Source organism: Mytilus californianus, unplaced genomic scaffold (assembly GCF_021869535.1).
Source record: "Mytilus californianus isolate M0D057914Y unplaced genomic scaffold, xbMytCali1.0.p SCAF_3, whole genome shotgun sequence".
NCBI lineage: Eukaryota > Metazoa > Mollusca > Bivalvia > Mytilida > Mytilidae > Mytilus > Mytilus californianus.
The window spans coordinates 41,859,617-42,003,795 of NW_026262679.1; the positions used below are offsets into that span (position 1 = coordinate 41,859,617).

Here is a 144,179-nt window from a genome sequence, read left to right on the forward strand (position 1 = left end):
GTACACTGCTTACTGTTTTATTTATTTTTTATTATTTTGGGGATAACGGAAGTGCATGCTATTTATGGATAATGTTCTATATTTAATTGTTTGTTACGCCCCTTATAAATATCTGACCAGTCCGGTTAATAAACCCAGACGCTATATTTATATATGCGTCTGGGTAATCGAGACTAGCTGAATGACCGAAACCCCCGTTTCGGCAGGAAACTGACCGTACGATAGGTACGACACCTATACATCATGAAATAGACAAGATAAAATAATTTCACTCTAATTCACTACGTTCAACCGTATGAAATTATATTTCTCTTGTAACAACCTTCATTCTGTATTAAAAGAACTTCACTTCATAATACTAGTCTCATGTACATCACCCCATGATAATGTATGCCTTTAAAAAACCATGTAAAGGAAATAACATAAGGCCACACCAATTTGATTGATAGTTCTTTGGATTTTCCCGCTCCTGTTTTGGAGAAATTGACTTTTCAATAAAATTAAAAATAAATTACCGCTTCCGCAAATTTTTGGGCCGCATGCCGCTCTTAAATTAGTTTCTACTTGAAATTTTTTTTTCACATTGTTTTTCTTGTGCATAATTGCTCCAATCGATTCAAACACACGTGTGATAACTTGATTTGTAAATAAAAGGTCAAAAATCGGGATGCCAACATGTAGTTGTGTCAGCTCATTGCCGTGGACAAGTAGTTATGGAATACACAGTTATCCATAATGCATCTCATTTTACCTTTGAAGACCTGTTCTAGGAGGCAAAAATCAAAAATCATTCGTTAGATGACCAAAATCACATCAATATTTGTTAGAACCATCGCCATCCTCGGTCATTTCAACAGGCATATCCCCATCTATCTTGCACAGGCACTTGTTTCTATCAATGTGAAGGTTCATAAATAATGGAAACAAGACTTAGTGCCTGTGCTATCTTGGATAAATTTAATATTAAATTCCCATGAACTTGTTTAAAAATCGCAGAATTATCTTATTTTAATGAAAACCTCATATCCCTTGTTCATCTTTTGGTATACAAGCAGAACTATTTTGTAAGGGGAAATTTAAGAGTTCCAACGTGGTGGTATTATGATTGACATGCTCATAATAATTAGGGATGTGTTATTGGTCTTCTAGTCAAGCTAAAGAGTTGTAAATGCATTGCAGCTTTTAGGAGCAAAAGGAAAGAGTATTTTGCTCAGTCAAAGTAATGCATGTGAATGTGGTGACAGGTATTTTAAGGGGATATTTTGATACATTGAGATCTACATGCATAGCAATATAACTATCTTACTCGTGATGTTTTATTATTAAATATTCACCTCACTCATTATTTTGATCCTTAATATGGAAAAAGACAAGAAGTCGGGTATGGTACAGGCACCAACACATTAAATTATATGCATTAAAGCATGTTTCTTCTCCTTTTTCTATGAAGTAACCCAGTTCTAACATGTACATAAATTCTAAATCGCTCAATTTGAAAATAAAAATTTACCGCTTGCTCCACTTGTAGAGCACTCGCCTCAAAAAACTCATTTTCAAGAAAAAAATACAATCAAAAAAATTTCGCTCGCTCGCCCCATATTTTTTAGAGCTTTTGTTCGAAGAACTACAAATCAAATTGATGTGGCCTAATGTTAAAGTATGAAGAATACAAAAACTCATAATAAAGTGCAAAGCTACACGACAACGCCGCTGCTGTGCCAAAGAACCGGAAAATCGTATGAAAAAATAGAAATTTATTCAAAAATATATTAAGAGACCCAAATTTAGTGAAACCAACATTCTGTCGGAAAAAGCGTCCTTTACATGACCATCTTTCGCAGTCTCCGATTTCCATTGTCCATGCCTTTTAAACAGTCTATCCGAAATTCCAAAATTACAAGCTGCAGATGCTCCTCCGGCTCTCAGACTATGGAGACCAAATGATTTGATGTTCGGAACAAACGGAGTAAAAACTTCTATAAAAAACTCCCTCATTCTTGTATATGAAAGAGGTTTGTTGTCTTTACGGAATGTAAAACTATGCTTGGATTTCGTCAAATTCCGAAATAAATATAAATCACAATCTGTTTGATTATAACTCCATTCCAAATACTTCTCAAAATTCTGTACGGGGCACAATTTATTCCCGGTTCTAGCGATAATTATTCTATCACCATCTCTGTAAATATCGATTTTACTTTTCTGTATAAATACGGACATATGACTTTGAAAAAGTAAAACATCACAGATTTTAAGATTCAACAATTCCGACACACGCAAAAAACCAGAATACGATAACAAGCAAGCACAAATAGTACGCTGGTTATATAGATTATCTTCACAATAAAATTTATCAACATCTGCGAAAGCATGTCTGGAGTTATAGGCTCCTTCTTTTTAATCGGAACTGATAGACGTCTCTTAGCTCCTTCCAGAATATTTTTCACCAAAGCAGAATCAGTAGGAGAAATTAACTAGTAATTTTATGTGCCCATCTAATACTATAAAAAGCTTGATTGATAGGACTAGGAGTATGATTTTGTTGCACTAAACATGCTAGATATAAAGCCACATGAATTGGTTTGGCCGGTAAAATAAATTCGCTAGATATTCCATTCGATAAAGCCCATAATTTTTTCCATCTTAATAAAAAATCATAATAATAATTTCAGAGGCGGATTAAAGGGGGAAAAGGGGGGGTGCAGGGGGCCCGCCCCCCCCTTTTGTGGGAAAAATTTGGTTGATTATATAGGGAATCACTGAAGCATGACTGGAGCGGGGCCCCCTCTTATGAAAATTTCTGGATCCTCCACTGAATTTTGAACTGTGTTGCTAGATTTACTCTCCGTTAAAAAATCAGGAAGTAAGGAAACTTTTTCAATCAATGAAGCAGGTAATTCCAACAGGTCGTTTTCGAAAGCCTGCAAAAACATACGTAAAAAAAATGCATTAATACATTAAACATACTAAACATACAAACAGTTTATGTAACAGTACTTAGCAGGGCCGTAACTAGCCTCTTTGTAGGATAAAGCAAAATTCGTAATTCACATAGTCAAGTGTGTGGCTGCTGTTTTTTGTTTTTTTTTATTGAGTTTTGGCTTGCAGAAAAACCGGCGTTTTACGTTTCCGCAAATTGGCATTACTTTTCCGGGAAAAAAAGATGACGTTTCCGCAAAAAAAGTCTACGTTTCCGGAAATAAATACCTTACTTTTCCGAGAAAATAGTAACGATTCCGGAAAAAAAAATTATTACTTTTTCGAGAAAATAATTAAGGAGTACCTTATCTGGACCCCTGCTGTTGTTTCAATCTTATCTACACAAACTTCGTTTGTGTCGAAGTATCAATCAGCGGGTGGCCAGTTAAAGGAGTACCTGTTGAACTTTGTCCTAAATGAAACCTCCAACAACTGATTGTAGCAGCATGAACTTTTTGTAACAGCAGTATGCATTGCACATTCAAAGTCAATATGATCTACCTCGGGCTGGAGAGTTAGTCTTCGGGAAGTGCACACATCAATAAGCAGATCCCACATTTTGATAAAAGTGGAAGTAACGCAAACACAAGAGGAATGTAGTTACCATTTTACACCCATGTATTGAATAATTAACTGTGCCATCTATGAAAATATTTGTTATTTCATTGCATAGACGATCATAGACATTTCAAGTTGGCGAAACATAAAAATATAACAATTCCAACATCATCGTCTTTCACTAAGGTGAAACTTTCATTTTTTTTATATCTAGTATATTGTAGATATAAGATCAGAACCTTTTTTGTATAAAAATATGAAATAAATAATTTATCTAACATATATTCAAATATTAATAATTTACTACCTGGTAAATTTCCGGAAAAGTAATAAATACAATTTCTGGAAACGTATACTTTAAGTTTCCGGAAACGTAGTATTGGAACTTTGAAAAATTAGCGGAAATGCAATACGCCCAGAAAAACGTATTATACCTGTCAATTACGTTCTTTTCAAATTAAGTTCAGAGGGGCTGATTATCATTGATATAACTATGTGAATTCAGTTTTTATAACATATTTCAATTACAAGTAGTTTCTAACTGGGATAAAAAGGTACACTCAGGGTAGACTCAGTTCTTAGACCTCATTGCTACATTTTTGTGCAGTTTTGATATGTTAACCGGATGATTAATGTAGGATCTGTCTGTTCTGGTTCTATTGTGTTTAGACTTTGGTGTAATATTTTTGTGAACTTTAAAATTTATTCACAGTACAATACTTTAAGTACCGCTTATGTCGACGCTAGGGGCCGTCTTGACCTTGTTGTATAGAGTATGAATGATTCGTTCATTGTTGAAGACCCTCCAGCGACTCTCAAGATGAAGAACGGGAATAAAAACCCTGTTCATTGATAATTTGTATTTTTTCTATGTATTGTGTGCGATTTTGTCCTATGCACATTTACACCATATCCCTTTATTTTCTATTTTAGGGCCTGAACACGGCTCAATGCAAGTTTAGTCCTCCAATGTAATAGGTCATATGGCAATACATTATTTTCTTTTTAAAAGATTTGATTCCGGGAGATTAGGTTGTCTCACTTTAATTTAACCCATGTCAGCTTTTTAATTTTATTTACAGAAAAGAGAGCCAGTTTTGTATTCTTTAATATAAAGTTTAATTTTCCATGAAAAAACGACAATTTTTTCTATGTCCGGTAGCATCGTATCTTCTCAAAACATTTTCTCGAACAATATCTGGACACCGGTGGGCATGAAACATTGCCAAACCACACATGACCGTTCACTTGTCATCGTAGATCTTTCCCAAGTCTTTAGTCTACGCAAAGCAGAGAAATAACGTTCACAACAAGGAATATTAGACAACTGAAGCCATAGTCATAAAGATCGATTGATTGATTGGTGTTTGTGTAACGCCGCCTCAGAACAAAAAGGCGAGAGCTAATTTCAAATATTTTTTTACAATTTATAGTTTTTAAAATTAGACAAAAGGTCATTAAATATAATAAAACTCAAGTTTAAAACAAAATTACTAATTTACAAATGAAATGAACAAAAGACAACCCTGGGAACAGATATAAGACACACAACGACAAACAATAGACAATCAACAATGAAAACTAAAAATAAATGAGAAACATATGGATCCCGAAAAAACAGGGGTGACGTCAGAGGGTGAACAGAACTTGCTTCTTGAAAGACAATCCCCGTGAAAACAATTTGATATAATTATATTACATGTATGTTTCAGAAGAATCCGTTATTTTGATTGGATAACAACGCTTGCGCGTCATACTGAAATTAACCTTCATATTCCAATGAAGTGTAACATTCATGATGACACGTGCCATCACAATAAAGTGCACAGGTTAATTAAAAAAATAAATGATAGAAATTGATTTTTCATGACCCTAGCATAAAAATGTAATTATAAGAATTGAATGCTTCTTTTAGTAATTTTATAGGGTTGTAAAAGTGTTCATCGTGCGCACATACAAAATGTGCTTCGCTCAACACTTTTACACCCCAATAAAATTACAAAAAGAAGTATTCAATTCTTAAATGAAGACAAGCTTTTGTTTCAACTTATTATTTTTCTTTTTGGGAATTTCCAACATGAGGCATTTGCCTCATTTGCCTCAATGTAGTTACGGCCCTGCTTAGTACTTATTTATTAATGTTTTAAACATTTCATCGTTCACTGAAATAAAACCTTCACCACTGTCATTCAGAACTGCCTAGAAAATATGAATTTAACACATACACCGATATATAGCTGAAATAAACCACCACAAAATGAAAGCTTTAAAATATTAGTAGTTAATAAATTCAAAAACCATTTTCAAAGCCAACACCCTAAAAGGTAAATCAATATTTCCAAATACTGATTTATTTCCTTTACCGGGAGTATAGTATTCCTTGTTAGTGGGTAAGTAAATACAGCCCTTCACCTCTTTAATAAACCCTTCACCAGTGAGAGATAATATCGGCCAATAGCTTGCCGATTTCCATAAAGGCAAAACAATTGTTGCATGAGCCATACATAGCTTCATGTAACGAATTACTTTCGATACTAAACAGACGGGAGGTACAAACCAACCGTTCACACCATTCCAGTTAATAGTGAATGAATCAATACAATCGAGTTCACCGTCCAGTAATGGGAATAAAATACCAGTAACTTATGATTGTAATCATTAGCAAACCAGTATATCTACCTCAAGGGGTCCCCACAGGGAATCTAAATACGTAAACAATTGTTCACCAACACCCCAATCGTTGTAATCAATAATACGACTAATGTAATCCGCTTTGTCATTAAAAGTTCTAGGAACCCATTCTGCATCGATGGATATATGCATGATGTGTCAAACAATTTTCAAAAATGCACAAAGCAATATCCTGTAATTCAGGTCTCATACTACCTTTGGCAAAAATACTGACTACGTTCTGGTTGTCACTAAACCATTTGATTCGTTTATCCTTCAAAATATCTACCATAGATAAAAGAATATTTTTGACGGCATTGAGCTCTTTCCACGTAGAATACTTAGTAGACTCACATTCGGACCACATACCATGAGCTATATTAAAAGGCGTTTCTACAATGTAACCACCATATCCTGTATTACTAGCATCGCTGTAAACTACAGACTGACATGATAAATCGGAAGTAAATGTTTTAACATTTACTCTCCCTTAATGTTCTTTCCAGAAATTAATTTGTAACAAACTTGCTTTTGATAACACGATACAACTATTCCATGAAGTTTTTTCTAAAATATCAATACTTAAATGTTTAGACATAATATAGGCAACATTGCCAATCACATATGACACTGACACTATTTGTCCCACTAAAGAGGCAACCAATCTAGCGTGAACTTTCCTGTATTTTAATGTGTAATATTCAATGTCATCAATAGTTTTTAAAACCTTTTGAACTCTGTCATCCGGTATTTTTACAATACCCTGGTAGGTGTCAACTGAATAACCTAAGAATACCAAATATTTTATAGGTGACCACTTAAATGTTTCATTTTTGGGAACAAAACCACTCATAATTAAATCTTGTCTAACTTCTTCAGACACAGTTTTACAAATATCTTCGTTTATGTGAGTACCTAAACCATCATCTAAGTACATTAAAACTTGTTTACCTTCACCCCTCCATTTCTTTATAAGTGTTCTGGTGATCTTGGTAAATATGTAACAAGCTGAAGGACTAAAAATTTATACCATTTTACAGTGTTTTCATACTTCCAAGAAAACCCCAAAATTTCTGTATGGGGGATAAAAATATTTGTATGGTGATATGCTGACACAACATCAAACTGGAATCAGAAAGAATTGTTTGTAATGAATTGCATGGCTATGTGAATATCTTAAAATTTTACACTAGTTTTCCACAGATGTTTATTAACATGTCTGAGATATAAAATGAGACGTTTCTTTTTACTGTTAGACGCAGAAACTGTAAGTGGATTTACAATACGTGATTGAATGTCACATTCTTCAACCAATCCCCTAATCAAAAGATCGTGAATAGCTTCTGTGACAAACTCGTTATGCATTAGATACAATACAAAGGTAACAAAGAAACAGGCCGGTAACAAGCGTTGCCGGATAGTTTTTCTGCACGAGTAGTCAGGTGAAGGTCCGAGGCGATAGCCGAGAACCTGGACCTGACTACGAGTGCAGAAAAACTATTCGGCAGTTTGTTTCCGACCTGTTTTTTGTTACCTTTGTTTTGTATCTGACTTGTACGACGTTTCAAGAAAGAAGTAGTACATTTTGCATGTAGAAGAGGTAGCAAAATTTAACAGATTCGAAACTTACCAGTTAATGTAAGTTACAGTAAGACAGTATAAACAAACTTTTTTTTCACTTCCCTTCATCCTATAGTTTTTTCTAAAGAAATTCAAGAATCTTATAATTTCATAAAAAAAGAACAATGTGAAGTAAAAGATGAATGTCGTTCACATTTGAGACTTTTAAAAATGCATCTTCGCAAGTAAGTAATGTATGAAAAAAATTTCAGAGGTAAGCAAGCTAACATTTGATTTTTATTTGGGGGAAAACGGAAAGGGGGGCTGGGGGTTAAAATAAATTTAAAATAAACAGGCTTGATTCTTTTTTGTTGAAAACATGCAGGATGTGTCATTCCATTCCCCCATTCCGCCTTAAAAAATAATAAAAATCGTAAGTTTGCTCCCAAATATATAAATTCAATAACAATATAAAAAGAATGAATTTCCTATTTCATTAGTGAATGAAATGGTACGAAAAAATCGATTTTGTCTTGTTAAAATCACCAATATAGGCATATATTTTGGATTTTAAAAAAAAACATTATGCTTATAGGTTTTTATATATGTCTCTAATAGTTTTGGTCAGGATCAAACACGTGTCACAATATGATCCAATCGCAGCTTACCGTCCAAAATTGGTGACATAAGTTGAATGATTTTCTTCAAGATTTGCTGCCTATTTGAACATGTATTACACGGACACTTTTTATTTATAGGATCAATCGTGCATTGGTGAGTTGAAAGGGATTTTATCTTTTGATTAGATTTGATTTTTTTATATATATTTCCTGTCTTTTTTATTGAAATATAAACGTCGGTACCAGCATTTCTTTACTTTCAGCATTGTCCAGAATACTATTCATGTCCATATATTGAAAAAATAAATACATTTACGGACCGACCTTTAGCTACAAAAGGGGGGAATGTTTTTTTTTCTGAGAAATAAAATGATTTAGTTTATCAACGCTATCACCCAAATATTTTTTTTCGAAATTAGCACTTTTATATACGGTATTCGGAAAATCAGGAATCAGAACATTATTTTGTCATCTGATTGACCACAATATATTTTTTTCTCATAAAATTGGGGATCAGAATATTTTTTTAGGAAAAAACATAACTCCCCTTTTGAAGTTTAATGGTCAATCCCTTAGTGTACTTATATGAATAGTAATATACTGGAATTGTTTGAAAAAAATATAGTTATTGAAGCCAACGTAAATATTTTAATGAAAAAGACAAGAAATATGTCGGTGAAACAAAAAGTTCAAATCTAATTGAAATTTAAAGTGCCCATGAACTCACTGATCATGCACGAGTGATTCTATTCATAAAAAGTGTCCGTGTAACAACTAAAAAGTGTCCGTGTATCATCTAAAAAGTGTCCGTGTAACACCCGTTAATGTACTGTTTTTCTATAGCTCTGCTGGGGGCAAAGTCGTACAAGGATGATTGCCGATCGATTGTTTTGTAAACATATAGATGGTGGAGTACTTTAAAAAGGAATTTTGTAACCGTACAAAATGGTATCCAAAATAAAATCATAACATCCTATACTTTTCCAAAATAGATAGGGGTTAGTTTCATATTGTCGAACAGTCTCCCAACCCCCTTCGCTGCTATCGGCGATTTTGATTAGTTTGTTTCGCCTTTTTATCTTGTCAATAACTTCCTTGATAGTATCTCGTGCGTAATCAACTTTTGAGTTATCAATTGCCCAAATGGATTGTGTGAGGTCTTCTAAAAATTCAATGTTTAGAAGAAATTGAACCTTATTCCACTCATATTTCCAATTATACTGGGATTCAGTTTTTAGCTTTTTCACTTGGGAAGCAACAGAAACAGTAGCCCCGTGAACTTCTTGTCTTAAATCGGAAATGTCTTTCTTTAAACTAGCGTTAAATTCACCTTGCGTTTTTACAGCTTGCATAACATCTCTAAGCTAACTAAACCTCATGGTCATGAATATCTAACTCCTCATTTTCAGCCGTTACCAACAGTTAATTGTGGCAAACACGATTCTGTTATAATACAAGTGTAATGTATTTTTGTGTGTAATAAAATGTTAGAAAATATGAATTAATATCAGAAAATTAAGTTTAGATTTAATAAATAAATTAAAGTTTCTGAACGTGACAAAACAACAGAACAACAAAACAACAAAACAAAGTGAAGCAGGTAAAATGTAAATTTTATCAAAATTCAAACAAATTTTGATATTATCCTGCTGATGGCATAAATATAGAATTGATTTTTTCGTGCAAATGATTGTCTTGAATTTGAAATATTACAACATTGACCTTGTTAACATCTTTCACTTCTTAATGAAATGTTGCACTTTTCAAGTTTGCTCATTTGGTAACTCATTCTCTATTTGAGACAGAGGAATAGTGTTTAAAGTGTCGAATTTGACGAAGATTCATACAAAATAAATTCCCAGAAAACGACTGGAAATGAGATAATTTTCACTAACTTTTCAAACGATTTAAATAAGTACCAATTTGCCATGCCAGCGTGACAGGTCGTATTATAGTCTTATGCATCTTTACACATTTAACTAGCAATGGATATATATAATAGACATTCTGATGCAAATGCAATTTTCCTTCGCACAGAATTCTTATTAAGGACCTCTTTTTGATGCAAGTTCCATTGAAATAAAAATCATCTCACACGTAACATTAAAAAAAAACCAAAAAACAACAACGCATTAGATTCATACAAATAATAATAGTAAATAAATACAAATTCTTAGTACCAAAGTGTATTCCAGTAAGGGGAGGGCAAAATGTATAAAAATGCAATGGCAAAGAGACGGAAAGACAAATAAGGTCCATAGAACATCATTAGAATAAAAGATTAAGCATCCCTAAACCCACACAATTTGGTGTCGTTGAAAATGTCATTTGCACGAGGAAGGTGCAACCTTAGTGTAAGCACAATTAAATTTATTAACTAAAACTTTTTAGACAAATATATGCAAATACCGGAGAAATGACTACGAGGTGGATATTAATATTATACAAATACTATTCCAACGAAAATTTCTAACCTTTCGCCTGAAGTAAGATGCATACCATTTTCGAAAATGAACGAATCAGTATAAACATGTTTCGACTAATATTGATCCAAGAATTTCAGAAAACAGACTAGTTAGCCATGAGCAATTTATTTTCAAATTCCCTCAGATAATTTCAATTCTTATTTTTGTGAAAAGAACTTTTCCTAGTCACGGAATTTGAATCTGACACTCCGGTTGTGCTGCGTTGTCTGCATTTTAATAAACTTGTAAACAGTTTATTTTATAAATCAATCACTTGAGAATTTAATTAAGTACATGTATTTTTTCTGTTACTACCAAATCCCTATTTTTAATTTGCTGTAGATGAAAATAACATTTTATATTATGAAGGGTGTCCAAAGCAAGCGCTGTTCTGGATTTACCTTCATCAAGAAAGCTCACATCAAAACATTTAAAAGCCAGGGCTGATATGCATTATACTACTTAAGTTAAGATTTGTTCCGAACGGACGGATTTTTCTACATGTCCTACGATAAATTATTACTACGATTGGATATCTTAACTTAAGTGTTTTTATGCATATCAGCCCAGGGCTATAAATAAATAGTAACGTTAGGAGCTATGACCAAAAGCGACATCAAATGTATCGTAAAATTACCTGAGTTTCTTTGAATATTTCTTAATTTGTCAACAGAGAATTTACAATAATTACTATAGTTAAGAAATTACCGTTTATCCTACCAACCTGTCCGTATTTCAGCGCGTGTTAATTGCTGAAATGAGATATAGGAAGATGTGGTATAAGTGCCAATGAGACAACTCTCCATCCAAGTTACAATTTACAAAAGTAAACAATTATAGGTCAAGGTACGGCATTCACCACGGAGCATTGGCTCACACCGAACAGCAAGCTATAAAGGGCCCCAAAAAATTACTTGTGTAAAACCATTCAAACTGAAAAACCAACAGTCTAATCTATTTAAAAACGAGAAACGAGAAACACGTATGAACTACATAAACAGACGACAACTACTGTATTCAGATTCCTGACTTAGGACAGGTGCAAACATTTGCAGCGGGATTAAACGTTTTAATGGTACCAAACCTCCTTCCTTTTCTGAAACAATAGTATAACATCACAACATAGAAAAACACACTATAAAATATCAATTGGAAGGCTTAACTCAATCAAAAAACGTAAATTAACACACAATGAACGAATAAATTTGACCTGTGACACCTGAATGCAAATACACAGTTAATAAAAAATTACAAGGGATAAATAATTAAAGTCAAAAGTAAATAAACAGGTTTAAACAAAGTTAAAGTATGATATCACTGTGAAATTTCAAACAATTTTTAGAAAATCATCACTTTTGAAGAAACCTGCGTCATATTATACACAGGTAAATGAAAATAATTTTGTTGTTAAGTATACTTCTTTAAGTTAATTGCTGTAAAGGCCTATTTGATGTGTTCAAAACACGGCTCTTATCTAATCTGTTTGAAACAAACACAACAAACAATGAAGAAATCATAAAATCATTATTTTATAAAAGTGATCCTTTCGATGTTATAGAGACACTCACGCTAGTAAATTTCTGGTGTATATATGCAAGACCTCAAGGCATGTTCGGTCATTCAAATTAACGTCCTATTTTCAAACCCAAGGCAAATTTAACGTTATGGTGTAAATGTCAGTCCTTTGCATTATGTTATTCTAATCGGAAGCCAATTAGGTCTAAAACTTCCAGATGTTATACCTTATACAATTTTTTAGTTCAGTTTATTTTCTAGTAGACAACAAATCTTTCATAATCACATGGAAAGAACTTACAGCACTCAAAATAAAGTTATATCAATTTTGATGAAATATATGTCATGTTCTTGTTTATCAAAGCTTTAGTTTTAAGTGTTTGTAATTCGTTTATTTCTTTTTATAATGCAATCAGTAAAAAATGTTCAAATAACAGGCAACAAATACATGCTTGTTTTATTTGTATACATAAAGTGTACTAATAAAGCCTTCAGTTATCCTTCATATATGTTGAGCGATTGGTCATGTTAAAATAGTTGTTTACTTCACCGTTCATTCTGATGTCTACTTCGCGGTCCGAGTTTAAGCCACATTGAATTTTTTTTATATAAAACATCAACGGCAACGGTTGAGAATTAAAAACTGAATGTTTAAGCGGCATAGTTAAATTGCAGGAAAAAACAACATATGTACATTGTCAGAAAATATGAATTTTTATCCGGTACCAAACAGCAGGAGAATAGCTAGGCAAGCGTGGCTTTGTGTTCTGTTCTAATGTTCGTACACATACATTTTTATATTTTCCAACAGTATACCTTTAATGTATTTTTGCTGTTTGTACTACATGTTTTGTTTATTTCTATTTTCCTAATTTCGTTTTGAAAATTGTTGATTTAGTATCATTTTCTCTTGATATTCAATTAACATACAATATATAACCTCAGTAACTCTTTTTATTGTATTAAAATTGTTCTTCTTTATACATCTGAAACTATCAAGCAATACAAACGAAAATTTGTTCGAAAAAAGGATATTTTCTAAAATCAATTGAAAAATTATATGAAAATGTTTTACTGTACAAGTAGAGAAAATCAAAATAATTATTTTCTTCAGGTAATCAAACTTAATTCCTACAGATAAACTTAATAGAATTGAGAATGGTAACTGGGAATGTGTCAAAGAGACAACAACCCGATGAACGAGCATAAAAAAACTTTCTTCGAAATTGACACAGATGGATAACTTCAAACTAGAGTATATGATAGACGTGATGTTTTCAACTTTCCAATTATCAACTCCCCATTTCTCAGCAGTAACAAACCCTCTGACCATCGAATTTCGTTTACATATCTCAATAAAATACCTTACGCTCGTGCATGTTCACTATACGGAATTCATTAACAGAAGCATGTTCCTTATGCAAAATCTGCTCCAAACATGGTTATTAAGAAGATAGACTGAAAACGACATTACATAAGTTTAACGGTCACCATCGCGACTTAGTTGGCGTATACGACGTGTTTGTGTTTCAACTCACTAGCGGTATATTTTCGCAATCTAATTACACCTTATATATAATACAATTGTAGTTGACTGATCAGTAATTTACCTTATGTGATATTTTGATTGAGTATGGATTTTTATAGAGGGTGATACATCTGATCTTGCTTCTTTTGGGGTTCTTGCAATTCTCTCATTTTGTGTTTGTTGCATTGATTTGTATTTTCTTAACCGATTTATTAGATTTAAACATCGGTACATTACTATTGTCTTAGTTTCAGATTTATGAACAATTATTGCGCACTAAATCACATAAATCAAAACAGTGATCATATTCACATTACAGCGGTTATTTTTTCAATTTTGAAATAAAAATAGAACTATCAAATCAATCGTGAATTTTTAGAAATTTTTTGTTTGTTTTTACAAAATACTTCAACATCTATATATCCTTGATTTTAAAAAAAGAACATAGATTTTAGAATAATATATTTTGACATATATATGACTGTTAAATCAGACATATTTAAAAACGTTGATTAGAGACGACGATTGAAGTCTTCACTATATATAACGTGAGGGTACCCAAATTGCACCTATTTAGACATTGTTTTCATTTACGTTTTTTAAGAAACGGACAAAAGTTTCAATTCTATGCTAATTCTGTAAATGTATCCTTATTAACTCTATAGTTCCACACATTTAATTTTGAATCCATACAGAATCACTAGATAAATGGGTTTGAACCGAGCTTCAAAGATCTTGTAATGAAGAGTTCCTAAATTGCATCCATGATTAACAACACATCTGTAAAAATCTAATAACTGATGTTTTGTTTTACTTCTTCACATGTTTTGAACAATTTGATAATAGTCTATGCTTGTTATGCATTTTTTATGAAATGGATGTCTGTGACACATTTTAATTTCTCATTTTGTCATTTTAAAAGTAGATTTTTTGTTTCCGTAAATTTGTCTTTTTCACTGGAGACTTTATCTGTTGAAATATAATGTGACAGTTTTGTGTATATTTGTGTATGTTTAGTTGTGTTGGAAGACGTGCCTAATGCAAATTAAAAAAAATACAAGTTGTTTAGTCTGTAAGAAAAACTAATACGACAGCGACATTTGCGATCTAATAGAAATAACAACATTAAATTATACAAATAATAAAAAAATTTGAATCCATGCACTTTGAAGACAATACACTGGTGTTGTATACCATCATTGTTTCTCATTTTCTAATAAATGAGATTTAATTCCTGTTTCAAGCTTCCTTACTTTTTCCAGAGGACTTTACACTTAACTTAAAAATGAAAGGTAACAGTACCGTTGCTATAAGGCACTTGTAAATGTGTTTTGTTCAGTACAGTCCTAAAACAATTGACACCCATAGGCTTATTACTATTAATAGTTCCTGATTGAAGGATTTTAAAAACCAACAAATAAATCATTTTACAGTTTTTACTGCAACAAAAACTAGCTTTTAAATCAAACGTAAGTAAATATGTCATTAAAATATTTTAGACAAAAGATAAAGTTTGAATACTAGTACATTGTACTTGATTTTCATATGATGAAGACATAATCTTTCAATCAGCTTAATTGAGGTTTGGAGCTGGCATGTCAGTAACTGCTAGTAGTCCTTTGTTCATTTATGTATCATTGTCATTTTACTTAGTTTTTTTTGTTACCTATTCTGACATCGGACTCTGACTTCTTTTAAACTGAGTTTTACTGTGAGTATTGCTATGTGTTTCTTTTTTCTACATTGACTAGAGGTATAGGGGGAGGGTTGAGATCTCACAAAACATGTTTAACCCCGCCGCATTTTTGCGCCTGTCCCAAGTCAGGAGCCTCTGGCTTTTGTTAGTCTTGTATGTTTTTTTAATTTTAGTTCATTTGTATGTTTTGGAGTTTAGTGTGACTTCCAATTTCACTGAACTAGTACACAATTTTATTTAGGGGCCAGTTGAGGACCACCTCCGGGTGCGGGATTTTCTCGCTGCATTAAAGACCCATTGGTGGCCTTCGGCTGTTGTCTGCACTTTGGTCGGGTTGTTGTCTCTTTGACATATTCCCCATTTCCATCCTCAATTTTATTGACTTGAAAAGTGGTTAAATATGATCAAAAAGTGTTGAACTATATTTCCATAAACTATATTACGACAAATGTTACTGTAATGCTTATAATGTCAAATCAAGGAATTATTTCAACACAAATTGACATTCATCGTCAATCAAATTAATAAAACTGTAAGAAAATATATTAAGTTATACAAAAATTATTGCTTAAATAAAATTAATGAAGTCATCTTGTGAAATAGCAGTAAATGTCGTCTCAGTGTTAATCATTTAAACATTTGATCTAATACTTTGTGACACACAGTTATTTTCAAACAAGACATCCCACTCGCACAAAGTTTATTCTGAGAATAAGAAGACATTTTGTTATATTATTTCATAATCTGGAACGATTGAAAAAAACAATCTATTTTTTTAACTACTTTATTGTTATTTTTTAATTATCAACGCAAGCATACATAATTTACTTTTTGTTTTTCAGTTTATGCGTGCGATATGTTCCAATTGTCGTAACTACAATCCCGTACTCTATTCCCCAAACGTGACCTACCGAATTTGGCTTGTCACCAGGTTTGAACTAACATGAGCAACCCGACGGATGTCACATGTGGAGCAGGAACTGCTTACCCTTCCGGAGCACCTAAGACCACCCCCAGTTTTTTTTGGAGTTCGTGTTGCTCAGTCTTTGGTTTTCTATGTTGTGTTTTGTGTACTGTTGTTTGTTTGTCTGTCTTTTTTTTAGCCATGGCGTTGTCAGTTTATTGTCGACTTATGAGTTTGAATATCCCTTTGGTATCCTTCGTCTCTCTATCAAACTTTGTGACAAGTGTGTCAATATCCGTAATGTGCCTAAATTGAGAAAACATCACTATAATATCAAACCAAAAAATCAATGGGCAATTATACTGGACAAGGTGCATTTCAATAATTGACTGAACCTTTTTAAAGAGCATCACATCATAGATTAAAGATGTTAAAACTATTAAGTTATTAAATGTTTGTGCCAGCTTCACAGCGATCAAACAAACACCGTTGGTTTTCCTGTTTGAATTGTTTTACACTAGTCATTTTTGGGGAATGTAATAGCTTGCTGTTCGGTGTGAGCCACGGCTCCGTGTTGAAGGCCGTATTTTGACCTATACTGGTTTACTTTTATAAATTGTGACTTGGATGGAGAGTTGTCTCATTGGCACTCATACCACATCTTCTTATATCTATATATCCAGGTTTACGATACTGACAGAAGAATTGAAGAAAATACTACTATTGCCACCTACCTTAGATGAATTGCGCATATTGACCAAAATACTATAAATTCACCTTTCTAATCTTCCACCTCCCATTCCTGAGTGCTCTTATTGAACGTATGGCAATTGCATATCTCAGCTGACACAATAATGTATAGATGATACATGAATGAAAATAGATGAATTCTTCCATTTAATTGTTCCAATAAAGTTATGCAATAAGCATTGATGTTAAGAAAAGAACATCAAAGTGGTTAAAATGGTCATCGCTATTTGGCCAGTATGATCATTCCAAAGTTTACCATGCAGTTTTACCTGACTTGAGCTCTTGTTACTGAATAAGACTTTCAAATGGCGCTCAAAAAGACGATTGGCCCTCTGAAGATCGTGGGTAATACTAGTACTCCTTTCAATTTAAATTCCGATTAATTAATTTTTGCATACCACCTTTCTATCTTACAACGTCATTACATACGTTTGTGATTTTAAATACCTGACAATGTATTTTATACTATTATTAACAAGTGATCAGTATGCTGGAGTTTCTTATTGACAACATATTTGTTGAATTTGGAGGTAGACTTTTTCAACAAATTGTCAGCATTCCTATTGGAACGAACTGTATGCCTCTCCTCGCCGACCTCTTCTTATTTTCATATGAGTCGGAGTTCCTTCGGACACTATCAAAAACAAGGACATCAAAGAAACCAGATCATTTAATTTTACATTCAGATATATTTATGATGTTCTTTTCATTAACAATCCAAACTTTTCTGATTGGGTTCCATTAATATATCCTCCAGAACTAGAAATTAAAGAAACAACAGACAAGGCTTCCTCCGCCTCATTTTTAGACCTATACCTCGAATTTGACATGAGTGGTTATCTCAGTACTAGAATCTATTACAAACTAAACGATTTGAATTTTGAAATTATAAATTTCCCCAACCTTAGCAGCAATATACCAACTTCACCTGCACATGGGATATACATTTCCCAACTCATTCTGTATTCCAAGAGCTTGCAGCTCTACTCAGACTTGATAAAACGTTACCAGTGTCTGAGCAGAAATTTGATGAACCAGGGTAATGTCAAAGAACGTCTCGTCCTTTTTCTAAAAAAGTTCATCGGAAGATACCAAGACCTTGTTGATAAATATTCCGTATCAACTTCACAAATAATGCACGATGTTCTTGAAATATAGAATCTAGGTACTGACGTTAATTATTATCTTAACTACGTGTTATAGTGTTCTTTTCATTTGTATTTGTATATTTTTAACCTTTACTGTTTAGTCGATTTTCGGTATATACTTTTGACGAGGCCAGGTATTTATACATCCGGCCATTATGTTATTGTGCTATGGTCATTTTTGTATTCTTGTCTTTTATTTTTGCGTATGTACTTTGTCTATAGATTTTCTATATGACATTCTGTTTTTCTTTGTTGAAATCGTTATTTGTTTTTATAGTGATTAAGATTATGACGCAATGTTGACTGCTCTTCCCCATTTTTTGACTTTTGTACCTATTATGTCTGTTTGTTTTGTTCACACATTGTTGTCAACATAATTGAATTCTATATGACTGTCATACAAGTGAGAGGTGTAGCTAGCTACAAAACCAGGTTTAATCCACCATTTTCTACATAAGGAAATGCCTGTACCAAGTCAGGAATATGACAGTTGTTTTCCATTTGTTTGATGTGTTTGAGCTTTCCATTTTGCCATTTGATAAGGGACTATCCGTTTTTAATTTTCCTTGGAGTTCGGTATATTTGTTTTTTTTACTGTTTGGTAGTTTTATGTATTTTGTATAATTTGCTGTAAAATGCTAACAGTATATCAATCGAGAATACAATTTTACATATAAAATGAAATATGAGATTGCCGTTAAATATCATTGATCTGTTCCATGGTTCACTCAATCTGTAATAAGTTGCAAATATCACCATTGAGCCCTAATCTACAAAAAAATCCCCAAGTTCTTAACAGCATCCAGATAAACAGTTCACATTTAGAAAACTTTTAAACATATAGTACTTTTTGTAATTAAAAGTCAAATTCAAAAATATTCTACAGTAAATTATCCCATGCCCATCAATACTGGATTTGTCTTTTCATTTTAAGACATATTCATGCTTCCGCAGGATTGACACATCAGGAATTATTCATTCTAATAGTACCTCCTTTAAAATATCTGGCTTCGTTTAGTAAGATCTAGTTTCATCCAAAAATCTGCTTTTTGAAAAATACTTTTAAATGAATAATTTCCTTTTTGATGGTGTAGCTTTATTACAAATTTTTAATAATGTGTCAGGCTTTCTTCATGTTTTTTTTTTATAGACATTTATACCACAAAACCACAATAACTAAATTGTGTACTTTTCACGTCGCAATATAAAAATAAGGAGATATGGTGTAATTTTCAAAGAGACCTACAACAAAAACTAATAATGTTTATTCAGCTATAAAAGACCCAGACATGACAAAAAGTGAACCAATTCAATCGAGAATACCAACGGCCCGAGTTTTGAAGAAGCAATACACGAAAACATTGACAGACAGCAACGAACGACATCCACTGAATCACTTCTGACCTTGAACAGTGTTTATTTATGCCTATTTTTCTTGTAGTATAATATTATACGACTGTTAAATGTACATGGTGTAGTATAATTACAATGTTTTCACTGTAGTCTTAGCAGATTGTTTTTAATATTCTAGACTAGAGAGAGCCTTTCATTTCATATAAGAGAAAAGTCAAACATTTGGCTTATCGCAGGACATCTTTTTTAATAAAGCAAACTGTCATTATACAAAAACACAATTTTTGATAGATTGCGCAAATCATAATGTATGTTCGCATTTTGCAAAAGAAGAAAGCAAATCGAAAACCTATACCTGTTCATTAACAGTGTTAAAAGACTACTAAAGTAAGTAAAGTAGTGGTTTAACAGTGTAAATTGAATAGATCTTAGCGATTTAATTTCAATTTTTCAATATTTTATTCAAGTATTGTAATAAAACTATTTTTACAGTATGTGAGAATGATTCTTTATGGCGTGATCTTCTTCTTCTGATTTGTAAAATTAAGAACATCAATTAGATACTGTCACTTTTAATTTTTCTTTTTCTCACACATAATATAGTTAGCAAGTTTTTGGAGTGTTAGTCTATCCTTATTGGATATTTCGCTATGAGAAACGTTTCGACTAGCTACAGCCTCGTACAATAATATCATTATGCCTGTGAAAACATGAAAGCATTCGATGCATCTGATGACATTTAAATGAAATGAAATGAAGGGACAAAACAAGAAAGAAAACAACCGAGCTAGGGAAAGAGATGAGATCGAATAAACATTTAATTTTTGTAAATTGATTTTAAATGTGTAATAAAAACTCTTTTTCTTACTCCATAATAAATCTTGACTTCCATTCGAAAAAATATTAACTAATAATAGTTCTGTCCTGTCTTCAACTGTAGAATTTATTCTACGTTGGCTACCTAAGAGCTTATCTTTACCCGTTTTTCTTATCTCTTCTGTAAAATTCATTTCAATTTTGAAAGAAGAAGGTGTAAGGCTACTTTTTTGGCACCATGAATTTAAAAGATAAAAAAACAATAAATCTACGAAACAACATACTTCAGATGTTTATAAGACATAAGTCTATCAGACAGCGGTATTTATATTCCAAATTTTGTCTTGCATGATTTCATCTTCAAACTTTTAAATTGAGTGTAAAACTGCAAAAGCTGTCCAAATAGATTTATATTTAGGTCTGGTAATTAATATTTAGATATTAGCAAAGGACTAAGTACACATTATGTGTGTGCTTATCACAAGTCAGGAGCCTGTGAAGTCATTGCCACATGTGTTTTTCGTTTATTTTTTTTGTATATACATCAGGCCTTTAGTTTTCTTGTTTGAATTTGGTCTCTGCTTGAGAGTTGTCTGATTGGCAATCATACCTCATCTTATTATAATTACGCGAACAAAGTTTAAAAGGTGTCATATTCATTTTTTTTACTCTGCCATATCTGGTAATACCATCTACTTTGCAATTCAAAAAATGTTAGCCTAGCACGAGATCAATGCAAAAAGATAGTGGGTAAACATTTGCAGTTACCGTTTCATTAAATCTATGTAATTTTACATACATGTATACATGAATTTCCGTTTTTCTTTTTCTTTATTAAATTGGAATATATTTATTATTATTGTTAAAATTGCTGTGCTTAATAAAGATGACTATCAGCAGACTACGTGTGGACTTGTTAAAGATACATTTGCAGCATATTCGACTAAAAAATTCGATATATTGATTTGAAAAAAAAAAAATAGTTTGATTATTTTTTGATGGTCAGTTGTGATTGATGTCTAAACTCTGCTTGTACTGTGAAACTATCATTTAAAATTAAAATACGAGATATTTTATACTATTTGTTTCAGCGCGTTATTCGTCTACTTTTCATTGAAGACTGTTTAATTTATGCTTAATTCATTGCATATGTCATTATTATTTCAAGATAAATTTTGAAGATAGCTTGATTTAGATTATTATGCACCTACAATTATTTCAAATATTTACAAATAACTTGTAAAATGCTATATATTAGTGATCATATGATTTACTGGATTGTATTTTGCAAGAAGAAGGATGGTTTCGCTTTAGAAATCAAAACATTTCAATGTTTACATGAATGTAACATGACTGTAGGAAGATAACATTTCATATTGATGAATAGAAATCGGAAATTGAAATAGAATTATCTTGCCTACAAATATGACGTAATCCTCTGCCGTTGTTATATATTCTCTTATGAAAGGAATTTCTTGGGGAACTGATATATTCCTCTGTATTTTACAATATTGTTAACTGTGCAGATGAATGTTTTCTTTGCAATTTCAACAGTAGTAAAATATCAAAGGAAAAGGTAAAAATCTTGAAGGTAAATAACCAATGCTAATTCAATATGACATTTTGTTCCTTTAGTTTTTATAGACTCCCCCCATTTTTTAGTTTCGTATTTTTTAATAACATTTGTTTTCTCCATTAAATGAAAATAACATCTTATCAAGTTTCAATTTATTAAACTTTTATAAGGAAAGCCTTCCCTATATAAAGAAGTAATTTCTAGTTTAGACTAAATTCCTGTGTGATTACTGATTTTTAATACATTAATTATGTCCTCTCTCCTCAATAGATGTATGAAAGGTAATTTATTTAATATAATTGAAAAATATCCCCAGCTGATGAGAATAAAAGGAGAAAAAAAAATCAGGAAAAGAGTGCTTTCTTAACAAATTCTGATTGTTTTTAAGAAAGGCACGTTTTAATCTGCTAGATATGGTGACGTACATGTGGTGGTACGTTGAAAACTTTTTACAGGTGTTTTCTTTTGAGGGGAGGGGGTCCCTTACGTTTATCCGGCACATGGTAATATTACAAATTCGTACCCCGCCCCCAAAGGATGACTGGAGTGTAGAAATATGGTCATTCTTGGTTTTCTTTTGATCGGCAGCAAAACCCTTGCCAAAGTGGGGCGTCCGTTTGGCTGTGCGGGATGTACAAGTACGCAGTCACGTCTAGTCAGAATGGGGACATTAAATCAGATGCCTTGTATAAAGAGAGTGCCACGCTATCTGCACGTTAGGAATCATTGCAACAACTCTTTGAGGGGACTGTAGGTGGTATGTTGCAAGGAAAATTTGTGTCCCTTTCCTATATACCCTCATTTTTCCGTGGTTGCCAAAATTTCCTCAACCTTCACCCCGGACGGCCTCTATTACAGGACCTACCTATTATATTTATTGTTATTTTTTTCACTTTATGAACATGCATTCAATAAAAATCGGAAAAAGCATATTGGCAAATTATTTCTTATTTTTTATTTCATTTTTCAAAAACAAAATCACCTTTATTGCACTTCTGCTGTTTAACAATTTACTCGGATTACAGCGTTAGTCCGAGTATCCCTGTATTTAGTTACTGAATTTCCAGGGGTAAAAACTCAGTGAAAAGTAATCAAATATTATAAGTAATAACATTTGCATTCTTTTAAAGTACAGTGTATATATGGCATGGATGGATACCCCATCTCATTTTTTTTTCTATTATAAAATTCCATGGTTTATATCAGTCACACGTGTTTACGGAAAACAGTTTGCTTTCCGAAATTTTGCTCATTTTTCCTTATTTATTTCGACCATTGACACAGTTACATTTTGTACTTGAACTTATGTGTCGAATTGATTAACCTGTTTACTAATTCATTGTACCAAATTATTTTGTATCAACAGAAATACAAGTACATTATACAAATTTTCTCAACCAATTTACTAAAAACCACACAAAGGAGAAAAACTTACACCTTGTATGTATACCGTATATCGGAAAAAATTTCGCATGTATATATTTTCTCTATTTTGCGGCATAAACTTTATCGCGAAATGTCACATACTCGAACATGTCACTGTTCATATCAATGCAAGGCCATTTAACGCGAAAAATGAACGAAGTGAAGCGCATGTTCACTGTCCCAACTATGGCATAAACTACAAATAAAACCTGACGACAAAATAATCTGATATACGGTATAAAAAGCAATTTTATTATGCTCAGATTCTATAACATAGTTGTAAATAAACGAATAAAGAGACAAAAGTTATTGACATATCTAGAAAACCAAACCGTTTGCTGCATTAGACACAAAAGTGGTTGATTCTTTAAAATTGTAACATGTCCTTGAATTTATAAAAAAAAAAATAGTTTTAAAAATATCGATAGGTTAACCATGTCTTTTACAATGTTATTTGTTAAAAAGATGTGTTTAATTAACCTGTCAATAAGACATGGTCCCTAGCCTAAGATATAAAACAATATATCACAACAAATGAATAGTCATAGCAGGTGATCGCACCCAGCTAATCAATCATTGGTAAATGACATCTCTCACGTGTGTAGACGAGACTGAAATGGGATTTCCTGTTGAGCCACAATTAATTGAGATTAAATTGTTTTAAAAGCCATAGCAGGAAAATATAATGGTCTTATTATATTGGTTTCAAAAGAAGATTGATGAAAATGAGAACTTAAGTCGTAGAAAAAAAATATAAAAGAAAAGCCCTTTTTCCTCTCCTACCTTACTAGTCTTTTTTTGTTTACATTGAGTTTACTTTTTTTGGCATAAAGACAGTGAAATAGGGTATTGTACTTAAGTGTCGTGATGGTAGATTTCTTTCAATTATGCACGGCTGTAATGATAACAAAGTTCCTTATCTTACAACTGTGACTTTTGCCTTTATTCATATGATTCCATCTTCTTGAAATGTTGTTTTATCTGTTGTCGGAATAATAATGTAACAGATATATGCTATTAAATCAGATAAATGTTTTGTATTTGTTTCTGTAAGTTTTAGTACAGTGTAATTGAATACTAAAGTACAAAATGCGTCGTGTGTTTTTATATTAAATTGTTTCTACTATTTGAAACACAACTGAAATGTTCCTTTCTTCGTTTTTTTCGGAATTTATTCTATCCGGTTAATTTTGCGCAAGACTTTTTTCAAAAGTGCTTACTACATTGCATCCGTGCTACTATGGTCAACATATTAAGAATGTCCGGAAGATTTTAACTGTTTAAGCAGATGAAGCACTTTATGGCAACTTTCGTTGCCACTAATGACACACAATATGTAAACAAGGTTATTTATTATTCGCCAAGTAAGCGTTGGTTTTATAATGACATAATTAAAATGATTAATTCTTATTGTAAACCTTTATAAATTTCAAGCGTTCATAGCTTTTTTTTTATCAACCTTCATCACAACGATCGAATCCAAATATTTGAAAGCAAACAAGTATAACAAAATTACCGAACTACAAGGTAAAATAAAGAAAGGGGAAGTTTATAAAAACTGACAAAATCAAACGTAATCAATCTATGGAACGAGAGAAAAACAACTGTCATATTCTTGACTTACAGACATTTCCCGAAGAAAATGGTGGCTAAACCTGGTTTATAGCTACATTGTAGCTAAACCTCCCACTTGTATAACAGTTGCTTATAGGATGTATGAGACATAAACACATGCAGAGCTCTATGACCAAATGAGACCTAAAAAAATAGACAAAATCATATGTCTCAGGGAGTTGGAACCTTAGTTTTTTTGTTTAATAATTTCTTATTTCTAAGTTTATTAGCAGAAAATTTAAGAAAAGTTCGTTAAAAATCATATTAATAGCGAAGCATTGACTGCTAAGTGCATGATACCCTTAGGGACTAACAGTCCACCAGCAGTAGTACATGTATCGACCCAGTGATAGTAAATGAAAATAACACTTTATTCATTTCATGCGTTCTATGTTCGATATTCAACATTGATTTAAACGATTTTTATAGTCCCGTTGAGACTCTTTGTAGTTTAGATGTTGTATGACTTGTTGTGTACGTGTCCAATTTTTTAAACGTAAGCTTTTTCTTATATAAGTAATTGTGCGATATTTTGGATTTTGATGAAATTTGTATGCATTTAGAACTCTTTGAGCTGCATCGGAATATCGGAAAATAATATAAGCTTCTATACTTTAAGAGATAAAGTTAATTCGTAAATTGTGTCTACAAATGTTGAGAATGTATCGTAAAAAGCAGCAAAAATATGCATTGTTTCTTTCCTTTTGTCTTTACCTCGCTTTTTGTGTCAAGGCGTTGTCATTTTCTGTTCACTTATGTTTTGAATGTCCCCTTGGGATCTTCTGCCTCATATTGTTTTGTTTTTTTGTTTTTGTTTGTTTTTGTTTGTTTTTGTATTAGTACAATGGTAACAGAAGACATGGACTTTTGGATATTTTCAATTTTTTTTTTAAAGTTTACAGTCGGTATTAGCACCTTATCTGCTAATAGAAATTTCTCATTATAATAAGGCGATATTTCTCGTCTTACCTTTTGTTGTAATTTCGATAATAACTAACAATCAAAATGATATATATAAACTGGGTAGATTTCGCTAATCTTTCAACATCAAGGGCTACAGGCGTGATAGAAATTGTTCTACATGTACTGGCCTTTCAAAAATCCACCGATTTTAATTGGATTTTATGACGAGACGTCATGAGAACTTTTTGGAGTGTTGTTTCTGACTTTTTGATTGCTGTCGTTGGTTTCAAATCTTACTGTATGTTTTTGTGTAGTAATTCTTCCATTTTAATACATTGTTTATGATAGGAATATGGCGTGTCAGCTCAAATAATCTTGATTGCATACAACGAGTTGAAATTCTTATTTTGTCTTTCTTAGTTTTATGCCTTTTCTTATCATCGACCTAATCTCAAAACAAAACATAATAATTTACTTCAGGGTATATGTCACGACTTTTATACACACAGAATAATTTATCTATGAGCGAACATATTGAAAAGAATTAGAGTAACGTTTCAGACTCAATATGGATGACATTTCTTGAGTTAAATATTCAATATCATAAAGTAGAAAAAGTTATTTCATTACATTGACATTCAATTGATTTGTCATATAAGCTTCGGTAAGACGCTTCCTCTATGAATTTCATATGATTCCTTTTTGTACAATTAAAATAAAGGTATGTTCATATCAAATTTCCGACTCACTCTTTCTTCGGTTATTTATCTTGATTTGAGAAATTGAATGCGAATAATTCCAATGCTATCGCTTTACGGAAATACAAGCGACATATACGATTTTACTGCAAGGCTACTCATGAAAGGAAAGTTAAATACAACATAAGCGTACTAGTTCAGGGCAAAACTTTTGTTAATCAATAGGATGTATATAAATTGCTAAAGGAAGTCAACATTTTACAAAGTTCAATGAATCATTGGTGTCAATTGATGTACAATACATTTACAGGCAATCAAAGTTACATTCATCAAGAAAAGAAACAGAAAATGGTCTTTAGCATGATTTAAATTAATTTCTCTATAAACATTTTAAACAGCCTGACCATTCTATTGTTTCAATGAAAGTCTGGATTATAGAGAAAATTTATCATTGAACAAATGACTCCATATTGAGCACACCATATCGGTTACAAACAGAAGACTTTTAGATTAGAGAGTTGGGAACAGCCATTCCCTATGGATGGAATGACAAAATTGATGGTGTAGGTTTTTTGTCTAGTCCCAGGTGTAGTACTGTCAATGCATTACAATTATTTAACACTTCTGCTCGACGAAATAGAAGTCATGGTCAAAGAAATTATACACCACCTGCTGTTTACACCGTGACAATTAATAGTCTGTTATCATCTGTTAAAAAACCTTCAGGAATTCACCATATCAGAACTAAATTATACTCCATTCCATTATCTCAACTTTATTTACTATTTCAAGAGGCTCAACATACTTCCGTTATTGATTCTAATTCTGTTTTGTATAGATTAGTTACAATAATCATGGACTTTTCAAACCCGTTTCCATTACTTCTAAAGATGAGGAAAAACGTAAATGTTTTAAAGTAGAATTCGCCCATAAAGGTTTAGATGCTATCAATATGAGCAATATTTTCTACCAGAAATCTGTAAAAAAAACTATACCTGATTACCTCAACAAAAAAAGCTACACCTGTAATTTCATATACTTACACCAAGCCTATTGCATCAAAGATTTTCAACCACAAGAGAGTTTAATAGGCCTTTAACGTCAAAGATGTGAAATCCAAACCTCCGGATTGCTCATGTGCATTGTCAAAATACAATTATATTACAACTGGTCATGTTATTACTGGCGACCTTGGCATCGTAACCAATGAACAACTAAAAGAGTTGTTAGCCAAGGGACCAAAATATATAATTCCCCAGCCCATCAACTGGAAAAAGAACTTCAGGTTACTGATGGATGCAGTTGAAGACTATGCCAGAAAATGGGTAAAGCGCGAGCCAGATGTACCAGAACTAGACACTTAGTCTTAGTCTGAATTGATCAAAGCTATTCGATCATGCATTCAGAAATTACGATGTACTATGAGCACAAGGATTTTTAACCCATTCAAGAACCCGGAGGTTTGTGGATGCTTTATCCTCTTTGCATAACAAATATGTTGTTGTTCCAGCAGATAAAACCTCCAATAAAATATGTAAAAACCATTACTTGGAATGTCTCACAAAAGAGCTTGGAATAAACAGCAAAACTGTTAATCCTACATATTCTTTAACATCATTTACAAAGTTGAAATTTTACAAAATCACAAATCTGTCCTTCTTTCTTTTGGTATTAACATCAAAGAAAACGAAAAAAAATCTACCGTCATTATACTGAATACCAAAACTTCACAAAAATTCTTATAAAGACCGATACATAGCTAGTTCATCAAGATGTTCAACTAAACATCTATCTAAAGTGCCAACTACAATTTTTTTTACAGTAAAAGATGGCCTTCAAAAATATTGTGATGAAATATATTCAACCAGTGGTTTCAATCAGATGTGGATTCTTAAAAATTCTAAAGATCTACTGCTAAATCTTAGATCACAATCTCTGCAATTTTGCAGCAACATTAAAACTTTTGATTTTTCACTACTACTTTTTTACACTACTATTCCCCATGCTCAATTGAAAAATCGACTTCACCATCTCATCAAACAGAGCTTTTTCTAGAAAAATGGGAATCATAGATATAAATTTCTTGTTTTGGGTTATAATAATTCTTATTTTGTGAAGAACCACACAGATTCTATCAGAAAATATACTGAAGATGATATATCAAATGGCTGGAATTTTTGATCGACAAATATTTGTTGAGTTTGGAGGATTGATATTTAAACAGACAGTCGGTATTGCAATGGGTACTAATTGTGCACCCCTACTGGCCGATTTGTTTTTTATACTCGTATGAAGCAGAATTCATTCAAAACCTTCTAAAAGACAAAAAGAAAAAGCACCTTGCGAAATTCTTTAATTTTACTTTCAGATATATTGCTGATGTCCTATCACTGAATAACCCATATTTCAGTCAGTAATTATGATATATCCCAGTTAACTTGAAATTAAGGATACTACTGATACTAGAAGGACTGCTTCATACCTTGATCTTTTCCTCAATATTGACACAGATGGACGACTTCACACTAAAATCTATGACAAACGGGACGATTTCAACTTCCCAATTATCAATTTTCCATTTCTCAGCAGTAACATACCTTCTGCCCCATCGTATGGTGTTTATATATCTCAGTTGATACGTTATGCTCGTGCTTGTTCACACTATAATGACTTCATATACAGGAGTGTGCTACTTACGCAGAAACTGCTCAAACAGATTAATGAGGAGGAAAGATTAAAATGACACTCCGTAAATTTTACGGACACCATCACGAATTGATTAATCTATACGATGTGCCTGTGTCTATACTAACTAACGACATTTTTACCACGTCTTTGATTGTGGTTTACCATCTACGTCGTCTGGTCTGCTAAGTACCGAACGTGACTTATTCCCGAATATGACTGTTTTCCCGAGTGTGAATTCGCATTGCTATTGGACGTGTCTCGGTATTTATACATCCAACATTCATATATTTAGTTATGATGTTTCGTTTGTAATTCTGGTTAGATATTGTGTTATGTCTTGTCGTTTGAATTCTATTTCTATTTTTTTCTACATGTATGTAAAAGTTAAGATAATTTATCAGCTAGTTCATTTATATAATTTTTAGTTTAAAGCTTCTATATGCACAGGATTAATATATTTTTACAGTTTTGATTAAGAAAAAACCGACATGGTTTGAAAATACAAATAATTACACCATTACTAACACAATTCTATATTAATATTCTTGTAATGGTTAGAAAATAACACCATTACAAACTTAATCCCAATTTTATATTCTATTTTTAGAAATTTACCTGTGACGTCACTTTTTGTGGCGTTGATACATTCGTGTGACGTACAGTTCATAATTCTATGGTGGTGTGAATGAGAGATGTCCGTTGTTATTCTGTGATTTACATGTTGTAAGGTACTATTATATTATTTATAAAACCAGGTTCAACCCACCATTTATTTCTTAAAATGTCCTGTACCAAGTCAGGAATATGGCAGTTGTTATCAGATAGTCCGTTTCTATGTATGTTGGCGTTTGTTTTTGTAGCACACTGAAAACATAAATTAGTCAATTTGACCAATTTAATTGGTCATTTTGACTGTCCTCTAGATGACAATGCACTTTAATCATTTTGACTATGCTGTTTGTCGTTTGACTAGATGGGTAGTCACATTTGACTGAGTAGGGTGGTAATTATGACTATGTTTGGAAGTCAAAATGACCATATGTTATACTCGTTATGACGAATTGGATTGTTCAATTGACTATGCACATTTGTCAGTTTGACAATTGATTGCAGTCCATATATATGACTTATTGAAATAGTCGAAAGTGACCATGTTGTTTAGTCAACATGATTACTGTGAATAGTCACGACTGTTAGACTGTTATTTTAATTTGTGTTGTGTTTTTTGTTCCACCAATTTACTTTGTGTGTGTTTCTATCCGTTTTGTACTTTTATGTTTCATTCTTCTGTTATTCTAGTTTTTGTTGTTTCTTTTCCATAGGATTGACAAATACATCTGGAATATAATATCATTAAAAATACCACAACAGCAAAACTATATATATATAAACATCGAAACCGTATAGGACCACAAAGTGCTCAATGTTCAAAACCTTCCTATATCTTCATGATTTTCATGTGTTACCATTACTCAGTGACATATATTAAAGTCTAAAAATCAAATAAAGAAAATATATTTATTATAAACTCATTGTTAATTTGAAGTGTTTATTTCAGATATTTTTTCGGTATCAACTGTGTCAGTGTAATAATCTCTCTGGTCAAAAATCTCTCAGCTGTGTTCATACAAATAGCAATGTCTTCATTTGCTGAAAAATATAATTATATCATTTTAGAAGCTAAAATATAACAATAAACAAGTATATCAGTCATGTTAAAAGTTAAAAAAAAACCAAATTTTAAAATCTTTGATCTAGTGATTTTGTCACTCATTTTATACCATTATTTTGTAATGTAAGTTCCGGGATCTTGACAGCCACCCATCTTAAACCGTAACATTGTAATGTAAGCACCAGGATCTTGACAGCCACCCATCTTATACCACAACATTGTAATGTAAGCACCGGGATCTTGACAGCCACCCATCTTATACCACAACATTGTGATATAAGCACCAGGATCTTGACAGCCACCCATCTTATAACACAACATTGTAATGTAAGCACCAGGATCTTGACAGCCACCCATCTTATAACACAACATTGTAATGTAAGCACCAGGATCTTGACAGCCACCCATCTTATACCACACCATTGCAATGTAAGCACGAGGATCTTGACAGCCACCCATGTTATATCACAGCATTTAATGTAAGCACCAGGATCTTGACAGCTACCCTGAGGTTTTTTTTTTTAATTCATTGTTGTGAATATCGATTGCAGTGTTTATTTTTAACAGTTTTTGATCAGGTGAAAAATAAATATCGCTAAATACTCTTTTCAATCGAAAATACGTTGTATGTGTATCAAAATTGATATCCCGTATACATATCTTCCTCTGTTTTGTATTGTCATTAATTTACGTCAACATGTGCCGATATATTACATTCATTACACTTTTTCTAAAATTTAATTTTGGTAAGTTAGAATTAAAACAAATGTACATGATACTTACTTTAAACAATTGGTTTAATTGACAAAATAGCAGTTTCGTGCCTCCTGGTTTGTTTACATCTACACGATCTAGGGAACAAAGGGAACGCGAAAGAGTGCGCGTGAAAACCGATACTCTACACCACGTGGAGCTGTGACCATCTTACATAGTCAATTGACTATGCAGGTAGTCATAATGACTTGATGGGTAGTCATATATGCTGTTGACTACCTTTCAGCTAATATTTGACTAACTGAATAGTCATAGTGACTAATTTAAATTTTCAGTACAGTTCAGTGTTTATGTTGTTCCGTTGTTTTCCTTTATTACTATTGAACAGCTGTATACTACTGTTGCCTTTATTTCAACCATTTTATGGTTTGTTAATCTACTTAAATGTATTTATACATCTTTTAATTGGCATATTCTTTTCACTCGGTGATGCAAATGAATATAAAACCATTAATAAGAGTTGTATGTACACTCATCGGACAAAAGTGAGTTCCCAAAATGGCCGATGTATAGTTGGGAAATTTTCCACTTCCATTTTAACCGATGCTTTTCTTAGACTGATCTCTCTTTATAAACTAAATGTCGTTACTGACAGTGCCCCCTAGTGCCAAATATTTGGTTGATTACGTCATTCATGTTGCACTGACGTAAATAACCAAATAATTCGTCTGCTGTAAACATTGCGCCACACGGGAAAGAGGTGACACCAGAGGAGAAAAAATGATTATAGGGTTGTCAAAACAAGGCTATTCTGAGGATAAGTAAGGGACATTGCTGGGAAGGAATGGGAGAACCACCAAAAATTTTTAAAGAGGTTTCGCGACCGTGGATCAGAGGGAAACATTGGGAGAAGTGGTCGGAAGAAAAGGATTGATCCCAGGAATGATTGGAAGCTTCAAAGACTGTTGCGTACGGACCGGCGACAAACTCAAGGTGAAATCACTGATGCATTTTTAAAGGTCAAACACTGAACCCTGTTACATATAGTTCTAGGACAGTCAGGCGGCAGCTAAAGTTTAATGGTTACAAGAAGCATCCAGTTTCGAAGAAAAACAACGATATCCCCAGTAAATTGCGAGAAAAGGAAACGATTTTGTCATTGGACAGTGCGGGAAAACTGAAAAAAGTAATTTTTAGTGATGAGACAAAAATAAACATTGGAAATAGTGAGGGATATATAAATATTTTAGATGAGAACTTGTGGCCTTTGATTGTTAGACATTTCTCTGTCGACCCCTTTATTTTCCAGGAAGACAATGCTTCATGCCATGTGCCCTGACAGTCAAAACAGTGGAAGGCAGAAAATGATATGCTATAAATATTATCGTGGCCAGACATTCACTAGCGAACTAAACTTTTCGACTTATGAGTTTGAATGTCCCTTTGGTATCCTTTGCCTCTCTTTTAACATATTTGAAAACATGTGGAAAGTGATAAAAATTCGTGTTCAACAGAGAATAAATGATATTTTCAATGCCGGGGACGTGAAAACTGTATAATACCCTACCAAAACGAATTAGAACTGTTTTAAGATCTAAGAGATTTATAACAAAGTATTAGTCAATAAAGGTAAGTTTTCTTTATTTTCAATATTTTATAAAAGTTTCATTCTGTCCCTCCATATTAGTCCGTAATGACGCATCCGCCATCTTGGGAACTCACTTTTGTCAAATGACTGTTGCAAGAGTAAACTCGTTGTGTTTTCCGATGCAGTTTTTATGCGTCTGGCGTACTAAATGATAATCCTGGTACCTTTGATAACTATTTTAGAAAGATCTGGTATTTTTTCAAAATAATAGTTTTTAAATAATTGATAAACTTTAACAGGTTATTAAATATATTATATTAAATAAGACAGGCGAAAGATACCAAAAGGACATTCAAACTCAGAAGTCGAAAATAAACTGACAACGCCATGGCTAAAAAATAAGACCAACAGACAAACAACAGTACACAAAACACAACATAGAAAAACAAAAGACTATCAAAGTTTAAAGACGTAAAGACTATGAGCAAATCAGTGGACAGTCTAAAGTCTAGCAATTGGCAAATGTCTACTTTCGCGAATTTTGAATTTATGATTTGAGGTATGGAATCTCGATTTTTTTATTTCGAATCTGAAGTGATTTGTGAAATCAGTAAGTTTCTTTTCCATATTCAGTTATTGTTTTACAACATTGGATTGGTGTTACATCATCTGAAAAAAACGGAAATACAATGATACAATAATATAATTCTTAATTATTATAACATTAAAAATTTGGTCTTACTTTGTTTTATAAAATAAAAGAATAGTGAAGTTTGGCACAAATACGGATGTTTTACGGGCGTTTTGATGATTTGGTTGACCGCAACGGAATGTATGCGTCAAGGACCCCCGGGATATGTTCAACTTGTCTTTTTTTAACCTACTTGTTTGCATTAGCCTAAGAATTATTAAATATCTGAATACGTAAAGTATCTTGAAAAAATATTTAATGACAGATCAATAACAAAAGCTGAAATTCAGTCCAGAGAGGAAGAGAACGAAATTTAAAATAAAAAAGACTGAGGTTTGTTTGGCGAAGAAATGAACAGATATACTTGCAAAATCCAAATTCCTAGATTTTCCATAGTCATTTTAACAAGCACATATGTTTGAAATGATAACACTCCCAACTAACGGCTGACAATACAACTACATTAAATTAAGTAAAATGTGTCACCTCACTAGACACAAAACGTCACAATCAGCTACTAGTTAATGCATTCACATGGCATGATCTCCCTACAGTGCATTCTTTGAGTACATATATTTTTTAATCATCTCCTCTGATAAAACTAAAAAATATGGTATTGAAGGTTTTGTATTAAAGGATCTCATTTTATTTTACTATCGTTAAAATATAATTTGTTTAATGTAGTGGAAACAGTCACAGAATGACAACACATAGACAGGAACCTTCTACACGGCAAGTTCGGTAAAGAGAACACATCTAAATTTGTGCATGTATGATTCCTTACTACAATCACTTTCCGTTTTAGCAATGTTGGACAATACGACAGATCAATAACGGGAAAGTGAAAGGAAAAAAGTAATCTTAAAATATAAATAACGTTTAAATACAACGCAGTCATTATATGTAATTCAGAAAACGCACTGACCAAAAGAGACTGTTGACATATCCCTTGTTGCTAAGAAGTAACCTTTGAAAATGTATGCCTTTAAACTATAAAACCATTAATATCTCGGAAAAGCTAGAACCGGTTGGAATGACACGAAAAATTTACCGATTGACGTCGTGTTTCAACACACTCTCAGTTAATTTGCGTCTTATTTCTTTCTTTTAAATAAAATTGAGAATGGAAATGGGGAATGTGTCAAAGAGACAACAACCCGACCAAAGAGCAGAAAACAGCCCAAGGCCACAATGGGTCTTCAACACAGCGAGAAAATAAAGCACCCGGAGGCGGGCTTCAGCTGGCCCCTAAACAAAAATATGTACTAGTTCAGTGAAATGGACGTCACACTAAACTCCGAAAAATATATATGAACTAAATTTAAAAACATACAAGACTAACAAAGACCAGAGCCTCTGACTTGGGACTAAAAATGCGGAAGGGTTAAACATGTTTTGTGAGATCCCAACCCTCCCCATATACCTCTAGCCAATGTAGAATAAACAAACACACATCAATACGCTAATAATAATAATAATTGTGTGGTATAACTATTACTTTTCTAATAGTACATATACATGTAGTTGGTTGTAAACATTTATCCACATACGTTGGAAAGACCCTAATATTCGGAATTTTGAGTCCGAAATGCTCTTCAACTTCATAATTAAATTGGCCCGTTTAACTTTTTTGATTTGAGCGTCACTGATGATTCTTTTGTAGACAAAACGCGCGTCTTGTGTACAATATTAAAAGCTTGGTATGTATGATGACTTTATATCACTACTATTTAATTCTTGGGATATATCACATAGCCTGAAATTAGTAGTACTTTTGCTAATTAATATTCATAATATGTAAATGAGAATTGTACCACGTGATAATAGTTTGAACTGGACTGGCTTGCTATCATTAAAATCTTTAAAACACGGATATTATAAGTTGCCCGTCACAGAGTCCTTGTTTATAATCACTCTGATATTTCCGTAAAGTTGTCAGGCGGTCAAAATCAAAACAATGAACGCGAACTTAGTGAATTTTTCGTGTTTTCGTGAGTTTATTCTTCTTGAAATAGGGGCATTTTAACTTTACGTGGGAACCTAGAGTTCAACAACTACACATACAAGGTTTAGACTTGCTTATTCTTTGGACATTCAAGTTTTAAGTTTCATCCCCTCAACCTGTTTTTGTAATGACCTTGTTAGCCAATTTTCAACACGAAGTTTGCAAATTTGACGTTTCAGCCATTTTAGCCTGTATTTTATACTGCAATGTTAAAAGCCTCTAACTTCGATTTTAAAAATAGCTCAGGAACCTTGATTTTTGCAACGACAGTCATTATGTTTCGTTTAAATGGTGTATATTGTTGTGTATATTTATTTTCTGTCCCTGCAACCTGTCTATCACAAAATTCCCTATCATTTCAATATAATTTCCGTGACCCGTATCCGATTTCTTTAGTATAATATTCAAATAAGCAAAGTGGCGTTGATTTCTGGATATGATATAAACATGAAGGAAGCATCTCAAAAGATGGGTCAATAGCCTTAACGTAAAGTGATCTGCATGAGGAACGCTATGATTTCGACTAGTAAACTTTTGTCTTCTGTGATAATGGACATGTTGCTGTTTTAAGGATTTAACTAAGCTAAGCAACCTATGTTGCTTGAAAGCGGACTGTACAATGAAGATGAAAAACTATGGAGTTTTCTATGCAATGAATTTGAAGAAAAAAAATGGACATCATTCCAAGAAACATTCTGTTTTTCCTGATTTTTCTAAAATGCGGAAATTTCATTTTACATATTGACCATTAGAGAGCTTCTTCCTCTTTAGTTATCCAGATGTGATGTTAAAATGTCTGTTTTCAATTTTCCAAACGGAATTTTGTATCCAAAAATCAGTTTAAAACATTTTATTTTGAAAAAAAACCCCACTGTATTCACTAATTTTGTTTTTAAACACAGCTTTCTGACATACTACCATACAAGCCAAAAAAAATGTATTATGGCATGTTTGTTTCGTCACACAATAGTAGCGAGAAAAACAGAAATATTATACATAGCCTTGACCTTTCTGCTTTGTTATACAGTCAGTGCTGTCCCAAACAGAGATCAAGGATAGGGAAAACAGACTAGAATAATTGGATTATGAAAAGGTGAATAAAACTAAGTTCATTTGTGTAGGCAATTACATTGTGCGTCAATTTACGACAAACTTTACTTTCCGTTCAGGAATCAATATCTTCCTGTAATACTTAATTTACACTGCATATTCTATTAATTCCAAGAACAAATAAGATTACCAATTACTCCTATCATGACCAGAGCACTATTAACCTGCACGTGGACCTTTTCTCGGTATAAAAAGTATAAACATCATTTCCCAATACTTAATGACTATATATGTAAGTTTGACTTTTTTGTCTGTTTTTATACAAATGAACATGAGAAAAGATTTCATGTTTGCGTTTTAATATTTTCAAAAACAGTCACTAAAATTTTGCACCAGTATCATCTTGACAATTGCTTTTCTAATACGACATTGTAATTTGAATGCTAGTCTACATCTTATTAATAAAGGTTGATTCATCTAAAAGAATAATTCTAATTCGGTGATGTCATATACGAGAAAAACAGGACGGGATGAAAGTTATGACAATTGGAACATATCCTTCGCCATTAGTGAAACATATATTCAATAACGATCAACCACCTCGTGATGGCGTCCATAAAATTTTCGAAGGAATGACTTCAACTTCACCATTTGGAACGCTTAGTTTGATAGCTTGAAATTGACACCAGAGCTTATTCTTATAATTGCTTTTTGACAAAGTGAGATATACCCGTTTGAGAATTGTTAACATTCTAGCAGAGAAGGACTGAACCTGTGATTTTAATTTTACGATCGCCGTCATACATCGATTGTTTGTAAGAGTGTTTTATAATGTAAATCACTAGGGTCCTAAATGCTCTTCAACTCCTTTTTTTTCTCTCGCCTTTTTAACGTTGTGAATTCACTGATGATCTTTAGAAGACGAAACGCGCGTTTGGCGTACACAACTTTAATCCTGGTATCTATGATGAATTTATTAAAATAATAAGAGAGGTCAATATGATATGCACTATCAAAATATGAAAGACAAATATATCTTCCTAACTTTCTTTTCGAGATATTTCTATTTGATTTTCGCATGTTTGAGGTTTAAACCAAATTTCATACTAACAGATCAATATTTTACCGAAAAATTAATACTACTTTTAAACAGAAAGAGATATTTCATCCTTTTATTTTGCTGAGTTGTCTTTACTTCTTAGGTCGTTTCGTTAGTTACCAAAATGATGGTAAAATGTGAAATTATTTCTCGTGAAATCATATAACTAAAACCTTGGACTATTTTTTTAAATAACTTGTTGCTTACATGTACAAGACAGCTATTGAAACAAGAGTTCCTAAAGGTAGAGTTCAATATTGTTTGTTTTTCGTCGTTGTTTTGTTTTTTGCCTGACTTTGTCAGTTTTTCTTCGACATCAGTGTATATAAGTGCGAATCCAGATAGTTCATTTTTACTGTCATATGCGAGTATTACTATTGTAGAATAAAAGATGATGGAAAAAAACTGTGTTTGTTTACGTTTTGAAAATACAAAATAATTGATTTGAATGTATTCTTTAACACAATTTCATTAGAATATGACTTTACAATGTACAATAATATTATTAAAGTCCAAAAATATATTATTAAATCAATACAATCTAGAATAAAGTTATTGAAAGCGATTCATTTTGACATTTGGTGCAATGCATTATTACTGTAAGTGCGTACATTTCTGATGTGGCATTTTTTTTTTAGGTGCGATGCATTTTCATTGTGGTTTTAAATGATAATTGGACATGCAAAAACTGACAATATTCATTTGATGAATTAAATATTGATGATATATACAATTTGAAGATACAAACTTATCGTACATGCTTACACCGTACAGTTAATTGTGGACATTTTGCGTTTTTATGCGATAAAGAACAATCTGAGAGAAGCCGATATATGATATCAAAAATATTATGAGTTGTGTACGCAATTTGTATACAAAAATATATTATACACGTTGTATGCATGTTAAGTCATCAATGTTAATTAAAGAATTCGAATTTTAACTCGAACTGTACTTACTGATTGATAAACGCACGTAAGTTTACACCTTGGTCACAAAAACTCGCTTAAAAATGCTTCAAAAATGCAAACATTAAATAACTTTAAATAACAACTGATATTTGTGCAGGTTAGTGAGCATATCTTCCTCCAGAATATACCCCGCATACCTAGTTCATTGTATTTATAATGATTTTCTAAAATCAGTTTATACTGTACCGTTCCTTGCGCGTTTTCGTAACAGTACTGTACCCTTCGTTGTAAAAAATATCAAGAAGAAAATATGTTGTCTCCTTTGAAATACCCATCTTATATTTTTTGTAACGACTTAATTATTTGACATTTCTAACATATCATATTAAAAATTTAGTATTTTGATCATGAGGTAAAGGTCACACAAAGAGCATGATAATATGCGACACGTCGTCCTGAGTTTGTTATTAGTGTGTCAGGGATTCGAAAAATATTTGGGAGTAGAACATCCATGAGTGCAACGTATTTTTACGGCAAATTATCCTTAAAAAGTTGTAGTACTTGATTTAACAAACTTTGAAAAGTTGTCAAGCAGTATTATTATAAATGTATGTAATATACATATTTTTACCATATTGATCGGCTTTGAGTTGTCAAAATGCACAACAAATAGTACAAGGATTTGCAATGAACAGTACTAAACAAAAACACTATAAAGACAACGAATCTTGACGTAATCCGGAGTTTGGTCTTTAAACATGCATAAATGAATATATAACAAAGGGTTTCTCATTTGTTGTGACTATTTTAAATAGACGTGTGTATAAATTACATCGCGAAACAAAGATTCTGTGTAACACAAACTTAAATTAACTATAAATAAAAGAATGGTATGTTGACTCGACAACTAAATGTGACCGTGTGTTTAATGATATTTGTTTTTGTTTAAGTTAATAATGGATGTTCATGTTTTATGAATAAACAATGCTGTTAGGAAGCAGTAAACTTTGTGTTCCTAAACATGTTATACCTACTGTTACGGCCATAAGTCTTTGAAGAATAATATTTGAATACATTATCTACCAACTTCACTTCGCGGCACAGCAACGTCCGAAATCAACTGTACGGTGGAGATATTAGTGATATAGAACCATTAAAACTTGTAACAATAAACTGTTCTTAATATGTCTTTGGAATTTCAAAATTGCGTATTCTTTATTTGTCTTATACACACTGATGAAGTTGCATCGATACGTGATGTAAAGCTCTTTAGATTTAAACATAAACTGAAGTGAGAACGTAACCAGTCATTCAAGCTTAAGATGTAGGTCGTTTTTTGAACTCTCTTCATTATTCAAGTACATTCATTAATGACGTTTCATTAGTATGTGATGTATAGAACACTAGATATAGACCAAAACCCAAAACTTAAGAAGAGTTTTAGGTGGCCATTAATGTGCTTAACCTTGCAAAGTATATGTATTCAATGATGAAATGTCAATGGAATGGATAAATCTAATCTTTCATGTATATCCTGACGAATTAATAAAAAAAAAAAAAAAATAGAATTGAATACTTTTAGCAATAAATGCTCTTATTTTTATGGAATTCATTTTTGTAAATCGTTAGACTTTCACTCACAAAGTAAGCATCAATTCCTTCCGACTTCGTTTTGTTTGTCAGTGAGTCGGCTGAACTAACACTCTAGTTGATGAAAATAATAAAGATTCCTACTGTGAAAATGCACCGCTTATACAATAGAAATTAAACGCCCCTACAGTGAAAATGAAAGTATTGTATCAATATTCGACAGTAAACATAAATCGCATAACGAATGCAGCATAGTGGAATTTAACTCAATATCAGCAAATTGAATAAAAAAAAACTGTTTAAAGTTATACAACATTAATGATTATGTTAAAAGGTATATTTTTCTGAAAATAAAACTTCACTGCTGCTTTTAAATCTCATGCACGCTCTGTTCGTGAAATATTCCTAATATTTACATACTTGTGTTTCAATTTAACACCTTGATCGCTGAATGTTCGATATAAACCCGTCTGCACCTTTTATCTATATCACATGTGTATTAAAACAATTCATTTGATATATAATTCATTACTTTATTCCAAAATTATAAATTTTTCGTCTGTTTATTTACCATTCTTCATTAGAAATGTATGGCATATACAGTGAAAATGGTATTTCGGGATCCGCACTTTATATACATTGGACATGTGAGTTTTAAATGTCACCTTTGTATCTTACGCCTCTGTTTTGCTTAATACAACGTAAAGCTATTGCTGTTCTAAATCGAAGCGGTATAACATCTAATGTAATAAATTTGAACTTTTTTTTGATAATTTTGAAAATAAATATTTTTCATTTGCCTCGAAATTTATGACCCCACATTCGATTGTCCGTTCTAAGACACACAGCAAGTTCGTTTTCCTTTGAATTACTTTCAAGTTAACGTTACCTATGTTGATCTTTTAATTTGTTTATGTCTAACATAAGCAGAAATTGCGAAAAACAATGCGATGTCGACGAAAATTAATGCTCGTTTTGGGTATCAAATTATAAGTCTTGTATCTTTGATGGGTTTTTACGATATTTGAAAATCGGTAAACTACCGTTGCCTCATATTTGTTTTTGCTTTGATCAATACTATTGGATGTGACTTTTGAATGGTGCTGCTGTCAGATGCGAATTCAAAAAAGTTCAAAGTTAACCCTGAATGTCTTAAATTACAAGAACTGAAATTTTGCAATGTTGAAACATTGGAACCACTATACACTTATGTCCTTGTCCTAAATTGAAGGTGCCTACACATTTCTTTTTCCCTGTTTAGATTTTTTTTTTAAATGAACCGGAGTTTGCATTGCGGGTGATGAATGCATAGCAGGAGACTCTTTAAACTACCCGATAGTCTCTGTCTACCTTATGTAATTTTGTATTTATAAATTCCAAATGCATAAATATTTTTTGAACATCGTTAAAGTACTCTTTATACAAATATTAAATGTAAATACCATGTCTTCGTTTCTGGAAAAACATTTTTATACCCCCGCTTCAAAGGAGGCTGTATATTGCTTAGCCTCAGCCTATCCGTCATTTCATTTTCATGAACTACAAATCAGAGCCTCTAAAAATTGGTAGCAATCTTTATGTGAGAATACTATCCCTGTTATCTCGTTTAACATTTAGTGACTTCCTGTTTACGTCTGGTGTATCAAATCGTAAGCCTTGCACTTTTTATGAGATATTTACCGAATTTTTATGTATCCTTACACATAATGTTAAAGTACGAATTTTCGTCGCATTGTTCTAATGTATTGCGATTCAAAGCCACCCAAATAAGAATAGAGACGAAAAGTCAAGCATCAGTTCCAAAAATACTACTACAGAGAAACCGACTCTAACAATATCAAAACGTGGGTTAACTCATAGACGCTGAGAAGACGAACAGTTCCTATTCCACAAGTACAAAGCCTTCGTTATATTTATAACAAATAAACAAATTGATGGGAATTCGCCTTCAGTGATAGTCATAAACAAAGAAAAGAAGACGGGATCAAGGTGATGACAAATGGAATATATCCGTTGCCATCTGTGAAACTTATCTTCGCAACTTTCTGCAAATGAGTGATTGCGTCCGTAAATCTTTCTAAAAGACATCAATGTCATCACATACAACTCTTGCCTCAACAGATTCCTTTAAGCCAGCATTTCACTATCAATGTATTTCTGAAACATGTCAGAACGCAAGTTTTGGTAATCGTATAAACTTGATGATTTATCTGTTTTGTATTGTTCATTGACGAGAAGACAAGAAACTTTCCCATTAATATCATTTGGAATGCCATGTTAGATAGATATCGCATAAAAGGAGATAAGTACCCTATCGTTAGCCCTTGTCTTACTTCGTTTCGAGCTCGTCCAATCCGATCGTTTTCCCGCAAATGTTTGCCTGTTGGTACACACACGAACTTCGGTATACTGTCTTGAAATATGACAAGCCATATGTTTGGAGACTCAACAAGGTGGATGAATACTTGTGTTCATGCTTATGAGGTGTCAAAAACATCCCATTAGAAGGTGAAAGAAAGCAACATTGCTCTAAAAGTAAAATAACAAAAATACCGAACTCCAAGGAAAATTCGAAATGAAAAGTCCCTTATCAAATGGCAAAATCGAAAGCTCAAACACTTCAAACGAATGGGAAAGAATTGTCATATTCGTGACTTGATACAGGCATTTCCTTAAGTAGAAAATGGTGGTAACCGGGAAAGTCATAAGCTGTTTATAAATAAAAAGCATAAATGAAACCAGAAATGCTTGCTTCCTAGTCAGTATTTTAGTAGATAAAACCATTTGATAAATATATTATAAATAAATTACAAATCATTTTTCACATGAAATTAACTTTTTAATGAACGCAGAACAAATACATTTGTTTACATTTTATGTTGAATTATTATTAATAACACAAAACGAAAAACATAAAGACCCGTAGAAAAGGTCGATGAATATTCATAAATTGAATACATTTATATACAAAGAAATACATTAACAAATATTAAGTATTATGTACATGATTTGATTTTGTGATACTTACATTTATTTGAAATAAAAAAAATTAAAAAAAACTGTGACATGATGGAAATGATTTTCGAGCAACCATCAAATATCTTTTGTAGATCTTAAAATATTAGTGCGTATATCTTTTCACATTTTGATATTTTCTTCTTACTTTCTTTTAAGCATTTGTATAAAAATATCCTATTTTATACACATTTCTTGAATTTAACATATTTCATGTATTGCTTTAATCTAATAAATTGAAAACATTTGAAGTTTAAAATCGTAGATGCCGTATAATTTCATGAATTTGATTTGCGCTTTTCGGGCTCAACCGTCACCAGGAACGCCAATTGCAAATAATATGGAAAGCTGTGGAAAAATACGAAAATCAATATATTGTATGGCACATCATTTTAAAAAGGAAAAATTTCAAGTCAGTTTATGTCAAGATTAGAACCATTGGAACATGGAACCTTCATTTTCTTGAAAAATTGTAAATGTGTTTTTAAATGCTCTAAGTAGTATTATACGATATAGCTACGGGGTGGAAAAACAGTAAAACAGACGCTCAACATCCCCTCCAAACAAAGACATAATATGTAAGTTGCAATTATTTTTTACTTACATTTGATTTACTGTCACTTCAAATTAAATGATACTAAAAGTTATCGTCATCAACAATTTAGACGACCTTTATGAAGAAAAAATTTACAAAAATATATCAAGATTTTTTTCTAATGAAAGAACGGGGAAACGATATTATAAAATGACATATATATATATATATATATATATACAAGTCTAAATTGAAAACAACGTTCAAACCTATGATTGCGTTGGATAAAAACCGCAATTTTTATACGTGTGCATGCAAAACAAATTTCTTGTTAGAGGGGTCTAAATACAGCACAAACAACATTTTCCAAAAGACCAAAAAAGTGAAAAAGTATATTTTAACAAATCGCATTTGACTAACAGGTCGAACAACAAATGTTCTTAAACCCTGATGACTGCATGCCATTGGCGATTGCCAAATAAACGGATCACCGATGTAATAAATGGATCTTAATTATAAATTTGATACTAAACAGAAAACAATAAACATATATATATATATATATATATATATATATATATATATATATATATATATATATATATATATATATATGTAAACTTGAAATATAATCGCATGAGGTAAAAACATGAGTCAAACCATTATGTAGCCTCTTGCTCGAAATAAAGCATTGATGAAACCCAAATGAAAAAAGCACTCACATAGATATACGTACTGTTAAACAAATCACAGCCCGTTTCATCGATATAATAAATCTTCGATTGATTCATAGTCTTGATATTGTAGTTCTCGTAGTGCTTACTTTTCTTGAGATTCCACGAGAGTCAAGAGAGTTAAATCTAGCTCTAATATATGGTTCATGTTTATATTTAATGCACATGCAGAATAAACAACGCTTAAAATTGCGACGAAAATTTTGACTGAATATACTGTACAGTACTGGATTTGCAGCTGAGTTTACATATGCAATGATATTGACAAATACTTGAAAGGACCATGTCTCGTGAAATCTCGTCTTGGAGAGTGTGTTATAAAATAACAAAATTTGTGGAGGGGCATAACATAATGTATAAACAATAACACTGGCTACCAGCATTTTCACAACACCTTTTCGAGCTTTTATAGTTTCTGCAGCTCGGTCAGTTTTTCTATTTAATTCTTTTCTCATTTGAAATTTGGTATGAAGTTCATCCGTGCTGGCGTACAGGCGTCTCCCAATGATAGCATATAGAACTATTTGTATACACACTGGGATGAAATAATAGAATGTAAACTCCAAAAACTTGAAGATTATATTATCTAACTGATGATTAGGAAAGATTGTTATACAAAACGATATATCGGCGTGAGGTATCATCAACTTTACTTCGTTGTATAGCACTGTTGGTATCCCACAGGCACACGATATCATCCATATAACACTGACAGCTATAATATTTTTACGTCTGTTACATAAAATCTGTGCTTTTATCGGATGAACAATAGCTACAAACCTGAAACGAAAACAAAACGAATGTTTTTCGAATTAATTGTTTCACTGACAGAATTGTAATAAGTACCTGTAAAGAGTAGCTTAAATATTCCTAAAGATAACGTATGATGTACAAGACGTTAAATCAGTGTTGCTGTTGATGATCTCCGATAAAACAATTGAATGTTTTGAAGTATAAAACCGATTACAGAATCAAGTTGGAGTCACATTTAATATTTTGAATTGTTTTATATATTTAAAGAAAAGCTACTAGTAGGTCTACTATCGGAATTTTGGGTTCTCGCTCTTCAACTTCGTACTTTATTTGGCCTTTTTCACTTTTTTATTCGAGTGTCTGTAGAAGAAATGCGCGTCTGGTATACACAATTTTAATCCTGATATCTATGATGAGTTTATCTACTGGTGACATTTGATTTATTCAAGACATTGCCCCATTACTGTACCAATGCTTTCGTCCTGGAATTATTTTAGAGAATCATACAATACTACATATTTTATATAAATTTTCAGTTAAAAATTAGGAAATTGTACTAAAACGTAAGCAGCAACTTTTACAGGAAAAGTTGTTCAAAGACGCTTTTGGCTATTCCGTCCATGCATTTTTTTTTCTTTGCTCTCAAACATTTATTTGTTTTTGTATTTTCCAAACTTTTTTTCCTTAAGCGTAACTGATAGAGTTTATTCAAAAAAGACGCGTTGTGCGCGCGGAAAATAAGTCCGTACGTCTTTTCATAGATAAGTGAAAAATGATAATTTAACAATGGCGCCCGGGCCGTCATAAAATGATTTAAACGAAGTTAAATTTGATCTCAATATAAAATAAGAAGATGTGGTATGATTGCCAATGAGATAATTTTCCAACACAGTCAAAATGACGTGAATTTACGCAATTTTTTCAATATTTTTTTTTTATAAAAATCTCTATAGCTTTTAAAAATTGAATGTCTCGAATCACTTCTGGATTACTCATTAAATAATGTCTTCTATATGTTTCAAATACCAAAAAACTTGCATTGTTTCGCAGATGAATGACAAAACTGATAGACAAAATGTAACAAGCTTTTTGGTATACTTGTTGAAATATTTATTAATTGGCACTTGAGTTTCCGTCACGGACACGCCATTATATATTATATAACAGAAGAAAAAAGAGTTTCCGGTTTTTAAAGTAAATCTCTATGACATTATATTGTATTGTAAAATCGGAGCGGTAAAGTGTCATGTAGTAATGTTATAAATCTTGTTTAAGCTTACACAATCACAGTTTATATGGAAGCTACGCAGTCATTGAAGTACATTAAGCATTATGAAACATGCAGTTATGTCGTATTTCTCATTTAAATCCGAAGGATAGCCATTAATTTTTATTTGAAGCTTGATAGAATCTCTGTAAATTAAGCGTAAATAGAAACGATGTTTTCTCTACTTCATTGCTCCTTTTATATATCTGACCTACTGTTTATTTATCTTTTGGCTTGTTAGGAGAATGTGTATATATGTAATGTTGCAATAAAGCGCATGTTTTGCAGATGGCCTACAATAATTTCGCGTATCTAGTTACAGTTTATCCGAAATGCAATATTGTATAGGAAATAAGATAAAAACCATTTGATTCGCAGAAATCTAATTAAAGGTTTCATTTACCAAATATCATGACTGTCACAATTTATAGTCGAAGTTCAGAAATGTCACATATAACAGGTACAGTGTTAGTATACGTAGTATTACGCTCTTTTCTTGTACCTCTGGTCATATTTTTGTTTTGGCAAACGCTAATGGAGTCCAGAGTGTCAATGACTAATGGAAGATTTTTTAAATTATCGTTTTTATTCTAGGGAGGGATATATTATTTTTTAAACTAAAAAGTAGTAAACATTTATCCTCCCGCAATCGAAAGCCGAAAGACATTTTGTTTACTTTTGTAGAAAAACTGAAAAATATTTAACTTCAAATGTATTTATTTCAAAAGCGAAATATGTTTTATTTCTTTTTCTTATCTGTTGTTCAAAGCATTTCAGGTATTCTATTGGTTAAATTTCCACGGATGAAATCGTTGTTGCGAGAATGCCTTCCGTACACAGTTCTGCAAAATAAAGGCGACAAAAAAAAAGCACCCGTGCATTTGAATATTCACTTATTGAATTATCTGAGCCGTAGTTTTATATTGATAATTTTGTTCGTATACTATTTTTTTGTCAATGTGAATGATACATTCATTACTTAGTCTAGTATCACCATCGAAGGAATGTTAGTGTCTTACATCTAGTGTAAAATACATCTTGATATTGAAGTTTTAGCTGAAAAAGTTTAACAAAACATTCATATACAACTTTATTGAAATGTAGAGAGAATGCCAATTACACATAATTGTAAACAAGAACCATTCGAATAAACTTTCGTACCAGCAGTAGATAAAACAAAAATGATCGTACGTATCCCCTTTGTCCTGCTTTTACAATTGCACCGTAGTCCATATTTTGTCATAGCTTTGTGTATCGGTTAATTTAAAAGGGGATCCTTAAAGACTATGAGTCTTAAGAGAATGAATTGAATCCATCCTTCACATACTATTCCATTTTTTTCCCATGAAAGTCTTCATCATTTATTTGTTTACCAATAGTATAGTATTCATGTTTAAAATCAATTGGGTCTTGAAAAATATTTTTTTATGGGAATAAGGAATATATAATCAATAGCAAGGGCGAAATATATATAATTAGTGTTCATGAAAGTAAAACATGTACGTTATTTAAGGAAGTATATGTTCCAATCGTCGTAACCACAATCCCGTCCTCCTTTTCCCCGAATGTGACCTATCGAATTAGACTTGTCCCCGGGTTTGTGCTGACATAAGTATCACGAAGGGTGCCACATGGGAGCAGGATCAGGTTACTCTTCCGGAGCACCTGAGATAACCCCCGGATTTTGGTAGGGTTCGTGTTGCTCAGTCTTTAGTTTTCTCTGTTGTATTTTGTATAATGTTGTTTGTCTTTCGATCTTTTTCTTTTGCCATGGCGTTGTCAGTTTATTTTCGACTTCTGAGTTTGAATTTTCCTTTGGTATCTTTCGCCTCTCTTTTATCGTGTCCTCAAAGTTTCGAAGCGATTTACACTGTATGTTATTTTTGTTGATTGCTAACTCGAAGTGATACTTATCTAAATAATGGTGACCACGATGCCGGCGGTTAATGACAACTTCAGATATACTAATACTAACTGTCATTGAGTTGTTGTCAATAAAGATTAAAAAGGTAGTTACAAATTTAAGTCAATAAAATTTGTTATACAGTTATACACAATTATGTTAAGAGTGAATTTACGACACATGCTGTTACGTTATACACAAAAAGAATTCAAGTTATTTGGTAAACGAATAAAATCAAACATTCTCTTTTATAAAATATTCGTAGGGGAGTGACTTAACGCCTGGTGAGATCAATATAATACCGATAACCCAACAATGATTAAACCTAAATAGCTGGAAATATCAAAATGCTTCTACACATTAGGGGAAAAGAATTCCGCTCAAGCCGGTGCGTTGTTCCGTTGCTTGTTGTGTGTTTTTAGCTGTGCATGTACTGATTTTGTGTCATGGATGGATACCCAATATTTTTTGTTTTTCTATTAAATAGAAATTATTGACAAATTGTCAGAAAAACATAAAATAAGTACAAATGAGAATTGTAGATACTTAGGAATTGCATTTGAGGTGAATATAAATGGGACACAAATTACATGTATGAATACTAGTATTTGGTCGAACATTCATTGCGGTATGTCTATCAAACTAGTCGTTGAAGAATTTTACACTGAAACAGACACTATTCTCTTCTAGTCTCAAACACTTGGACATGTATGAAGTACACCAAAGATGCGTATAATTTCTACATTAGATTGTCTTTTAATGACGGACGATTCCCCTCCACATCAAAATGAGGACGACCTTGAAGATTTCGTCCTACATGCCTCCGTATATTTTTTTTTCCTTTTGTTATTTTTGAGAAAGACAACACTTCGCATATTTGGTAAAGAAGCATGAATGAAAATTTTTATAAAAAATGTATTTTCACCATGCTGCCGAGGATGCCTATACATTATGACAAATAGGTGAATAAAACTATACCGATGGGTTTAATATATACACTATTACTATTTAAATGTATATCTATGCTTTTTATAAGTAAACTGGTACTAAGTCTTGTTAAAAGTATACCGATACTTTTAAAAAGTATATATTTTAAATATACGTGTTGATAACATATCGATGTAAAGTGTATCCCTCAGAATTTGAAAACATAAATCATAATTAAAGTATAACGTGTCTTCCTACGGACTGTTATAACCTGGTGGAGTAGCACTTTGAAAGTTAGACTCAGAATGTCGGTCTAGTACAAAGAAGAGTTCATATTTGTACCGCTTTAAAATGTTCTCGTCCTGAATATACAGATGATAGTTGTGAACTAAGTCTTTATTAGCTTCCAATATTTCTGTATAGTACTACATGTACAACTGAATTCAGTTATTTGCAAAAAAAATCTGATACCTATTTTGTATGAAATTATTATCAATAGAAAATTAGAAAGGTAATGAAAGTAGATTTGAATGTAAAAATATGCGTAAATAAAGAGTAATCTTGTTTACTTGTTATATAGCGTCAATTTAAATAAAAGTCTTGGTTCTACTAAAGTACGATATTTGACGATGTATATTATCTCTGGCCTTGTATATACAAATACATCGTTATGTCTCTTTCACTATGTTAGGCTCACGGAAGATCCGGATTTAACTATCATGTTCTGGTTAACGAAATCAATGTAATTGGATAAATCAATTATGGGCTTGTTCTGTCCACCATTGAAAATAAAATTTCTATTTGCCTTGTCATTTATGAAAAACGAAAACCCCAAATTATTTTCCATTGTTGATACAATATGTCATTATTCGATAATCTCCATTAACGCAATAAAACAATGTTTTGTACATTTAAAACCTTCAAATGGCATCCATCCTAGTATAGGTCGAATACTGATGTTTTTTTATTATCAAAAGTGAAAAAGAAACGGAAGTATTTAGTTGGACATGACGTCACTGGCAATATCGAAACATTGCCAATTAGTGGGATGATCTGATTAATTATATACTTAAAACTTGACTTACATATTTGCTTCATCTTCCCTACAATATTATCGTGAAGGAACTGGCATTCATGTTTGATTCCATAAAATAAGAAGGTAATTTCCCAAGGGTCATTTTATGATAAGCTTATAAAAGATCTCTAGTTGTTTGACAATAGTTTATATGGTTTGACGTATTTTATAAGTTCACAAATTACTGAAAAATGTCACAATTGAGGGCTGACAGTTTTACCATGATAGTTCTTATCGTATATAGTAAATAAATAATAAATAAAGACTTTAAATGAGGGTGGATAAACTAGGATAAAATACTACTACGCACTACTTCGACTACTATCGTTGGTCTTAATCATAACACCAGTAACTGTACACCAAGATTTGAAATTAAATTTTGAAAGTTATATTCAAGTAAGGAACTAATGTGCAGAAAACTCCTGAAAAATAGAATTGGATAGTTAACTTCAAATATTACATAATCTGAATACAAGATATGGATTACATAATTAATTAACAAAAAACCACACAATCTACATTCTAAAATAAAGACTAAAACAATATACCAATGTCTTTTCAATATGTCAGTTTCTTAATCGACAAGAATCTATCAAACATTTCCCATCAACCCCAAACTCATTACACAGTATATAAAATAAATCGTTACATCGAGGTTCCCGACGTTGGACAGAAACATGAACTTGTGGTCGTTTCAAGCCATTTCTTTAGACATCAAACCCCTTTTAATCTTGATCAGTATTTTAAATAAAGGCACTTAAAAAACATAAAAAACATGACTATTCAGGACGATAACATATATACATGTAGATGTTTTATCAATAAAACATGCTGTATACTAGACTGGTGTAGCTTTGAAAGATACAGTCCATATAGGTGGTAACAAGCAACCTTACGCGAAATCATTACTCTGAACACGTATCAATTAGTTTTTGCTTGAATTGCCCGTAACGCCAAAATTTTATTAACTTGTATCGTGTTTATTTTATTTTATTTTATGAGATACTGCAGAGCCTAGATATTTTCACATGATAAATATATTGTCACAAATTAATTTGATCACTTTCTTTAAAATTAAGACGTCAAGTAGTTTTATTAATTGAGTAACTTCATCAGTCGTTCTGTATATTGCAGTTATGTAATGTTGTAGCCTGGAACTTGCAGTAAATACCAGCTGAGAAGAGGTCATCGCTTTTCCAATTCTTTGTTTATATAAACATGGCACATACATTAGTTTTTGCTTGAATTAGCGAAGCAATAAGTATCAATCTAAAGTCTTTGTTTTTAAAATCTAACCAATGTCACGTACCCTCATTGTAGTGAATAGGTTTCCACGATACCATCGATGTTTGAAGATTAAATTAGGCACTGCACATTTTGTATTTTCAAAGTTTTGTGTACAACACATGTCAAGTTGACTCCTCTCACAAAAAGAAATTCATAAACTAGTTAAAATTTAAAAAAAACTCAGATATATAGGTGGAACAAACAATCATGATTTAATAAGAGTTTCGTTTGAATAATAAACTATTTTTGAAGGCGATTGAATTCTTTTTAATCGAAAAAGAAATGATATATGGGTGATGATGAGACAAGTACACTTAACATTGTAATTATTTCTGGATGATTTTTTTCGAAACTCAAAATAAATATCATATAGAATGGGTTTTTTACAACAATAAAAATAAAAACCCTTCAAAACCAGAAAGATATCAATTTCCTCAAGTCCTCAAACTTAACTTGCTTGACGTACAACTTGATTATACTGAAGTAATAAATAAGTTGTTGTTAATGTACTATATTTCTGCTACCATAGCCAGAAATTAGTAGTACTTTTGCTAATTAATATTCATAAAATGTAAATGAGAATTGTACCACGTGATAATAGTTTGAACTGGACTGGCTTGATATCATTAAAATCTTTAAAACACGGATATTATAAGTTGCCCGTCACAGAGTCCTTGTTTATAATCACTCTGATATTTCCGTAAAGTTGTCAGGCGGTCAAAATCAAAACAATGAACGCGAATTTAGTGAATTTTTCGTGTTTTCGTGAGTTTATTCTTCTTGAAATAGGGTCATTTTAACTTTACGTGGGAACCTAGAGTTCAACGACTACACATACATTGAAGGTTTGGAATTGCTTATTCTTTGGACATTCAAGTTTCAAGTTTCATCCCGGCAACCTGTTTTTGTAATGACCTTGTTAGCCAATTTTCAACACGAAGTTTGCAAATTTGACGTTTCAGCCATTTTAGCCTGTATTTTATACTGCAATGTTAAAAGCCTCTCGCTTCGATTTTTAAAATAGCTCAGGAACCTTGATATTTGCAACGACAGTCATTATGTTTCGTTTAAATAGTGAATATTGTTGTGTATATTTATTTTCTGTCCCGGCAACCTGTCTATCACTTGAATTAAAGTTAAAACAGACATTTTTTTTCAGAATTCCCTATCATTTCAATATAATTTCCGTGACTCGTATCCGATTTCTTTAGTATAATATTCAAATAAGCAAAGTGGCGTTGATTCCTGGATATGACATGAAGTAAGTAGACTGTCACAGCATTGTGCATGGTACTACATGTATTTCCATTTACAGCAATTTGCACAAGGAACATCCCAATGCCTCAGTCAGAAATATTAACTATTGGAATTTCGTGGAATACGTGGTCATTTTGAGTTAATGCGAAATGATCATATTAGATAGTATGTTTTATATGTATTTGAAGAGATAAAACGCATACAGTTTAGAAACTAATCTATAACTATGATAATAAATATCAAGTATTACCACTGTTAAAAATATCAAAGGATAACAACTGGTAAAATGAAAAAAAAAAAAAGTGATAGTCATTTACTTTTAAATTACATTCAATCTCTTTTCTTTTAAAGAAATTGATCTGTACCAGAACACCCAACCTGATTTGTTCTTGTACTGTTATGAACAACCAGAACTTCAGAGAGAATCGCAATAAACAATCCAGATTTGTCTAAATATACACTGGTAAAAGAATTTAGTCTTACACAACCATTTTTATCTAATTTAAAACATCATCTGAAAAAATCTGAACCTTAATACGTGAAATCTTGTTGAGAGTTAAAGATATTTTCATATATTTTCTTGTTGTTAATTCAGTACCATTGTTCAGATATATTGCTTGCAGTCAACTTAGTACTATCATAAAAAATTTAGTTGTAGGGGAGATTTTTTTTGTAGACTAATTAACCGCGTCCTCGTGGGTGTACATATATTACAGAAAATATATGAATGGTACCCAGCAGGCTTAAAATACAATATATATCAGTATGGGTGATCAGCAGATGAAAATAAATGTAAAATTATGGACTGGATCGTTTCATTTTATTTAAGAAATGCAACTGATGTCACAGTCATGATCATTTCAAAGAAATTTGAAAGAAGGAGCAAAATGTTAGTATAATTATTTTAACAATTCATCAGTTTCTCTTAAGTGCTTTCATTATCATTAATAATTCTATTCGGCAGTAACTTAAGTCTTGAAAATGGTGGGTCAGTGTCTTCTTTGGTTCAAAAGTTCAGAGAATAATCGTATTTTAATATGGATGACGATTAACAACTGCGTCCATAGAATTAAACGTGGGTGCTTATTGATTGTTTATTTTTTAATTAGGTCTTCTAGATTTTTTAATCTATAAGCGATCCCGTGTTTTTCGAACATTCATCAAAAAAATATCTTCTGTTTCTTGTAACCTACAGAAGTATAACCTTTCTTTGAGTTAATCATTGTAATAGCACATTCCTTTCAAACATTAACTTTTCTAGCGTTATTTCGAAACTTTAAAAGTTATCAATCATCCTGTTAATGGTAACGTAATAAAGATTAATTTAGTTTTTATATTAGTTAACTCTGTTTATCTATAGGTATCTCATTGACATTCTTTCTTTCAACTTCCGTTTTGCCGTCTTATCCCAATATGCATACATGCTACATTTACATTTATTTGGTGTTTAACATATACGCAACAATTCGTAATGTCAAAATGCTGAATAGAACAGAGGTGCATAGAAATAGAAATGTTAAGGGTATCATTTGACGACAGAAGGTAGAGAATTTAGTATAAAAATATTTAGATGTGGTAAAGAAAGTATGTAAAACAGCAAAAAATACAATCTCTGAATAACTGGCTTTTCTAGCTTGGGATAGGCACGTATAGAATATGGCGGGGTTAAACGTGTATGTGAACATTCACCCCCTCCATTTAATCTTAGGCAAGGGATGAAACCGCACAGCATAAAATTAAACTAAAAATTAGTTGGAAAGGACTTGGTGCATTTGCACGAAGCACAACTAAAAATAACGTCCAAAAATAAAATAAGATAAAACAATGGACATATCCAAGAGATATCGTGGTTTCTGAAGGTTAATTCGACGAAAATTTCAACCAAAGAATAATTCACGTTTACCCAGACTAATAGAAAATGAGAAAATGAGTACATCTCAAATGCAATAAACAGTCTGAGAAAAGCACGACCTTGTGCAATGCCAAAATATAAATATCGACAGAATGTATGGCCTTTAAGATTAATGACCGTAAACAATAGATATTTAGTTATGTGTTTTAGTACCAATAAAGATAATAGTCAAAAGATCAATAAGTTTACATAGATCATGTATAAACTTACGAGCTCTTTAAACAATATCACTGTGAAAATTAGATGTGATATTCCATTTGAAAGTCAAAAAAGGAACACAACGGCATTATATGTTGAGGACTCTGAGAACGTTTCATTAGATTCCGATTAGGGGTATTAGAAGCAGATACAAATGCGTACTGTATTGTGTGATATCAATAATGCATGCCAAGGTATATAGGGGGGGGGGGGGGGGGGGGGGGCGAACGAATGGATGGACGGACTCCCCATTACTTTATAAAAAAAAAAATAAAAGAAAGCTGGTATAATTGGAAACATGAATATGACAAAGGCGAAAACAAAATAGGAGTGTGGAGGAATATAATATGCGTGGATAATGATACGGCGGTAATCCCTTTCTTTACATTTGTTAAATTTCCCTTGCCTATGTCAGATGAAAGACACTAGGTCTTCTTTGTTGTTAAACAGTTATTTCTATGTGATGGAAATCTGACAATTTTTGAAGCGGTACTTGAACAATAAAATTGACATTGTCATAGTTTTATTACGTATTCATTAATAAAACGGCCAAAGGGATTCGGATATTTTTCACAATAATTAGGAAATTTTGATTAAAGAGCCGATCCCAAGATATAGGCGAGTGTAAAGTATGATCAAAGTTATACTTCCTCGAACTTAAAGTTTACGATCGTAATAAAAATAATTCCCAAAAGGTCTATAGATTAACCAAAATAAATGTTTTCTTTCACTTTTTCAAGTATTTTGATGTCTATAAAGTATTAAGTCGTCACTGCCATGATTAAAAGACAATTCATCATTTGTAACTAATTAATCATGAATCATTTTAATCAAGGGAATATAGTTCAATAACTCATTATAGACCAGAATTAAATGTCTGCTTTTTTCTACCCAATATTTCTTTGTTTAATCATTTATAAATCCCATACAAGATGTACACATAAGCTTGATACTTAAAATTTTAATAAGATCTAATCAAAGCACGTAAAAAATATATATATATATATATATTAAATAGCCTTCGTCAGTGTCAATAATTTTAACAATACTGTATTGTGAAAATTATTGACACTGACGAATGCTATTTGTTAAGCCGAAATATTTGTCAACACGATTTATAACATTCGTCATCATCTTCGTATATTACCATCTTATATTACTAGTACCGTTGTGCATATCTTTAGACTTATGTATTTTTTTCCTTATCTGCGCAGTATCGTCTATTCTAGACGATCCTGTACATATTAAATTTGCTGGTTGGTCCTTTTTATAGACTTCTATATATATATATATATATATATATATATATATATATATATATATATATATATATATATATATATATATATATATATTCAAATACTGAATATCCAGGCTTTTAGCAGTCATTTCACTGGTACGGAATGCACCATATTTTGCAAAGTTAATTGCAAGACTACAAATGCTGTGTATCTTCTACAGTGTAAATGTGGTAAACAGTATGTTGGCGAGTCAGAACAGCAATTTCATAAACGTAAGAACGTCCATCGTAGCGACTATGAATGCAAGCCAGACCTTCCTCTCAGTCGACATTGGAGATCCCCTGGTCACACTAATACAGATCTCAATCAACTGCTTTGACTTATTATGCAAAAGTACACTTTTATAGATCTATTCATTCATCAGAGAACAGCAACTTTAACATTAAAAAAAAATTTCTACATCCCTTATCTGCGCCATCTCCTATAGTATTAAAAATTTGTTTAGAGAAACTCAGTACTACATGTACATGTACTACTGTAAGTTGGGAACTGATTTTTTCAGAATAATCGTGGCTACAACAATATTTTACAATTCTTCATAGCAATAATTTAATAATAGGCTTTTCTTGCCTTCTCTTAATATTTTCCGTCGGCCAATAGAATAATTGCATAAACATAATGGTATTTTATACATATTACTGTAGATAGAGAATTTCAAGGTATTTCTAATTTCTAACAATATTGATTTAACTATCAGAATGAAAAAGGCTGGTGGCTGGTTTGTTACATCCAAAAACCTTGTGAATATTCCAGTGAATATTATTAACACATTCCGAAAATCCTTGGTATATGCATGACTTTTTATGTAAAATTAAGGAGATATTGTATGATTGCAGATGGGACGGCTATCAACAAAAGACCAAATGCCAAGGATGTAAACTGCTTTTTTTTGTACTAAAGGGAAGGAACCACACAATCTTCTACAACAAGTGAAACCTATGCCATATAGTAAACTATTAAGGCCTCTAGTAAAACAAAATGTGAAACAATAAAAAAAAAAAAAACAAAAACAAAAAAAACAACGGCATTATTTAATCTAATAACACTAAGCAAAACACAACTATCATAGAAAATAACCACTGGAATACAGGTTTCTAGCCTGCGACAGGCACATGCAGATGGTGGCGGGGTTAAACATTTATGTTAGCTCTCAATCCTCTCCCAACAATCATGGATAATGTCGTAACAGCACAACATTAGAATAACTGTAAAAATTAAGTTGAAAGGGTACTCATCAGATCGACACAAAGCACGATACATAGAAAAGACAATAACAGAAAACCTGCCAGTGACACTGACAAAATGACAAATGAATATAAGTTAATATCTACCAGCACTCGCAGTTATACTAGAAGCTACTTTAAATCCCAATTTTAACATATAATAAGTGGGTCACCATATTTTCCCAGATTCAAGTATTTATCAATACATCGCCAACGGATTTTGTATAAAGACGGTATAAACAGTCCGGGACAGATTGATTTTGTGCGTTGTCAAAATATTGAGTACTTCAATGTCGTTCTTTGATCAGACTATATATATATGTTTCAGTTCCACGTACTAACAAAATTAATTTTGCTATTAAAAAAATAAGACTTAATCAAATGCAAATTCTAATTGATTGTCAACGAAATTTTGAAGCAATCTCAGGTACGAACAATTTGAATGAGCATCTTTTATTTTGTTTTTGGATAAAAATGATTAGTTTACAGTAGTATAAGAATTTATGCAGTTCTTATAAGAATGTGGTTTACATGTATTAAACATAATTTCATTTTTGTCAGAAAAAAACTTTAAATAAAATTTATCTCTTGACATACCAATTTAAAATACAATCATAAGAAAATGTAATTTACGTCATTATCTTTTTCCTCAAAATGGTTTTTATATAAAATATTGGAATGAAACCACCATTAGTATTATAACAGGGCGTGAAACCATTAGTCTTATAAGAGGGCGTGGTATAAACATCACTATTATCCTTATAATATCTCTTCAAAATGCAATGAAACTACAGAAATTACTTCTGTTTTTAAGTATGATACTTTTAAACTGTAATGAAAAAATAATATTAAATGGTTACATTACGGAATAATTTTAAATGATTACACTTTTTAGATACCACTATTGCTATATAATATTTGTAATTGAATTCCGAAATCTTAATTAAAAAAAAATACTCTTATGAATTTTTACAATTGCATGTTTGTTTTTGTGTTTTTATTTTGTTCAAAACTTGATGTCCTCAATATATTCATATTTTTTTGTGTTACCGTTTCTATTTGTTCATCTGATTGCAAAAACCCTAATAAATAATTCAATTGGATATTGATAAATAAAAACCGATTGGAAGTATAAAGACATATTTCCGATATATTTGACCTTGTTATTTGATCAGTTAGCAATGAGTAGCTATTCTCTCCTTTGACCGATAACTAGCAATAGAAAGTTACACTTGTAAATTAGAATAAAATAAGATTGATATTCATTGTACAGGTGCTCGCTCACACATCAATCGAACAGAGTTTGTATGAAATGAATTCGGTTGAAAATGTGCAATGATTCAAATGGAAAACCATTTATAAAACTACTTTATACAGTCATATCACAGAAACAGAGACAAAATATAGTTGCATATAAAAATAATCCATAGAACAATAAAACAATAGTGCACACGCTGAAATGTCTCGCATGTATTACTGACCATTGATTTTATGTTGAAAGTCTTAAAAATAATGGTTTTTTTTACAAGTATCCCATAAACTTAACATTTTTAAAGATCCATGACAATGAGGTCAAGGTCATATAAAAAATGTCACACAGACATATACACCTTACAATTATTCCATACACCAAATATAACTGACCCATTGCTTATGGTAATTGAAAAACAGACCAAAACACAAAAACTTAATGTTACCAATGAACCATGAAAATGAGGTCAAGGTCAGATGAAACCTGCCAGTCTGACATGTACCCCTCACAATCATTCCATACACCACATATAGTGACCTGCTGTTTGTAGTATCTGATAAACGGACCTAATCACGTAGCTTTAACCTTGATCACTGATCCATGTTTTGAAGTCGAGGTCAGGTTAACACTGTCTGACAGACATGTAGACGTTACAAGTAACCCATATACCAAATAAAGTTGTCCTATTACTCATAATAAGTGAGAAATTCACATAACAGAAAAACTGTTATTTTTTTTCAAGCAGTCACTGAACCATTAAAATGAGGTCAAGAACAATGGGCATATGACAGACGGAAACTTCGTAACATAGGGTATCTGCATGTAAGGTATGAAGCATCAAGGTCTTCTACCTTCTGAAATATAAAGCTTTAAACAAATAGTGTACGCCGCCGGATAGTAATACCTATGCCTCGCATGCGAGACAAAAATTACTAATATGACAAACTAATTTTGTATGAACTCGTTCATGAAAACCATGTTTGTAAATTTTGTATTTAAAAAATTTAATTAATGTTGCTGTTTACATTTTCGGTCCGTCTATATTACAGTGTTCAAGATATTGTAGTCCAAAACGTTAAAAAGAGTTAAAAAAATCGTCGTTTTAGGGTAACTACTGATTCATGTATACGGGGTTAGTTGATTGTTTCAATCATATTAACATTATGTAAATGCTACTAAAAAGTAACAATGAGAATATGATGGGACTTTGGACAAGACAAAAGGCACAAATAAATGGTGACACACACATTACTCAACGATCAACTATGTCGAGATTACATTTTTACTTAGAACATGTGGTTAAGTAGCGCATTCGTAAACAGCAACACTCCATCAAGAAATCCAAAAAAAGGTCTCAGTTGACAAGAATAGTAGTAAAACTAAGCTTTCAACCGACCAACCGAACTCTAGCTGTGAGTTAATGTATATTCGACAAAAAATAACTGGTATGTCTCGTTTCAGTCCGATGGGACATTTGTAATGAACACAGTCAGCAAACTTTAAATGCAAATGGACATTATTTACACTAGAAAATGTGAAGTAAATAATAGTCACAGTTTTTCCTTCTTGTTGGTAAGCCCAAATATAAAGTCATTCTCATACGAATAAGGTAAGCCCAAATATAAAGTCATGTTCATACGAACAAAGACAGCAATCGAGAGAAATATCATCGGACCACCGACTGTCCGTTAAAACAATAACAAACATCTCTTTAGTAAAACACTTACAAATTTCGATGTTGTCAGTCTCAGAAAGCATCTGTTTCAACAAAAGTGTTTTTAAACAAAGCAAGACTTCTCCCAAAACAAAATAATGAATAATAAATTTATAATGAAGATGTGGAATATTATACGTCAATGTGATAGTAACACAACAACACATATTACAAATGACCTCTATAGAGGTCAGTACACAACATTTGATTCATAAAGGCGTCTATAGAGGTCAAGACACAATGATACATTTTTTAATGAAATTAGGTTAATATCAAGGGTTGAAAGTGGAGGCGTTCGAATATGTTGCACTCAAATATTTAACCTCATAAAATGTCTTCTAAAAGTTATAAGTTGAATTATCAAAATAACAACAGAAATGTCAACCGCATCAAAGAAATAATTAAGCCATTATCCAGTTAGCAATGAATAAATAGATCTGGAAACATCTCTCCTTAAAGGTTTTATGAAGTTTCATCACAAAATGTAATTGAAATCGACAGTCTTTGTGAAAGGTCAATAAGTTGATATCGTCATATTTTTATAATGACAGTATGAGGGTCAAAAGGTTCGAAATAAGATGGGGACCACAAAATTCTGACAAGCAAAAAGAAAACGAAGGTCAAAAGTTAAATAGCAATAACAGCTGTTATATGTAAACTTTAAGGTTAATAAATATTTCGCGATATACACATTTGGCAATTAAGTACCGAATGAAACTCATTTGAATATCTACTTATCTTACCGATTGACTTCCTGTATTTCTATATATTGGGACGAATAGAGGTCTGTCCAAAAATTGATGTACTAAGATGTTATCTGCTCTTTGGCCGGGTTGTTGTCTCTTTGACATATTCCCCATTTCCATTCTCAATTTTAAGATGGAAAGATAAGTGTTATTTAAAAGATGGAAAAACCAAAAAATCGACAGGTCAGGATGGGCAACGCCCTAAAACGTAAGGTAAACTTACAAAAAGTTTGTTTTTATTTAATCCGAAATTATTATACAGCTTTTCTAATGAAAAATCATTCTGAAACTTTCTAAATCTTTTGAAACCAACCCAGAACTCAATGATTATCAAAACAAATTTAAATAAAAAATAGCAAAAACAATATGAAAAAAGCGAAAAAGATACAAAGGAGCAATAAAAATCCCAAGTAGATAAACAAAAGACAACACATTCTTCAAAGAAAGATTGACAAAAGAGAATTAAAAAAAACCTAAAAAAATCCAAAAACAAACGTCAACGGTTCACAAAATACTACAGAAAACACTAAACATTGGGGAACATGAATCCCACCTAAAACTGGATATTACCTTAGGTATTGTAATCAAGGTAAGAAGGTACAAAAAGATAATACCTTAGGTATTGTAATCAAGGTAAGAAGGTACAAAAAGATAATACCTTAGGTATTGTAATCAAGGTAAGAAGGTACAAAAAGATAATACCTTAGGTATTGTAATCAAGGTAAGAAGGTACAGAAAGAAAATACTAAGAAAGGAACATGAATGTCGACAGGGAAAACATCTCTGTCATTCAGATATTCTATTTGTTGCGTAAAAATAAACTGATATACATGTAGTAACGGTTTAAAGTTTGATATTCACACCGAAAGACTCAAGATTGTAATGAATATATTCCATCCGAAATCATCATAGGCAATCAAATAAAAAAGGAAAAAATATTAAAGTAAAAATAAAAAATTAAAATGTTGTTTAAAATATTGTCAGTAAATTATATAATCTAAAACCCATAAATGACACTAAGACATTTTTGAATACCTGTTGCTAAAGATAAATTCAAGCTGAAGAAAATCCTCTTAAATAGTAATTTTTCAGCTTGTAAACTCATCTTACAGTAAAAATCAATTGAGATCTAGCTATCGTTTTATTAACCCCTGCTTTGTGTCTCCATCGAAACAAGCTTTATGTATAAAGGTTTTCTGCAATATTCTGTCATGTAGTGAAGAGTTTAACTAAAGAGAACATTCTTTGTAATGTAAGAACAATAAAAGGCATGCTGATTTACATCCCCTAGCAAGGAACAGTTTTCATTGATGATTTATTACTCAACACAATCTTCAGGATAATACCAATTCTACTTGAAGTTCGCTTCATTGTTAATTTCAGAATTAAACATTGTTTAGATCTAAAATCAATCTGCCGGTTTTATGTAAAAATTCTGATACTAATATTACTAATGCCATTTAGTTTTCAAACAACAAACCATGCGAAGTTTTAAGTGTTAAAAGGGTTTGATTATTTTCCATCCTTTGGTTGTTAACTTATTGCTATTAAATGAAACTGTGGTGGATGCAATCTTTGAAATATTAGATATTGTGTACTTGTACAGATAACACATGCCAATAGAGACAACGGCGTTGCCGTCATTAAATGTTTAATACAGTTATCCGCGTTTTGTACCAAACTTAACCAGACTCTACTGTTGTCTGTATCTTTTTTATAATAATTATCTTTTAACAATTGTTTACTGAGAGTCGAAATAAGTTTAATCAAAGTTTATATAATTTTTTGGTAGCTAGAAATACACTCTTAAACAATGTCATTGGTTAAATGTCCGTCTCTTTTTTCAACTGAACGACCGATAAGGAATATGTCAAAGTGCTTCTTTAAATAACTGTATAAGACCATAGAAAAATTTTCACCAACTTGAAATGGAATGGATCCAGATTTCAACTCAAATTACTTTCTATGAAAGACTAACCCATTGTTATTTAGCAAAAGAGGATAATCGTTTAATTAAAAACTATAAAGGTCTGAAAGTGGTAGACATATTAAGAATGATGCTCCTCCAAAAATATGGGAAAAAAATGGATTAAAAAGCGGAATAGAGAATAAAGGGGTGCTAAAATATGAAAAAATAGAGAATGATGGGAAACAAAATAAAGACCTCCCCATCAAGGCCATCATATATTGATAGTTGGAAATTGTTTCGACGTGCATACAAGAAAACTTCATGCAGAGTTTGTTTAGAAATCTGTTTTGCAATCAAACCCTCTATACAAAACTCAGACTGCCTGTTTACAAACTAAAAGACAAATTGAAAGATTTGGGCATGCTTTGTTTCATAAAAAAGAATTGCCAACGTAGATACAAGTAGCTTGTTTTAGGGAGGGGTAAATCGTACTTTGTAAAAAATCACTGATTCAAACAAAACATTCTCTGAAACTGACATTATCAAGATGCTTGATTTCTTGATTGACAACATACTTGTTACGTTTGGGGGACGTGTTTTTCAACAAACAATCGGTTTTCCCATCGAAAAACCAACTGTGCTCCTCTTCTTGCCGACTTATTCCTTTATGAGGCTGACTTCATACTGGAATTTCTCAATTGTGAACTTTCCATTTCTATGTAGCAACATTCCAGCAGTGCCTGCATACTGAGTATATATCTCCCAATTAATACGATATTCCAGGGCTTGTATTTCCTATGATGATTTCCTTGATAGAGGATTGCTGCTCACAAGGAAGCTATTAAATCAATAGTTCCAAATGGTGAAGTTGAAATCATCCCTCCGTAAATTTTACGGACGCCATCACCAGTTGGTTGACCGTTATGGAATAACCGTTTCACAGATGATATCAGATATGTTCCTTATGTCGTAACTACAATACCCTTCCCTTTTCACGAATGTGACCTATCGAATTAGACTATTTACTGGATTTGTAATAATATAAGCAACACGACGGGTGCCACATGTGGAGCAGGATCTGCTTACCCTTCCGGAGCACCTGAGATCACCCCCAGTTTTTGGTGGGGTTCGTGTTGCTTAGTCTTTAGTTTTCTATGTTGTGTCATCTGTACTATTATTTGTCTTTTTTTTTTTTAATTTTTGGCAATGGCGTTGTCAGTTTGTTTTCGATCTATGAGTTTGACTGTCCCTCTGGTATCTTTCGTCCCTCTTTTAGGAAGAAAGAAAAGAGGTTAGTAGTATCTTTTAACTTTACTTTCCGCTATATAGATGATGTTCTTTCAATAAAAAAATCAAAATTTGGTGACTATGTTGAACGCGCCAATACCATCGAACTTCAGATAAAGGATACAACAGATACAGTTAAGTCTGCCTCATATCTTGACTTACATCTTGAAATTGACAATGAGGGTCGGTTGAAAACAAAATTTTACTACAAAAAAGATGATTTCAGCTTCCCAATTGTGAACTTTCCATTTCTGTGTAGCAACATTCCAACGGAGTATATATTTCCCAGTTGATATGATATTCCAGGGCTTGTTTTTTCCTATCATGATTTCCATGATAGAGGGTTGCTGCTGACAAGGAAGCTATTTAACAAAGAGTTCCACGTGGCGAAGCTGAAATCATTCTTCGTCAAATTTACGGAAGCCATCACGAGTTGGTTGACCGTTTTGGAATATCCTTTTTCACAGGTGACAGCGGATATGTTTCAATTGTCGTACCTACTATCCCGCCCCTTCTCCCCGAATATGACCTACCGAATTAGTCTTGTTACCGGGTTTGGACTAACACAAGCAACACGACGCGGGTGCCACATGTGGAGCAGGATCTGCTTACCCTTCCGGAGCACCTAAGATCACCCCCAGTTTTTATTGGGGTTCGTGTTGCTCAGTCCTTAGTTTTCTATGTTGTGTTTTGTATACTGTTGTTTGTCTGTTTGTCTTTTTCTTTTTTAGACATGGCGTTGTCAGTTTACCCCAAAGTATAACACTCCCATTTTTACGCAAAAACGTGATGTCTAACATTTCATTTTTATGTGCAATAGAACGGACTTTTATGTCTTTATGTCGTATTTTTTCTCCGTTCTCGTTAAACCTGGTAATAATATTGCGTTTGTTATAGTTATTGGCACATAAAAAGAAAGTCAACATAACTGAAACCGTTAACCGGAAAATAACTTGTTAAAACAGTCTGAAAAATGTCCATATATATATATATATTCTTTTTTATATATAAAAATAAGTACGTCTAAACAAGTGACAACTCTAAGACAGATCCCTCCATTGCATCACCTTTGAAGGTGATACACGGCTGAAAACACATATCATATTCATATCAGCACAACAATGTTAAATCTGCAAATTTGCGGAAGCCAATTTTTGTCTTCCGGGATTCGAACTAATGCTATTGGGATATCGAGACAACACCGCCTGCACTGTGTGCAGCGATCTAGACCACTCGGCCACCTAGACTGAACTAAAAAATTCAGCTTTCCGTGGCCTAGTGTTATCTTTCCTCGTCGGAAGAATCTAGAGTTGTAACACAGTACATGATATATTAGGCATGAAGATAGAATTGATTGCAGATTAGCTAAATTATCTGTCTTAAAGGATCGTAAGATGCAGTCACAGAAATAATTATTTGACGTACGTCTAAACAAGTGACAACTCGAAGACAGATCCATCCGTAGATCTATGTTTTAGAAGAACACTCTGTTTTGATTATATATGTGTTTTTGAGCTTAATTAAAATGGGTTTTGTCCTTTTTGAGGTTGTTGCAGTCCTTAATTGTTTCGCATAGATTTTCGACTCTGTCAAAGTCATTTTAGTGCTCTTAAAATCAGTAATTATATCTGATTATATGTTTTATAATTTGCACAATCATTCTTCTATAATCACTAAAAGAGTATATGCGTAACTCGTTGATGTGATCTCCTTTTTGTATTCAACATTTTAATTTCTCACTATCGTTTCTTTTGTTAAACATTTCAAGCAGTGAGGTAATATATCTTTAGTTGATTATTATGATCGCTATGAAAATGATTGCTCAAGCAAATTCTGACTGTTAGATAATGTTAGATTTAATACATATACTAGTCAACAAAAATAACAAAACACAAGTTTGAACTCAAATTTATCATAAAACATAATATACAGGCAAAACTGTTAAATTATTTAATGAAAAAGATTCATTTGCTGTGAATATGATTAAAAAAATCTGAAAAAATTGGAAAGTGAGCAGATAACGTGTTATTGAACACAGGGGTCAACAATATTTTGCGGAAAATGAGGACAAAAATTGGCATTCAAGTTTGGAAATGAGAATTTAGTAATCAAATATATGCCAAGTCATAAAAAATTAATCAGAACAGGTTTATGTTTCAAGTCTTATGTTCGTATATCGTTTTCTTTTTGATTCATGGCCTTGTATCGTTTCTTATGTTGACTAGTTTATATATATTCACCATTGTATACGATCTTATTTTATCGATATTTGAACTCGAGTTGAAAAAGACGTCTGACCTATAACGATATGTACCTTATGATTTTATTGGATTTTAATTACCTCTCATGGGAAACCGTGATTTCACACTCTTTGTGTTTTACTAATTGTACCATCTGGAATCAAGACAAATAGTTCGTCAAGTCTGAGGAATAGCTTACTGTAGACGCCACGTACGAGATGTTTCCTTGAAAACATGAACTAGTATATGCTGAACTCTTTTATACCAGAATAACAAAAAAGTCGAAAGAGAATATTCAAAAAGTGGCATATGGGATTTCAATATCATCAGGTGGTAAAATGTTTACAACTTATACAACAAATGTAAGGAAATATATGTTTCTGTAAAAAATGCATTAAAAGTTATTGTTTATGAGTTATAATGAAACGTCTGCACTTACTATACTATATAATTCCATTTATGCACTGATGAACTTGTATAATTTTGACTATTTTGGAATGTCAAGGGGGTGTTTGGGGATGATCTAGTGTTATACTTTCCTTTAAACAAAGTATCAGAATTTAATAAATATGCGTAGAAATTTCGTCCTGTTATCGGCTAACTGCATGCTATTTATGTTATGGAATAGATATAATATCAAAAAAACTAAAGCTGTAGTCATTTTTATTTTCCATTCTGCCATTTCACATTGTGCCGATTTTCCATTTCATTTCGGTTCATATCGAAATGATTTAGTAGGAGTCGTGATTCGATACCATTAAGCAATTTTCTATGCTATTCCAATGATACATGTTTTTTTTCTTCAAAATTATAAAAAATGGAACAACAAGGTTGCACTTTTAAATAATATCTTATGACTTGACATCCGACATGTTCCGTGTCCAGCTTACAGATACAGATACAAGTGGCATGCAATCTGGAAGTATTATCATATAAATTTTCCTGATAACTTATCATTTTCGGATTTAAGTGCCATAAAAGCTTTTTTATAGCACCAAAAATGGCATTGTATAAACCGTAAGAATGAATTTTTCTCCCTTTTTTCGATGATATGTAATGTTTGTAGATTCAGTACAAGGTATCCGTAGCTGACACTAATTACAAGTAACCATGAGTATCAATTTGCCCCTCCCCTTTTCATTTAAACGTATCTAAAGCCATATGCGTTATAAAACAATGAAATAATCTAAATATATCAACCTTATATTGACCTTATATAAACTAGAAGTACCTTTTATGGAAGAGTTAACCATTATATGTTTTTATTCCAAATGAAGAGCTGTTATTGATAAAGACATGGAAAGGGCTTCGTGTGTTGATTTTAATTCAACTGATTTTCATTGCTGAATAATGCATTTTTTTTATAAATTCGGGAATACTAATGTTACCGTTCCACATATGAATATATGTCTGTTTCCATGCAAGGATATCGTCAGTTAGCGTAAAAATCTTAAGCTACCTGTTTTTGATTCCATTCACCACTTGTATCGATCTTGGACGCTTATTGGCTTACCAATGGCATGGGACTTGAAGTCTAGCCAGTATTATTGCACTTCTTAGGTAGTAAACCTGTTTTTTATTTTTTTTTATTTGTTGCTGTATCATAGACATTTACCAGATATCGTTTTGTACTTATGTATTTACATAACGTAGTAAAACGTACATTTCCCCAATTTCAGACATTAATTTACTGTTTCATATGTTGCGTTTAAATTAGGAAAAAATAAGTCAGATTATAGGTAAAACGTAAACAATTAAAATATTCAGAAAACCTAGATCATTAAAACAGTATGGTGCTATATGCAGGCAGTACGTATACAAAAGTATAAAAATGAACTTATCAAAGGTAAATCTAAACAGCAAATCTTAAAAGAACAGACAAAAATAATGGCCAAAAGATAAATACAAGCTGACAATTATTGGTCTATGAAACGTTTAAAGGAGTATATATTTCCTAGCTGATAAGATATTCCAAAGCTTGCATTTCCTATCATGAGTTCCCTGACAGAGGATTGCTGCTGACATGGAAGCAATTAAACCAAGGGTTTCAATTATTGGCCATCTCGAGTTGGTTGAACGTTATGGAATATCTGATCCACAGATGACAACGAATATGTTCCAGCTGTAAAACAATCCCGTCCTCTATTCCTTGAATTTGACATCTCCAAAATTGTTCTTACATGAATAACACGACGTGTGCCACATGTGAGGTAGTTCTTTCTACCCTTCCGGAGCACCTGTCAGAGCACCCTGGTTTGTGTTAGGGTTCGTGTTGCTCAGTCTATAGTTTGCTATGTTGTGTTTTGTGGACTTTTGTTGTATTTTTGTATATTGAAATGCTCCTGTAGCCACCAAGTAACCGTCAGGAGCAGACGAATAAATACGACAAACATGAAATCAATACAAGACCACACTATTTTTGACGTCATCAATTGCGCCAGAGGAACCTTAATTATGATATGAATTCTATAAGAATCCAGAAAATTGTTTTTATTATCATCAATAATATATGCGAAAACATAATACTTTAAATTTTTCTTTGATTTAGAATTCACAAAAGTTCTTGTTTTAAACGTAATATAGAAGTAAAAGCAACGTGTTGCTTTTTTCTAATAATTAAATTTTTGACATTTGTTTGCGTTTCTATGAAATTTGAAAAAATAACACAACATAAATCTTCTTGTATTTGTAAGTGCCAATTTAAAACATTGTAATTGCAGTAACTATCTAGAACTGCATTTTTAGCTAATTATTTTCTCATTATGAGGAAAATGTATGCCACCATTAGCTTGAAGATCTTGTTAAAGTACGTATTGAATTACGACATAGAACAAATTTGTAGAGTCACACATGATTTTGACAGCTGATTATCTTGTAGACAGTGTGAGAATGATTCACTTTATACGAAAAGTTGGAAATTTGTTTCCCTTCCATTCTCTAATCAAAAATGAAAACCTGAAGTACAATAACTAGATGTTAGCAAACTACATCCTGCTATGCATGTTAATATGAAACTGGTATATAAAAATTGCCTAAGGGACTCGTTTTAGTGTGTCTTTGACTTTATAATATTTATAAAAATTCACACGTTTTCATCCCTATAATTAACCTGAAAATACACGTGAAACTAAATCAAAAGAAAAAGCAAATTGTTTTACAAGTTTGACATATTATGTTTTTGTTCTATGGCTTTGAATTTTCAGAGATGTCTGGAAATTTTCTTACTTTGATGTAATTATTGAACACGTATCAGATATTTTACTAAACAGAAATCGTATTCTGACGTATATCGGACTAACCTTTAAATGTCATCTTCTTGCCTCTGCTGCAGTCAATCAATATACAAATGAAGTAAACTGCATGATATAGTACGCATTGTTTGAAATACCATTGGTATTTGAGGTCTTGGAGCACAATCTGCTATTTAACTGCCTTATCGATGCTTTAGTATAACCCGACAGCGCACGATTTTTACATTTCTTTTCGTTGGAACTTTGGGGTTTTCTTGTGTTAAAGTTATACTATATATTGTTCAAAACTGGTTAAAGCAGTTGCAAGACAGCTTCACATTATTTCGGATTTGGATTCATGATTATACATGCACGTAAAATTCTTTGGCAGTTTAAAGGGCGGGGTCACTTTCTTTAAACTTTATAAAGAAATAGTTGAGCTGTCAGTTCATTGAAGGTGCTCACAGTAATTACAACATACAGTTCGCCGTTTATTGTCATATGTATGAATACATGGATTATATAGAGTTTAAGTCATTTACATATGATGATGTGCTGGACATACTGTTGTATGAAAATTGTTATTACATTATATGAGACTATTAAGTTATTAAATGTTGTTGCAAGAAAAAGAACAAGTAACTATGAGCAGACAAATCTGTATTAGAGTTTTGTCTTATCTATACTATCTATACTAAATAGTTTTGGAGAGAAATTATTTAAATTTGGACGAGCATGGCGAGAGAGAATTAAGTCAATAGTAATTTACTTGTGAGATCTAAAAATATGGTACATTATCAAGGAGCGCAGGTAAGGGGGTGAAAGGAAATATGGCATATTCACAAACCATCAATAGAAGACCATCACACACTTATACAAAACACATAGAGGTAAACATAACAAGCAACAAACAAAGATGTTTCAATGACATTCGTATTAACTTGCCGTAAGTCTAGAAAAGTTTTGAATAAATTCATCAGATAATACAAAAGATCAGTCATGAACACGAAATTCGTGAAAGAAAAAATATTTGTATATTTCTATAGACAATCTAGTCGTCATTCTAAAACTTAAGCTTTGATTGATCACGATACGTCTTAGAATCTTCTCTTCTAGCTGTACTTCAATAGATATCGTGATATAGAAATTATTTTATTTACAAATTAATTTATAATTATACATACTGAATTCATGCAATAGTGTAGTCAGTTCATATAAAAAAGAAGATGTGGTATGATTGCCAATGAGACAACTCTCCACAAGAGACCAAATGACACAGAAATTAACAACTATAGGTCACCGTACGGCATTCAGCAATGAGCAAAGCCCATACCGCATAGTCAGCTATAAAAGGCCCCGAAATGACAATGTAAAACATTTCAAACGAGAAAACTAACGGCCTAATCTATGTACAAAAAATGAACGAAAAACAAATATGTAACACATAAACAAACGACAACCACTGAATTACAGGCTCCTGACTTGGGACAGGCACATACATACAGAATGTGGCGGGGTTAGACATGTTAGCGGGATTCCAACCCTCCCCCTAACCTGGGACAGTGGTGTAACAGTACAACATAAGAACGAACTATAAAAATCAGTTGAAAGAGGCTTAATTCATCAGATGGATAAAAATACAAATACTACAGATACAAGTGGACGTGGCCGGGTACTTGTACATACCTTTAACAATATTTATACAAGTGCAAACAGTTATAATCGCGACTGTCTTTCAAAATGTTGCATTTGCTTTTTACGTTCTGAATTTAATATTACAAAATTTCAAACTAGAACAACAAAATAATACTTTTATTGAGAGTGTAAACTGTAGATTAATGCGAAAGAATATTATCTGATAAAGATTTTGTCCATACTTAGTTCACATACATGTCCCGACTTCCAGTAAATGTTTGAAAAGCGAAATACACATACACGTTAAACCTTTAGTACGTGCACAAGCCCACACCTCACTGCAAGTTCAAGACGGCCCTAGTACCAAATTGGACGAATCTATCTGATAGATGTCGGCAATCTGAGCTATTAAGAAGATAAACGAGGCCATTGAGTTTACCAGGTTTTAATAGGGAAAAAGCAAACTAGTATACCAAACAAGAAATCCAAATTTAAGTTTTAAAAGTGTGTTACATTTGTTTTGGTAATGGTATTTACATTCGGTCAATCAAAGTGTAAATTATTTAAAAAGAGGTATGGCCAGTGTCCACATGTAGCCGTTTTATTAAGTGTCGGAATCGGAAAGATCATGAAACCTTATATTTTAAGTTGAATATAAATGAGTCTAGACTTTAATTATTTTGCAGCATTTTTACAAATATGATACATAAACAAACATGTTATCCATCCTTGCACTTTAATTTGCTATGGACAACAATTTAGATATTGAATATTTCAAAGCAATTCAATTAAGAACTGATCCCGTATCGCTCCCGTTTTCTGATATGTCGAACTCCTACGCAACATATCAGGAAGCGGGAACGAAGCGAGATCGGTTTTTAAGTAGATTGATTTCAAAGTTTACACGTTTCTGTAAACTTTTACACTAAAGTACATAAAAAACCAAAAGAAATATATTTTATAGTTATTTCATACAGACTTCTGCCGTTGAATTGCCATTCTTTTTCATTATAATACATAATTTCGAAAATTAAAAAAAAAAAAAAAAAAAAATACAACCAACATTACATTTTAGTGTTTGAAAATATAATATATTGGATAAACTTCGATATGACAAAAACACAACGGCTCACATAACCAAACGAAAATTAATCAGTTATCCATTATTAAGAAGAAGAAAAAAAAAGACACCATATTGTCGTAACCTTAAAGTAATTGAGTTTTTATTATATAAATGAGTTTATCAAAGGTACATAGACTTTGTTAAAATAATCTTGCTGGGGAAACAAATGCAAAAGAAATTATCTCTATAGTTTAAAATCATTGGATCATAACACCATAGTTTGCAGGCATAAACAAATCTCTACTGAAATAAATAAATCATCTGCATATCAGCTATAATAATATTATAAGTGGTTCTCGGAACACTGACCTTATCACAAACTAACAATTATATACACCGGAAAGGTAACATCTACAATTTGCCTTTTATGACTTTCTGCACATGCGGAATAATGTACATTTAGCGGTAGATCCATCCGATCACTAGTATATATATAACTCGCTTACAAACTCTTTATCGCAATCTCTATTATACCAAGTAATGATTGGAACAGGGTGTTATTACGAAGTTTCAAAAACAACGTGGACTTAGTCCCCATACATATATACACATTGGGACTAGCTCTATATAAGAAATTTATGGTTCAGGATAAGAAATCTCAACCAACTAAAAGATGTTTGAACATTACTTAATGGCAGGGGTGGGGTTGACCCTGGTGACTCACCTTATATATATAGTATTCGATCCATCTTGATATGACAAATAAGAAAACATATAGTTAACGGGTGGGGATGATCTTAACCATTTACAAGATATTCAAAGGAAATGGTGGGAATGACCCCTGGGGACTTGCCCTATCTACCATTCAATGCATCTTGCAATGTCAGACAAGACAATATTTGGTTAAGAGTGAGTATCTCAGCCATGTCAAGATATTTAAACTTTCCCAAATGGTAGGTCTAACGGGGTTGAACCCTTAGGGTCTCGCGGATTATTTGATTTGTCTTGTCAAATGTTCATAACATTTTCCATTATTTATGTTATTCATATCTTTAAAGGTTTTTGTATAACTTGTAAAATAATGTTCAATGTCAAATGTAAAGTTTATACGTGAAAATAGGACCGATAATCATTGACTTTAAATTATGTAAAAAGAGGTATGGCGATTGTCCCTCTTTAGCGATTAATTAAGTGTCAGAATCGGAAAGAACATGAAACCTTACATATCAGAATGAATATGAATGAGTCTAGACTGACTTTAAGTATTTTACATCATGTTATCCAGCCGTGCACTTTAATTTGATATGGACAAACATATAGATACTGACTATTTCAAATTTTACACGTTTCTGAAAATGTTTACACTAAAAAACATCGAGAACCAAAAGAAAACAAGTAAAAAATATTCATAAAGATTTCTGGATTGCCTATCATTTTCATAGTTATACCTTATACCGAAAAAATTCCAAAAAAACAATCAAAATTACATTTTTGTGTTTGAAGCCAGTAGATATCGGTATGACAGGAACCCAACAACACAAATTACCAAACGACAATTAATCAGTTATAATTTTATCAAATATTAAGAAAAAAGACATTAGTTGTTGTAACCTTAATGCACCTTCACATACACGGATTTTTCTTACGAGTCCTTACGGATCGCACAAACTTACTGATCCTTATGATTGACCACTTTTACGACCAATTTACACTGTAACAGTTCTTACAAGTTATTTACGCTTTATTACGGATAATTGCTAGTTATAACGATGTACGTTGCGACCTGTTTATGTGTTTTTACGAATATTTACTACTTAGTTCGGAGTTTTTGCGATTTTGAAGCTTTTAGACCTTTCCCAAAATCGTAAACAATACGTAAGAATACATAAAGTATACGTATCTAATAGCAATGTTCTCGTTACTACACGTATAGAGCATATAATAACTCGTAAGGGCCCATAAAGCCATCGTAACACTCCCCGAATGAAATCGTAAACAAAACGTAAGCACTCGTTATAATCCGTAAAAAAATCGTAAACTTACCGTAAGAAATCGTAACCAAAATTTGATACGAATTCTTGCGAGAGGTTTACTGATGGTAACTTGTTTTGCGAGTACTTTACGAGCAGTTTACGATACTTACGAATTGCTACGAGTTATTTACGGGAAAATCAATCCATGGAGAATCGTAAGAAGATTTTTGACATTTCAAAAAATTTGCCTTTCCTTTCAAGGATCCTTAAAAGAGTCTGCGAGTTGAGACGACTTATTTACGGATACCAGCGAGTTATTTATAAATGGTTGGGATCGACTACGAGTTGGCGAAAGGACTCGTTAAAACATCAGTGTATATGAGGGGGAGGGGGGGGGGCGGTACATTAAATACAGTTGTGTTTACATTAAATGAGTTTATCAAAGTTACATGTACATAGACTTTGTTAAAATGATTCTACTTGTGAAATAATTGCAAAGATATTTGCCATATTTTCAAACCATGCATTACATAGGAACGCCATGGTTTGAGGGACAAGACAATCTCTGCTGAAAACAAATGAAGTATTCATCTGCATACCAAATATTTAAGTATTTCCTATCACAAACTAAAAGTTATTTTCACCGGAGAGGTAACACCTATGACTTGCCGTCCATGATTTTTTTTACATGCGGAATAATGTACATTTAGCAGAGGTGCCATCCGGCTTCTATATCATATATAATCTCGCATAAAAGCTCTTATCTCTATTATAAAAAGTAATGGCTGGAATAGAGTGCTGTTAAGAAGTTTTCATAACAAAATCCCCGTAAGTATATACCCATTGGGACTCCCCTAAAAACGTATGGTTTAGGGGAAAGGATCTCAAACATATAAAAGGTGTTTGAACATTCCTCGCTGGCAGGGATGGGGATGACCCTTATGACTTACCTTATTAATAATTCAACTCATCTTGTTATGACAAATAAGAAACCTTATGGTTTAGGGATGGAGATCTCATCCCTTCACAAGATATTCGAACATTTTTAAATAAAAGGGTATATAAATCAATGCATTTTGGCATGTAATCAAGAACATGCATGGTTTAGGGTGGGGATCTCAGCCATTTTCAAGATATCTAAACTTTCAAAAATGGCAGAGGTGGGTTGGCCCTTTGGGGACTCATCTAATATTTGATTTGATTTGCCTTGCCAAATGTATATAACATTTTGTTTTCTTTATATTATCTATATCTTTTACCGATTTGTGTAATTTGAAAATAATGTTCAAGGTCAAATATCAGGATCATGTGAACATAAGACCTTTTGACCAAAAAGTAGTCCATAATGGTCCCGTGGTTATTATTAAAGACCGATATGTTCTCAAGTATTATAATCATTTAAGCATGAAAATACAAAGTTTCCTATAAGATTCCATAGTTAACTCTTCCGTTCTTTTAGTCTCTCAAAGTACGCCTTCATGGACCCCCATACACAAACAAAATCCAAAACATGCAAGGTTACTATATTGTAAAAGAAGAAGAAGAAGAAGAAGAAGAAGATTGTTTGTGAGATTTAACGAAACACTGATATGTTTAACCTCTTGTTATCCTCTATACGGATAATGATTTTATCTTTGCATGAAGTATGAAAATTGTATTTTGATAGGACAACAATGGATGAGACTGTCCAGAAACTTCCTACCAAAAGCAATAATTCAATAAACTAACGAGTCTTCTTCCGATAGTGGCCTTGGACAAATTAAGATAGCCAACAGTATCTGTCTTTGTAATCAGTCGGGTTATACATGTAAACATATTAAGTAACAAAGACTAAAACCAGTGAAAGGAAATGATTAAGAACGTATTTTGAATGATGGAGGTGAATTAATAAATGAAATTAATCCTAATATATAGTATTGTAGTAGACTTGAGTTTTATCTAACACCACGCAAGCATTGCATATACTTATACAAATTGACTTTGAATACGTATTGGTCAGGAGTAAATACCAGAACTAAAACACATCGGAAACCAAGAACGCAAATATGGTTAAAGACAGTCAAATTGAGATTGGATAAGACAAAATCCTTAAAACACAAAAAAAGCTGACAAATCAAGAATATTTCAAACCAAAACCTTTTGTTTTTCTTACCTTGATTTGTATCTTCTTAATGGATTGATGAGATTTGAACATCCGTAAACTACTGTTGCCACTAATTAATGAAACCAACAATGAAATAAAATCAAATCACGATAGACAAGACACATACAATCACAAAGGAAAAGGAAAACATTTACAGAGTGAAATATAGATAGAATAAGCAGAATAGACGAGGAATGATATATTAAGATCAGATAAAGCAATAAGCATGCCAACAACAAACATTATCAGGAAAATAATGCTCAATCAAACTTTTAATTATCTATGCATTAAAGAGATTAAGGACCTTAACGGACAAATAAATCTAAGAGATAATGTCTGTCAAATTTTGCCCAATAATACAGAAATAGTTTTAACTTGAGACAACGGGGACGTCATGTTTCACCTGTTTCATAGGTTTGCAGGGCATTAATTCGGGTGGACTGCAGAACAGTTTTAAGTTAAAAGATCAAAAGAGAAATTTAAAGGTTAGGCAGTACATAAAATGGAAGTCATTTTATGCATAAAAAAGACATACAACTGTAAAAATTCATTCAAGTACGAAAACCTGTTACATTCTCCCAACAGCACAGTGACAGATTTTAAGTTCGTAAATGTAAAGGAGAGATAAGATAAGTCATATAAGATTAAGCAAAGGCATAGTGATTCTATTGCTAGCCTCCATCTCAACTTACAGTAAACATTTTGAAACGGAGCAAAACTTCATATCTCACTTCAAGGGTTCCATAGCAGTTGAGGGGAATTCTATGCAAGCCTTAGGTATCGATAGCATGATCTATCTATGCATATTGATGTACATAATGGCTTACACGAGGTGCTTTGAATATATCTTAAAATCTTTGTTATTAATTTGTATAAACGGATGATGCGTGATGAACTTTATTTTGAACGTATCGTTGAATTAAATCAAGTATTGAACGTACCATTATAATACTGCAGCTGCTTGTAATGTTAATGAAGTACCAAGGTTTTATGGTACCCCTGATCATTAGACCATCATGCAAATGTTGGAGATATCACTATACCTTCAGTTTTCGGTATTGTATAGCTCAAAGTTTATCATTTTTTAAATATTTGTACTGTCTGTCTACTGTTAGAGTACAAGTAGACTGTCATTCTAACACCTCTTTAACATGAACATTTAAAGCTTTTTTTCATTCGAAATGGATTACATCATTCCATTAACCGTATTGCTAATTATTGAGTTATTCGCGGTTTTGTACTTTTGTTTTCTAAGTATAGTTTGGTATTGCATATTGGTAAAACATGCGGAAAGTAATTCACTCTTTATGATAATGCAGGCAAAATGAAGTTCCCTTTTTTTGATTTATTACGTTAATGGGTTGTTTCATAAGCCAGTTGAATGTCAAACCTTTAAAGCGAATTTTAACATCGGGTTTCCAATTATCAAACTTTCCAGGGAAAGAAATCTAGTGAATGACTACAGATTGTCATTATATTCATGATACATTAAACAGCATCATTATGATACAATAGTATATTGATGTAAATAAACGTAATCCAATATGCTATAACATTGTCATTATGTTTTTTTCATTATTGGATAAATGATTTAGTTTTGGTTGTTTGAATGATTTGTGGTCAAGACTTTCCCTAGATTGTAATAAATCAATGACAAAACAAACTCAAATAAATACAGAAATCCAACATAGCCATTAAATGTTTTGCAATAAATAGTAAGTCTTACAATAACTACTGAAAAAAAGGCTATAAAATAATCATGACTTATGTTAACGACAGTATTTTTCTGAACAAATTCAGATGACTGCAGTACAACACAACCGAAGCGTCACAATCCCCTTTATACAATTACAAAAAAGGACAAAAGAAAAAAAGACAGATTTAATGTAATATTAAAGTCACGCAAACAATATATTTATTCTTCTTTACATTGATTTGATATTTTCTTGTCTTGCTTGTGTCCTTACATGACTTTTGTTGACGAGATTTGTGTAGGTGGATAATCCGATTATTTTTTTTGGCTAATAAGTGCACATTATCTGCCATGTGACTGAAAGTGACATTAAAGTGACAATAAATTTTCTGTACATTTGTTAAGCGCAGATCAATAGTTACACCAATGGTGACCAAAGTTGGACATGTTATGTGTTAGCTTTTCCTCTCTGAAACAGACGTGATTTTACTGTTACGTCTGCTTCGTGTTTTAAGGAGATGACAACGCGAGTACTGTGGATTCATTTTCAAGGATACCTATTTTTGTGATTTTAGAAAAAAAAAGATTTTCATGGATATTTGATATTGTGTTCCCAAAGTCTGCATACAATCCTATAGAATATTTGTACTTCTTTGAAAATTTTAACTCATGGTAAACCAATAATCACTACATCCACGCATTATACTAAATCTACGCATTATACTAAATCCACGCATTATATTAAATCTACGAATTGTACTAAATCTACGCATTATACTAAATCTACGCATTATACTAAATCTACGCATTATACTAAATCTACGCATTATACTAAATCCACGCATAATAATGAATCCACAGTATGTAAAGTTTACTTTCATTTTAATTAGTGTATAAACATAAATAAGAAAATTAATTGAAGACCCTTAAGAAAAATAAGTTAAGCATTCATTCTGCTGCAATAAAATATGAAATTTGGGTAGTTTTGAAGATATACATACCGTATACTCCCTTGACTATTACAAACAGATACACGCATTTGAACCACTCACTGCAGATTTATTTATGCAAAACATCCACATTGTAAATGTTGTCTACTGCATATAGCAAGAACTTAATAGTAAAGTTTAAATTTTTATTTTTCATTTCGTTGCTGTTCTGGTTAAAATACAAGTTTTATATTACGAGTATATACATTTCATTGATATTATTTTAAACATCAAAACCAAACGTTTCTTTCACTTGTTATTATATTTTAAAAAAATTACAAAAAAGTCATTGATCGATGCCTTTTTACCGAAAGAAAAGAAACACGTTTTCTTAAAATGATAACACTAAACCAATAGGTCTTTCATGAAACAGAAAATATTACGTCTTTTCATTCTTTAATTTTTTCATGTTTATTTGATCTTACTGAACGTTAAAATGTAAAAGCATTTTGTCTTCAACAATAAAAATGTCAATGTGGTAAAATATGTTGTAGTAATATTTATGGCGATGTAATTTGAAATCATACATAAAAAGATAACACCTTAAATTTATGTTTGTAAATAATCTTTTATAACTTAAACGTTATTTTTTTAAACAAAACTGGCACACATTTTCTAATATGTCGTTAAAAATGTATCAATGGATTTTCCATATTTTAACATATTCTACAATATGAAAAGCTAATAGAGTCAGTTTACGTTTATCTCTGAAAACAGCTCATACGTACACGAACAATGGTAATCCGAAATTATCAATCTATCTTAATCTCCGCTCAGAAGCGAAAGGACAAAATATGAACCAATTGAAAAAGAGAAAACCAACGGCGTGATTAATCTAAAAACAATTAACGAAACTCAAATATTGCAAACAGCAACCACTGAATTACAGGTTCCTGCCTTATGACAGGCAAATGAGAATTTAGCGTGGTCAAACAATTTTTCCGAGCGCTCAACCCTCCCTAACCTGCAATCTTTAAATTATTTTAATAAAAAGTTGGCTTTTATAAAATGAACTACTTTGAAAAAAATATTTCAAGATTTCAAGTGGTAAATAGAAACCCTAATACGAGAAATTACTAATGGGAACAGACAAAGTAATTGTACAAGGCATAGAAACCAAATAGAAACTTATTACAAAATTTCAACCTATAGCTGGAAGTTAACACGTGTGCATCGAAAGGGTAACCAGCCCCAGGTCACTTCTTTGTTCTTTTGAAACAGCTTACTATTGAGATACCAAAGAAAAGGATATTAGCCTTACGGTTGATAGCACGAACAAAACAAAACAAAAACAAAAAGTTTACGCTTCTTTCAACCAAAGTGTATTTCCGAAACTCGGACGTTAATCAGGTGACAGGCAATCAATCAATCATATTTCAAAAACTATAGCTGTTGCCTATCAAATTAAAACTGATACTAAAAACCTACATAATCTGAATTGTAAATGTTTTGTGTTCAAACAAAATGTCATCCTATGTTTATATAGATATAAGAAGATGTGGTATGAGTGCCAATGAGACAACTCTCCATCCAAGTCACAATTTGTAAAAGTAAACCATTATAGGTCAAAGTACGGCCTTCAACACGGAGCCTTAGCTCACACCGAACAGCAAACTATAAAGGGCCTCAAAAATAACTAGTGTAAAACCATTCAAACAGGAAAACCAACGGTCTAATTTATATAAAAAACAAGAAACGAGAAACACTTATGAACCACATCAACAAAAGACAACCACTGAACATCAGATTCGCCTTAAATAGGTCACTACTAGTTTTTAGGGAAACCTAAATTGAATAAAGAAGGTTCTTTGATTAAATGTTTAAAAGTAGCCAGAGTTTGAATTCTTGAATACGTCAGTGTGTGGCCAATTAAACAAGGTATCGGTACGATGTAAGGATTTTATATTAGAGAAGAATATGAAGACTCAAAATCATGACAATATATTCATAATTCTGAATAACTTCCATTTGGTATTATTCATTTAGAATCTTCAACATATTAAAAATCTTATTGCACTATAACGATAATTGATTCTATATATATATAAACAGTATTGGTTGAATTAGTGATGTTACCCCTTAATATTATCTTGAAATAGCTTAGTCATCAATATTGTAATTTACAGATCGTTATGTATCGAGTCAAGTTACATGCTAAGTTTCCAGACCTAACCGAAATAACTTGAAAACGTGTGATCAATTAGAAGATTTGGATATTACACTTCCAGACTAATTACATAACCGATAACATAATAAATAACTTGTATTTCTTCTTTGATCGAGTATCTTATACCTTTTATAACTGTTTAGCACTCCCAAACATACACTCCGTAGGTTTCAAAGACTATGCTATTTTTGCCTTCATTTCCGGAGGATTTATAGACGATGTCTTACTTAAGCTCATAAATATATCACAACTGGTATCACCTTTTACATAAAAACGGCAAATAGCTCAAGATTCAAGGAAGCAGTTGTTTCTCTTTTGATGTTTCTTTTATTTTTTTTATTCTTATTCTTATTCAATCTCATTTTCGAACAGATGTGTAGATATATTATCCCCCAAGTTAAGAAATGTACCATTTAAATTTTGCGCGAAAACGAGTCAAACTTAATTCCCCAAAAAGAGGAGGAAGATTTCCAGGGGACATTCAGAACTTAGAACCCCTTGGCAAATAACAAAAAAAACGACAAAAAGACGAACAAGTCCACAAAACACTTCATAGAAAACAATAGACTGAGCAGTACGAACCCAATCAAAATCCGGGGGTGAACACAGGTGCTCTGAAAGGGCAGGCAGTTCCTGCTTCACATGTCGTGTTGCTCATGCGAGTACAAATCTTGTGACATTTCCCATTTGGTGATGTGACAATCGCGGAAAGAGGATGGAATTATGGTTACGACAATTGGAACATATCCATGGTCATCTGTGAAAATTACCTTCTTTTGTTAAATAACGCTTGCGACCAAATAAAAAGGAAAAAACTAAAACTTTCCTTTTCGAAATATATATAGTTATATAAGAAGAAAAGAAAAAAAAGTACAAAGCAAGTCTGGAAATAAATAAAATAGTATTAAAATATGAAGTTGTTGCACTTCTAATCACAGAATTTAGCAGTTCAAAATTTTAATCCTGGTATCTATGATGAGTTTATATGATCAATAAAGGTAATTTCTTTTTTTTGACAAGATTGATATGAGCTATACAAAAAAGGAAATAAATCAGCATATTTGCAAAGCCATCTTGTGACAAGAAATGTCTTGTTGCTTTAGATTTTGTTCCAATTTAAATGCAAATGATAATAAAGCAAAACGAAGTAATTTGATTGTATTAGTATTTATATCTGAAAAACGAATGTTTTGTAATTATCTGAAGGTGGATAACAATTGATAGATCTTTTTTTCACATTTTCTGAAATCGAGACCAAAATATGGAATTATCATGAACGAATGATGGATTTGTCATGCTCGTTACAATTCCATTATCATTTATTAAAATCAACATAATAGTACACAGTGAAAATAACAAATATGATGCAAACATATTTTTATTTGAAATATGTCTCGTTTGTGGATAAACTATCGATTGACATGCACTTGTATTACGATGGGGAAAGACTTATGTATATTCTTGCTATAAATTCCTACATTAACATTACTGCTACTGACGTCAAGTAAATAAGGACCATATTGTTACCCCTATATATCTGTGTTTTTAGTAGTTGGCTTGCTGCCTGATTGATTCATAACTCAAGGGTTGAATGGGGTATAGAAATATGGTCATCCCTCACGGCTGGACTGCTACCGACCGGCAGAAAACCCTTGCTCGAATGGGGTGTCTGTGTGGCTTTCCGTCTCCTATCGGAATCTGAACAAGGCGTGTAGCAAGTGTGATACTCTCTCTGAATGTTACAGAACACTTACAAAAATCTCGGAGGGATCATCAGGAAGACTGTTGAAAATCAAAATGTCTGTCCTCATCTATCACACCCCAATTTTCTAGACACTGTGGTAATCTAAATTTATAGCCTTTCATTCCGGTCGACTTTCCTTTCGGAACTTATCTATTGCTTATCTTTTTTTTTCTCATTTGAGGAATTTCGTAAACGGTTGACCATATCCTTATACTGTGTTTTAAAAACGTTGTACATTTGGTACAGTAGCTACACGTTATTTGGTCATCTTTGTTAAATTTATCGACATCATGTAGAGAATCGGGAATATTGAAAGTCTTGGTACTGATCCATAGTTGTATGAAAACTGTACAGTAACATCAGAATATTAGTATAATGTATGCTTACCTTAAAAGTTTTGTAGTTGCTTCATAGTTTGTTTTATTCTTTATCAATAATTTAACTTAAAACTATAACCGAAATAACAAGAAATAAAAGCGATATTTACCAAATTTTAAAAAGTACTAAGATTTTGATATCAACATATAGTAAAATGTTTTGTTGTACATACTAAGACTAGTCTCACGATTGCATTAGCCTTATTAGTGTATGCAAATGTTTTAAAAATGCTGGTAAAACTGGTGGTTCAAAGTATTATTTGGAGTGTTCAAACAATCTATAAAAAAGTACTTGTGTGGTTCGGGAAGTTGTACTTGATCATTTTCCATTCTATACATTATTCTTCAAAAATAAATAAGATGAATTAATCTGTTTTAAAGAGGTTAAAAAAAATTGCTTTAAAGCTAATTTTCTCAAGGGACATAAACAAAACTATGACTAAATAAACAAAAAGGAACTCTAAGCTTATTTTTATATATGATTAAGTAACATTTAATTTACAAAACGCTTTTTTTAAAAGATAGTCGAAATATACCAAAGGGATATTCAAACTCAATTATTTTGATTGTAAAGGGAGTGGTAATCTCTTTTTGACATACCCCAATGATGTCTATGTTCGTGCAGACAATACGTGTTCACGGCATGAACAGCAGACGACGTGTGTTCTGGCATGAACTGCAGCAGACGACGTGTGTTTCTGGTATGAACTGCAGCAGACGACGCGTGTTTCTGGCATGAACTGCAGCAGACAACACGTGTTTCAGGCATGAACTGCAGCAGACGACGCGTGTTTCTGGCATGAATTGCAGCAGACGACGAGTGTTTCTGGAATGAACCGCAGCAGACGACGCGTGTTTCTTGCATGAACTGCAGCAGACGACGCGTGTTTCTGGCATGAACTGCAGCAGACAACTCGTGTTTCTGGCATGAACTGCAACAGATACGCTCGAGGCAAAAAGATTGAAAAACAAAATTTTAACCCACCAAGGCGAGGGTTTACCACTTTCATGGTATTGTACCATTGGACGACGTCTAATGCAGATTCAAAAGTGTCTGCAGGCTTTTTAATTTGCATAATTATATCTTTGATGTCTGACAGATTCAAAAGTGTCCGACAGGAATATAAACAAATTCTATTGGGGTATCACTTTACCCTCTTTGATGAGAAAACGACCATTGATGTGCTTGCAAACTTTTAAACAAGGCTATTAAATGCAGTTGACAGTTACCTTCGACGTCTGATCTGATCTAAATATTTTACAGGTTTCCTCTACCTGTCTTTGGGGACCAATGTAACTAAGTTCACAAAATTTGGATGTCAGCGGTAAGCCCCTTTAGCAAAAATAATATCATGATATTAGAGAATAGTTATTTATGAAAAATAAAAACAAATCGAAGTTTGCAAAAATTCCCAAATTTTAGAACAAAATAGTTGACCTTTCGTTTCTCATATGTACAAATTGATGTATATATGACTATGTGTTTAGAGACACAGAACGTATACACAAGGTCAGTGAGCCCTTCTTTGAATATGCATTTATCAAGGCATACGTAACAAGCATGTGTACATGTAAGTTAATTGCAAATATTGAGGATTGAACACTATTCTGTTTCCATATAGAATACTAAATAGTGACTGCTTAAAAAAATTAACTTGATGTCATTTTGAAACGTTTTTTGTTGAGGAGTCGGATAACTCCCAAAAGGAACGAGGTATTTTCATATAATTTGTTTTATAATTAACCACGCCAACACCGCCCATCTTTCAATGCAATACACTTCTCTCAATTACTTAATAAGAAGTTGTGCGCAAATGTAATGATTTTTATGCGCTAATGCAATGATAAAACCTGCAATTGTAATGCACCGATACATTAGAAGAAAAACGCAGTGAAGCAGATTACTATCAAGAAACAGAAAATAAAACATTTATTACCATGAGAAGTAGCCGCCAATTTAATCATTTAGCGAGATAGTATACACCTATTGACTGGGTATGAGGGTAATAGCAAGTTTGTTGTTCCTGAGATACCAACTATTGCTCGAGGCGAAGCCGAGGGCAATAGTTAGTTTCAAAGGGACAACAAACTTGCTATTACCCTCATAACCAATCATTAAGTGTTTTATTATACCGAACAAAACAACTTTCTAAAAAGACTACATACACCACTTGAAAAAAAATGATCACATAGACATGTACAATATGAACTATCAGGTTTTTTCCCTGTGTGGTATTTGTCAATAATCTATTTACTGTAATCAAGACCAGGAACCCTTGTGTAAAAATTCCCGTGCATCTGATAAACATTAGCTAAAATATTTTACCGTACACCAAAGCAATCCCAGATTATGAAGACGACGACAGACCAGTACCATACATTACATGTTTTAGTTCTTAAAATATGTCGCGTAGATTTTCTTTTTCAATTTCTTCTGGTAAGTAATATATTAATTTGAAATTACGACAGATACATACAGATTATAACGTTTACGATATTTCAGAGTTTAACGTTGCCAAGGGCACAAATCCAAGCAGAATAGTCGATGACGTCATTGTTGTCCAATGAAAAATTAGTATGAAAAAGTACGGGAAATATGTTTATAAAACTATTGACCGGGGTAATAGTCTTTGAAACTATTGACTGGCAAATAGTCTGTGGAATGAAATAGCACAAACATTTCATTCTTTTTTATATAGAAAAAACATACTGAGGTATAATGATATTTAATATCAAAAACTATTAAAAGACGGGTTTTGTTTTGAGGCATCTATTAATTTCAAAACTATCTGAATATGTTGAATCTGATTTTGAATTTCAGTTGATGAATTTCCACATTTAATAAAGATAACAAAACAAATTATTTATATTCTGAAAATTTGATTTTCATAATTTTTCGACTCACTAAAAGTACCATGCATAACATTGTACTCATTGATACAAGCAGTAAATAACATTGTTGGTTTAATCAATATTAATGAAAAATAATTACAAAGGAACATGATGTCAATCTCTCTTAAAAACAAGAATTTTCATCACATAATTTTTTGTTGTTATTAGATAATGCATGGCATGGGCGAAGATAAACAATGCTGTCTCGATCAAAGTGAAAATATTGCATCCATTAGCATTTAAAGTCAATGATATAAATAAATTATTCATCGTGATGTTTTTGTGTTTAATCTGCTAACTCTGTAGACATTTGCAATCTAATAGTTTTTTTTTATCCCTTGTGGAAACATTAAAAATCACTGTTGAGAATTATAACTGTTTCATTAATCTTAATAATTTCAATTATATAAATCAGTAACTCGTCAAATAGTAATTATGATGTGAAACTGTTGTCACGTAGGGTACTTTAGAACTCCCCAAGACATATCATAGTATATTATAACATTTGATTAGTTTGTCGAACTATTTGATGGCTTTATATACGTTGTGTTCCTGAAATTGAATTAGTTCCTGCAATGTACATTTACCCTAATTAGCAAATTATAATATTCCTCTGTTTACTTCAGTATAGATGAGGAATATACCAGATGTAAGTAAATGTAAGAAATTTTATTACAGATGACATATTCAATGTTCTTGAGTGACGACTCTTTCCCATCCTACACAGTAAATCTTGTTTATATCTTAATTTGTTGTCCTTTGAAGCGATTGGTGTTGATCGCTGATCTTTTATAGTATCTGGTAAACCTATTCACGGCTTGTTTAGACTCAGGAGATTTAAAGCTTGACATGTTGTTAAGACACTTGTCTGTTGTTATGATGCAAATTTTCATCTAGGGATGGGTATTTTTTCGATGTTTTCTGCACATCTCATTTTATAGATATGTATTATTCTAGGCTAAACACTCGCAGAATTCTGAATACTTTTTACTATTTGGGCTTTGATATAATATATAATGCTTGAATTACATTTTTAGATTTAATACGACTATATTTTTATATATTCTTTACATAACTTACCTGTTACACCTGTAAAACGAATGAGCGCAACCGTAATAAAAAGCAAATGATATGATTATACGCGCAAATCTAATGGTAATGCGAGCAAATATATTGGACTGATCTCTGGTACCTATTTTAATGATACTTTTTTAAAGCTAATTGCCGTCACTACATTGATCAGATTTATTATGACCTATTTATTTTGCCTGAGTGGTTCATCACTTTTCATTGTAGGTTAATTATGAAAGTGAACTCTTAATAACTACACTAACGAAGTGTACAATCCCCTGAGGCATTTTCCTTGGGGAAAATAACCTACTTCGTCTGATTAAAGATGAAAGAGAACAGATTATTTTGAATTTTGAAAATGTTTATCATGGTACATATATATAACAAACAAAAAATGAAATGGGGGCAAAGATGTAGGTAAAATAATCTTTTATTCAATTTTGATAGCAGACATTCGAGTCAATTATGATTTTTTTTTCTTTCAAGAAAACAATGTCAGACTGCTGATATATAAAGCAAAGGATTTTTTTTCGAAAAAAAAACTTAATTCATGTACATTCATCAATAAAAAGTAAGCATCTGATGTTGAATGGTAGTAATTCAAATATTTATAGAGTGAGTTGTTTAATAACCAAAAAATATACAATTTGAAAAAGCTGATTTATATAACATTATGTGCTTTTTATAATCGAGAAATTTAAGATATATAAACATTAAATTTTACCTGAAGCAGAAGAAAAACTCAATGTTTGAACAATTTATCCTTTTTGTCCTCACAAAACTATGTCACTGCTATTTCATTCCATCCATTGAAATGACCATTACATATGCTATAAATTCCTTTTATTAACCAAATTAACACTTCGTTATAAAAATGGAATTCTTATTAAGGTTTGAATATTACAATGAGAAAGAATAATTTTGTAAGGTCACTCGAAGGTATGAATATGTTCTAAATTGGTCAGACAATACTTGGTCATGTTTTATGAACATTTAAAACCCTCGGCTACGCCTTGGGCTTTAAATCTTCATAAAACTTGACCAAGTATTGTCTAACCTATACATGATTTAGACTAGTATGCATAAACGTTAATCAACGTTAAACGTTGTTTAAATTTTTAAAAAAGTGTTAACTAAATAAAAGCATCATTAACAAATACAACAGATTTAAAGATCAAAACGTGATTCGCTATATCAATGATAAAATAAGATATTATCATCATATACTTGTGAATTTTTAAAATAGTAAAAGTATAATTATAACCATTACCAACGCTGTTATTAAGTTTTATAGAATGATCAAATGGAACGATTTTTTTTTTTAACTTATTTGCTTTTTTTATAATGCAGGGTGCACAATATTATAATTTTAGATAAATATTATTGGTATCAAGACTTCCCATGCAATCTTTTCGGGCGCATTACATTTGGGGATTAAAATGTTTTACGTTTGCGCGCAGCATTAATTTTCCAAGTAACACTGGTAAATCAAAAGATAATTCATAATAAATATGTCGATGGTTATTAAATTTGTAAATGTTAATAACTCTTTATTATATTTTTTTTTATATTGAATTCTAAAAAATATATCAACTGCTCATAAGAAATCCCTTTAAGCATACATGTAAATTAATTGCGAATATTGAAGAATGAATAGAATTCTGTTTCCTAATTTTACTGAATAGTGATTGTTTTAGTATATAAGTCAGTTTGTAAAGTTGTGTCAACTCACAAACATGGAGTTTAGGTTGACAAATGGAGATGTTGACCGAATTCATTTTCTGAAAGCAGTGGGCTTCATATATTCAGCAATTACCTACATTTAAAATTGGCTCTTTTACTCTTCAGATTTGCTATGTTTTTACATTTTTTTCTGTATAAATTTCCAGGACTTATCTTGCTCGAAACCCCACATCTGACTCCTAATGATGAGCAGGGAACTAAGACTAACCGAAGGGGTTCTTGTAAATAAATAAATAGATAAATAAGTATATTTTACTAGTGTTTACCTAAATTTATCTGTAAAATGAATGCGCGCATATGTAACCAAAAGCAGCGTGCAAACGTAATGATTTTTACGCGCATATGCAATGTGAATGCCGCAAATGTAATGCACCGATCTTTTCAGTCACAGTTTACAAGTAAATAGCGACGACATTTACTTCCATCGCTGGATTTGTATGAAGAAATTAAGGGAGATAGATAAATTCTATAAGTTTTTTAAAAACATTCACACAATTCAGAGAGAGAATATTGCAAATAAACATCTTTTTTGAAAAAAAATATTCCCCATTGATTGCAATCCACAACGTTTAACAGATATGAGGGGGTAAAGTTAGTTGCCATATGAACTCTTGGTAATACAAAATTTATACTATGTAGATAACTATAATAACATTTTCAATGCAAATTCCATTAATGCCTTTTTGAAAGTCTTATTTTTTTAAAGGATTTTTCTGACGCCTTCAACAGATATATATATATATATATATATTTAAAAGGAATGAAGATTTTACTTTTTTGTGTGTTTAAAACTGTTATCATTATTTTGCTTTTAAACAAAAAGTAGAAAAATCGGGACTTTGCATAAAGTCCTAATGACCATAAGAGAAACCCAACTCATACAAAGATTTCGCATCACTCAAGAAATAGAGAAAAAATACTACCATTATCCTATACATATATACTATATAACATTAATTAATGTGCACTGTATCAGATTACAGTATGAGACGCACTTTTTCAATTTAATCAACTGTAGGCAATTTTGATGGTATAATCTAGTATCTAATAATATCTCAACAAAATAACGGCTGTCTCGAAAACAAAATAAGCGGTAACTTAGTTTTGCCGATAACAATGTTACGGCGATACTGATAAAAGGCAACAAACCGTTAAATTATATTTGTATAAAAATTAACGTATATGCTCTCATATTTTGATAAAAAATAGTTATGATGTAAATAGATGCCTTAACGATTACAGATATTAAAAGTGGAATTGCTGTGATCAAGCCAAATGGGTGGATTTAACGTTTGACTAGGCCTTATTCTAATATTCACATTCAGGATTAAAGCAACTGGATGAAAAAGAGGAAAGACGGCGTTTTGATATGCTGCTGCCAAGAACTGAGGTAGAAATCTGTTATACATTGACGCTGGTGGTGTTCAGATTTAAAATTTGTTTATATGAGCAATTGGAAGGAGGATTACAGGAACTTAACTGTTTACAGATGTCAGTTAATGCTTAAATGCAAACATTAAAAGAAGTTATCAGAAGAAAAGGAAAGACTTACAACACAATGCCCGAAAGAAAATAAACAAAAAGACAGTGCACAAACCACTAATGAGAAAACTAAACAGATTAAGCAGCACCGAAAACTGGATGTGAACTCGTGTTCCGAAATAGCAAACACGTCTTTTCCCATTAGAGACACCTACATGTTATTTTAAAATCAAATAAGTAATAGTAGGTAAAATGGTTCCATACTAAATATGACGGGTAAATGGCACCTATCTGACCACAATATATTGCACAAATTATAAACCATCGACGCATGAATATTTTTAACACTTAGAAATGACTAAATATAAAGCAAGTATAGGCAGTTTGAAAGACAAATGATAAAACTAAACTATATATAAAACACGGGCCAAACTGTGACCTGTAGTTGTTTTACGTTCCGGACCTTTGGTCTTTGGCGGGTAATTGTCTCATTTGCATTCATTATTCGACTCCGTTTTTATAAAGACATAAACAATATCTGAAAGATGACGCGAGCTCAAAATCAAATAATTAAATAAAGTTACATTAGGATTGAATGTCCAATCATAGCAAAAGACTAAAGAAAGCACGACATTTATATAGTGTTATTTTTATTTATTAGCCCTGCCACTGCTTGTGAACTGTTAGTCCCTGAGGATATCACCAGCTGCTTGTGGACTGTTGGTCCCTGAGGATATCACCAGCTGCTTGTGGACTGTTAGTCCCTGAGGATATCACCAGCTCCTTGTGGACTGTTAGTCCCTGAGGATATCACCAGCTCCTTGTGGACTGTTAGTCCCTGAGGATATCACCAGCTCCTTGTGGACTGCTAGTCCTTGATGATATCACCAGCTCCTTGTGGGCTGTTAGTCCCTGAGGAAGGATATCGCCAGCTCCTTGTGGACTGTTAGTCCCTGAGGATATCACCAGCTCCTTGTGGACTGTTAGTCCCTGAGGATATCGCCAGCTCCTTGTGGACTGTTAGTCCCTGAGGATATCGCCAGCTCCTTGTGGACTGTTAGTCCCTGAGGATATCGCCAGCTCCTTGTGGACTGTTAGTCCCTGAGGATATCACTAGGTCCTTGTGGACTGTTAGTCCCTGAGGATATCACCAGCTGCTGGTGGACTGTTAGTCCCTGAGGATATCACCAGCTCCTTGTGGACTGCTAGTCCCTGATGATATCACCAGCTCCTTGTGGACTGTTAGTCCCTGAGGATATCGCCAGCTCCTTGTGGACTGTTAGTCTCTGAGGATATCACCAGCTCCTTGTGGACTGTTAGTCCCTGAGGATATCACCAGCTCCTTGTGGACTGTTAGTCCCTGAGGATATCACCAGCTCCTTGTGGACTGTTAGCCCCTGAGGATATCACCAGCTGCTTGTGGACTGTTAGTCCCCGAGGATATCACCAGCTCCTTGTGGACTGTTAGTCCCCGAGGATATCACCAGCTCCTTGTGGACTGTTAGTCCCTGAGGATATCACCAGCTCCTTGTGGACTGTTAGTCCCTGAGGATATCACCAGCTCCTTGTGGACTGTTGGTCCTTGAGGATAACACCATCTCCTTGTGGACTGTTGGTCCCTGAGGATATCACCAGCTCCTTGTGGACTGTTAGTCCCTGAGGATATCACCAGCTCCTTGTGGACTGTTAGTCCCTGAGGATATCACCAGCTCCTTGTGGACTGTTAGTCCCTGAGGATACCACCAGCTCCTTGTGGACTGTTAGTCCCTGAGGATATCACCAGCTCCTTGTGGACTGTTAGTCCCTGAGGATATCACCAGCTCCTTGTGGACTGTTGGTCCCTGAGGATATCACCAGCTCCTTGTGGACTGTTAGTCCCTGAGGATATCACCAGCACCTTGTGGACTGTTAGTCCCTGAGGATATCACCAATGCTTCGGTACTGACATGAATAGTAACATATTTTTCTAAAATTCCGCGTTGATAAATAAAGAAATTATTAAAAAAAAACAAGGATTCAACCCCCTCAGACAAGGTTGACCGTAGATGAATTTTCCATTTTTTTAGGTTTCTGTTGGTCATATATAGTTCAACTGTTTCTACTTATGTACATATCATATCATTCCATGACTTTCAAATGTTTAGATTTGAGCGTTCTTGATGAAGGTGAATCCATAAAAGCGCTTCAGACACACGCATTTTCATTTGTAAAGTGTTATTTACCAGCACTTGCTAGTTGAATGTTAGTCCCTAAGGGTATCGTCAACCTTGTAGTCAGTGCTTCGGTACTGATATATCTGGTTCATTAGAAAAAAATAATGACTTATAGTTTTGTACGCCAGACGCGCGTTTCGTCTACAAAACAACACTTCATAACATAGTTTTCAAAAAATTCCCCGTTGATAAAAATAATTGTTAAAAAACTAAGGTATCAACTCTCTATGGCAAAATTAAGCTCAGAGGAATTTGATAATTCTTTTAAGGTTCCTGTTGGTTATAGGTAGCTCCTAACGTTCCTTAATATTTTAACATGGCTGGTTTCAAATATTTAGGTTTGGGCATTCTTGATGCAGATAAATCCGGACAAGCGCTTCACACGTACGAAATTTATAAAATGTTATTCTCGTCATCTAAATCATTAAAATTAAAAAGGAAATTGTCTTTATGATACCAGACATCGCCACATGGGTTGTTGTCTCTTTGACACATTTCCCATTTCCATTCTCAATTTTATAAACATTGCTTTATAAAAGGTAAAGGCAAATTAAATGATAAGAAATGGGATTTTTAAAGAAGTTGCATGTACTATAACTCGGTACATGTTTATGTAACGGCTAAAGCTATAAACGTAAAATACGGAATATTTCATTTCCAACAATGTAATATAGCTTTTCATTATAAAAAATGTAACTTAAGGATTGTCAATACAGTCATACAGTCAATAGGCATTTTTTTGCAAGTAAGTTATAGATTGGAAATTGATCAAAAGTTGTTGCAATACTTATTTTTAACGTAAAACTTCCGATTATATCAAACAAATGAATTAACCGAACAATAAAAATACGCTTAATGACTATTGATCACATGATTATGTCTTGTCTCAATAACGCCCTTTTCGATACCAAATATTGTTTACCACAGGTAGCACTGTTGGAACTTATAGAATCTATTTAATCTGACTTAGGTCGATATATCATGATCAACAAGCCTTGTGAAGTGCACTAACCACTTGGTCAAGAAAACTATCTCTCGCTGAGAATACGTCTTTAGAAACGGAAGTTAATAAGTAAGGCATTATGCTGATAGTTTCTAAAGATGTCCGAAATGATGGAACAAACGTTTAAAAGGTCAATAATACGATCTATATCTGTTAACAATTATTTTTCTTAAATAAGAATACAAGAAGTTATGGCGTATACGTCAATGAGACAGCAACCAAACGACGAAAAACATTAAAAAGACAACTACATGTTAACATACGGTCAAGGGTACAAAATGTAAATACAATATGTCAGGTTCTAAATCGATTTCAGCCTATAAAATTAAGAAAGAAGATGCCAAATCAAAACAAAATTCCCTAAATGCCAAGAAAACATCAAAATAATTTAATTGAGAGCGAACACTGGTTAGATTCCTGACACTGGGTAGGCAAATTGACAAATGGCGAGTTTTTGCTTTTAGATTTCAACCTTCCCAATTTTCTTCAATTTTGTCCCCTTTTAATATCCGTCAACGGAATAACACATTAAAAGGTACATACTACAACGTTAAGAAAAAAAAAAACAAGTATACACAACAAGCGCTTACGTGCATACTAAAAAATACCGGTACAAAAGGAAAAATAAAAACCCCAAATTAACATTGATAAAAGAATTACTGACAGAAAGGTCAATATGTTAAATTCGCCTGCTGATATAGAATCATGCCGTCATCCGCTTCTATATCGGTAGTCATTTGTCAAATACAGCAACGTCATGAACATTATGGACATAACACAACTGTACAATACGAAGAAAAAAAATCGGTACAGAATTTAATGCAGAAAAAAAACCAAAATGTACACTAAGTTTTGTTTTAATTACATGCATATATTAGCAAATTATTGACAAAATACAAAAAGATTGAACAGCAACAGAATAAATATAATCTTTTTTATTCAAGTCTATTAAGCCAAAAGGAATGATTTGAAGGACATTTAAGAAACTTGTTTGCTTTATAAATGATATTACAGAAAAGGGATGTTTGTGAAATACCACTTTTTATTTAACTCATGCAAGCAAAATCATATACTGACTCAATATATCTCTATATTTTTTTTCCATAAAATTAAGTGAAAGTTGACCAATTCAATATGACAAATTATGCATATCTGAGTTATACAAGTTTGTAATTATGAAAATATTACGTTTATGGAAATCTAAGACGTCTTTGGAAATACGCGCATTTGAAACTTTTGAAACTTCATAAGGTGGAGCCAACACAACATCGTCACCAAAGAAAGGAAAATTAACCATTGGAAAGAACAAGTCCTCCTATTGGTCATACATTTTGGCAAGGATTTGTATAGTAAGATCTTACTATACAAATCCTTGATTTTGGTAAGAATATTAGATTGGGAAAAACTTATATCAATTTAAAAAAAAACTAATTCACTATAAATAATCACTACGCGCAATTTTCTCATAAGCATAGATGACCAGTATAAAATATACTAAATATGTCTTATTATAGCTTGAATGAAGATTTGTCCGCATAATATATTCATACCAACTGGTCTTCGTATATCATACTCAATTTAATGCGGAAAAGTAACTAAACATTTTAAGTTCAGTATTGTTGTTTACCTGAAAACAAATGCAAAAGACCACGTTTTGTTTCAAGAAGTAACGGCTAACGATTTGTCACATACAAAAATATCATTTAATATACCCAGTCATGTAAAAGTAATTGTACTAACTTTTTTGCAGATTTAGATTCCAAGACTTGGATGGACGAATAATCATGCAGTATATTGTAACTAACATGACGATAACATTTCAGAAGATCGAAAAGTGGTAGTTAAATGAAAAGTAAAAGAGACACGATTTTTTATACGAGACAAATATATTGTAAAAAATGCTGATACATGCCAATTTACCAATAACAAATGAAAAGGAGAACAAGAAAACATTCCACAGCTCGAGTGTAATACTTTCGTCAAAAACTGATTAAGATTTTGGAACGAAAAACCCTTAGGTAGCAATTTTATATGTTTGAAAGTTAGTTTTGATATAGATAATGAAAATCTAATTTCACCAACGGTTTTCTTATTTGAAATTATTCTAATAGGTAAAGACAACCAAAAGAATATATTAATTTTGGTTTCTTTATTTTCATTTTATCTTAGGCGATTGTGTCTTGGTATAAAGACGTTTACATGTGTAGTTTAGTTTGACGTCCATTTTCACTGAACTAGTACACCATTTTATTTAGGGGCCAGCTGAGGACCACCTCCGGGTGCGTGATTTTCTCGCTGCGTTGAAGACCCATTGGTGGCCTTCGGCTGTTGTCTGCTCTTTGGTCGGGTTGTTGTCTCTTTGACATATTCTCCATTTCCATTCTCAATTTTATAGAAAATAAAATTCTAAATAAGAAAAAGTAAACGTAAACGTAAAGCTTTACTGCTAACACACTTACCTTTCTACACATACAGAAACCAGCGATAGAACGGAACAATATAATGACACAACCAAGATATATCTGTTAATTTTACACAACACTCTCCCCAAAAGCCAGCCACGGTTCAGTCTAAATTGGACGATTTCCGGAATACCAAACGACATGATAAGAAGATCGGCGATCGCAAGGTTCATAATGAAAATATTTGTCACAGATTGTCTCATTTTTCTATCTAACAGTATTACACAGATAACTAGAACATTGCCGAAAATTCCTACAAGTCCTATCTGGCAAAATAGGACAGTCAGACCAATAAGTGTCTCTGTTGTGGCTGGCTCCTCCATGTTTATTGATGTCCCGTTCATTGTTATTGCAGCAGAACAGTTTCCGGACTGTTTTGAACACGAAATATTTCCGTCAAAAGAATCAAAATTCGGAACATTGATATTCAATGGTAATAATAGTGTCGAGTTGTTGTCTCCTTGCCAAGCCATCTTGTTGTAAACTGCATCTGTAAAAAGCAATCGTCAATAGAAATGAAGCGATTTTGTAAGACAGCGATGTTAATCGATTTATATTTGTATCTGTAAGTTCCGGTTATCGTTTGTTTATAGAAATTATTGCTTTTATAAACTCGTTCAGTCCAAATTAACTTCACAGTAATTTTCTCTAGGCTAAGATAAACAGTTTACAATAAAAGTAAAAGTTTTCCAAATAAACAATAGTTAATAACATAGCCCTTCACAGTTCTACATTGATAACTTGCATCTGTTTGGCACAAAAATCTACGGAATTATTAACAAATTAACAAATAAAATTTTTGAAAATAAAATGAATTCCAATAGAACTTTTTCAACATAAAGAAAGAAAATAAGACACTAGTCATATCCTAAGTTATTTAAATTTTCTAATAAATCAATAAAAAAAAACTTTTAAGGAGTAATTCAAAAATTAATTGAAACATACTCATTGAGACACTATGCAAATATGTCCTTATTATCTGTATCAATAATCGTCATATACAACATTATCACGTATTACAGCCGGCAGATGCTCCTAGTTGTCAATATTTCTGAAGGTAAAAATTTTAATCCTCTCTTGACTATTGTAAAAAATCTCAACAAAATATATTTATAAAATATATTATATAAATAAACCGCAGATGCCGAGTGTTTGCCCAGCGTAAAACTGTTGAATAGTTCTACTGTAAGTTAATTTGATTGGCGGTCGACCATACTTAACAGTCACACGTAACAGATTGTGGAAGTATTATAGCAAATCTGACACTGCGAGTACGACATTAAAATGCCAGTAATATTTTTCTTAGGTTGATCAATGAATTGATTTCAAGGCATCTTAAGATAAATTCAAGTATCTAAATCCTGTATAAACATTGTTGTTATCTTCATCAACATTTGATTGATAGCTTAAATCATAATTGTTTAAAATATTGATTATTATACTATATCATATCTTTGTTCATCTTGTAAACGTGTAGTTTACTGAAAAGAAAATAAATATCGTACACGAAGGATAAAAGTAAGAAGCCGTATTTTTGTAGAGTTCGTTTTTGCACAAAATTTAAGTTCTTTGTGATGCTTTTATGGAGGTGTTTATCTTTTTTTGTGATGTTGTTAGGGCTTCGACTTGGAAATATTTCTTATCATACTATAAATATGATTCTGGAATTCTCATCAAATTATTTTGTTTAGTGTATTATGCAAAAAAGGTACAGTTTTTAATGTTTTAGGACGATTTCTCCAATATTCCTATGATAATAGATAAAAGTACAATGGCAAAGATCTTATGCTTCCCTTTATGCATTGTTTGATGAAAATAATAGAATCTACATAACAATGCACTGTAATGTGCATTTCATTTCTTTGTTAATTATTTATAGTCAACTGTTGGAAGAAATTGAATTGAAAACCTTGAATTTTCAGAACCCCTATTTACATACATTATTTGTTCTTCGATTAAACAACGTTCGAGATTATCTTCTGTAATTAAATGAAAAATGAAAGTCTAATATAACAATATTAATCATTGGTAGTTGTTCCCATTATATGGTTCAACATTTCGATGGTTGAGAGATACTAACCAGCCAAAACACTGCATTTCAATAGAGACCGAAATCGGCTGGTTTTTTTTACATGATACTAAGTAAAACTAAGTAAAAAAATGTAACGATACATAAAAAAAACTTTCCTAGGTTTTTTTTTAAAGTGCGTCATTTCGATTTCACAACAGTTTTATATTATTAGATCGGTTCAATTTTTACATAGAGGCATTTAAAAAATCTATAGGAAGTCAGGCGAAAAAAAATGGTTAGACCCATACTAAATATAATTGTTAAACACATATGCACTTCCACGATACTACAATCTGTCGATACCTATTATATTTTGGCATTGCACAAGGTCGTGTTTTTCTCGGACAGTTAATGACCTCTTTACACTAAATCCATTCGATGTTGGATGTGTACTGATTGATATTTTTGTCTTAGATACATGATTTTTTTAATTAGTTGTTATTGGCCTTGAACTAGCTGTCACTAACTGCGAGTACTCTCAGATCTGTACTTTGTGTCTTTTTTGTTGTTAGGGATGTATAAATACCCTGACACGTCGAGTCTGTTTTTGTTGGATGTTTTTTCTGTTTGGTATCGATCAGATGAGTTAAGCATTTTTTCAACTGATTTTTATATTATTGTTCTTATGTTGCACTGTCACACCACTGTCCCATGTTAGGGATTGGTTAAGCGCTGACAAACATGTTTAACCCCGCCACATCCTTTATGTGCCTGTCCCAAGTCTATAGTCCGTAGTTCAGTGGTTGATGATGATGTGTTTGGTTCATGTCTGTCATATTTGATTTTCGTAAATTGTTTTGTTATAAATTAGGCCGTTAGTTTTCTCAATTGAATTGTTTCATATTTTTCATGTCGGGGCCTTTTATAGCCGACTATACGGTATGGGGTTTTCTCAATGTTGAAGGCCGTACGGTTGCCTATAATTGCTTAAAACCACTTCATTTGAACTTTGGCGGATAGTAGTTTCATTGGCAGTCATACCACATCTCCTTATGTTTATACTGATTACTAATTTGAATGAAGAACAGATTTACATGAATTGCAGTTGAAATATTATCATACAGTTTTAGTTTTCCTCTTTGGTTACGACGGCGTTAATGTAGAAATGTTTATAAATATAGTTACATTTGAAGCTGTCTGAATTTTTCCCGCAAGAAATATATTATTATATGATACCTATAATATTACCAGACTACTACTTCTTCTACTAGAGCGTTTGACTGCCCATGTGAGTGTCTATGACGATGTGTACAGATATGCAGTAAAAAAAAATAAGGTCGGACTAATTATGTGCCAGTTTGAAGAGGGAGTAACTCTCTTTTCCTTAATCTTTTGTTGGCCTTATATAATGTGAAAATTATGTCCGTAAGTGATTATATATAGATTATGGATATTTTCATAATTTTCTTTGATAGTTTAAACACTATAGATTTTAAGATGAAAATAATGATCATTGACATAACATAAAATACGGTTGATTTCTTCAAGATGCCATTCAACTAATTTCTTTATTTTGAAAGTACGTTAAAGAGTATTATTCTGACTTTTCTGAATAGAAACATTTAATATGAAGTCAGTGTACTGATTGTAGTTCATACAGAGGCAGACAAACATGGGATTTAAACAATTATCGAAAACGCATGTAATCGAACGAATGAGGTCAGCTGTTCCGACAGGTAGGCATTTCCTGCTATTCTAGCATAAACCGTAATGCAAATATAATTCAAATCCCAAATATGTTTGAGTTAATGAATACGCTATATTCATGTGAAATAACCAGAGAATGAGAATAAACTGCGACAGTGTCATGTAGTATACGTAAACGGCATTGTTTGATGCGGACGGCATATATATTACTATGTAATACAATTATTTGGAAAATGACTGTATGGAACTTAAAGTATTGCGTCTGTCCTTAATCATAGTGTCAATTCCACCTTTAAAGGTCAAGATATGAAGCAGGCCTTTTTTGTTTTGTAGTATCATTAATTCATAGTTGTTAGTGATGCGAGTAAGTGGATATATATAGTCACTGAAATGTGGATTATCTATTGAGTAAAACAACATGAATATATGTTGAGATGTGGATGTGTAGTTGAAAAACTTTATTTGACATTGAATCTTCCTGTTTTCAGAATTTTTTGTTGTAAATAACAATTCAGCCTAGTAGTGAATGTATAAAAATCTGAAAGGAGACAAATGGGATGAAAGGCAAACTAAACAACTAAACACCAACTAAACACCAAAAAAACAAAAATATAAACAAATATGTTCAATGAAAACAGAACAGTTCTTTTATAATACTGATTCCAAAATGACCAACAAACAACATACCAAAGGTCATAATAGTAAGTTGTAAAATGATAAAGTTAATAATGAATATAGTCTGTAATGAATACCCAAACTAAACCCAACATTGGAGCATAAACTGATCGAAAGCTATTTGATTTTTTTCTTTAATAATGATTATAAAATAGATTATTCAAGAAAAAGAATTGACACATTCTATCTTTTACACAGTCATAGAAATTTCGGACCATCTTCTTGTTTTCTTCGAGATAAAAAGAAAATTTCATGATTAAGACCTCGCGTAAATTGAATTTTTCAATCATACAAGTTATTCTGTATTGCACTAGTAAAATTATCTTTCCCATAAGATAAAATACGACTAATCTCGTATTGCAGTCTTTTTTTACTGCTATTAACCAGCAGAATGGCTAGACAAAATAAGAATCCAACTAATGTTACGCAACAAGGACAACAACTTTAATAACATCCTTAATTATACCTTTAGATATTTATATAAAGATTGCTCTCAACTTGGTGTTCTACAAATACTAAGGGATAATGCATTCATTCTCCAGAATCTTTATAGAAAAGTTTTACAAGAAAGACGTTTCAATATGTCAAAACTTATTAAAGATTAAAAGATCTTTTTTTCTTTCTTTTCTTTTATGGCGATGGTCCCTTTTATTTCTCTTATGATATTCATATTTTGCTATGCACGTGCTTGTAAAAGTTTCTGTAATTTTGATACAGCCTTTTATGTATACTAAGTCATATAATCCAAACTCTTATTGAATTGTGGTAAAATAAACGAGTGTTGTATGAAATTATGATTTAAACGAAGTCGGCATTGATGACCCTGTTTTATGGCAGGCACGTGCAATTACTCTGGCAACGCAAACACTTTGAGGAGCGTTCATTGGCTCTTGCTCTTGATTATACATGAAGTTAACAATTCATATAGAATTTTATTATTCGTATCAGTTCTGTAATTAACACTTGAATATGATTAAAATATTTGCTTTTTTCTATTCTATATTTGAAAATTTTGACTTCTTTATAATTGACAATGCACTACATTGTGATTTCTTACACAGTGCATAACGTTGCTACATGAAAGTTATTGAAAAGTATTAGAGATAACAAGAGATGATTTCATAATCATGCAGTAAATAAAATACTTGAGCTTGATTTTAGCAAATGATTGTGTTCTTGATTTAATAAGATATTATATAATATTGTTTTTATTTCACTTGTCTGTGTTATTTTGCATATAAATGAATTAAATATACATGATTTAACTGACAAATGTGCAAAAAATAATGTGCAAGTACAAAGAAGTCGAGAACACCTCTAGAGGTTGTCTCTTCGTTATATGTTTTAGTCTGCTGAGAAAAGGGTGATGATGTCTGATATTTTTAATCTATCTACAACTTGTTGAGACACGGGTCGATCTATAGCTAACGGAATAGTCTCTTGGCATGTATTGGAAGTCGTTTGGTAACTCTGTAAATTTGTATCTGTTTTTGTAAATTTGAGTTTTGGGAATACTTTTTAGATGTTTACCTCACATTTACTTTTTGATATTCATTCAAACAATATAATTTCTAAAGTTTGCTTATTTTATTTAATATACCAAATGTATATATATGTTTGTGTCAAACCGACCAACTTATTTAGCTTTATTTAGCCTTTTGCTTCTTCGAGTTTCAAGGTTTCTTTGATGTCTCTCATTCGATAGTTACATTTGTTAACCAAGGTTGTAAAAGGGGGGTCCATTTGGCTGTGCAGGATGTATGAGTACCCAGATACATTTGTAGGTTAAGTTTGAGCATACATGCACTTAAATATCCTTATCTGTTTTATATCAAAGGGAATACTAAAGCGTTATGTTGATGTTCATGACTGAGATTTTACTGTAAAAACTCATCAAAATGTAAGGATTGACAGGTGCGGATTCAGAATTAATGTTAAAAATCATATAAATTGTGAGAAACATGAGATTTTTTGCAATCAAAAGGGGGGTAGTGAACGCTGTCTACGCTCTCAACCAAGATCCGCCAGTGATTGAGTTCTTCAGCGTGTTGTTGGTGTCCTACTAGTAGCTTGTAATTGAAAGCAATAGTGGCATTATTTCCTGGATATTTGTTCATTTTTTTCAAAATATCATGAAAATCTATATGTTGTCTTTCTTTGTGCAGCTATCCGTTATTGTTTTCAATATATTACTGTGACTTGACTGTTAGTGTTGCTCTCCACCTATTGCAACTTTTTTCAAAATTCTGACCAAATTGCAATTTGTTTTATAAAACCAAACCTTTCAACTGGTCAGAAATTTGAACAAACTGCTGTAGAAAACCACAGTGAAGTCATGAAAGTGCAAGGTGATAAAATAAAGCATACTTGCAATCCTACAAGACTTTTAATTAATTCCATTTCAATGTTATTATGAAAAAAATAGTCTAACAGTTTGTATAGAAATTTCATTGTTATTGTCATGCTAAAGGTAATAGGTAGTATCAAATTCAAAATTACTACCTATCACCTTTAGCATGACAATAACAATAAAATTTCTATACTAACTGTTAGACTGATTTTTCATTATAACAATGAAGTGGAATTAAAGTCTTATAGGATTGTAAGTATGCTTTATTTTATCACCTTGCACTTTCATGACTTCACTGTGGTTTTCTACAGCAGTTTGTTCAAATTTCTGACCAGTTGATCAGTTTGGTTTTATAAAACAAATTGCAATTTGGTCAGAATTTTGAATAAGTTGCAATAGGTGGAGAGCAACACTTACAGTCAAGTCACAGTAAAAGATGCCTGCATGTACGTAAGACATTGAGCAACAGGCAAACAGCGGATAAACTCAATACTATACAAATCACTTAATTAACTGTTGTCACTGATAAAAAAAAACGAAAACACAAACGGATTTCTCCCCTGATACATGTACAAAAGTATTCAACAATGGAAATCTAATAAAATGTTCGCACACCCACAACAGCAAGACAGCTTCTCTCACTGATAAGTCTTCAACAATGACAAAAAGATAAAAACAAACGACATACACATATAAAACACATGACGATTTCTGTGATACATCATAGAGCATATCAAAGTCAGTCAGTATGTTTGATATTTCAGTTTTGTCATATTACAAGATAAGGATAAATCCTTCAATGACAAAACTTCCGATCTTAGGATTACACTAAGTAACGTAACATAACATGATCTAATATTTATTTCATTACTATGTAATTTCAAAGTAATAAGGCAGTTACCGGCTCAATTGTTTTAAGGTTAAATATCTGAATTTATATAAATCACGGAAAATATGTCTACGTTTTACAAAAAAATATACCTTATGTTACATTTGTGACCAAAGATTCAAGCATAAAACCAACAAGTGTATTTACCGGATTATTATATATTTTTCATGTAAATGACCAATCAAACAAAAATGGATCGATATGAGATGTACTTTATATCTTCTTTTAAGCTTAACACAAATAAATCTTTATTTTATGCAATTTGTAAATATTCCTGGCCAGGGAGCTCAAAACTGAATATAGCAATTTCAAAGCTGGTATAAAAGTGCAAACAAACGAAAGTAAAACAAACAAATTATACCAGAACCGACGAATGAACACCTGAATACATGTAGAAATGGGTTCACCTTAGAATTAACCAAATTATTCTGTTTAGTAAACTGAAAATTTCTTAAGTAACGATTTCAAAATCAACATGACAGCACACACAAAAACAAATCCTAGATTAACATTGGAATTATGTCATCCGATATCTGCGTTCATGTTTTTCTTTCTGCGGCAACAAAATAATACTACCAGTAAGGTCTTATGAACGCATATGCTGTATTTGTAGTCCTTAACATTCTCTTAACATTATCGACATGAATAAAAACTATTTTGAAATTAATTTTTTCAAGTGTCTACAATTTTCTTTTGTTTTCATGAGAAGAAATGTAGAAGGACGATAATTTAATTTCTAAAATAACGCGTAAAATACTGGAAAAACGGAAAATTCGAAAACTATAAACGAAGAAAGACGAATAAACCACGACAAAAAGAAAAAAAGACGAATAAACCACGACAAAAAGAATAAGACGATTAAACCATGACAAAAAAAAACGAATAATCAAACATCAGTCAACAAAACACAAAAAACCTGAAGATTAAGCAACAAGAACCAAATCTAAAAATAGGATGTACTAAGTGATAAATACATGTAGCCCTGTTCTATTACATGTAGTTGCATCCGTTGCGTTTCAAATGACAAATAAATATCTGATGAGAAGTAGAATTCGGCGATGTCAAAAATAATGAAAGGGAGATAAAAGGGTGGCTACGACAAGTGGAAAAAATAAGAATACGTCACGTGTGTGTGTTAGTGGGGTTCGGTTTTATTTTGACTTTGTGTACCTGTTTCAGTGAGACACGTTCTTTTATTGATTTCAATGCTTTGAAGCATTTTTAAAATATGTTTTTCAATGTGTACATACTTTAAATGACAATCTGAAATCCATTAACACCATTACAAACAAAAAGAGGTAAACATTAACGAGACTGCAACCCAACGGCATACAAACCAAAAGAAATCTAGATGTCAACAAATAGTCTTCAATATTAGAATAGTCTTTACAATATGTCAAAAAAGCTGCGAATAAATTATAAAGAGTCCATCAAGGATCTGCCGTCAACACCAAAATCCCAAAACGAGAAAAAGTTAAGATATTACACAAGATAACCTTCCTTTTAAAGTAGATCAATGGACTTACAAACAGGGAAAATAAAAGAACATACAATCCTTTACAAGCTTAAGAGTTTAGCAAGAGCGCTGAATATGTTATGTTTGAAAAAGATTAGATAGATATAAGAAGATGTGGTATGAGTGCCAATGAGACAACTCTCCATTCAAGTCACAATTTGTAAAAGTAAACCATTATAGGTCAAAGTACGGCCTTAAACATGGAGCCTTGGTTCAAACCGAACAGCAAGCTATAAAGGTCCCCAAAATACTAGTGTAAAACCATTCAAACAGGAAAACCAACGATCTAATCTATATGAAAAACGAGAAACGAGAAACACTTATGAACCACATCAACAAACGGCAACCAATGAACATAAAGTCTACTTGAAGCATTTTAACATTTAGAATTGCAATTGTATATGAATTTAAAAAAAAAAGAATTGAAAATGCAAATAACTCGGGATGAATCCAGACAATTATTGATATGTTAATATGTCTCTCATGAAGATGCTTGAATTGATAGATCATTTACCATTCAAATAAGCATGTTGTTGGATGATAATATGTTTTATTTTAATGCACATTATCAACATTGTAAGTAGACTACAAGTAGATTTCTGATTTTATATCTTAATATTTTACTTCAAATTAAATTTATCAGTTATGAAGAACAAATGAATTAAATTGCTCATTTGATTGATAATGTTTAACTTAGTTCAGCTGACGTATTTTCTTGAGGCCTATCAAGTAAAAATAGTTTCTTGTTAAAATCCAAAAAATAAAAAAAAAACAAGTTACTATTTTAACATCACCACATTCAGTCAGGAGTCTGAATTTCAGTGGTTGTCGTTTGTTGTTTATATCATATTCATTTTGTTTTTTTGTATTTTGTTTATTGTTTTGTACACAAATTAGGCCGTTTATTTTCTCGTTTGAATATTTGACATTTGTCATTTCGGGACCTTAATAGCTTGGTATGCGGTATGGGTTTTGCCGTACGGTGACCTATAGTTTCTAACTTCTGCGTCATTTGTCCTCTCTGGTGGAGACTTTTCTTCTTAATTGGCAACCATACCACATGTTCTTTTTTTATATAGTCATTGTAATAGGAGTATATAACGAGAATCAAGAACAGCAAGTTCTTTTTAAAGATATTATATTTACTAGCTTGTCTATTTGAAAGCTACAATGCATTTTCCTTATGGAGTACAATGCCTTCTGTTACGTTAATGACTTCAACTTCAGGCGTAAAACAACGACTGTATTTAGCAAGGATTACTATTTTTTTCTTGTAAATGACCAATCAATCGAAAACAGATTACTACAAAATGTGTTTTTGTATGCTGTATGTAAAACACGACATGACATGCATATTGATTTCATACAACGAGTTTGTGGCATTAAGCTTTGGATTTTGACTTAATATCGACGAATACTGGTCTGAATCTATATGATTGTTGTAAAAGAAAAAGTAAGAAAATTTTCCCTTTATATATAAGTACCACTCCGTTTTACATCCACATTTTGAGGGGTAAAGAATTATATCTATTTTTATATATAATCTTTCCGTTTTTTCTGTATTTTGTTTTTTTTTTAAATATTCGTCGTTTCAGGTTATCAGCACTTTTTCGTGTGCCCAAAGGTCAAGATTATGTATTGTATCGAATATACTGTGCACAAGTAATGGAATTTCAGACATAGCCAAACATTTGTATTTACAGGCGGAAACCCAGTTGAAATTAAACAAAAGAAATGGAACTCTTTGTAAGAGAAGGTAAACAAGGCCAAGTTGGTAAATTTGAACTGTTTACATCTGTTTCTATGGGCTTTAAAAGTTCAATGAATGTGCATAATTTAAGATTTTATGCATCTTATATATGTGTTTTTACTTAAATTATGGTATAGAGCTTCGAAATATTTGTAAACTTTTAAAAGTTGACAAATTTTTACAAAACAGTCGATTGGGGTAGGTGCAAATACATGTGGATCTTTTTTGTGCATAAGCATAAATTCCGCCGAAAAAAATTCCAAAGAAAGATAATAGATTGATCTTTTTAAAGCATTAATTCGCATCCCTGCCCCCGGCGATAGTTTTTTTTTTTTTGAAAATAGCCCAAAAATAGGCAATAATTTCATCGAAAAGAGAAAGTCGAGTATACCTTTTTCTGTTCAGGCGTGTTTGAGTTGACTATTCTGTCTTAAACAAGTATAAAAGAAAAATATTTGATACATCATCTCGCTTCAGATTCTATTATTTTCATATATTTAGGCTATAAGTTGATATAATAACAATAAAAACTTACAGTATTAAGAAATGAAATATATGGCTTCCATATTTACGATAATAAAAATTAGGTGGCGTAATGGGGAGATAATTTTGACGAAGTAGAATACTGACTATTTAATGCCACGAAGAGACACACCTTAATGAAGAAAGTCTTGAGTTGAAACAACAATCACATTGAAGTTGATAACAATACCGTTATAACATCCCTTGTGAGTTATCGTTTCATTTATGTCAGAAGGTATTATAATATTACGGTTTAATGGATGCAATGAATCATATTGTAAAGAATTCAGTGTTAATGATTTTAAAACAATTATTCTATAATGATTGGTAACACTCTTGCACATACATTAAAATGTCGTGCACCGCTCATTTTAAAAAATTGTAAATAATTTAAACTGTTTGCCAATTTCACGGAACGTGACTTCTAAAAAAAACACGAAGTCACTAATATTACATCCTTAAGAATCATATATTATATGTAAAACGAACCATTGACGGTACAGAATAAAATAAGGACATGTGATTTGATCGCTAATGAGACAACTATCAATCAGATTTCAAATGACGTGGATTTAATCAAATATAGGCATCCGAACAGCCTTCAACAATGGGTAAAGCCCATACCGTATAGTAGAATTTAAAAAAAAAATGATGACGTTCTTAGTCAAATCACAACGATTTAGTGTTCGTTTTTAATTATATTCTCCAGAATGCATTGAATTTTAAAAAGGGCAAATTGTCCAACATTCCAACTATATTAGGCAATAATTCTCCAACAACTGTCGTCCTGGACATGCATGAAATATATGCCACTGAACGTAAAGCAAACAACAATCAATCAATCAATTTTACTTGCTGCATACTATATACAGAAGAAAGCGAAGAAAGAAAATTGCTTGTTAAGGTTTTCGTGTAAATAGCACATGTTTCTTGAATACCTTCATCATTTACGCTCCTCCCAAACCAATGTTTCATACAAATATATACATATTAACTGCAATTTTTATTAGAATTATTCGACTGCACTACCTATAATTGTCTACTCATTCCGTAATTATGATCTCAATTCAAAGCTTTGACTTTCGGCCTCTTTTAATTATCTATCATTTTGTCTATTTTTATATACTGTTCCAAGTCAGGGGCGTGTAGTTCAGTGGTTGCCGTTGGTGCATGTCTGTCGTATTTGTTTTGTGTATATAGTTTTGTTATAAATTAAGCCGTTTGTTTTCTCAATTGAATTGTTTCATTGTTTTAATGTTTTCATGTCGGGACTTTTATAGTTGACTATACGGTATGGGTTTTTCTCATTGTTAAAGGCCGTACGGTTGCTAAAATCAAAAGAACGCAGTGCTGAATAACAATTCAAAGAAATGTAACTCTGACATAATTTTTATCGGTGTTTAAAAGACTTAAATATTGGCGAACGAACTACCATAAATATAAATATACAATTTGCAATAGTCAATTTTTTTGGGGTCGGTTTTAAAAGTAGGGCTTGGAGGGAGGGGGATGCTACAACAAATGCTATTTGACTGTTTCTATCTGTCTGTATTTTCAGACATTTCCTCTGTGTTAATCTATTTATTATCAAATTAAAAGAAAAAAGTACTCATTGGCACTACCTTATTATTAATGCAACTGTAACATGCATATTTAGGACGAAAACATGTTAGTGTGATATTAATTTAAACCTGCTGATATGCTAAGTCGGAGTTTTAACGTGCAAGGTCACGAGGTAACAGTCCGTAGCAAGAGGTGTCGCCCTACCAAGACACATTATACTTTTATTTCAGCCTTCTTATCACTTATTTCTAAATGCCACATGAATGCGAAGAAGAAGCAAATAGCAATTTTCAAGTCTTTGGTGTGACCCGACTAGAGATGCGAGCACGCTATATATAAAATGCAAATGAGTATTTATTTGGTTAAACTGCATATCTTTTTGAAAACCTTTGCTTTAAAGGTTCATATTGCACATATTGAATTTCAATTTTGGATAAAAATTTGGAATTTGTGAACGTTATATATGTGATATCAACAATGACAAGCTCTGAAAGTTGAAAGAAATGTTAGCTACTAGTATTCGTATCCTTAGAAATCTAACAATAAATATTGAACTTTAAAAAAAGTTCTGTTTATTTGTTTTTTTTTATGAAATGGAAAATAAACTATGGTGCTGCGTTTCTATTGACACATAGTTTACAAAAATAGTGGTTAATTTCTATGGACAACTTGTTAGATTGATTGTCGACTTGTTTGGAACCGGAACTTCGAAATAAAATTCGACCTTATCATAACATCATATACAATCTTATTATAATTATACATTACTAGAACACACCCGCGACATCGCGGGTCCGTGACTGAATTAAAGTATCTAAGCCTTATTCATGTTATTTTTAGCCTGGATTTTTAGTATTCGTATTTTCATCTGATAAAGTCATTCTGATTATAAGATGCACAGTTTTCGCTGCTATCAAAATCTTTCTGTTTGAACCTGTCGACCCGGAACTTGTTAATTATTCGGAAAACAAAAGGGCCAAGAATGGTGTAATTTTTAATCAACACCATTGTCCTATATTAGTTATATATAAAGTTGAATTCTTTGATACGTCGTTTTTAGGTCATGCCGACTAACAAATTGGACAGTACCTACAAGTTATTTTTAGTCTGGATTTTTAGTATTCGTATTGTCATATAAAGTCATGCTGATTAAAATACTACAACCGGAAACTACGTGTGACAATGATTAAATTTAGTAGTGTCAATCCCTGTATAATGACGAAGTACAGGTGTGATTATGATCCGTGTATATCAAATCCCAAATACACCGTTTGGTGGTGCGCTTGACGGAGGCGGAACGTACAGATTAGGTAATAGGTAACAGGTGACATATACTATTGGTATCGGATTCGACCCGGAACTTGTTAATTATTGCTAATATTAATTACAATGTATGTGGAAAACAAAAGAGCCTGGAATGGTGTAATTTTTAATCAACACCATTGTCCTATATTAGTTATATATAAAGTTGAAATCTTTGATTCGTCGTTTTTACCCCATGGCGGCTAACAAATTGGACCTCGTTATTTTAGTAGTATAGATAGTAGTCCGAGGTTGCTCTGACGTCCAACGGCTGTTTTGCCAGTCAAGCTGGGGCCGTGGGACCTCAGAGCTCGTCCCATATTAAAAAGTTCCAAAATGGATGCGCCGCTTCTTTGCTTCTGGAGCCGACTGACGGCCTTTGATCCATATAAATTGGGCCTCAGTTTGTTCATTTTTCATTTATCTCTTTATTTATGTAAGTTTCATCTACCTGCCACCCTTTATTTTTCTCATACTTGGACAGTTTTTACAGTGACCCATCGATTCCGGCATTTTAACTCTCATTTCCAAAATGGACGTCAAGTTACGGGAGACTTCGCGATCTCGAGACTTAAGTATGCAAATTTTTATGCTAATTTAGGCCTTGAACCTTCCTAACCAAACATGATAACAATCGGAACACACTCGGCCATTCAGCTTATTTGCGTCGTAAATGAACTAGGTTTTAGATTATGTATTCATATTGACCCAGGGTCATTTGCATAAATCAGCTCCCATAATGCATTGCGCCTTACTTTTTCTCGTTGGTCACATGACAATCTTTCAAAGTGAACGTTAAAATGCCGGAATCGATGGGTCACTGTGAAAACTGTCCAAATATGAAAAAATAAAGAGTGGCAGGTAGATGAAACTTACATAAATGAAGAGATAAATGAAAAATGAACAAATTGAGGCCTGATTTATATGGATCCAAGGCCGTCAGTCGGCTCTAGAAGCAACGAAGCGGCGCATCCATTTTGGACGGGCAAATATCCACTTTTTGATATGGGACAAGCTCTGACGTCCCACGGCCCCAGCTTGTCTGGCAAAACAGCCGTTGGACGTCAGAGCAACCTCGGACTGTATAGATAGATGCTTTAAGTGTAATGGGGTGAATGATGAACGGCTCGTCTAGTATTCGAATTTTGGTCTATCGTCGGTCCCATAGTTTGTTTGAATCGTTTGTCGTATCCAGAACAAACAGTGTACTAAGTGTTTCATCCGAATGATATTATGGTATGGTATAACAAGGACTATGACATTTTTACAAAATGGGTATTATCTTGTATCCGCAGCTCCTTCAAAACCAAGTATTTAATTTTAAAGAAATTTTTGAAGAATCTTTTAGCGGGTGTCAGTTTTGTTAAAAAAAACATATAATTGTTCATATATGCCTAACCTGAAAGAACATTACCAAAATCTATCACATTTTGTTGAATTTTTCAATCAATGTAACAAAGCTTACCTGAATTTGAATGCGATCGCTCCTAATAAATTGAAAACGCCGCAAATAGGAAAATAATAGGGTCGACATTTAATTAAACCCACCCAAAACTTTGAAGTATGCATGTGAATTGTTAAACACCTACGTATATACGGTTTAACGGTGTAGTAACGAATATTAAGTTTACATAAAATACTAAATTAATATTAAATAATATAGCCAAATTAAGAACATTTTCTAATTTGTATCGTTTTCTTTAGTCTTCTTGTGTGCTTCTATGGCACGGAAAATAAACAAAAATCCGTTTTCCTCTTATTCAAAAAACAAATTAAAATCTTCCTTTGAGCGCATTTTAGTCAAACAAATTAATGGCATTACATTCATTAATTACACACCAATTATAAAGTTTAAGAATATTTTTTTTTCATTCGACAATGATATATTAATATGTTTTGATTAAATGATTGATTGCTGTTTGCTTAATGTTTAGTGGCAAATATTTCATGCGTACGAATTACAAGTAAATGGGCAAGCTCTGCAAAGTGGGTCGACGAGGACGTTCGAACCGGGACTGACACTAGGAAATAAGGAACACGATTTCAGATTAGGGAAGACGTTTTGCCTTTTGACAGACCACCAACCTTCAAATGGTTGTTACATATTTTAATAGTAATAGAGATCTTGTCAAATTCCCTTTAGATATTATAGGTAAACATCAATAGGACAACATCTCAACAACACAATACAGACAATTACATTTAGAGTATATTGTGGCTTTAATAATTCAAAATGGCTTTTGATTATTATCTTATTAATAATATAGCATGATAAATCACCAGACTCAAGCTGGCAGCCACTTTTAGCAGCCAATCAAGATAGCCGCCAATTTTGATGATATGTCTAAACACCAAAAAACTATATAAGACTCAAACGTTCCAAAAATCTCAAAATCTTAGTTAAATATAATTTAACAACGGAATTTGACAATTTATTCTCAAAAGATTTCAGTCCGTTTTAAATACCAATAATGATAGCAGCCACATTTTTTCGGAGGAGATTGTTTATTTAATAAATAAATGTACAATTTAAAATCGTTTTATTCTTTCTTTTTTCTCGTTTTTTGATTCCTTATGATTAAGAGGTACAGAAACAATGTAGGAGAAGAAAATAAAAAAAAATCAAAGGACAACTAATATTGTTAATAATGGATTTAAGTAAGATATGAGAAATCGTGATATATATATTCCATTAACTGAATAAAAAAGATACAATGTACGAGAGAAAAATTACATACAAGAGGCATCCTCAAATATCCAGTATTTCAATTGAAACCATTTTCAATATCAATTTCTGTATATATAGAATGAAACTAATTCGATATACATGTAATGTTAATTTTTTTTTTAATATGAACAAGTATTTTCTATAAAAATCCTACGTGGACTATTTTGTACGGCACACGACATTACTAATTCATTAATCTAAAATTGAAATTTTCCTTATCAAATGTGCCATTACAAATAATTGACATGCAACTAAAACTATGGTGGCCACACGGCCCCGGATCCCAGAAAAACATTTAAGTGGCGAATAGCCTCGGTCAATACCTTTGAAATGAGCTAGGTTTGGTTCGGAACTTTACCGTTGGGATATGCCGAGGAGTACCGAATGTGTGGTTTGTATGGAAAATACGTTATGAGGCAACTTTGAACCCCTGTGGTGGCCAGACGGGTCCGGATCCCATAAAAAATATTTAAGTGGCAAATAGCCTCTGGCCACCACAGAGGTTCGAAGTTGCCCCTTAGCGTATTTCCATACCAACCACACATTCTTTCGATACTCATCGGCATATTCATACGGCAAAGTTCCGAACCAGACCTAGCTTATTTCAAAGGTGTTGACCGAGGCTTTTCGTCACTTAAATATTTTTCTGGGATTCGGGCCCGTCTGGCCACCACAGTTTTAGTTACATGTGAATTATTTGTACTGGCACATTTGACAAGGAAAATTTCAGTTTTAAATCATGAATTGGTAATGTTGCATGCCGCACAAAATAGTCCACGTAGGATTTTTATAGAAAATACTTGCTCATATAAAAATGAGATTAACATTACATGTATATCGAAATGTTTTCATTTCATATATACAGAAACAGATATTGAAAATGGTTTCAACTGAAATACTGGATATTTGAGGATGCTGAGTGTACTATGGAAAGCATGTATATATTTTTTCTATCGTACATTGCATCGCTTTTTTCGGTTCAAATTGGTTGAAACTATATATATAACACGATTCCTAACAACTTACTTTTTTAGCCTTATTAAACAATGATAGTTGTAAGTTGATTTTTTTTATTTTCTATTCGTACATAGTTTCTGTACCTCCTTATCATAAGGAAACAAAAAACGAGAAAAAGAACGGAAAAAACCGATTTTAAATTGTACATTTTTTTATCAAACAAACAGTGTCCTCCGAAAAAAGTGGCTGCTATCATCATTGGTAGTTAAAACGGACTGCCATCTTTTGAGAATCACGACAAGCCGTGAAAATGTCGAAATCCGCAGTCGAATTATATCAAACTGAGATTTTGAGATTTTTGGAACGTTTGAGTCTTATACATTTTTTTGGTTTTTAGATATATCTTGAAAATTGGCTGCTGGAAAAAAGTGGCTGCTATCTTGATTGGCTGCTAAAAGTGGCTGCCAGCTTGATTCTGGTTGATAAATCTGTTAAGATACCGTGTAATATTTCATCACTAATAATGTCGTAGCATTTAAGCTGAATATCATGATATTGATAATGAGTTATAATGTAAACCTTTTATTTTTCAACATTTCATACAGTAAATAATTTGATTTAAAAAATGAAATGAAATATACCAATAAAACATACGTTGTGTGTTGGTATGCAAGTTGTTCATAGGAAGATATCTATGGAGGCTTACTTCTGCCGTCATGAAGTCGAGGTACCGAGATAATTTTAAGTCGAGGTACCGAGATAATTTTAAGTCGACTTGCCGAGATAATTATCAAAGACAGTGCGTGTTCTTGTTTAATCATATGGTGTCAGAGATTTACTAGATACGGATAATAACATTAACGGTGACAATTTTATTACTCAAGATGCGCATTTTGACTATAAATGTCTCATCAGTGAGGCCAAACTGTTTGAAAATCCCAGACCTATTAAAAAACGTCAAGAATGAAAAAAAAATATAGCCAAAGCTAAGATACAAATGTAACCTGTACGCACATTTTCATATATATGATGTAAATATAGAAAATATAGAAAATGAATAATCTATCCCATAACATGCAGGAAATAAATGTGTGCAAAATCGACAAAAATAATTGGCGCGGAAAAGCCGTACGATGAAATAAGCCGGCATAGCAACAGTTGTAAATGAAAAATCGTCCTAAAAACTTGAAAAATCCGCCTGCCTATCCCCCCAAATAAAATAACCCTAATAAATCGAAATGGTCTCCCCCTTACCAGATACTGCAGACTTGATAAGATGAAACAATAATGACCTACCTTGTCCATGGTATTCTTTATATAGATACATTTTATGATTTACTATAGAAGGAAGAACACGACTATATCAATTGAATGAAAGTTTAAGTGTCAATCAGTTGTACTTATATATTGTTTTATGACCGATTTTTTCACCCAACCACTAACGGAGACATCTGATACTGTATGATCTAACCGCAATTACATGAAATACTTTACAGCTAAGAAAATGTTAAAACACCTAAGCGTTACTTCATGTGGTGTTGAAATGTCTTATATATAGCTATGACTCAAAACTGGATTTTACCATGGATAATAAGACTTGCGTTTAATAAAGGGTAGGATATGTGAAATATCTCCAAAACAATTGATATTGTTAGTGTTTTTATGTTATTAACCGATCCGTAGCTTTAAGTATTCGTTTTTGTGGATTGTGCTAATGTTATGAGTTTTTTTTTAGGTGTTTTGATTTTGTAAAAACGGTTGTTCTACTAAGCTTTATTTAAGTAAAATTTTGTCTTTTTTCATTTTGTCTTTTTCTTTTATCATAATGTCTTCAGGTCTCTTGTAATTTAAATTCTCACATTCTACGTATAGGTGACTGAAAAATATATTTAAAAAAAGACTTCAATCAAAGATGCCTTTCAAAGTTCACAATTCCAAATACTTATCAGAAGGTTTAATGGGTGCGAAGGATGATCACCAAATTATTTGCAAGCTCGGTGAACGTTAGTTTCCTTATTCTATTGATCAATATAATTTTCTTAAATACTTTCGAGATTGTTTGGGCGGATGAAAGGTAATGATACAGTAAATGCTTACCCTATTGCTCTCGTCTTGTTTGTGGTGCTTGTGTTGTTTAATCTTTAGTTTTCTGTGAAGTGTTTGATGAACAGTTCTCTCTTTGTTCCTAGTTCTTTGTTTCATTCGTTTGGCCATGGTGTGGTCTGTTTTTCTACGTATTGTTGATTGTGATTGTCCACTTGGTAACTTGTTTCCTGTTTTTCCCCTTTGCATTTAAGTTCCTGTTTGCATTTTGCCTTTAAAAATTTTCTTGTCTTTTATTTGACAAATTGTAAATAACCTTGCATATAATTTGTAATGTTAAAATGTATTTAAACAGCATAGCAACGAATGAAAATAGCCATGTTTAAGGTGTCCGCAATGACGACTAGGGACGAAAATCGAAGTACAAATTATTGCTCTCGATATAAGGTTCGGTTCTAGTAATGGATTTGTTTTGGTTATCATCACCAAAAATGACGTAATACGTAAATGTGAACTGTCGATAATATGATTAGCATTGCACAATGCAGTTAATATATCTTATTATAATGCCTCTAAAGTAGAAAAAGAACGTACATTTTCGTTTGTACGATAAACATAAACCATTTAGAATAAATTTATAATATATACTAATAATTTGTTCAGACGTAAGATTGACACATTTTTGTAATAACTTGTCACTTTGTACTCATAAATTATTATCATAAATAAACAATTGAAATGATACACTTCAGGGAATCTTTTATTTAATTAATTTTATTTATAACATAAGGTCAGTATATTGACTGCCTTTGATTTCATTTCAGTCAATATATATAATTAATAAATTATAATATATAAATGAGGAGCAGGTGTATGTTATAAAAGGATCATGTGTAAGAAAAAAGGTGTTATTCAGATTCAAATTCAATATTTCATATAAGTTTTACCACTTGTATAACATTAAACATTCACATACATGTATATATATAAAATAAGATCAAGTCATAAAAACATATACACGTGCCATTCTATTAAGATTTACATTATAAAAATTATAAGGATGTATATGGTCGGGTAAATGTTAACTCATATATCGACCTCGTATCATGGTACAACTGCTATGTAAATCGTATACATCAAGGATTTAACAAATATTCATACAGCACGAATGCTCAGTATCATCTGTCAACTAATATGACTCGCTTGCAGAATTTTGGAAACTGACTTTATTTCAAACCGCCTATACTGTACTGTATATTTTGTTGAAACGATATTGTACATAATGAATAAACTAAATTAATGTCTAACAAGTGAACACCAAAACCAAAGTTTATAAAAAGGAAACGCAAAAAATACAAATATCAATTATAGATATTTCGGATACCAAATATCCTTCATCAGTATGTCGGATAGCCTGCTGTAAAATGGCGTTTTCATCTTGGCTGATTTTCAAAACTTAATATAAACTAAATATCGAACAACGCTTGTAGAAATGTAAGACTTGTATAATTTTAATCTTGAAGTCCAAGCAAAATTAAGTATAATTTACAATAATGGAGAGGCGAAAGATACCATAGGAATATTCAAACTCATATATCAAAAATAAACTGACAACGCCATAGCAAAAAAAGAAAAGGATAATAAAGACAAACAACAGTATACAAAACACAACATAGAAAACTAAATACAGAGCAATACGAACCTTACCAAAAACTAGGAATGGTCTCATGTGCTAAGCGGGGTTGCGTATGTATACATCCAAGATGATACAACCTTCAAGCGGCTGCGGTAAGCACTGCTCAATTTTCTTACTCATGACTTTCTCGAATGATTCTCTCCTTCCTGGACCAATCTGTGCTGTGGTACCGGTCAATGATGGTAATAGTCAAGTGACTGAGATTTGTCTAAGTGCGGTCAGTATATCTCAAATGTCGACTTAGAGGAAGGTCTGGCTGACAGTCATAGTCACTACTATGGTCATTCATTTGTTTGCAAAACATCTGTTTTGACTCACAGCAAATTGATATGATGTAGAACCTTATATGAAACACTCCTTGAATGTTCAACATTACTATAAACAAGCATAAACGACAATCAGGCGACAGCATGTCATTTTAGTGCTTTGTATGCACGAATCTTATGTCGTGTTATATATTCATAATCAGTGCATCTATTATGTGCCTCATGTGCCCATTCATTGGAGTTACCGCCTGTAGATTAGTTATTTGTATTTGTAACATGATTGGTAATTTTTCCTTTGGTATTCGAGTGCGTTAATTTCTGTTATTTTTAGAGGAGTGCATTAACTGAATAATTTTTTAGTTATTTCACTTTTCAATCCCGCCGTTGAACACTTATCACAGGTAAAGCAAAGAATGGGAGGAACTTCGGCTAGTGCATTAACTTCCATCTCAGAAGTTGTTATTGCACAGTCTGGCTCCACCTCCTTGGCCTAGTAAACAATGAAATCAGTGACCATAAAATTTCCCAATAAATAATTTAAATAAAATGCATACAAAGTAATGTATCAAAACATAAATTTGGGAAGGGGGCCTTACCCTAACACTAGTCAAGATTGTAAACCTACTCTTAAATTAAAAATGGTCACATAAACTTGAAGCACTTGAATGCCGGAGGAGAGCTACAAAAGGGAATAAGGTGGTCTATAACCGAAGAGGCGATACTGATAAATCGGTGGATACTTGTTTTCATCGTATCAAAATTAATATTCCAAAAAAAATGTCACTAGATGTTCAGTCGTTTCATTTCCTCCATTTTTCAAAGGTATATCTCCGTGAATGAGCATGCTTAAGATATGTGCGTCTGGACCTTAAGCAAACAACAACCCATCCATTAATCGATCTTTTTCCTGATGTTGGGAAAGGAAGAATACCTTCACAATAAGTTTAAAAAACGTTTCTTTCTCATCCCAACTTTAAACTCCTCTGCAACTACACGTCCTATTAGTTTTGAATGCAGGCAACATGTATACATCGAACAAGATTTTGCATCTATCCCCTCAAGAATTTTCGGAGGTGGGGGTGGGAGTTGGTAAACAATTCAATAACACATACATTGCTGTCTTAGTGGTCTTTAAACTTTGATGAAAATATCACAGCAGTAATTCTTTTACATGTACATGTATCATAAATTCAAATCCTACTAGACAATCTGATCCATGAGTTCATTTTCTGAAAGTAAGAGACGTTTTGTCATAGAAAGCGACTATTTGATTAACATATTTAACTCAAGAAAAGTACAGTAATAAAACAAAAGGTTTAATCCTTGACATGTGTCTGACATCGCCCATTAATGGTACAAATCATATAAAGCCACGCCTTACTCATAAACATATGTAATCCACTCAAAGCTACGCTTTACGTGAATTAAATACGTTAATTCGTAAAAGGCGTACTATAAGTATAACTTCTTGAAATGCTATAAAATTGGCTTTTGGGTTTACTCTTGACATTAAACTGGTAATATTTTAATGTTTATGTTAGATTTGAAAGTGGGTGCATTATACTTTGTATCTTTGCTTTTATAGTACATTTTTGTATTGTAGAAACTTGATATTAAATCTTCTGTTATAACATCTTCTAAACTGTGATGTCTGGATTGCGTTTTGTGTCAACTCTTTACTAGACCTACTAAACATATTGATTTTATCTTTACTTCTATATATGTATGTTTTGGCATATCAGTGTACATTTAAAGCCTGAAACTACTTTTTAGCTTCTTTGCACATCCTAACACCATCCTTATTTCCTGTTTATGCAAATGTCAGATATATAAATGGTGTTTTATTAAACTTGTCTAAATTTTAATATGTAACATGACTAGTCTTACTTAATTGTCTTTAAAACCACTCGGAGATTAAATCCAAATCCATAGGAATGATGTATATAAAGTCCTCTATAAAGTTTTTTCTTTCATGCCACTTCATAATCGGTCTTTTAACATAGCCGCAAAAGGCACGTTTTGTTTCTTATTGCCAAATTTACAAAATCGTCTCTCAAACTACAATGAAAATGGTTTGGAAACTTTTATATATGAATAATGAGCGGGAGGTTCTCTACAAGCGTTTCTTTTTTTTTTGTTCTGATCAGACAACTAGAATGGTGGCTGTGGTAACACATAGTTTTACATTTAATCCTAAGGTAAACACATTTGGAATTTCCCAAATTGATGTGAATTGGACATATATAACACATGTCCGCTAGAGTCTATTCTTGTGTCTGAACTGCCAGGCCATTATGTGAGAGACACAGGCTCAGACTCCCTGATCCTCTAATATTGATAAACAATGACCTTTATATTCACCAATATAAAAGACAGGTAGCAGAAGCCAGATAAATAGTCATAGTAGAAAAGGAACTGGCAAACCATGGCAAAATACGAAACAACGTCGAATAAAAAACAGACAACAGACAACAGTCTACAAAACACAACATAGGCATATGTATGACACACATCATATAGTTTAACATATGTGAAGTGCTGAGTAACATGCGAATGCGGTTTTTGTTTTGTCAGGTATTTCACAGTGTTTTTTATTTCTAGGTTCCGTGCAACGCGCTATGGTACACCATCAGCGACCATTCCACTATATTTGATGCAGCAAAGTCCTATCATTTCCCTCAGCTTTAATTGATTTTAATGGCTTCAATGATTTGAAAGAAAAAACAAGATAAAAACACAACCAGCGAGATCATCCGAATAGGAATCCCATGCACAAGCATTGTTTTTATTACTTGTGAAAGCAGTTGTAAATAGCTATGGAAAAAAGTTGTCATTTAAATGAAAAGTCTTGCCGAGTGTTATTTGACATACAGTAGACACTTAAACGAACAAACCCAGAACATGCAACCAAGACACGCACTACCTTATCCAGCCAGGAGAGTGGACAAGGATGCAACTCTTGAGCACAGATAGAAATGTGAGTTTGATATCAAATGCTTGAAAATGAGGTCAAATTTGCAGAACAAAATGCACCAGTGATGTTTGTCGAGTTTATCCATACTGAAAACCCTTTTGACTGTAATGATCATTGTTATCGATTTTTCCACAATCTACGATTATCAATGCCAATTGATATTATAAAATACAGTCCTGGTGAGTCATGCTTTTCAATTGTATGTTTAGTACAAGTTCCTGAAGCCAGATCAAAATCTGAAATTCTAACCCAAGGAGCTCGCTTACTTCAACTGATGAAACCCAAACTGAAAGAGTTTCATACCAGAGCACAACGATGGCTGTTCAAAGAAAAACTTAAAAACGTGACCTCAGTGTTACGTTCGGTAGTCGACATGATTTATAAGGAATTGACTTAAGATGCATCCGTAGCTTTCTCCCTGTTGCAGTGGAAAGAATGAGACTATTCTTTAATAAAAAATACTGGTCTCATAAAAAAAAGGCGAAAGATACCAAAGGGATATTCAAACTCACAAGTCGAAAATAAACTGAAAACGCTATGCTTAAAAAAAGAAAAAGACAAACAGACAAACAACAGAATACAAAACAGAACATAAAAATCTAAAGAATGAATAACACAAACTCCATCAAAAACTTGAAGTTATCTCAGAAAGAGTGAGCAGAACCTGCTCCATATGTAGCATCCGTCGTGTTGCTGATGTAAGTACAAACCCGGTGATAAGTCTAATTCGGTAGGTCACATTCGGGGTAAAATGGACGGGATTGTAGTTACGACAATTGGAACATATCCATCGACATCTGTGAAACAGATATTTCATAACGGTCAACCAACTCGTAATACGACAGTTCCGGTATACGGTAGTTAGTTAAATCTGTCATGTGACTTCCATCACCACGTAACAAAAATGTAGGCATCGTCACTTCCAACACATGCTGAGCAAACGGGTGAAAAAGTTTGATTTTATACTGCACAAAATATTTGGGAAATTAAAATCTAATAAGCTGGTCATCCTCCCTCAGTTGTACGGGAATTAAGATAACGGTCTTACGGAACATTAACTATTTCTGTACTACCCTACATAATGACGATTCTGAAAGTGCTTGAAACTTTTAATAGAGCAGGGATACAGGCGCGCCTTCTATCTGGTAAATGACGTCATAAAGGCGTGCGAAATTGCCGATCTTTTCCGGTGAAAGACATGATTCCAGAAATGACGTATGGCGTCCGTAAAATTTACAAAGGGGTCATTTCAACTTCATCACTTGGAACTCTCGGTTTAATATCTTTCTTGTGAGCAGCAACCCTCTGTCAAGGAAATCATGATGGGAATACATCCTCACACCCTTAATCCAGGAATAAATAGTCGAATGTGTGACACTTTTTTTTCCTGATGCTCTAGATGGAAAAGTAGAAAATGTCAAAGTAGCTGATAACAGGAGGCACTTTTTGGCACATTTTTTCGATTTCATATATCTCTTGAGGAAATGATAAAGAAAGCAATGTATTCGTGCCCTGAAGGAACACACATAACATCAAAAACATTAGTCAGATTACAATTCGCCCCAAAAAAACCCATACACAAAGAGGGCTTTGAATTTTATCTCCAGGTTAAATGTCCAATATAAGATTCAGGGCCGGTAATGCAAGAGCCAGTCACCCAGACGATCACTTTTGTAATGCTCAGTTTAAGTATATGTAAGATAGAGGGACAAATGCTTACAACTCTTTTGTGATTGTAAGGCAAATATGCCTTTCGAAGATCCAGACCATGCTTTTTCAACAGGGGTGCGAGGAAAAATAGTCCATTGTACCAACTTCAAATACACTTGTTACATTATATTACCACATGGCTCGTTCTTCTCTGACACCATCTGTATTACTGCTGTGTGATATTTCTGAGACAATAAATGCATCCTTCGTTAGGGGGCAACTTATCACGATTCTCAATGATGGTACCCCTTTCAGGCATGGTGCTGCTATGACAGACATTTGATTGGTGATCAGGAGTCAATTCCACTAATACTGATGAAATACACAGGGGGAACTGAACGACGTAATACTGTTGAGAGTGTTGTGTGTGCATCAACATGTCTATTTAGAGGATTAAATCTAGATATGATCATCCTTTCTGGTTGTGTTCCAAGTCACAGCTACACTAATCAAGATGAGAGGGTTATGAGCATATTAAATTTAGGTTTACAAAATGTATGTCTCTAAAGAAAATCATGTGAAGCTGAACTAGAGGCCCAAATAAAAGGGTATGGCAGTATGGCTGACATGAGAGAAGCTGAAAAGGAAAACCCAGATAGAAAGCTCAATGAAAAGAGGTTAGAGGTTGTCAAGCCAATACAGCCTTTCATTAGAAATAGATTTTTGCGACTGTGCCTTAAGGATAAATCGTTCTCAGATATGGTTTTAGTGTCAAAATTGACAATTTTAAAAGACATCTTCGAGAATCTTTACTGGCCTGGATCTAGAAAAATTGACCAAAGCAAATACAGATGAAATGATGCCTACAAAGCATGCATGGATTTCAAACACCTGTAGAGCACGGAACTACAATTCAAATAAAGAAATATAATGCTATTGCTTGCTGCATTGTACCTAATCTTTCTCCAGAGGAATAACATTGGTCGCCTGAACCAGTGTTAGATCTTGCATAAAATCACTTCAAACCCTATTCAGAGGTAAAATACAATGCACACTGACACTGGTGATTCGGATAAACCTTCACTGAAAATAAAGGCAAAAGGGTAGAGAAGCAGAAAAAGAACAAAACAGAAACCAATATTGAAATGGTGTTGGTATCCGCAATTCAAGTAATGGATGAATCAATAAGTGATTTTGAAGGCGATTTAGTAGACATTCCTGTGCCAGATGCTCATTTATGCATTAGACAAAATGCACGTGATGTTGTGTCTTCGGATGAACGTAGGAAACCAAGACTGGTATAAAGTCACCATAGATTTACAGATAGGTAAATGATGACTATGGTCATGACAAACAGAGAATATGACTACACTTGCGGTGGACCTCCCCTACCACCACCCAATGCATATATGCATGTATAGAAATGTGATGTGCCATACACCAATCTCATCTAACTCTCCATTTGAAGTCTCATATTACGCAGCTTTTGCACAAGTGAAAATTATTCAGTTGACACTGACTGAATGTAAAAATTCAAAACTGTTTTGCCGGTGTGTTAACAGTGAATTGTAAATGACGAGACTGTGACACAATTCAAATGAGAAAAAAAAACCAACGTCCTGATTTATACCAAAAAACAATAGTCAAAGCGCGTAATCTATCGTTGAAACAAATATAAGGATTTATGTGCTATGTCAACATATAATCTTTTCAATGGTCCCGGGGAGGTACATGTAACAACTTTAATTAATACCATTGTTAAACGTTGGGGTCATATATATATATGTCTTTATTACTATGTATTATTATTTTGTCTTTATATTTCACCAGCATATTTCTCTTTTGTGTTGTTCATGTTTAACTGTAATAAATATATCTATGGATATGAGAGGATGATTATATCATGTCAATGTTGAATTTGTGTTGAAATGCCTTGAAAAATGTAATTGATAGATTTTTTTCATGGAATCATTGTAAAATGTTATTTTTTATATGTTGCTGAAAAAGGATAAACTAAGGAACACAGATTTCAATGTTGCCCTGACATTTCCCCATATAACCTTCTAAACTATAATGTATTTTTAACGTTTTGTTGAAACAGTTTTGGCATTAACGTTTGATTTGCTTGAAGATCTGTAATTAGTCCGGGAAATTAGATGAAACGTAACTTTTGATGAACTATAAAAAATGAATTAAACATTACACAAATTTTAACCATAGTGGACATAAATAGTTTTTGGTTTTTTAAACATTACTTAACATGTTATGATACATGTTTCTGGAAACGTTGCATTATAATTTGAGAAACTTGTTGGAAACTTATGTGAACATACATATTGGAATTACAAAAAAGTAAGTTTTTACTGACTAAGTAGTTATATAGAGTTACCTCGCATTGCCTATCATCTTTGTTGTGAAAATAAATAAAATGCATTTTTTTAAATACAATTATGTATCATATGTGAACTAAATGTATTCAACTATTTATTTTTAAAATCTGCAATAGATATTTGAAGTCACCTCCATATGGTTATATTATCACAACTAGATTCTACCAAATTGAGACAAATTGTATTCCTGTGAGACTAACTACAAATGAAATAAATAACAAATATTAACTTTGCAATGCTACTGATGATGGAAATGATAAAAACGTAGATATAAGATGGAACCCTGCTTGTCAAAATATACAATCAAATAAGTGGTTTTTAAATATGATGACTAAATATTCCCTGAAGCCAAAGTTTTCTATATCCAACTTCTGCTTCAAGTTTACTCTGTACCAGTATGTCTGAAGCATCATATTTTGATGCAAATATGATTTGTAATTTTTAAACCTTTGGTTACGAATTTCGTAGAGAAATACATATATTGCAAACATTAACGCTGTTAAAACGTTTAAACCCGCTGCATTTTTATGCACCTGGCCTAAGCCAGAAGCCTGTTGTTCAGTGGTTGTCGTTTGTTGGTGTGGTTCATAGGTGTTTTCTCGTTTCTCGTTTTATTTATATAGATAAGACGTTGGTTTTCCTGTTTAAATTGTTTCACACTATCATTTTGGGGCCCTTTATAGCTTGCTGTTTGGTGTGAGCAAAGGCTCCGTGTTGAAGGCCGTACTTTGACCTATAACTGTGACTTGGATGAAGAGGTGTCTCATTGGCACCCATACTACATCTTCTTATTTATATTAATGGCATTATCGTAAATATTGTCAGAAAGGAACGTTTCTCAGTATTATCTTTTTCAAGCCAACAATGGCGATGTGAATCAGATTTTGTTTCTTAAAATAACAAAATGATCTGTTAATGTGTATACAAAAACAACTTTTCATCCACCAACAGTATGGTAACATCTTTACAGAGTTAAAAAGCATTGAAAAGTAAGATATCTTATTAAAAAAATGTGCCAAATATGGCTAAGACATAAGTTCCAGGGGATAGAAAAAAATTTTCGAATGATTTTGATATTTTTATGAACGGTACATTTTCACGAAATGACAGCATCTATATATGATATTTATTGCCAGTTACAGAGTGTTGACTTCGGATTCCCTCGGGGACAAAACGTCCTATAGCACTTGTGATATCGACCCAATAGAAACATGTCATTGAATGTTTAAGTAAATAAAGGCAACAGTAGTATACAGGTGTTCAAAAGTCATAAATCGATTGAGAGAAAACAAATCCGGGTTACAAACTAAAACCGAGGGAAACACATCAACTATAAGAGGAAAACAAAGGAACAACAGGAACATTGAAGTGCAACAAAAACAAACGCCAACATAAATAGAAACGAACTATTTGATACCAACTGCAATATTCCTGAATTGGTAGAGGACATTTTAAGAAAAAATGGTAGGTTGAACCTAGTTTTATGGCTAGCCAAACCTCCTGCTTATATGACAATGTTAAAAAAAATCGCTAAAATGACAACACTATGTGACAGAAATACAGCACGCACACACACGCAAGAACACTTATCACAGAGAAACGCACAAACAAATGATATAATAGTCGACACAACATGCAAACTGCAGAACAACAACGAACATCTTCCATCAACGACAGACACCACAGGACATCACAAACAGCAACGCACTTACGTAACGAACATGCAATCTCGAACTTACAATTATTTTCACAATACCAGTCCAAACAATTTTCATGACAATATTGGTATTGAAAGGCAATTTTATAATTATTTGGACTACAAACGATAAGACATAACTCATTATCCAACCGAAACCATACCAGAAACATAAAAAATAAATACATGAATGTTGGATGTACAAAATACCGAGACATGTCGTATAGCAATGCAAATTCACACTCGGTATAACAGTCATATTCGGGAATAGGTCACGTTCGGTACTTAGCAGACAGACGACATAGATGTTTAACCACAATCTAAGACGTGGTAAAAATTTCATTAGTTAGTTTAGACACAGACACATCGTATAGATTAACCAATTCGTGATGGTGTCCATAAAATTTACGGAGTGTCATTTTTAATCTTTCCTCCTCATAACTCTGTTGGAGCAGTTTCTGCGTAAGGAGCATAGGAAATTGATAATTGGGAAGTTGAAATCACCCCGTTTGTCATAGATTTTAGTGTGAAGTCGTCCATCTGTGTCAAAAATGAAGAAAAGAGCAAGGTATGAAGCAGTCCTTCTTGTATCAGTAGTATCCTTAATTTCAAGTTCACTGGGATATATGAGATGCAAGTACTGACTGAAATATGGGTTATTCAGTGATAGTAAACCAGTTGCTCAATTTTTGGCCAAATTGATATCGAAGTTATAGACCATTGAAAATCTAACTTATCTAAAGGAAGTGCAAAATATAATGCCATTCATGCTTTAAATGACTATTGGGCTAGTGATGCCTTCGTTGACGAAACGTTCGCTAGTCATGGTATCGACCCAGTGGTTCTTAATAGTCAAAAAGACACCACGCTTGAAATTAAGTACGCAAGACGCGCGTTTTTCATATCTGTCTTGATTAGACACAGTAGATCAATCGAATCAAAATAGTGGGAAGGCCAAATCAATTACGGCATTAAAGACCACTTAAAGTTAAAATAATAAAAAAAAATATGTGTCATTCTGACTTGGGCAATATATGTCTTCGGGTAGGGAAACATTTTAAAGATTTGAGAACAGGAAACTTACACAAAGTAAAAGAATCTCTGTAATGTCATGTCAGCGCAATGTAAAACACTTTAAAAAATAAAAACTCTATAATTACAATTTTAAAAGAAAGTCGGTAGAGACTGAAGGGCGCAATTTGATTTAATATCCAATGTTCATCTAGACTTGACCAACATTAATTATTTGAACAAATTTTAGTAGTTGAGTGTGTTTTAATGAACAGATGTGTTTCTGTAATTCAAATAGTTATATGATGTCGTGGTAGGACACTCACATGACAGTTCATAAAAATATGAATACAAATGCAAGTTTTTGTAATAGTCCTTTAAATTTAGTAATTCATATATTAGTAATATTTGTTTAGTCTAGAAATGTAGTGAAACATAAATAATTTGCTATACTTAATAATTATAAATAAAAGACAAAGAATTCAAAGTTATTTGTGTCTTGTTGTTACATATGTAGTTTATTTATTTAAGGACTTGACTGGCTAAATAATGAAAAACCAACTATAATTAGCAAAACTAATTTCTCCTTTGATAGGGACCCTCTTGAATAATCATGATATTGTGCCTTTTAAAGTTAAATAGAAAACAGATTGTATCAATTCACGTAAAATAAAAAAACACGTCTGACTGGTCTTTCTGATTTCAAAAACAGACCACTCATTCAGACCCCCGATAGACCGATAAAACTTCATACGATGCATTACAATTACATGTAGCTTTACATATGATACATCGACTTCATTCATATTTACAATTATTGTCTCTCGATTCCTTTCCGTCAACGTTTTACAAAGACATCTCCAAATAACAGTCAATTAATTTGCGATTATAAACATGCGAGAATTTATGGAAACAAAATCTGAATATCTCCACCAAAATAAAGCACATGTGTAGTCACTTCCAACCAAATCAACTTCATTAAATATTTCTTTTTAATTTATATTATGGCAAAATATTGGAAAGTCACAATTGCATCACATGACTAGTTATCAACACTATTGTAAAATATAAACAATTTTCTAGCAATGTGTGTTCAAAAACGTTTCGGAAAAATAATTTCCTGGATGAACACCATATCTAAGCGCCATACCATGAAAAAAGAATGCACGAAAAATTAATGAGTACTATGTGTATTGTTTTTTCTCTCATTTATTCTGAATGAGACAAGATTAGTTTATACGTCAATGGGCATTTAATGCAACGATACTTTAACAAAAAAAAAATAAAGATATTGTGCTGTAACAGCACTGTCTCAGGTTAAGGGGAGGGTTGAGCGCTCACAAACATGATTAACCCCTCCACATTCTATATGTGCCTGTCTCAAGTTAGGAGCCTATTGTTCAGTGGTTGTCGTTGATTCATATCAGTAATATTTGTTTTTTTGTAAATTGTTTTGTACATACATGTTTTCGCAATTGAATTGTTTCATATTTTTCATGTCGTGGCCTTTTATAGGCGGCTACACGGAATTGTTTTTTTCTCATTGTTAAAGGCTGTACGGTTGACTATAATTGCATACATCCAATTCATTAGAAGTTTGGTGGATAGTTGTCTCATTGGCAATCATACCACATCTCCGTTTTTTAAAAATGAAGAAGGCTAACACAATCTTCAACACTACGCAGATGTCTACATAATATGTGAAGCACTAAATCGGTTCAATTAAAAGTGTTTTTATTGATTACACAAAATTAACAGACACTATCAAATAGCTTGACAAATATTTTTTTTTTCATATGACAAACAAATAAAGATGAAACAAAAGACAACCACTAACGATGCTCCTGACTTGACACAGGGACATTTATCATGTGGTTAAGTTACACTTTATTGTTTCTGATCTGCAAACTCTAAACAAGTTTGAGAGATAACAAAAACACAAGTACAAGTACATTATTAATCATACCAAATGATAGAATGCTCGTAGTAACTGAACTCAAACTTACATAATACGTGTAAAACATTAAAAGACCATATGAACATATATTTTAAAAATGATGTTTTAACTGGTTCAATATACAACAGACTTGTGAATGGACTAAATGATTTTGGTTCTTTTCTAGATACACAGGAATCGGAATTAAAAAAAGGAGTAGAAAGGTTTTATTTATTAGATTTTTGTTTCACCAGGACATTCATAAAACATTGTTAGGTTTAAATCAAGAACAAATGTATCAGACATTTCAACACGAAAATGATCTAGGATAATGATGACTATTCTGACAATTTCCACCTATATCGTGATGTCTGCATTTTGTAATTTAGGATGAAACAGAACCGATATAAATTAATATGATCGTATTTGATTTAGTCCGATTAGATTACATGCAGTAAAGAGGCAGACACCCACTTTGTTCTAATAGATGACTATTGATAATATAAGCTGTCTTCCTAAAACATTACATTACCATGATCGCAATTTGGGAAGGATTGCATTGCGTGTAATTGACAACATAATCCACTTTGTATCAAGGTTAAAAGTAGGCAATCATAATTTTGATTCGTGACTGTAATTATGAACGCCAAAAGTACCAACTACTGAGGCGTGGAGTATACGCCACTGGAATAATTCTTTAACACACAACTAAAATATACAAAAGGACATTGTCACTGAATGTTATATTTTTCTTACAACAGTCTACTCTTATTTTTTTTTAAAGTAAGAGGATACCAAGAAGGCAATCAAAAGCAAGAAGTCGAATAAAGATAGATGAGGGCATGACCAAATAAAATAGAACAAAAAGACAAACAAGCATCTCAAAACACTGCACTGAAAAAAAAAGAATTACACGAACCTAAACAAAAAAAAAACGAGGGATAAAAATGATTAAGGTATTATATAGTATTTATTGTTGTACAAATATTTGAAAATATGGATTTGCTCTTTCAACAGGCGGGTCATAACATGTATGGGCATTGGTCATTCTACACCGATTTGTAATGCATGTTCTTCCATGTCTGTATTGTTAGTCCACTGATTGGAAGTTAAAAAGGGGAGGACTGAAAACACTTGTTTAACCAAACCATATATTTCATATGCCTGTCTCAAGTCAGAAACTTCGCCTAATGTTGTGATATGCCATATGCATATCATAATGTTTTCATCTTATTTCTAAAAGTGAGGATTCGTTTTCAGATGAAGTACATAAACCGTGTAAAGATGTAGATCTTGTTAGCTATAACTATAGAAAAAACAGAACTTCACCAACACATCAATACAAAAGAGATTAAGAGGTCAGCATAAATTCTTGAAAAAATAGACAAAATTCATGTCAATCCGAATTGAAATGAGTCTAGACAAATTAATTATATTAAGTTCAAATCTAAGTATCGATAAATTAAATCATTTATAGGGTCAGTATGATCTATTGCCATTACTTTTGTTGTGTGTCATCCTTTGTCGTCTGCTATCCGTTGACGTTGACAAAAATATTCTCCTCTGAAACTACAGGGCCAATTGGAACTAAATTTTACCACAGTTATCATTGAAATATCTAGTATTAAACGTGTCCGATGGCAAAATAGCCAGAGAAATAGATCATAGGGATAACTTGAAGTAATTCTTTCTATCTTAACATATGATAATATAAAAAATCTGGCAGAGGCAGAAACATTTCGGGACCTTTTATAGCTGACTATGCGGTATGGGTTTGCTTATTATTTAATGCGTACGGCATTAAATAATAAGCAAAACCCATACCGCATAGTCAGCTATAAAAGGTCCCGAAATGACAATTGAAATTGAGGTGACCTATAGTTGTTAACTTCTATGTCATTTGGTCTCTGGTGAAGGGTTGTCTAATTGGCAATGATACCACATCTTCTTATTTCTCTACTTAGGTCTTTTCCAGACCGGCAGTAAAACCCTTTCTATGGTGTTGCGTCCGTTTGGCTGTGTGGGATGTACAAGTATGCAGCTACGTTCGGTCAGAATGGGACGTTAAATCTGATGCATTGTTCAGAGAAAGTGCCACGCCCTCTACACGTTAAGAACTATAGCAACAACACTTTGAGGGGTTCATAAATGGCCTGTTGTAAGGCAAAATTTCTGTCTCTATCCAATAAACCTCATGTTCCACTGGCAATCAAATTTTCCCCTCCCCTTCATCCCGGACGATCTCTATTACAAGACCTACTTGTTGTGTTGATTGTTCTCGTCCTGAATATGCATGAATTATTTGCCACGGAACGTTAAGCAACCAAAAATCAATCAATCAATTTAGAATAGCAAAAGTTATTTAGAATAAAAATCAGTACAGGAGAAGAGTTTAGCTTTATAATAGCGGTTTGAAAAACACTTGTACAAGTACAAACAAATCAATACTATAAACTACATCACACCAAAGAATGCTCACAGTTTCTGAAATCTTACTTACATAAAACCAAGAGTTTACATTAAACCAAGAGTTCCATGAGGTGAAGTTGAAATCATCCCTTCGTATTTTACGGACGCCATCACGAGTTGGTTGAACGTTATGGAATACGTTTCACAGATGATAGCGGATATGTTCCAATTGTCGTAACTACAATCCCGTCCCCTTTTCCCGAATGTGACCTATCAAATTAGACTTATTATCGGCGTTTGTACAAACATGAGCAACACGACAGGTGCCACATGTGGAGCTGATCTGTTTACCCTTCCGGCGCACCTGAGATCACCCCCAGTTTTTGGTGGGGTTTGTGTGCTCAGACTTTAGTTTACTATGTTGTGTTTTATGTACTGTTGTTTGTCTGTTTCTTTTTTAGCCATGGCGTTGTCTATTCTTTTTCGGCTGAGTTTGAATGTCCCTTTGGTATCTTTCGTCTCTCTTTTACATATGTCGTGTATAACACTTAAAGACAAAATGAATGCATGTTTTGACTCTGACATTTTAACTAATTAAATATAACACAGACTTGTGATTGGACAATTTGCTTTTGTATTTTATCTGGTTACACTGGAATCGGAATTCAGGATCGATGGCGCTGAATGTTGCGTCATTTCATTGGATTTTATCACGAGAACATTTATAAAAAAGCATTTTTAGTAATCCAGACCGAATGAATCAAACTTTTCCGCACGAAAATAGTCTTGGACACTTATTGCCATTCTGATAATTTCCAACTATATAGAGGGTTGCTGGATTTTGTAATTCAAGATGAAACAGAACAGATATAAATTAATATGATCTTACTTGATTTAGTCTTATTCGATTATATGCAGGAAAAGGCAGACATGCAATATACTAATAGATGACTTTCTACAACATTACATTACTATCGCAATCTGGGAAGGAGTACGTTAGATATATTTGACAACGTAATACGCTTATCAAAGTTAATAGTAGACAATCATAATCTTTATTAGTAACTATGATTGTGCACGTCAACAATATCAATAACTGAGACGTAAGGTGTGCGCCACTGGAATAATTCTAAAACACAACTAAAATGTGCAAAAGTGCTGTTGTGCCACGATTATTTACAGTAACATTTTTAGCATTCATTTCATTCGTATTTCCCGGCGTATATTTTCCGCGAAACTGGGTAATACTTATTTTCACTTTTGCACACTTGCTTGTTATGCGGAATAATCTTTCATAGTTACAACATAATTAGCTTATTCAGAAGTTATTAATGCATCCTATTTAATCCATATTTATCCTTTTATAATGTTAGAATTATCCAAAATCATACTTGTCAACTAGGACGTCACTTTGGTTTACTTTCATATTAGTGTACACATGTACTATTTTTAGCGTGTATTGAGTGACGTCGTCTTACAAACGTTTTGAGAAAGATAGTTTCAGTTTCAAATTATAGTGACAGAGAATTATTTATTCAGGTATTTTGGCACACACTGCAATTCTATTTAATTGATTTATTAATAACTATTGTTAATGATATTAGCTTTTATTAAAGCTGCTTTTATTTATTTAAACAAATCTTATTTCTTGATTATCCAAAGTTTGGACTTCAAAACAGTTTTATTACTTTGACTTTAATTGATATTTGTATAATATCTGCCAAACCATTTACAATAACGGTTGGCGCTTCATTTGGTGGCAGCGGTAAAAACAACATTTAAAAAAAAAGGAAGGAAAAAAGTAATACATAAAAAAAAAAAAAAAAAAAAAAAACAACATACAAATCAGCTTATATTGAAATTCAAGGTGTACTTTTTCCATATAAATTATTGACCACCAAGAGTTATTGAAATTCAAGGTGTATTTTTCCATATAAATTATTGAACACCAAGAGTTATTGAAATTCAAGGTGTATTTTTCCATATAAATTATTGAACACCAAGAGTTTTTGAAATTCAAGGTGCAGATTTCCATATGAATTATTTAACACCAAGAGTTATTTAAATTCAAGGTGTATTTTTCCATATAAATTATTGAACACCAAGAGTAATTGAAATTCAAGGTGTATTTTTCCATATAAATTATTGAACACCAAGAGTTATTGAAATTCAAGGTGTATTTTTCCATATAGATTATTGAACACCTAGAGTTATTGAAATTCAAGGTGTATTTTTCCATATAAATTATTGAACACCAAGAGTAATTGAAATTCAAGGTGTATTTTTCCATATAAATTATTGAACACCAAGAGTTATTGAAATTCAATGTGCATTTTTCCATATAAATTATTGAACACCAAGAGTTATTGAAATTCAATGTGTATTTTTCCATATAAATCATTGAACACCAAGAGTTATTAATATTCAAGGTGTATTTTTTCCATAAATAAATTATTGAACACTAAGAGTTATTGAAACTCAAGGTGTATAATTCCATATAAAATATTTGAACACTAAGAGTTACTGAAACACAAAGTGTATTTTTCTAAAAATATTTTAACAACATTAAAGGTAACTGAAATAAAGTATTAATTCAGTCTGGTATATTAAATATGAATTTAAGACACAGACAATTACCACTTAAATAATAGAGGGGGAGGGTCCCCAAGAGCTCCCTTATATAGTGTTAATTCCAATTTTAATCCGGACTTAACAAGAGAAAATTAGACACAGTTTGTTTCAAATAGTGGGTTATCAAATATGCCAAGTTTACATGGTTCTTCAAGTCAACTTACCTTGCCTGCTTTAACCAGTAATAATTCATTAAATGAACCGGGGGTGTCAATGATAAGAGACAGTGCACAGAGCATTAATGTTCCTGTACAGAATGCACTGAGCACAAACGTACAACATCAGAGTGCACCAAGCACATATATTCAAACTCAAGGTGCACCTAGCACATGTATTTCATCACAAAGTGCATTGAGCACTGGTCATTATACCCAAAGTGCACTGAGCACTGGTCATTATACCCAAAGTGCACTGAGTACTGGTCATTTTACCCAAAGTGCACTGAGCACTGGTCCATATCCCAAAGTGCACTGAGCACTGGTCCTTATACCCAAAGTGCACTGAGCACTGGTCCTTATTCCCAAAGTGCACTGAGCACTGGTCCATATACACAAAGTGCACTGAGCACCGGTCCATATACCCAAAGTGCACTGAGCACTGGTCCTTATACCCAAAGTGCACTGAGCACTGGTCCATATACACAAAGTGCACTGAGCTCTGGTCCATATAACCAAAGTGCACAGAGCATTGGTTCATATACCCAAAGTGTAACAAGCACATTTGTTCAAAACAGTAGCGCTTCAAACACTTATGCAAAAGTACAAGGTGTAACAAGCACATGGTCCTTTTCCACGGGAGGAATAAGCACATCTTATGCCTCTAATCCATTTCATGATCAGACAAAGACGGCTAATATACCACAAATTACATCATTCAGTGACACCAGTTTCAACAGACCAATCAGCCATAATAACGGTGATGACCAACAAGAAGTATTTAAATTGAGAGAGAAAATAAGGGAAATTGAAAATGAAAGAGATTATTACAGACAGCAGAATAACCAACCAGATAATACAAGACAGCAAAATTTTCAATCAGAAAATACAAGACAGCAGAATATCCGACCAGATAATGCAAGACAGCAAATTTTCAAATTGAAAATGAAAGAGATTATTACAGACAGCAGAATAACCAACCAGATAATATAAGACAGCAAAATTTTCAATCAGAGAATACAGAACAGCAAAATTTTCAACCAAATTATACTAGACAGCAAAACAACCAAATGAGATACCGAACAGACTCTACATCTAGCATGCAAGATAGTTATCACTCAAGACTACCATTCTACAATGGAAGAAGTGACTGGAGAACATTTCAGATGCAATTCGAAATAATTGCTGAAAGAAATAATTGGGACCCAGGACGTCAAGCTGAGGAAATATTACTGGTGCTTAAAGATGAAGCTGCAAAATTTGCATCAGAGCTACCGTATGACACAGACGCTCGTTTCGACTTTTATCCAAAGATATGGAAAGAAGATTTGGAGATAACAACCTGCCTGAAACCTACAGAAAAGAGTTGCAATTTACCAGAAAAAATTACAAGGAGTCAGTAAATGAATGTGCTGCTCGCATTCAGACAATGGTCAGGAAGGCATATCCAGGCATGGATAATCAACTATTCAACAATATATCAATTGAACATATGTTAAATGGATTAAATGATCAAAGTATTGCCTATGATGTATTGACAAAAAGACCTAAAACTATGGAGGAGACAATCAATCTTGTAGCATGGCATACTACATGCAAAAATTGATTGAGAAGCAAAACTCAAATAAGGCAAATTGAAATTGAAGAAGAAGAAAGGTCTATTGATGCTGATCAGTCTGATGACATAGAAGTGAGACGAGTTGGAGGTAAACGATTTGTTACAGAGGAGCGTCTGATTCAGTTTGGTAGAGAGATGAAAGAAAGTATCACGACTGAAGTTACTAAGTCTATTGAGAACATAATGAAAACAAGACTACCAACATCAAATACATACCAGCCTAAGAAGAATTTTAACAGTCAAAATTCAAGATGGAATAACAAGGACAAAAACCAGAAGCAAAACAACACAAGATGCTATGCATGTAATGAAGAAGGACATTATGCAAGGTCATGTCCTAACCAGAAACCGAAAAAGGGCAGGATTCAGACGGAAATCCGTTAAACTAAAACGGACTGAGACTAATGGCCAAGTGTCAGCCTGCAATTGCAAAATTAAAACAGACTTAGTATATATGAACCAGACAAATGAGGATCAAGTAGATAGAAACATTGAATGTGTGTTTCTTGGTAAGGGGATTGAAAATCAAATGGTGAACTCTGCCAGTAAGAAAGAAAATACAGATTTTGTTGCTGAGCCTATACCGGAGGACCAAGGTCTCTCTTTAAATGGTGATAGTGGTCAGGATACAGGTGCTGAAAATGACGTCATATTCAACAATAAGGAGGAAATTGTAATTGATCGCGTAACAGCAGCCAGTATTAAGGTACCAATGGAAGTCAGTAATCAAAAAGTAAAAGCTGTAATTGATACTGGAGCAGAAGTTACTGTTTAAAATGAAGATGCTGAGTCAGCAGATTTTAATATTGATCTACTTTTTGAGGAATTCGAGATACAGAAAGGAAACAAAGATCAACTTCAAAAGGATTTAAGTCCTTTGACTCCTGTGAGGGAAACAAAGATTGTGGAGGTAATGTCTGAGTTGACGTCAGGACAAAGTACCTCAACTGCTGTATTGACTCCTATGGTGAAAAAGGAGAATGTTGACAGCAGAGGGCAATCAAGTTGTGATATCCAGATAATCAGAGGGAGGTCTGCAACCATAAAAGTCCCCATAAGTATTAATGGGCAGGTGACCAAAACTGTTTTGGATACAGGAGCGGAAGTAACAGCTCTTAATAGCAGTCTGTATTTTGGGATTCCAGAGGAAAAGAGACCACTATTAAAGAAAGCGAACAGAAAGCTAGTAGTAGCTGAAGCAGGGAAAAACATGGAGACCCATGGAATAACGACCATGAATGTTAAGCTTGGGAACCATGAATTTTCTTGGGAAATGTATGTTGCGCCTATAGGTGATAGTATTCTTCTTGGGTGTGATATTGTAGATGAACTGGACATTACAATAAATTCCAAGAAGGGAATACAGGTAGACGGCAAGTGGATAGAATGTCACACCGAGAGAAAGGTGGACGACCAGATAGAAAGAGTATTAACTGAAAATGTAACCGTTCCAGCCAATTCAGAAATTATATTGTCTGGTGGGATTGGTAATATTGATTTTATAGATACCAGATATTCCATGCTACAACCAGTGGTTGAGGATAGTCGAAAAATTATGGATGCACATTTGAATACGAGAAATAGGAAGACTAACACAGAAAACTCCTTGGAGGTGAAATTTGATAGGTGCAGAAATATGGCCGATATTTCTACCATACCAGATCATTTCAAGGAACCCCTGACAGACACAGTAAAGAATTGTACATTTGATGTACATGTAGGAAATAGACAGGAAATAAACCAATTTATGAAAAACCATCCAAAGGGTAATGCCGAAGGACTGCAGAAGGACCATGACATTAAAATGAACAAGTATCTAAGTGAAAATGAGGAAAAGGTAGAAGACTCCAAAGAAAACTAATGATGAAGAAAGAAGATTTGAAGTTCTGTGTGTCTTGTGCACTCAAAGAAGTGGAAAGACCTTATAATTTGCATGATTTATATTGAACTTTTTAATGAATGATCGACTTGACTTGTGAAAATTGTTTAACATATTTTGCTATTTTATTTTATATTAATTCTGGGGACACAATTCTTTTTCTTGATGGGAGGCAGTGTTTTGCCACGATTATTTACAGTAACATTTTTAGCATTCATTTCATTCGTATTTCCCGGCGTATATTTTCCGCGAAACTGGGTAATACTTATTTTCACTTTTGCACACTTGCTTGTTATGCGGAATAATCTTTCATAGTTACAACAAAATTAGCTTATTCAGAAGTTATTAATGCATCCTATTTAATCCATATTTATCCTTTTATAATGTTAGAATTATCCAAAATCATACTTGTCAACTAGGACGTCACTTTGGTTTACTTTCATATTAGTGTACACATGTACTATTTTTAGCGTGTATTGAGTGACGTCGTCTTACAAACGTTTTGAGAAAGATAGTTTCAGTTTCAAATTATAGCCGCTGGCGAACAGCTGATTTTTAGACAGTGACCCAGAATTATTTATTCAGGTTTTTTGGCACACACTGCAATTCTATTTAATTGATTTATTAATAACTATTGTTAATGATATTAGCTTTTAATAAAGCTGCTTTTATTTATTTAAACAAATCTTATTTCTTGATTATCCAAAGTTTGGACTTCAAAACAGTTTTATTACTTTGACTTTAATTGATATTTGTATAATATCTGCCAAACCATTTCCAATAACGGTTGGCGCTTAAAGTGCACTATCACTTAAAGTTATATTTATTCCTATTACACACTCTTCTTTTCTTTAAAGTAAGAGGATATCAAAATGGCAATAAAACAATAAATCGAATAAAGTAGACGAAAGCATAACAAAATAAAAAAAAAGAACGAAAAGATAAACAGTCATCACAAAACACTACACAGAAAACTAACGATTAAACAAAACCTATAAAACAACAAAAATACGAGAATTAAAAATTTATCAAGGTATGATATAATACTATTGTGCATACAGTTAAAGACTGACTAATATTTTTCTGTCTGTGGAGAAATAACCTCAAAAATGTGATGTACACTGATTAACACTCGTAACGGTTTATTTAAAAATTTGCACCACATTTTTTTAGGTTATTTCAAATAGACAGAAAAAATATTACAGTCAGTCCTTATAATTTAATTCTAAATTCCATTTTAAGGAGTAAATCATGAAAAAAAACGTTGATGACGTCACAGTCACATGAGTAAATTATGTCTATGAGCTGATAGACTAAAAACTTTCATCCAATCAGAAGACGTGTTACATCCAAAATTTAATAATTCCAAAATATTATGAATTTGCTTTCAAAATGGACAGTTAAAGAAGAAAGGATTGTGATCACCAAAAAACTCTTGTTAAACCAAATCACATATTTCATGTGCCTGTCCCAAGTCAGAAACCCCGCCAAATGATGTCATAAATTAAGTCATATATTACTTTTTATTTAAATAATTAAGTGTTGATTACAGATCTTTTTTTTGTTTTGTTTAATTATTCACAAATTTTAAAGACTCGGGACGATTAAGAGCTTGTCATATTGTATAAACACTGGTATTTTGTTGTATACTGTATGTTGCCCTGTAGTTTTTTAATGTTTAGAAGGTCTCTCATTGGCGTAAGACTAACATTATTATATGTTAATGATAACTTCTTTATATACGTGGTATAATTATCAGTACAGTAAATTGTGTACTGTATGTAATCAGTTTGTTTACAGTATCATACATATTTGTAGTGTTATAATTGATCTCATCTTGACATTTACATTTAAAATACTAATAGGAGATTACGGGATTTGTCTTTAGAGGCAAATCGAGAAATTCATTACCATATGCAGATCAAACGAATCATTTCCGCGCGATAGAACACTGATGAACACACTTTAAAAGAATGACAATATTGAGTCATTCAGTACGTTATTCACGGGGATTTTTTGTGTGACGTACAGCAACTTACGATTGAATTCATCCTTTAGCTTTAACTTCTGATATGATTTCACTTTGAGCTAGAAATGAGGAACAATATGGCAATAGTGTTCAGCAGCAAACATAAATATATGTATTATGTCTTAAATGTTTTGTCCTAGGTCATCAACAAATGGTCGGTACTCCGGTGATTAATTACGAACTTTCTAAAATTGTCTGTTTATGAATTAGACGCCATAAAGAAACTAAGGTTTCAACTCCCTCGGGCTAAATTTACTTTAAAGGGATTTGGCTAATAGTTTTGGGTGTATTTTGGTCATCTAGCTCATGAACTGTCCCGGGATTTTCTTTATCCTTAGCTTTTAAATATATATTCGACTTTGAGCGTTCCTGATAAAGGTAATTCCAGGGATGGGCTTCGGACGTATACACTTTTTAAAATATCGTTTTCGTGTTTAGGGATTCCCCCTACTCACCAACATAGGCTATTAACAGTAAAATTATATACATTTAGGTGATTTTTAGCCCTGTAAGTTCCCCAAATAAAACAATTAAAACATTTGATGTTTACTTTTCAAAACTCAAAATGAGGTCTTTCAAAACATCTACTTATCAGCTTAGGCATAAGGGCAGAGTATAGGCTTGGCGTCACTAAAGTGTGTGACATCACAAAAAATGTTTCACAGATTTGTTATTTGTTTGTTAAAAAGAGGAAATTTGGAGAACATTGTTTTGACATAGTCAACATGTGTCGTTCAAAGTTTTACTACGCCTGTGATTATAAATATCTTAAATCTACGCTCCCTGTGTTAAAATTCGTGTTGAAGATGCTAAAGATTGTACATTTTTTTAATATCTAAGTTCATGGTATGTATGAGTGTAATGGTAAATAATCTTCTATGCTTGATTTACTATCATTTTATGGTCGTATATCTCATGACGAAGAAATTAAATTTTCTAATTGGAGTAAAAATGCAGATCTTGTTAGCTTTGAAAAATCAGAAATTCATCAACTCATCAATACAAAAGAGATTTGGAGGTCAGCATACATTCGTAAAAAATAGACACATATCTATTATATAAGTCACTCCGAAATGAAATGAGTCTAGACAAGATAAAGTATAAATTGAAATTAAATTATCAATAAAAGTATTAATAGGACCAGTATCAGCTTTTGTCACCACTAAGCGTTAGTTGTGTGTTATCCTTGTCATCCGTTGACGTTTACAAAAATCTTCTCCTCTGAAACAACAGGGCCAATTGGAAACAAATTTGAACACAGTTATCTTTGAAATATGTAGTATAAAATCTCGTGTTCAATGGCTTAAATGCTGTAGTCGCTAGAAATAGATCATATCTTAAAAAATTATCAATATACAAAAAAATTGTACAAAAAGGGTTAACAACAGCTAATAAAAATGAGAAACGATTTGAGGTCGTCCCTTATTTATCCAATAACGAGACAGGGAAGATGACGACCCAGCAGCAGACGATGACTCTGTCGATATACCTCCGTCACCAGAGGTTAATGCTACACCCCCTTTTAAGCTCCGCCAGCAGTAGAGGAAGCTAACATATAAAACGAAACTATGTTTCGACAGTTAAAAGAAAACAGAAGGAATATCACAAATTAATCTCTAAAAAAATCAAAACTAATGAGAGCATTTGGAGTTTTTAGCTCAGATTCCGAATAAAAAAAAGATATAAATTCAATGACAGAATTAACATTTATTTTCCTCTGTTGATTGTAATCAAGTTTTACGAGGTAATTTATTCAGTAAATTTCGACATTTTGATACCGTCCCTCTTTTTTAGTCAATTTAGGTATCGGTCTCGGTATACGTGTCCGTGTATACGACTTTTCGAAAATTTCTTACAGAAGTATTGCCATTAAATGATGATTTGATTTAACTAATTTTAGTGCTTTACCTAACATCATGAACACTTTTATAGATAGAGTGAAAAGCAAAAAAAAAACAATTAACCACGCAATCTACAAATTAGTCAATATGATTGAAACCGTCAATCGAATACAGGCATGTGTTTTCGCGCTAAGTCACATTTTTACCAATTTGTTTTCATTTTTGTCTATTTCAAGTTTTTTAAATCTATATAATAAACAGACAACATACATGCTTCTTGGAGCTTCTTAGGTTCCTTCAGACACTTGTAAAAATCAAGATCAAATAGGCTAGATTATTTAATTTCACATGCAGGTATATTAAATTATTTATTATGTATTTATTATAGGGTCCTATTACAATATCCTCCTGAACTAGAGATTAAAGAAACCAAAGATCTTCCTCCGCATCATTTCTAGACATTAACATCGAATTTGTCAACAGCGGTCATCTCAGTACCAGAATCTATATCAAAAGAGACGATTTCAATTTTGAAATTGTAAATCGGTGTCTGAACAAACAAATAATGAGCTAGTGTTTTGTCAATGACCACCTCATCCTTTTTACAAAAAGTTCATCTGAAAGTACCAAGACGTAATAGATAAATACTCAGTGTCTATTTCACAAATAATACAAAATGGTCTTGGATTATAGAGAATTGGTGTTAAAGTTGTGTATCTTTTTATTTTACTTTTGTTTCTCCGTTATTTGTCTTCGTGCTGTTATGTTTCTTTTAATCGTATAC

At 32.5% G+C, this 144,179-nt stretch overlaps 1 protein-coding gene across 1 annotated transcript; it reads right to left on the reverse strand.

Annotated features, from left to right (window-relative positions):
- Window positions 1–44,976: 44,976 nt before the first annotated feature.
- LOC127734598 (neuropeptide receptor 15-like) lies at window positions 44,977–97,685 on the reverse strand. Its single transcript, XM_052244550.1, has 2 exons — window positions 97,199–97,685; window positions 44,977–45,850 (listed from the first exon to the last, which is right to left on the reverse strand). Exons 1-2 carry the CDS (start codon window positions 97,672–97,674, stop codon window positions 45,124–45,126), a joined length of 1,203 nt encoding a protein of 400 aa, XP_052100510.1. The 5' UTR covers window positions 97,675–97,685; the 3' UTR covers window positions 44,977–45,123.
- Window positions 97,686–144,179: the final 46,494 nt, after the last annotated feature.

Bases quoted from the DNA above. Each gene is read 5' to 3' on its own strand.
- LOC127734598 (XM_052244550.1), bottom strand. From the start codon at position 97,674: ATGGCTTGGCAAGGAGACAACAACTCGACACTATTATTACCATTGAAT. The intron at 45,851-97,198 runs GTAAGTGTGTTA...TTTTCGTTTCAG, and splicing joins GTTTCTGTATGTGTAGAAAG to GTTTGTAGCTATTGTTCATC.